Source organism: Callithrix jacchus, chromosome 13, assembly GCF_049354715.1.
Source record: "Callithrix jacchus isolate 240 chromosome 13, calJac240_pri, whole genome shotgun sequence".
Taxonomy (NCBI): Eukaryota; Metazoa; Chordata; class Mammalia; order Primates; family Cebidae; genus Callithrix; species Callithrix jacchus.
The window spans coordinates 107,929,832-108,074,010 of record NC_133514.1 but is presented as its reverse complement, the minus strand read 5'-3'; the positions used below and the strand labels follow the sequence as shown (position 1 = coordinate 108,074,010).

The following is a 144,179-nucleotide window of genomic DNA, read 5'->3' as shown; positions in this document are numbered from 1 at the left end:
TGGTAACTTGAGAAACTTCCTGTGGTCTCTAATGGATGGTGGAGCTTTGACCCTCTAGCCTCGTAAGACTGCTGGAAGCTCTTGTCACTTGGCCTCTCCACTGTTTGGAGAATTACAAAATTCCATGACAATTATCATGTTCAGTTCTTTGTACTTCTCTTTTATCTGGGTCTAGACCCTGTAGTCTGTACTGCTCTAGTAATTCTCCAGTGTCTTCAAGCAAATAAATTTAATATTTTGTCTAGATTTATAGTTGATTTTGTAAAATGTTTAGAACTCAAAAAGTATTTTGCTCTTTACCATAAGTAAAATATTATGATTATTCAGACTGAGTCTCTCCTCCTTGTAAAAGGGTATAAGTGATTTGATTTTTAAGACAGGAAGTTGTCTCAGGTTAGGTGGGACCACATATACCTTTGTTTGATAAATTAAAATTGGTAGACTAGTAAGAATGTTGCTGACTAGCAAAATAGGTAGATAGTACCTATTTGGTGACCCTGTTTGCTGTTTCTCTTTTCTTCTGCTTTACTCTGTTTCTTCTAAAAGGAAACGTAAACATTTCAGCCTGCATTTCTTAGACTTCAATGTCTCTATCATTTTTGGAGGGTAACAAGAGAAATGGAAAAAAGACAGGGAGCTGGAGGAAAGGAGAGTGAGAATGAGAGCATTTCTTGCTTTCTCTCTTGTTGGCAAGGAGCAACTTCATCAGGGCCAGATCTCTTTCCTGTCTTTTTCTGTTGTGCTCCAGGACAGGTGACTCCTCTCTCACTCCTAGCAGCCCAGGATGCCAGAGTTCCCTATGCCTGCTTATTTCTGGCTTGCCTTCCTATGCACTGACTATTGGCTCACTTTCTCCATATACCTGACCAGTACATTGTATTGAAATCCCTTTGTCCTAACTAGAAAAAATAATAAGGTCAGAAAATGGAAACATTTGAAGTGATTCTGTTGTGCAAAAAAGGAGCATCCAACTGTTTTGAATTTTGACATGGCTTTACTATGAAAGTGTTACTGCAAGAAGGCAAACACGTTTGTTGAAAAATGACTTTATATTTTCTTGCACTTTCAAAAACATGCTTGCTGTTCCTAAGAAAACAAAGCGACATGCCATGAAGAAGGACAACCTGATTTTGCAAAGATTTAAAAGGATTCAACAAGGGACAATAAATAAGATCGCTGAATTAAAATCTATGATGGATGTTGCAACTATTAGATTAAACTTTGAAGGAATTTAGATTAATGAGCCAGTATATAAATGAAAGTTTCATTTAGGAAAACAACTTAAAATGACTCCCAGATTGGATTAACAAATAAACAGTAAGTGACTTCATGTAGATGACACATTTTAAAAAAATTGACCCATCAAGTGTAAGTGTAAAATGAAGGCTAAAATTATATTAGATGAGCATAAATGAAAGAAAACAGTGACGGCAATGTTGATACTGAAGCACAATTGAATAAAATATTAAACAGGGAATTGGTTCATATAGATACTATAAACACTTGGCAAATGTTGTAGCATTGAAAACCATAAAATTAATATGATTTTATTAGGAAAATAAGAGAGAACATAAAGAATGAGAACAAGACAAAGAGAGAAAAAGAAAGTGAGAAAGAGAATGGAGAGAGCAAATGGTCAAAAAGTGATCACATGGAATTTGGTTTGCTCCAAAACTTTGAACTAGCTTCCTATATTTTGAAGATTCATTACATTGTGAAATGTACTTTTTAAAGTTAAATATGGAAAAAATTATCCAAGGCTAAAATGAAGTTGGTTGAAACATATATACAAGACTAATTCAGAAGTAAGCTGCATAAAGGAATTGCCTTTTTTTTTTTTTGAGATGGGATCTCACTGTCACCCAGGCTTGAGTGTAGTGATGTGATCTAGGCTCACTGCAACTGCTGCCTCTCAGATTCATGTGATCCTCCTGCCTCAGCCTCCCGAATAGCTGAGGTTACAGACCAGTGCCATCATGCCCAACTAATTTTTGTATTTTTAGTAGAGACAACATTTGCCATGTTGGCCAGGTTGGTCTCAAACTCCGGGCCTCAAGTGATCCACCCATCTCATCCTCCCAAAGTGCTTGGATTACAGGAGTGAGCCACCATGCCTGGCCAAGAAACAAACTCTTTATGGATGATTCACTTTGTCGATTTAATGGAAGAAATTGCATGGCTTCAAGGTCAGAATCTACTTTTTCATGACAGTTCTGTATGTGGTTCAGGATGTTAATTCTGAAAGCTCAGCCTAGAATCTTTCCCCTAGACATTCAATGATTTTATGGGTAATGTAGTATCCACTCTTACTAGAGTGACTTCTATAATCTTACCCAATAATGCTGGCAAATGCAGTATTTTTGAAAAGAAGGATTTTCAAACAATATTTTAGCAACACAGAAGCATGAGAATTTGGCTTTCAAGCTTATGTATCTTTTTAATGTGGTAACAAGCTGTTCAGTATTAAAGAATCGATCATGATCATTTTGGCAGATATTGATAGCTCTATTAATGCAGTTATTGAATCATCTCTGGTGGTCACCTGAAATAAACTTTATATTTAGAACAAGACTTTTACAGTTCAGTGGATGCCAATATTTTCCATCATAAAAGGCAGAAAGGATATGATTTTTCAGGTGGAAATGCTTTTTTTTCTAACTCTGTCTGAGAATTTCAAAATAAAAATAGCAAGTAGAAATACAACTCAAGGCTTTGTCAAAGAACCAGAGAGCAACTATGACCACTAAAAAATAATTTTTTTATGTATTGAAGCCAAAGGGTTCATGTATCAGAGGTATTATAAAAAGATAAATCCTTCAGATATTTGAATTATGACTTACAAATTTTCAATGTTCTAGGAACATATATAAAATTAGGACAACAACTTGGTGACTGTAATCTTCAAAACTGGAATAGGGTGTTGAGGAGGATTAGAGTTTTTCAAGAATCATAAACCTCCTTATTCTACTGAGTGTTGCTTGCAGTATAATCCAATAAGCCAGGTTCAAGACTCTGTAATGATTTCATCTGAGGTAGGTTACTTTTGTTCTTTGTTGGTTTCTGTTTTTGGAAGGAAATGCTAAACTTGGTTGTGTCTAGCTCCAATTACTTTACTTTGACCCTAGGCTTCTTACTAATCTCCAGTTCATTGTAACCAGATAATTAAACCCAGGAAGAGAAGATGTAAACATAAAATCCATTTATAATTTAACATCGGTGCAATTATGGGGAATATGTGTGACACAGATTGGAAGACGTTATGCACTGGAATCCATGTGATACAGGTTTTGACATTTTTATACAAAGAAAATATGTTTAGATTGGTAGAGTTTTATCACTATGAAAAATTTATCAAAAGTTTTTAATTCTTTAGGATACATAGAATGACTAAAATAAATTCTGCTTCTTTATCTGAATGACTTACTTGATTTTAGGTAATCTAAAATCTAAATTCCATGTTAATCTATAATAGGTAAAGTTGAAATACTAGGCTGAGTGTGGTGGCTTTTGCCTGTAATCTCAGCACTTTGAGAGGCCAAGGTGGGCAGATCACTTGAGATCAGGAGTTCAAGACTACCCTGGCCAACATGGTGGAAACTTGCATCTACAAACATACAAAAATTAATTCGTCATGATGGCAAGTGCTTTGTAATCCTAGCTTCTTAGGAGGCTGAGGCAAGAGAATCACTTGAACCAAGGGGGTGGAAGTTGCAGTGAGCCGAGATAGTGCCATTGACTCCAGCCTGGATGACAGAGTGAGACTCCATCTAAAATACAAACAAACAAAGGAAACAGCAGACTACTGAAATAATCTAGGACAGGAGCCCAGAACCTTTTTCTGGAAAGGTAAATAGTAAATATTATGGGTTTTTCAGGCCATATCACATATTTGATGCACATTCTTCATATTTTTCCTATTAAAAATCCTTTTGAAATATAAAATCCATTTTTACTTGGAGTTCAAACAAAAACAGGCCATAGGTGGTGTCATAGTTTTCCAACCTGTTGTCTATAACAATAATTAAAACAGTGGAATGAGAATGCTGTAGTGTGTAATTAATCATGAGTTTACTTACTCACCAAATAAGTATGTCTCTTTAGCAAGAACGAGATAATTCATCAATGCTTTGATAAAAATGTTGGTTAGTGATCATTAACATCCTTAAAATGTTTAAGTCCCTGTAGTCTCTGTAATAGGTATCCTAGCCAGCCTCAAAAATAATTCTTATCTCCTGAGATACACTACACCCTAGAATCCTCTCACCAACTAAATAAAGCAGATCCTTCTAACCAATCAGATATTGTAGAAATGATGATGTATGACCTCTGATGATGGGTTATAAAAGACATTGTAACTTTTTCATTGAGATTCTGAAACATTAGCTCTGGTGGAGGCCAGCTGCCATGCCATAAAGAGTTTCAGGCAGCTGATGAAGATATTGACCTTGTGTTGAGCTATGGCCTCCTACCTGTAACTGGCATTAACTTGACAAGGATGCGAGTAAGCCACCGTGGAAGTACATCCTTTAGTGCCCATCTAGTCTTTAGATGACTACAACCTGAGATGAAAATATGAGCATAATATCACAAGAGTCTCCAGGCTACAGCTACTCAGCTAAGCTGCTTCTGAATTTCCAGCTCACAAAAGCTGTATGAGATAATACGTTTGTTGTTTTGTACTTCAAAGAATACCAACAGAAGAATGAACAGACAATTCACAGATGGAAAAAAAATTGGTGATTTGTATTACTTGTAAGGGTCTTACATCCAGTATGTATAACTAATTCTTAAAATTTAATAATAAAAAGACAACCCAATTTTAAAATGGACAAAAGGTATGAAGAAACATTTATTGAAACAAAATATACAAAGATACAAGAGCATGTTAAAAATGCTCTGTGCTATTTGTCATTAATGAAATTAAAATCCAACCCCAATGAGAGCGAACTTCCTACAAACAAGAATGGCTAAAATAAAGACAGAGACAATAGCAAGTGTTGGTGAGGATATGAAGACATTGGAACATTCATACACTGCTGGTCACATGCTAAAATGTCATAGGCCTTTGGAAAAACAGTTGAGCTATTTCTAAATATTTTAAATATATAGTTATCAGTATGCAATTCCATTCGTGTATACACTTGAAAAAATTGAAAATACGTTTACACAAAACTTGCTATATACTATATATGTTTACAGACACATTATTTATTGCTAGTAACAAAGTAGAAACAATTCACATGCCCATTAACTAATTAATGGATGAGCAAAGTATGATATATCCATACAATGGAATATTATTTAACCATAAACATAAGATCTACTAAAGTATGGGACTTTGAAGACATTATAGTAAATGAAAGGCCACATATTTCATGATTCTACATATGAGTCATGTTCAGAACAGGCACAATGACAGAGAGAGAAAGCAAAGTAGTAGCTGACAGGGGCTGGGGAGAGGAGAAATGGGTAATAGCGCTAATGAGCACAGTTTTTATTTATGGGGGTAATAAAAATGCTACAAAGTTAAATAGTAGTAGTACAATGCTGGAAAAGTACCAAAAAATCACTGAACTGAACATTTTAAGAAAGTGAATTTTATGGTATGTAATTTATATATCAATAAAGCTGTTTTTAAATGACTATGAAAATACTGTCACAATCTCTTGCCCAGTTTCTATATCTGAATCAGCTTTATGTTGGAATCTGTATATATAAGGAGAGATCAGATCTTCAAGAGGAAACACTCTTACAATATTTTGCCAAGTGTTTACAAACAATAATTCTCAGTTCTTCAAAAAACATGGCTATTTATGTGAGAACTATGCAGTCAAGAAAGTATAAAGCCCAATTATTTTGAGGATTGTTGGACACATTGTTCAAGTTTACATTAACCTCCAGTGTTCTAAACCTCATCTTGGTTTCCTATTAGAGTGGGGACATACAGAGTTCAGGAAGCAAATGAAATTCTGGCTGCGATGTAGCTCACAGTTAGTCCACCGGACCCATGGAATCATAGCTATTTATTTTTCCAGTTCCTGCAATTATAGTTGAAATGGGATACTGGGTAGTTGATAGAGTCCCCAAATTAATTAGTTTCTTTACCTGTGGAGTAAGAGCTACCGAAATAGAGATGGGCATGTGGAAGTCTGTGAAGTAAGATCTAAGACAGAGTTGAGCTTGAGGTAATACAGAGTCATCTTTCAGGATGCATTTCGCTTTTGTTGAGTCACATTGGCAAATTAAAATGATACATAATGAGAACGACTGTCCCTTTATCTTTTTGTTTTAGGTGTAGTACTGATCTGCAATATACTTTATTTGTTTTCCTGCTGAAAAGAGGGGAAGCATATCTGTTTAGAGACACTCTAGGTAAATGATGAACACAGATTTGGTTCATTATAGGTAGACATTGATATGGCAAATGCATCCTTTTTATCCCTGTCACAATGGAGAATCAAAAATCATTAGCTTCAATAGAAATAAACATAGAAATGTATTTTTGATATTTTTTCAAAAGTTTGTTTATTCTGCTACCCTTTGTTATAGTCCACAGGGACCTAGGCAATCCATTCTGTGGAATATCACTTTGATCCACTGTATTGATGACACTGTGTTAATCAGATTGGTTGAGCAAGGTGGCGGCAGGTGCATAAGGAAACTTCATGAGATAAAGGTTCTCCAGACATTGAAAGATAAACCCTTTGAGAATTCAGGAAATTGTCACAAAATACAGTTGAGATACTCTTTCAAAACAGGAAAATACAATTGCAAGACTGGTGCAAGTTGCAAATTCAGTTGCAATCACTTGCACTTTCCACCAGTAAGACAGAAGTACAATGCCTGGTAGGCCTTTTTGGATTATGGATACGGTATCCTCCCTTAGGAGTCCTAAAACCTACATAATGACAGCTTACCTACATATGCTGCTTCCACATTTTATGAAGCAGAAGTAGTAGTAATTTCATCATTATTGTATAATTTTACTGAAATTGATACATTTTTGGAGTACAAATATGCCTTTGTTACTTGCAAAATATGCCTCAGGAAGTATTATTATCTGAGGATTGATAAACTTATTTAAGCAGTCAACACACTATCACACATAATATTGCACTGGATCAAGGTTTATCAGTTTTGTTTTGTTTTTAGAGCAAAAGAGATGTAACATTAAGCAGGTTACAAGGGGATCCACTAATGTTGTCACATGGTCACCATCCAGCAGCTGCCAGCTTAGTAATGAAACATGTTCTAACACACAGGTGAAGTGTTCTCTTGGAAATCAGTCTGCAATATTTGGTACAACATTCGTTCTAAACCAGTGACCATTACTGAATTCTGTGTCCATAATAAGTAATAAATAGATGTGTCTTGGGGCCCACTTACTTAAGAAATTTTGCTTTTTATTCTTACAACTTTGGGCCTGAAGATTTAAAGATTCTGGTCCCAGAGGGAAAATGCTTTTACCAGGGGACATAGAACAATCCTCAATAACTACACCTACCACCTACTCACTTCAGCATCCCTGTGCTAAGAGATGGTTGGACAAATAAGTCAACATCTGGCAATGGTACATGATCCTAATTATTAGAAGGAGGGGGAGGTCTATTGTTATGCAATGAACAGGGAAGAATATTTTGTACCCTGGTGATATAATTGGTTATTTCTTTGTTACATCGCATTTATTTTATTTTAAATGGACCTGACCACTAGCTCCAGCTTGATAAGGGCATGTTGACTTGACTGGTGGATCAGATGCCTTAAAGCTGAGGGCCTAAGTTTAAGCCAACTTGATTGCAAGGGACATTAGCCAAGGGTGGGTAGAATGTAGAATGAGCACCAGAAGATGGGGATAATGCATATTAGCTTCATCTGGAGAAAAAGATACAATATCCCATTAACCTTTCCCTTTGAAGCTTCACCAGGAAAAGTGGTCACCAGAATCACAGAGGGTCCTGTTCCTGAACTGGGATACTTTAGACTATGGCGGGTGTTGTGTGTGCCACTCAGAAACTTCACTTTTAGGACTGACACATTCATTCTTCTATTTTCTGTTCATGTTGGTGGCTGAGAGGTTTTAGATAACTTTCTATTTAAGTATTTCTTCCTCTGAAAAGTGCTGTCATTCTTAATATCATACCTCTTTCTTTCTACAACCACAACCAATGACTGGTGATGTTGAATAATGATGGCCTACTTCCTTTGCTTTGATACATGACAATATGAAGAATTATCTCAATTCCAGAGCTCTCCACAATGTTTGCTGAGGTCCTTTGGCAATTTCTCCTTTTGAACCCTTTGCCACTTAGAAATTTCTTCTGCCAGATACTGTAAATCATTGCTCTCAAGTCAAAGTTCAACAGATTTCTAAGCCAGGGCAAAATGCTACCAGTCTCTTTACAAAAGCATAGCAAGAGTGATCTTTGCTCCAGTCCCAACAAGTTCCTCATCTCCATCTGAGACCACCTCAGCCTGGACTTCATTGTCCATTTCACTGACAGCGTTTTGGTCAACGCTATTCGACAAGTCTCTAGGAAGTTTCAAACTTTCCAACATTTTTCTACCTTCTGAGATCTCCAAATTTTTCAACATCTGCCTGTCACTCAGTTCCAAAGTTGTTTCCACATTTTTAGGTATCCTTACAGCAGTGCCCCACTCCAGATACCAATTTACTATATTAGTCTGTTCACATGCTACTGTGAAGAAATAACCAAGACTGGTTAATTTATAATGAAAACAGGTTGAAATGATTCACAGTTCTGCAAGGCTGGGGAGGCCTTAGGAAACTCACAATCAGAATGGAATGTACCTCTTCACAGGGCAGCAGGAGCGATCATGAGTGCCAGCAGGGAAAATATCAAATGTTTATAAAACCATCAGATCTCATGAGAATTCACTATGAGAGAAAAGCATGGGAGAACCACCCTATGATCCAAATACTTCCCACTGGGTCTCTTCTATGACACATGGCAATTATGGGAACTATAATTCAAGATCAGATTTAGGCGAGTACACAGCCAAACAATATTAGACATCATTAGGTAGAAGAGTTTCACCAATGTCTTTAAGACTAATTTTCTAGAACTTCATCTTGTGGCTACTTACCTCTATGCTGACTCAGGTGTGTGAAGTCTCACCAAGTATATGTGGGAAATAGATTATTCATACCCAGATTATATTTCCTTCTGGGAATGCAATGTTGAGGATCTGCTTCACTCAAACAGCATGAACCAAGACAAGCACAGGTATTTCACATAATGAAGATAAAATAGGTGTTTCAATTTTCATCACTTGGTAACATATGCCCATTCACCTCACCATTTCAACTTTCCCACAAAGTCAGTTTCATAAATGTCATTTTATTACTTAAGGCAGCAATGTTAACATTTCCAAAAAAATACATTCAGTTCCTCTTTGCAAAAAGAAAGGTACCTGAACACAGCTATACATACTACTTTGAACAGGAAAAGCAAAAACATGAGTTAAATCTTTCATATTTCTGAGTAGAGTTTAGAACTCAGAAAACATTAAAAATGCAATAGGTTAAAAGTGCATGAGTAAAGACATTTTCAAAATGAGCAATGCAAATAGCTTGCCAACATTTCACAAATGCTCCCCTCTATAAGCAAAAAAATAAAAAAGCTCATTACATCATCATAAATAATCAATGTTCAAATAGGCAAGGATGAAAAAAGAAACTAAGCAAAATAAGGATTTTGCTCAAAGCACCTGACAGGGTCATCCTAAAGACACTCTAAAATAAAAGGAAACGAGTGTGATATAGGCACAGTGTTTGCATATATACCTTTTTAGTATATCTGAAGAATCATTAAAACTGTAAGATGCATTGAACCAGTAATTCTATAGCTAAGATCTATTTTAGATTAAATACTGTATAATTATTTTCATATAAATTCTCATCTTGAGTAATTTACCTAAAAGAACTTCTGTGTCAAATGATCATAAATATTAATTGTAAAATAAAAATATTCAATCTGTATCCAATAAATTATAATTTATCATGTAGAATAATACAATTTTAAACATTTTAAATAATCTTTAATAATATATGAATATAATATAAAAATATGTATATATTTTGTATAATGGATTTATTGTGCCTATAATTTAAAGGAAAAGATCAACATATACAGTAGCAAAAGGAAGAGTTAAGAAAAAAACTTTTTGCCACAAAGATCTGCAGCAATTTTTGAATGATGAGTTATATAATTTTACTCTTTCTATACATTTCTACATTTCCAAGTTATCTTTATTAGACAAGTGTTATTTTATAATGTGTATTTATGCATATTTATGTGTATTCATGTCTGTATATGTGTTTGCATGTACGTATATTTTATGTCCTACTTTATTTTTTATAGGCTAACTCTTGATTGTTTATAAGAATAAAGAAATAGAAAATACAAAATTTCTTTTTTGTTTAAAAATAAATGCAGTCACAGGAATGCATTTGTATTTGAAAATGTGAAGTTTTTGTTCAGCACCGATTCCCGTAGGCTAAGTATACCTGTCCATGTTGTACCTCGTTATGTTTCCTTTGGAATGTAGTTTTCATTGCATTTAAGAAAATCAACATGAGCTAGGTCTGGATATCTAAGCATGTGTAATACTTTTCAGCCAGAGCCATGCATGGGCTTGTTTTGTTTTGTGTATAGCAGAGAAATAATGAAAACAGTGGAAACAACTGGGAAGATACATAGCAGGTCCAGAGCAGTAACCATTAAGAATTGGTGATTACTATTTATTATAAGTGATCCTCTCTTGAGAACCTGCCCTAGAGCATCTGATAATCACAAATGGCTAAAAACTTGAGATTAATGTCAGATGTAGAGAGAAGTATTGTAATTCTTTTTTCTAATACCATGCTCAGACCTTATTCCAGCACTAATCCTTAGGGGTTAATATCATATGTTGACCCTAGAAATCAAGTTACGGTCATTTGGATGTATTGCTTGGAGGTTTCTAAATTAGTAACAGGTCCTGTATGACAATTTTTTTCCGTGAAAGTGATTTTAAACACAAGCTGCCATGGCTACAGGCAACTTTTAATTATCCACCAAGGGGGAAAAAAGACAGTATTACAGCAAAATGTTAATCCTTCCCTAACTTCATAAAAAGGATACAGGAATTAAATTGCACAAGGGCCAAAAAAAAAAGAAAATGGCGAAAAACTATTGGTTAACTTTGAGTGAAGAGTTTTAGTTTACAATTTATCTATGTGATGCTTCTTTTTTAGATGTCCCGAAATGGTACGCAATTATTTTTATGAATATATATTTTAATTTTTAATTTTTATGGATACATAATAGTTGTACATATTTATGAGGTACATGTGTCATTTTGATACAAGCATAAGATGTGTAATGGTCAAACTTGTGTAACTGGTACATTTATCACCTCATTAATTATTTACTTGTGTGGGAAACATTCCAAATCTACTCTTTAGTGTTTTGAAATGTAGAATAAATTATTGTTAACTGTAGTCTCATTGTGCTACTAAACACTAGAACTTATTCTTTCTGTCTAACTCAATTGTTCTACTCATTAACCAACCCCTTTTATCTCCCACTCCCCACTACCTTTCACTGACTCTGGGTATCTATTTCCAATAAAATACAAAATTTTATTCCTTACCCCCAATACAATGTACTATATGTAAGTGTTTTTGTCCATCCAAACATGGGCAAGGTAGGTTGAGGTTACAGGAATTAGTGCCAAACACAAATTTCCCATGTTCAAATATGAATTTATTCCTGTGACTGCATTTACTTTTAAATGAAAGTTTTGTATTTTCCATTTCTTTATTTCTATAATCAAGTTAGCAGCTTATAAAAATAAAATAAAAAACACATATGTACATACAGACATATACAGACATGAACACACATCAATATATATGAATATATTTTATAAAATAATACTAGTCTAATGAAGATAACATGGAAATGTAGAAATGTATAGACACAGTAATATGTACTAGATAGTAATACATACTAGAAATATGTATAATGTTCTTTTGATGCAATGCTTAACTCTGAAAATGTAGAGTAGACCAAAAGATAAATTTAAAGAATAAAGAGATATTAACAGAAAGACAAAATACTCAGGGGGAAATAGCCTTTTGAGAGGAAACTTTCTGGAGATCTCATGTATTACAGGTTTTTTGATTGTTTGTTTGTTTTGCCTAGAATATGCGGTGGAGATTTAGGATGTGGAGGGAAGTTGGAGCAGCTGTTCAGGCAGCTAAGATCAAAGGCTTATTCACTGATGAAGATGTTGCTTTTTGAAAAACATCTCTGAAAAATTATAATAAAAATTCAGGGAGTGGAACTCCATAATATGACTCATGTTTTAGATGAAACATTTGTATGAAGTTGTGAAGAATGAATTGAAGCATCCCAGGACAGAGACAAGATGACAATTAGGAACATTTCCAATAGTCTCAGGGAAAATTTGAGTATCAAAATAAAGAAAGTAGAAGGGAGAATATGGAAGAGACAGAGATAAAATGAAGTGAAATTAAGAGTAAGTGATATTTTACTAAGTATATAATGATAATGAAAACATTTCTGCTTTAGGTAGTAATAGGTTTGATTATAGTACAACTTTACATGTTAATAAAGGAAAGCAATCAATTTGGTGGGGAGAGGTAGTCACTTTAATTATGTACATGTTGAATTTGAGGTGATTGTAAGACATAAAGATGGAAGTGACCATGGGTACATTAAATATAAAGCTTAGAGTTTAGGGAAGAATTAGAGTTTAAGAGAGGGGTTAGAGAAATATAAATACTAGCTTCTAGTCAATATCTTCATTTATTCTAGTTTTTGTAACAACGTCAGAAAACATGACCTAGCAAAATATATTAGAAAACAAATAATGTAATAGAACACATGGCAGTATTTTAAATAAAGTAAATTTTAGCCATGGGATAGCTATAGAGTTTTGGATTTAAATTAAAAAAATTTGGTTATCTCAAACTGTCAAATTCTCACTGTTTGCTGTTTATCTACTGTAAAAGACAGCTGGGTGCTCAGTGACTTTCAATTTTCATTCCAACCTGAGACCTACACAGAATACAATCTTTGCTCAACTTTGGGAGTTGTTAGTTATATCAAAAAATTGACTTGACAGTTGCTGAGTCCTAGATGTTTGACATTAGACAGTGCCTCATTCACTTGAAAATTGCTCTCAGAAATGATTACACTCTGCAATCATTCAGATTCTTTCTAGATCTAACTTTTGAACTGTTCATATCTTTTCTGAAAACTTATATAAAATGGGATATAAGTCTTTTGTTGCTACTAATTAAAACATTCAGAGTGATACTATCAAAGTCATTTGATTTTCGGAAAACAAAATGGGAAATAAAATATGCTAATCTATATTACCAGTTAATTATAACTTTGAACAAACTGGCCTTCTGGTATAGATTAACCAAATTGCAAGGTGGAAATAAGTAGTCTCAGGCATATGTATTCTGATAGCCATACATGTGCTTAATGGATTTTCTAGATAATTCCATTCACATAACCTCTGTAAAAGAAACTGGATTCCATACTTTCAAGTGGCAGAGCAGCCAGTGAATATGGGTAAATGCTGGGAAGGTGAAGACAATGTGTTTTCTCTATATAGTAAATAAAATGTAAGTAATATGTGGTATCTAGGTATCATCCTTGAGATACCAAAAAGCCTAGTTAGGCTTTTTTGAAACACCAAAGGGATCAAGGCCAGTCCACATACATATGTATGACTATTATATATTCCAAAAATTTAAGAATTCTAAGGCTATTAGAATGCACCTTTCTTTTCCGAGCATTTAGCAAGTGTATAGGTAACAAACACAAACTTACAGGATATAGAAGTTCAAAAAGGGCAAAGGAAGTCATTTCACCACACTAGCAATAAGCATAACACCTGCAAAAGACTATTCTAACATTCTAGAATAATGTTAACAGCTAGATGGCTTCTGAATGACTTAGAAAAGAAATTCATGCTCACTACAAGTTCAAGCGAAGTTATTAGCAGACCTTATCATCAGCAGATAACCAATTAGCATATATGGAACATTCAAACTTAGGCAAAGTATTCGTTATCTTTCCTCATAATGTAGATTTAGGCAACACCAGGAAATACCAAGCACATAGTATAATAAGTAAGTGGATTAGTGATTGAATATATTTCTTAATGCACTAACAATATTTGAGGTGAGCTAATAAATTCATGTGAACTATGAACTGTCTTTTTTTAGAAATATATAACAAAATCATTTCTATGCAATTTTTAGAAATATGTGTTTCTATGTTTTAAGAATATTTTCCCCAATATGTGTTCATAGACCGATTTATCAACTAAATGAATGATTGGGATAAAAAATGGAAAACATGAATGAAATTTTTGGAACTATCATTAGTTGATACTAGCAGTAAGTATTTTATGTGACAAGATTAATATGTACGTGTAGAATGTATGTAATAACAGCACATTACGTGGGTTTGTGTGTGCCAGAACATTGATTCAAAACACAATATGAATAAAATGGTGATTAACGTTAGTTCACAATATTGGGTTTTAAGATCTAACCATAAAACAAGAAAGAAATGCATTTTGGATAGGAGAAATATGTTAGATTTAAGGGTACATGAAGACATGCTATCAACTGAGAATATTTGAGAAAATGTTTATCCAAAACTAAAATAAAAGTAAGATTACTGTAAGTTAAATTTGAAATGGCTATCAAAAGCCTTTATATACACGTAGGCTGTAATTACAATTAGATTATCTACAATAATAAGAAGAGAAAATATTACTCTTTTTCTGTTACCTAGACCGTGCTTAGGATGTGCATTTATTTCTTGAAATTTCACAAGTGATATTAGCCTTATACATTGCTTCACTGTATAAGTAAATAATAACTGTAATACTGGGGAGTCAAAAATTTATTTAGGTTAAAAAAATAGACATGTATCCTATAAAACAAAAGTTTTGGGCAAGTATGACAAGGACTTTCAAAATTTGGAAGGAATGTTATTTAAAGAGGATATATATGTTTTCTCTGTAATTCTCATTGACGGAAGTGGCATTAGGAATGCTACCAGAAGTTTGATTAATTAATTAATTAACTAAAGATTTGGAGATTAAAAAAGATTAAAATATACTATTGCTTTTCACTAGCCGCTCTTAATAAATGCATAAAATATATAGTCAAAAACAATTATAATACAATATAACTAAGAGGACTTTAAAAATCTGTCCAAAAGCTCCAAAAAATAATGACCAAAAAATATGGAGCACCATCTGTGTCCGTGACATTCAGGGGAAGCTTTAAGGTGGAATGCTTGGATAAGCGTTCATTTTCTAATTTCAAATACATTAAAAAATAGCCAAGTGGCAGACTTTTAAATGATTGTATTTGTCAATTACATGCAATAGTTCTCAATTTTGTAATACGCTTAAAAGCTCTCAAAATACACGTAATATGGAGCCTTGTTATTTCCATACAAACACAACCATTTGCTAAATTCAAGTAACTTGCATGCAAAAGATAATGTCTTAAATAATTTCAAAGTTTATTTATTATTTGACCAAATATATGGACCTCTTTAACCTTTCAAATGACATCTAGTCAAGCCTTGAGGTTTAAAACCTATTGTTATTTTCCCTTGTTATCATAGATAATTTTTCTGGCCAGATGCATCATATTAATATTTTTGGTTTCTGTACAGACTAACTGCTGAAATCAGTGCAGTATTTTCCCACTTGAAATTATTCAAGAGAGAATACTCAGGTGACAAAATATATTTGGTCACTTACATAATGAACTTTTATAGAAAAGACCCCTCAAAAGAGAAAATATTTGATGCTGCAAAGTCAAATACTTATTGCTTATGGAGAATAAAACAGGAAATTACAAAATTAAGAAAAAGTATTGATTTATAAACAGACCATTGCAGTGACTGTCAAAAGCATTTTATCCAGTGACATGTTCCATTAACTGGATACAACTATAAGAATGAAAGTCTATTTTGTTTATGTTTATCTAAGGAAAAAAACAGAACCTTACCAATAACTGTGGCTTGTAACATTTTTTAAAGATGATTTCCATTTTTGGATCTGCTTTTTTGTTATTTGATTTTTAAAAGCTAAAGGATTGATATTACCATTGTTCTAAAATTATACAATTATATTTCTGAACTGCTGACATAAGTGGGCACTAAAATAAAAACACAAAACTTGTCATTATAGTTATTTTAATTTCTGTGGATACTGTTTACCTTTCCTTGATCTTGAGGTGCTGTATTTTCTATTTACATACCCTTGTATAGCTATTAAGTTATTTCTCATTGTCATTGAATTGTGGGTTTCTTAAGGAAAAATATATATGAACCTCTGTGATAGATATTGAAAATATACAGACAAATAAGATAAAATGACAACTCTAAGAGCTTGGAATAACACAGGGGAGATAGGATTTATCTAAATAAATTATTAAAAGCTATAATAATGGGCTTGAAATATGGAGAAGGCAATGAATTAGTGCAAAGGGGTCAGATATTAAGCCTATCTGAGTCCATAGAAAGGGATAACTTTCTCAAGTAGGTAATATTTAAAATGGGTTTCACTTGATACCTACCCAAATTTCAGAATTAATATAGTGACTCTTATTACAAATGGTAAACACAGATTTGATGATCAAAAATAATCTAGTTTATTTTCGAGGTTCTAGTTCATTATTTGATACTTGTGAATTGTATAAGTCCTCCTATTTACCTGTCTTTAAGTTCTTCCAGTTTCCCTGTGTCATCAACAAAATTAAAAACTTTTTAAGCTGTGCATATTTGAGAAATGAATGCATGAGTGAAATAATAACTAGAAAACACAAAGATCACATGTCTAAGTTTTAGACTGACATTGTTTAAATAATTTTCTTATCATAATAGAAAAATGATGTTTTGAGACAAATGTACAATAAACATGTGAAAGGACATACTTTGTTTCTAAGGTAAAATAAAAATCCTATATTAGTTTTCCCTGCTATTGAAGACATTGGTTGACCATATCAAATTAACTGAGAGGACTTTCCCATAGTATGTTGAGTGGAACAGAGGATGGGCAGGGCAAATGATGATGCTATACCCAGATACTACTCCATGTCTGAATTCTGCTTATTGGAAACAGCTATGGCTTTTGTCTCATCACAGGAACATGCTCCATCCTCTTCCAGACATGTTGAGATCATAATCCTCCCAAAAGGAAAGATGAGATACTGGCATGCAAATAAAGTCCCCTAGTTTTCTTTCCCTTGCATGAAATAAGTCTGAGAGATGTTCAATACGGTCTCTCCAAGTCCATCAGTAAAACTGAGCTGCCATCATTGACCACAGTGGTAATTTGTTTGACAATGCAGCTTTCTGAGCTGTCTTCCTTTCCATGTGCTAGTTCCTTCCCTTCCCTACTGGTGTAGGATCAACTCTTAAATAGAATGCATGCCTCTGAATCCTTCTTCAGAGTCTTCTTAGGGAAACTCAACCAAGATGGAATGGAATCATTCATTCATATTTTTAAAGGGAAAAGAAAAAAATTACTTGGTTTCTTAAAGAGTCTGTAAAATGTTAGGTTAAAAATATTTTTTAACATTTCCTTACTGTATTACCTGATGAGGCTGGTGGTAGATATGTTATATGACATGAGCCAGTTTATAATGAATAATAATGTTTTACAAACTTATTTGACCACAGATTCATTTTTAATTTTTGGTAAACAAATTTTTAGGACCATTCAATGGTACAATCTTTAAAACAAGTTGCTTTTAAATAAGAGTGAAGTTTTTGTCTCTCCTTAATGTTGTTAGTGTCTCCTTTCAAACTTCAAGACCATGCACACACAAATGTACCTTTACTGCCTTTCCCTGAGTCTGTCTCTACTATTAAAGTCACCAGTCCAACCTAAATAAAATTGAGAAACATTTCTGTCACTCAGTCTCCACTTTCTATGATTGTTTCTGGGTGTGTTTTTAGGTTGACCCCTTCATGTTGGCCTTAGTTCTGATGTGCTCCTGAACACACTGGCTCTTCATAATCATGGAATCATTTAAAATTTTCTAGGATGTCTAAAACTGCTTTTATTCATATTATCCCAAAGGAGAAATAAAGTTGGAGATATTTTATTCTGGAATAAAACAGGAGATTTGCCTCCCAAATTCACACTTCACCTCTATCCCCTCATGTATGCATTTATCTTCTATCAGAGTTTAAGTTATTCTTGAGGATGAGTAATGACCGATATATTTTTATTTCTCAGGTTGTTACTACAAAAAGAATAATACGAGAAAGCATTGCAAAAGTAAAATGTCCTTTCATTCTTCTCCTTCTCCTTTTTCTTCTTCTTCAATAATAAAGGATATTACAGTGGCAAATAATTCAATGTTCCAGAACCTGTGAACAATATTGAGATTTGACCTCTTTGTATGCTACGAAGGCAGGCAGCCAGAACAAACTCAAGGGATAGTTTGAATAATAGCAAAAAATGGATAATCTAATAGTTACATTTCCATTAACTATTTCCTTGCTATGTTCAATATCAACTACCTCTGAGATATCCTAATAGTCCTTTAAATAATGGACTTTAAAAAGGTTTTATAAGCTTATTTGGAAATACACCATTTGAGAATTTAGCTTTACTTTCACAAATAAAATATAATAATTATATTTAATGTAAAAATAATTATAATTATAAACATAATTATAATTATAAAAATAATTATAATTAATGTAAAAATAATTAATTTGCAAAAGGTTTTATTTTTTAGTGCATTATCTCCAACAATATGTGCCCCAAAATTTCTTAATAAATTTTGGGTTCTTCTGAATTACTTCTTATTTTCCTCCAAAATAAGTACATATACTAACCTTCTTTCTTTAGGTAAGCAGAACTACCTGACTCCTAAATATCATTTTATTTAATAATTATTTAATAATAAAATATTAATTGAATAAATATGTTTTATATTTCACATTTGTGTCTAGAATATGTTAATAGTATAAGCAGTTAAATGGAATATAGGTTAACGTTTCAAGAATAAAGGAAAAAGTATTAAAAACATTAAATCTCATGAAAAAAATACAGAATATGTTAGAAAGCTAATATTGCAACTCAAAGGTCATAGATCTGCAACTCGTATTATATAGATGACATAAAATGGTCTGGAGTTGAGATTTTTGAGAAAAATCACAAACAGTTATTTTGGAGACTCTTAGGCCCTCAAGTTTGACAGATAGTGTGCCTCTCTTCAGTCCCACATATACAAAAAATTGCTTCCAGGAGATAAATTTCATACAATAAAGGAAGAGATACTGTTGAAGAAACCTGTATAGTGATCCCCATTCCATCTACTGAAGAAGGAGGAAAAGAAGCAACTATGGCCACAGGTCAGGATAAAGCAGATGTAATGAAATCAGTGGAGAGGTTCCCTTAGGTTACCTACAGGACGTAAAATTCACAACCAGTTAGCCTGTACTCGAGGTATAAAGTGCTACGGGAAGTGGTCTGTGACAAGAAAAGAAGAGAAGAGAGGTTTGAAAAGTTACTTCTTTCCAGAATTTGTTGAGATAAGAAACACATATGCATTTCACAGGAGTAAGGTCAGGCCATATTAAAGGAAGAGCCAGTTCATATGTCTTAGGCAGTGTCCAAAAACACTGCATGGAGAGCTGAGGTATTTATCACAGAGATAGATAATGGTACAGGGCCAAAAGTTGCCTAAATCTAGTGGGATGTGTTATAGATATCTACCAGAAAAGAGTTGGATTTGCCTCTTGGAAAGGACAGAGGAGAGATTCCCAGCAAGGTAATGAACTGCAAACCATCCATTAACATGCCCAAAATAGACAGCTTCCACTTTAAATGTCTGTTAATTGATGCAAACTTCTCACAGCAGTTCTTGTGAAGAAAAGACCTTCCTCTTCTTCTTTGAACTTGTTCCAAGCCCTGGAAACTTTTGACTGAGCTATAAGTAGAAAAGTAGAGGCCCAGAGTCAGAAGAAGAGAATGTACTGACCACATCTCATTTTTGTCAAAGCTGGCATTTCTGAAATTACATACAACTTGAAGGATGGTTAACACCTTAAATTGAAAATGGTTTTAAAATTTCTAATATAATTGGGCATTAAAATTACTAAACTAAAACGGTGTTTTGTGACATTAAATTGTAATATGTTTAATTACAAAAGATTGACCAATAGCCTCATGGAACCTACCTAAATATTTAAGAACCGGTGAAGAACCAACTCCACTGAATATATTTAGGAGATGAGGGAGACGTGCATAGAGTTGCTTTCCACTCTCTCATGCCCTTATTTTTCTGTGACTGTTTTGCTTAGCACTGAGAATGTACTGTTTGTTGTATCTGTTACTGCTTCTGCTCTATAGTAGCTCACAGACTCATTTAAATTAACATATTTAAAGGTGCTTAGATTATTGTGTGTAATAAATGTAAGTAATACTTGCTGCAGTTATAGTAAGTGGAAGGTCTACACAAGATACATACTAAATGGTATCTAATAGGATGGAGGATAGATTTTAAAGGAACTTCCTACTATTATGGTTGTCTTAGACAAGATTGTTCAGGATTAATAAGACCTTTGGATGCACATGAATGAGCAGGTAATCCAAATGTCATGTGCAAAGATATTAAACACAGAAGAGGAGGGCATTTTTAGACATGTAATAATATTTTGCCTTGTTTGCATACTGCCCTTTCATAATAGATTAAATAATATTCCATAATAGATGCCTTACTTAAAGTAATTATTTATAACCAGAATAATATTTTAATGGGAAGAGGAATATGCTTAACCATTAGCCCTGAATTTTTCCACCACCTAACTTTCCACTTTGAGCAATTTATTAAATATCACTAGGCTTTCCTTTTCTTATCTTCAAAGTAGAACAGTCTTCCAGAGTGTTTTTCAACTCTAATTTATTCACAATCATTTCATTTTATTGTTTGGTGGTAAAATAGGTTTTTAGGAATAATTGAAATTATTACTATGGTATTAGTGAGATATAACTTATAAAAATAGAAAGGGATATCTGATGTTTAAGAGAAAAACATTTCATTTAAACCTTTATTATCATCATAATTTATCTAATAATCAGTTTCAAGAGTAATCAAAATGATCCATGGAAATAAATAGATAATTGCCTTGTTTCTGCCAGTGACTGTTAACAAAATCCACAATATTTCAGACCTTGAGATTGCAGTAAAATGCTATAAACAAATTGATCATAAAGCTAAACTAGCTTATATTAGAACTCATCCAAAATCCTTTTTTTTTTTTTCGATAAGAAAAATCAGGGACCTTCCTCGAATTACAACAAGAATAAAAAGTTAATCAGGACACTTCTTTTCTTTAAGAAAATTACCCTGCCTGATTAGAGACAATAAGATAATCTCAAATGCAGCAATATTCTGCTTTGTAGAAATTGCCAAATAAATTAAAATCAGTGGTACCAGTGAAATATGGTTTATTTAGAGCTAACTTAATAAGAATTAATACAGTATCGATCACCAAAGTAAGAATAAATTCAGTCCTGCTGTTTAGGATGAGGCAACTTTCTTCAAGTATTTGTCATTTATTTAAGCATTTATTCACTTGACAAAACTTTTTGAGCAACACTGTATGACCAGCTTTATGTTGGATCTTGGGAATGTAGCTATGATCAAAGCTAAAAGGATCCTTGCCCTTACATAAGGAGCTTGTATTAGATCATGGAAAAACTAAACAAGTAATTATTTTAAGTTCCAGTGTACACGTGCCAGATGTACAGTTTAGTTACATAGGTAAACCTGTGCCATGGTGGTTTGCTGCACCAATCAACCCATCACCTAGGTATTAAGCCCCACATGCATTAGCTGCTTTTCCTCATGCTCTCCCCTACTCCTGTACTCCCCAGACAGGCCCCAGTGTGTGTTGTTCCCATCCCTTTGTCTATGTTTCATATTGTTTAGCTCTCAGTTATAAGTGAGAAAATGCAGTGTTTGGTCTTCTGTTCCTGTGTTAGTTTACTTTGCTGAGGATGATGGCTTCCAGCTCCATCCATGTCCCTGCAAAGGACATGATCTCATTCCTTTTTATGTCTGCATAGTATTCTATAGTGTATATGTATCACACTTTCTTTATCCAGTCTATCATTGTTGGGCATTTGGGTTGATTCCATGTCTTAAAACATGGAATTATTTAAGTAAAAAGTTATGATACATGCCATTAAAAGAATAAACAACGTAGTATACCTCAGGGCACTTGATTTGCAGAAGGATGTCTTAAAAAGGGCTTTAGGGACATGTCCTTGAGGAACTATAATCTGGACTGAGAAGGAAAGGTAAGGAAGAGCCAATCCTGAGAAGATGTGAGTTAAACCAAAGTAACGAAAAATAAACACAAACTAGAAATAGATCAAAATATAGATTAGGTCATAGGGTAGTCTATTATCATCAAAGTCAGTAAGTTAATATTCTGTCAACTTGCAATTGGCAATAGTAAATTATTAAAAATAGAAAATAATCATCTCTTAATATCTCATTCTATTGAACAACCCTAGCCAAAGCAAATTCTGTCAAAATCTGGATGGTGTTAGCTTTTGTTTGTTGTTTTCCACAATCATTGTTAAAACCAATGTACTATATCACATCATTGAAATAAATAATATCAATAAATTATTCACTTCAAGGAAACCAAAGGCATGTGGAAGAAAGATAGCAAAATCTTTAGATGAGTTTTGTCACTAACAGGTAAAGCTACTGAACACATTTTCCTTTCTCAGCCCAGCATTCAGCTCTCCTATGCTGTTGAATTTGCCAGTTGTGTTGTAATTGTTCCTAAACAACCTTCAGTGGTGTCATCTATGTTGTGAATGACTCAATATAGCAGAGAAACATTTACAGTGGATCCAGAGAAATCCTGACTTGAATAAAAGACTGTATTATTACCAGCTATAATGAATCCAGGGTGTAATTATATACAAGAGTGGCAAACATATTTTTGCAGTGTTCTGACAGTAATAACCCGAGGTACTGTACATATGCTTGTAATTCTTGTCCCAGTCAAGCTGGAATTCATAGTTGATCATTTGGTATTTAGATTAGAGGCCAATTATGAAAATATAAGCTGGGTATGGAAAAAGTCACACGCACAATACATAACACAGATGGTCAAAGAGATATCCAGCTCAGTTATCTACTAAGTTTTGCTTCTGTCATTTAAAAAAAATATATGAAACATCATTTTTAAATGGTTTAAATATATGTACAGGCACAAGATTTGATCAAAATTAAGTAGTAAATTAAGATATGTGTTTTGTTGTTGTTGTTTTCCAAGACTCTTTTTGTGGAATATATCAACACAGCACACAAACTTTACCACTTTACAGTTTTCTGTTTTTCAACTTATTTCAGGGAACAAATAACTTTTAAAACTTGTTTGAAATAAATTGCATGTTTTCCATTATTTTGTTATTTATTTGATTTTTAGTCAAGATAATATTTTTGAAAAAAAATATTCTATTTTGGGCCTCATAATAAAGTTGTGACAATTTTGATAAAAAAGGACTATGAATTTTAACAGTCAAATTAAAGTAATATTTTGACTGTTACTATCTTCCTTATCCCTTTAAAATAGTCCTATGATACAGATTTGGATAATATGCATGTTAAGAAAATATTTTCAAATTCAGTATAACTATGATTTGATATTCAGAGATTATAAACAATTGATATAAATAAAAATAAATACAAATACAAAAATACAAATAAAATATAAATAAAAATAAAAATACAATAAAAAATAACTGGACTCTGTGAGTGTACTCTCTTGGGAAACATTTATTCCTATAGGTATACCTTGGAAAGGAATTTTTCAGAACTGTCATATCATATATCTTTCTCAGAAGAAAAATAACAAAGGAAATGTCATTCCACACAGAAAAAGCACTATAGGATATGCAAATATAATGAAGAATGCAGTCATGTTTCTATTCTCCCAAGGGTTTGTTATCCTTTGAGAATAACTGTCATTTCAAATTCTTGCCAATGTAGACATAAATATAACTCAATTTATTATCAATATATGGTCCAACAAGATAGATTGAAACTCTTGTTGTGAAGGAAAACAACATTTTATAAAACACTTGCTTATAATTACTGTCATCATCATTGACCTTTTATGGGAAGATATTTTGACTTTTGAGTTATCATATTATGCATTATATTCCTATATAATCTTTTATCCCCAGAGTACAAGTAAATGCATGTGTTGAAACTTGGATCTAATGAGATCATGAAATTTCATTTTACCACCAGTCTTTTATTTATGTTTCACATTTGGTAGGGCACTTTTCAGAGAAAGCAATAAACATTATTTGTTAATTATCAGGTTGCCAGAATTTCTTCATTTTTAGAAATATAAAACTTGTAGACATCTCAATAAAAAATCAATTAATAAAACTATTCTAAATTGGCCAGATGACTCATTACAACTGAGAATAAAAAGCAAAGCAAAAAGTTGATGTTTATTTTGTTACATTCTGATCACAGACATTTGAAACCTTTGTCTTTATGTATAGCATTGCAAAATAAGTGAAAAGATAACTACATATTTTTATTAAGCTATCTACACACCCTTATCCACCGAGGAGAATTTCCTAGTGTTTTACAAATGCGAAGATTCACACTTAGCCCAGGATAGGAAAGTGAGTGATTGTGATTAACTGTCATTGTTAAAGCTTTCAGTGTTCAATTACCATGAAATGTATGTATGGAATCCCATTGAATAACGCTAAGACACTGTTAGATCTGTAAAATGTTACCCATTCAAATGGGGTATTTTTACAATGTAGTAATGAGCACATGGAAGACATAATCACTTGTTGAAGGAATGTTGGGTCACATGATCTACTGCCATCGTAGTACATTTATGTTTCGACTCAAATTGTTTTATTACTTGGCATTTTTTCCCTTTTTTAAAAAAATAATTTTCCAGTATTTTATGTAGGAAGCTTATATCTTAAGCTATTGTAAGCTCACAATTACTACTATGACATTTTGAAATACTTTATCAAAATTTGTAGGAAGGTCAAAAAGACAAGTATAAGGTATGTCAGGTGGAAAACATTCTCCTGAAGCCAGAAAAATAAATAGTGCTTGCTATCTGAAGACTAGCGAGGCATACCAAAAAAGTCTGTCTAGTTCACAATTTCTCTAAAGTTAGAACCTATTTTTGAGTATCTCATCCTTGAGTGTGTGAGTCATTCAATAGGGTTTCTTCAGTTAACTAAAATTACACATAATTATATTCTAATTTAAACATTCATTCACAGTTAAAATTAAGTATTCTATGTATACAGTATGAATAAGAAGACATTAAAGAGTAAATTTAGAAATAACTTTATGACCTGTATTTATTCACCCAATCAACAATTATTTCTGAAGCCCCCATTGTGTTCTGGGCCAGTGTTTGACTTTGGGGACAGAAAGAGGTTAGAATATTGCACAGGTCAGGCCTTTACCTCCTGCTCGTGATTGCATCTCAGCTCTTCACGGATTCATCTATATCCCGTGATATTTCTATATAGTTCTTCAAAGACTCTTATAGGCATACATTATGGGCTGAAGATTTGTGTCCTCCCAAAATGTATATATCCAAATCTTAACCTCTCATCTGATAGTATTGGGAGGTGTGGCCCTTTGGAGGGAATTAGATCATGAGGGTGGAGCCTTCATGAACTGGAATTAGTGCCCTTATATGAGGAGACCGAGAGTTTTTTCTCTCTACTCTCTCTCTCTCTCTCTCTCTCTCTCTCACTTTCTCTCTCTCTCACACACACACTTTCTCTCTCTCTCTCTCTTTCTCTCTCTGTCCCCCTCGTCTCTCTGCCATACGAGGACACAGTAAAAAGATGGCCATCTGCAAGCCAGAAAGCGTCCTCACCAGACATTGAATCTGCTGACACCTTGAGCTTGGGTTTCCCAGCCTCCAGAGATGTGAGAAACAACTGTTTGTTGTTTAAGCCACCTACTAGGGTAATTTGTTATAAACCGTAACTGTTTAAAACCAAAATAGCAATCAGACTGAGAGGATGTTCTTCTGGATAAAGAACATGTAATAGAAGAATTTGAGCTCTGACCTTGAGCAGAAAAGATATTTTCAAGATATCTGCTCCTAAAATAGGAAGAACCAGTTATTACGAATGAGTGATCTCTATAGCTGACTATTATGTGATAAACTTACTAGTGTATATTTGCTGACTCTGTCACTTGTGAATTCTCACGTTGTTTTTTCCTGAAAGATCCAATGAGTGTCTTGTGTGCATAAGAAACCTTGTCCACTGACCATGAGCCATTTGATAGTGGCTACCTCTCCCTCATGCCAAATGATGATTACTAATAATTATCTTTTCAGAAGCCTCAAACTGTCCACTTTAGCTATCATTCCAGGTGGTCCATGCCCCACTAAGGACCTCCATTGTCACACTATCATGTTTGTATTTTCCTGGGTTCAAAATCCTGTATTCTATCCAAAAGTCACAAAGAAGTTATCTCATCTTTCCTTAGTATTTCAGTAAACAGCTGAAACACATATGTTTGCCTTCGAAAGCTTACAAGAATTTTAGTCAAAGTCAATTCCATTTTTACTTATTTCAGCCTATCTCCACAGGACTCAACCAGGTGTGCCTGTGAGAGGGCTGGCTCCAAGACAAATTTGAAAACCTAAAACTGTTTCTGTACGTATAGTATAATTTCTCTCCTAAAAATACTGTTTGGTCTGATACAGAGTGTGTTATTTAAAATGTGAAATGCCTCCTAAATAATTAGTTAAAAATGGTGAATGATGTCGAAATAATGTGAGAGGCACCCTGTTGGTTCAAAACTGATTTTTTCTAGAATATTCTTTTGAAACAAGCAAGTGAACGTTTTTCTCACATTAAACAATAAGCATTAGAAATCAATGAAGACCTTAACGAGAAGCCTGAACAATTCAAGATGCTTACAGAAATTCTCTTCTAAAGTCCAAGTAGTAATTAGTTTAGTATCTTCCAGAAATTCTGCATTACATTATCTTATCTAGGAAAAACTATGAAGATAAATAAGCTGTAAAAAAAAACCACACATTTTCTCTCTTTTACACATATTGAGAAATTAAACAAGTAAGAAAGAATGGAGGTCTATATGTAAGTCTATTTATTAACAAATGTTAAATAGAAGTATGCAACCTAATGTGAACTCTTGTAGAATGTGAGGTCTTAATTCCAGACCTAGGCAGACTTATGGAACCAGTCATGGGCAAAACAGACTGGATTTGCCTTCCCCTGTGTGTTTGTGTGTGTGTGTGTATGTGTGTGTGTGTGTGTGTGTGTGTATGTGCGTGCATGAGTGTAGAGGGTTTTAGAGATGAATGTGGGAAATATTAGTTTGTTGATTAGCAGAGCAGAAGTCTAGTTAGGTTATTTCCTTGAGAGAAGGGACAGAACTAAACCATGCACCCCAAGTTATTCTTCCCACATTTTCAAGAAATGCAGTATAGGCTTTATCAATGAAGTCATATTTTGTAAAACTCACAGAAACAATGATTTTTGATTACACTTACCCTTGAGCTGGGTAAGGTTCCGTAGGTATAGATTTGGTTTTGGATTAATCAATGGGAAATTGAGTTGAGGATCATTTACTTTGAGTTTATTGGAATTTAAGGATGTGGTTCAACTTCATGTATAGTTAGGTTAGTGGTGGGCATTCAGAAAGAGGAGCATAACTGTGCTGAATATTCTGGCATTTTGACATACTGCAAAAATCAGAGATCATATCACATCCCATGGCATCTGAAGCTGGACCAATGAGGAGAGGTGGAGGAGAAATAGAGTTTGAAATGTAGAGCCGGCAGTTAGCTTGGAGAAAGTGATGTTAAATCTTACACTATTGAACCAGGTGCTGTGACTCATGTCTGTAATCCCAGCACCTTGGGAAGCAGAGGCAGGTGGATAACTTGAAGTCAGGAGTTCAAGACCAGCCTGGCCAAAATGAATAGAGACCATCTCTACTAAAAATACAAAAATTAGCTGGGTGTGGTAGTGTGCACCTGTAATCCCAGCTACTCAGGAGGTTGAGGCAAGAGAATCACTTGAAGCTGGGAGGTAGAGATTGCAGTGAGTTGAGAGCTGAGATTATGCTACTGCACTCCAGCTTGGGTAATGAAGCAAGATTCTGTCTCAAGGAAAAACAAAATCTTACACTGCTTTTATGAAAGAAACATGTCAGAGGTTTTCTCCCATTTGACAATTATTTTAAAACTGTATCGGCCAGGCGCGGTAGCTCAAGCCTGTAATCCCAGCACTTCGGGAGGCCTAGGCGAGTGGATCACGAGGTCAAGAGATTGAGACCATCCTGGTCAGCATGGTGAAACCCTGTCTCTACTAAAAATACAAAAAATTAGCTGGGCATGGTGGCACGTGCCTGTAATCTCAGCTACTCGGGAGGCTGAGGCAGGAGAATTGCCTGAACCCAGGAGGCAGAGGTTGCGGTGAGCCGAGATCGCGCCATTGCACTCCAGCCTGGGTAACAAGAGCGAAACTCCGTCTCAAAAGAAAAAAAAAAAAAGTGTATATGACATATACTATAAGTGGTAAAATTGAAACACATAATCTTCAGCTGTCAAAATAAATAAATTATATCTGTTTATCTGTTTCATAAATAAACACACTAGAAGAATGACAAATTTATTTTTCTATTATTTCTATAAAAAATGATATCACACACTGTTGGTTATGAAAGGGGATGATCAAAGATTATGGAGCAGAGAAAACGAAATGGGGTTTTTGTAGAGGTACAGAGCCATCATTTGATAACAAATATTATGCTTTTTCGAATTTTTTATATTTAAGGTAACTGCCAGTCTTTTAAGGTGCAAAGTTTGCTGTGATCTCTTTTTTCAAGGTGAATACATTCTCTTCTGTACAGCCTTTTGTATTTGTACACTTGAATTTACTAAGAGGACCCACAGATTTGAACAGGCTTCAGGTTTTGAGAAACCTGACCCAAGGCCTGCAAATAAGTGACTTCACCTGCTCTTCCTCCTCCCCGTACCCCACAGAGCAGGGAAAAGTGCTCAAGAAGCACTCTGACAAGCCAGGAGTCAGGAAGAACCTCTTCGTCTGAGGAAGCATCAGAATTGAGAGAAGGCATTCTCTTCTTGGAATCTGTTGGATGTTCTTAACCTATCCCACTCATTTTATACATGTAGCCAGAATAAAAAAATAAAAAACAGAGGTGTGAGTTCCCCCAGGAATGGAAATCAGGGTAATTCTGCCGGCACCTCCGTAAGCCTTTAGGCATCTTCTTATCCCTCTGGTAGCCAGCTCAGTCACTGATGGGCTCTGAAAGACTCTATAACAATGCATACATCAAGTCCCCTTTCAGTCCACATTAAGGCTGGAAATGAAGGAGGCTGTAGGATGTTTTCCACCCAAATTATGTACAGCTGCATTCCATGACATAGGGTACTGCTTCAAACTGCCAATGTCAAAATGTCAATGTTCCCTGGCCTTATTAAAATCTCCTAATTGTGGTTTAAGCTCTAATTTTTACTTCCGGTCTACTGTCCAACTTTCCTTGTCCATTCTCTAAATATCGGTGCTTGAAAAGGACATACTTTTCTCCATTTGAGCTCTGACCACATTAAAAAAAAAATACAGTTAAGACTATAAAACCCAAACAAGTAATAATGATAATGGCAATGATGATAACAGTGTCTTATATTCATATGGAAACGTTTTCTGGGTCAAGCACTCCTCCGAGCCCATTATATGCATTAAGTGATTTAATTTTCTCAGCACTCTGATATTAGGTACTGTTATTATTTGGTTCACATGGATGAGAATGCTTACAGACCTGTGTTTAAGCACCTTACTCAAAGCCACGCAAGAAAAAGTGTTAGAGCCAAGATTGAAAACAGGCCAATGATCACCAGAATCTTTTCAACAAATGGACGTTATTATACACCAGGCCTACGGCAAGGGAAGGCATTGTGGCTATCATTTGGAGGGAAGTGGAGAAATAATGGTTTGGAGAGGCTTGTAGCAGTCGGGACAATATTTCAAAGTGGTGGCCTTGCTGATGTTTCGTATATGTAGCTGACTATTCTGAACCCCCAACACGTATGATGCTAGATAATAAACACAATGAACAAACAAATAAAATGACACTTAGGTTTGGGAAGACTAGAAATGTTATGGCTGTTTAAAATTCAGAAATTGTTTTTGTAGAAACTTAAATGTTCTTTTATGTTTCTACATATCTCTGCTATGGTCACAAGTTTTCAGATGTGTGTGCTAATTTATTTTTGAAAAGAACATCTACACCCTCCAGCAGATATCAATGTTTAGCTTTAGATGGTAAAAACATCAACACAATACTATTCCCAACTGCTAAGCTCATTCAAGAAACATTTTCTTAGTCTTAGTACAGTTTGTAATGTCTCCTTTTTGTAAAATTGCTTTTTTTCGCAATGTATTACTTCATTTGGACTATGCAGAAAAAAAATCATAAAAATCAAAATGTTTAATAGTATTTTGTTTCAACTTGTGAACACAAATATATATATATATGAGCTTGTTTTTTTTTTAATTTTAAGGTCTGCTCAGGTTAGGAAAATAACATAGAAAATCTAACTTAATTTAGTATACTGATTACACATGTACATTGATAAAGCTTTCTTTAGTGCATAAGATGTGAGAAACACTCTTCTAAGCACAATGAAAAGCAACTAAACACAAAAGATAATATGAAAAAACGGAAGAAAAAATGTCATGTTATGCCTACATTATAAAATCATTCATTCTCTTCCCTATTGCAAGGTTATTCTTTGGCCAATTGCTCTGTTTTATTATTTTAATAATTGTCAATAGCTGAATATCATGAATCAAATTTATGTGTTTACTTGGATATTTCTTTGTTTTCCGTTTCTCCATATAATGAAAAACAACACAGCGTCGTAGCCCTATTTATTTATGGCTACCTCCTCAACAGGTAGAACAGTGCTGAGGTGACTAATAATATTTGTGAATGACATACACTTGGGAGATGAGTTTCAGTGAAGAGAAAAGGAATCAGGGGGGAAAACCAGGTCAGGAGAGGAGAGAAGTCTCGAAAAGAGAGAAGAATTGGACTTCCAGATTTCTGTATGCTAATACATAGAGGAAGACAAAACTGATGCAGGTATTGTCTACACCTAAAGACAATCCCGAAGTCTTATATAAGTTGTAGTCTATCTTTCATTTCCACATTTAGAACCTGGCTCTCTTTAAATTGTGAGTCTCTCAAAAAATAATCTAGACTCAGCACATTTTAAACAAGTTGAAGTTTATTAGTTAGCTTTTACTATTACAATTTGTTTTATACCTGAAAATGCTTAAATGAAATGCTATCAGAAAAAATTCAAGTGCTCTGCTCTGGGGATAAGCACTTCAGCTTCAGAAATATTCCATCACAGTCTTCTAGAATTGTAATATTTTGATGTGGCTTTGAATCTAGGAGATATATTCACATATTTTCTGTTCTGAAATTTCCTGGCCATTTCCTGACTATACAACCTCTATAAAAACACATGGAAATTAATGTTCTCATGACCTGAGTGTGAACTCCTGGAATACTTTATATATCCTAAAGGGTATATTTAAATATCAGCAAAAGATGTACTGACTTAGAACCATCGTAATGAGCTTTTAAGTTTCCAAGTTAACTACTGTGGTTAATATTGCACAACTTACTTGTAAAGTTCAAAGTGTTTGCATATCCTTTTAATGATTAGATTTGCATCTGCCTCAGCCTTAGCTCACCTCAGCAAGTTGATTTCGATGTCATGTGTGTCTACTGCACTGGGACTTGTACCCTGGATGGGATGTTGCCCACTCAAGTTCACAAAGAGATCTGCTTAGCAATTGCTAACCCTTGGAAAAAAGAAAAGGAGAACAAGGAAAGTCCATTTTTAAAGGTCTGAATGTTCAATTTCAAAAAATAGCAATAAATTTATGAATTTTGAAATTATTTAGCTTTTTAAAAAACTGATAAAAGGTAGATATAGCTAATTGTCACCTTTCATCGGTTTAGTGTAAAAACTACATGCTCCTTAAAAGTCAGTTGTGTTTAACGCCATGTGTAAAAAATCATAATGATTGCAGAATTTTCTTTGGTATATCTCATTCAGACAATACCTACAGAGTAAATCCTCACATAGAAACAATTAAATGTTTTGAAGAGCAAAGGCAATAGGGCAGAAATGCCTAATATCCTAAAGATATGTATCACACATTCACTGAGCAGTTTGCCTCCAAAGGTAAAGAAGCCTTGTAATATCTGGCCCTGTATCCACGAAAACTAGTCATGTGCACTCATCACTTGCATCTCTGGTGCTTCGTTCTTAGCAACTGAAAAGTATACAGAGGATGATTGTACCACCCAGGAAAGCCCAAGATTACCCTTCAATGGAGTGAAAACGTGTCTAGGATCATTCTCAACATGTCTGTTGAGAATCAGACTTCCACATGGCAATTCCAACTGTGAGGTAAGATCAATACAATATTTGTCTGTATTTGTTTATTACTTTTTAAAAACATGTTTTATTTTTCTGTATACACCAATGATTTCTTCCATAACCAAGATATATTTTAGAATCCATCTAGATGCATCTGCTAACAATACTCTCCTGTTCTTTACACGTAATGGAACCGAGTCATACATCTGTGACATGCCAAGTCACCCTTGTTGAATGATTCAGATGATTACAATACAAAACTATTTTGATCAACTCCAATGCTTTATTGTTTATATATTATATAGCATAGGACATGGCTTGTAATGTTAAAATATGTTAGAACAAATTCGTCCAAGAATAGTTGCAAGAAATAGAAGCTGGTTCCCAAAATATAACTATACTTTCATCATGCCTTGCCTTGAGACTTACAGGAATGATTGAAATAAATGATGATTTTCAATCAAATATACATTTTGACATAGGTGGTCTTATTGTTTATCTTAATATTTCACTGTGACAGATATATATTATGTTCTCAAGAAATGATCGTTGTTAAATTTTGGATGGATTTCAAAATCATATTTTTAAAGGAAATGATTTTTTTTCTTTTCTTCTGACAGCTTTGTCCATTGATGAAACAATAGTTTTCAACTCATCCTCTTGCCTGTGGCTTGAATGAGTTGAAAAAGTAAATGTGCATCTGATTATGTCAGTCCTCTGATTTACTTCCAAAAACAGGTCATCATTGCCTTCAGGATAAGTCTCAACTCCATGACAGGCTTACAAGTCCTCTCCATCTTGATTATTCTCATTTCCCTGGCTTCATTTCTCCCTATGCTAAATATTATATATTATGTTCCACATATAGAAAATAGTTTTATTTTTCAAAATAATTATATTTTTATGTATTTAAACTAAAAGCTAGTGTTAGACAATAATATAAAATGTATACTATCATAATAATAACAATTATGTCACTACATTTGTCGGATATTTGAATATTAGTCAATTCTTTTATTGTGAAGAATTTGTAGATGTCATATTAATTAATAAATACTTGCTTATTAGTATTTTTTATATGACTTATCAGTTTATTCTGAAGAAAATCAGTCTCAAATTTTGCCACATAATCATCTTACACCTGTGTAAGATGACTTTAATACAGGAATTGGGTATCATATCCCAGGTGTAAGTAAGATGATACCCAATTCCTATGTGATAGTCATATATACATGTTTATTCATTTATTTATTTATTGTTAAGACAGAGTCTTGCTCTGTTTCCCATGCTGGAGTGCCATGGTGCAATCTCTGCTCACTGCAACTTCCACCTCCCAGGTTCAAGCAATTCTCCTGTCTTGGCCTCCTGAGTAGTTGGGATTACAGGCTAATTTTTGTGTTTTTACTGGAGACAGGGTTTCACCATTGTCCAGGCTGGTCTTGAACTTGTGACCTCAGATAATCTGCCCACCTTGGCCTCCAAAAGTGATGGGATTACAGGCATGAGCAATTTAATGTGCAGCCCCAGCTATCATTATTTTAATCGGCATTTCTATAGCAATCACCTTTTATGCCTTTACCCTCTTTTGTTTGTTTGTGGCCAGGCAAATTAACCTCCACCAAATTAAATTAATCCCCACCAAAAAAGCTTAGCTGTATATTTTTATCTTATTAAATCAAATACATACATTAAATAATTAATTCAAGAAAAATGTGAAAATGCCTGCATATTGCACTATTGTGTAATTAATAGAATTTCTGATTGGTAAACAGTCACTACACATAAACACAGAATTTGTGCTGATATAAATCAAATGCCATTTAATGAACCAGTTACTCAAAGGTAAGCGTGTTTATAAATGAATAAAAATATTAAAGAGTTATTTTGAATGCATGACTTAGAATGCTTGCAATAGCAAGTAACCGAGCACCCAACTCAGAAAAACTGGCTTTATTGGCTCTTGAAACTGAAATATTTAGAGGTATATCAGGCTTCAGGTACAGTTTTATCAGGGTGTATTAATCTGTTCTCGTTCTGCTAATTAAGATACCTGAGACTGGGTAATTTATAAACCAAAGAGGTTTAATTGACTCACAGTCCCACATGGCTGAGGAAGCCTCACAATGACAGAAATCAAGGAGGTGCAAAGCCACTTCTTACGTGGCAGCAGGCCGGAGTGCATGAGCAGGAGAACTCCCCTTTCCATCATATCTCATGAGACTTATTTACTATCACAAGAACAGCACGGGAAAGACCCGCCCCCATGATTCAATTACCTCCCACCGGCCCCCCCCACCCCCGCCACATTACGTGCAGATTACGGCAGTTACAATTCAAGATGACATTGGGTGGAGACATAACGAAACCGTTTCACAGGTTTTCTCTGTGTGTCTCTAATTTTATTGCTATTTATTTCTGCTTCTCATTGGGCTAGTTGCCTTGTGTTCCCTAGATTGTATAATAAAACCATCCCTTTTCTATTATGTTATTACACTTTATGTTTTTAAGACTTGAGAAACTTCATGAAATTTATCTTTTATACTTATCACATGAAGGTGAATGTTCCAAGATACTCGTTACAGGAACAAATCTCTCATGGAAAGATGAATGGCATTACTATCTTGGCCTTGCGTTGAAAGAGAAATTAGAAGACTTTCAAGAAGTTTACTTAGAGGAAGTTTCAATGTGCCCTATTTGCATATCAGTGTGTGCGATTCTTATTACTAAAGCCATTTCAAGTTATCAAGAGGGACTTTGCATTAATGCAAACAGGAAAACAATAATTTAGGAAAAATATGATGAGAAAAACTCTAGATTTTAGTTAGAGTCAAAGGATATTTTATTGCAACATGATTTTTACTAACATTATTATGAAGGTGGATCCAAAATCTCTATAGCTTCGAGGACAATAAAATTAATACAGTAGGAGATGAGAAAAAAAGTATGTGAAACAATTTGATTGAAAAGGCATTTTGCTTAAAGTATCAATAAAATGTAAACAAATAATTATTAAGGTACATGACATTCAATTAGATCGCTTAGATTTTGTTTTTATAAGCAGAATTATGTGACGAACTAAAAATGTTTTAATTATATATTCCTCAGGGTTTGTGGAAAGCTATGTTGATCTGGGCCTGTTTTAATTGTAATTCCTTTATTTTGCCTCTCATTACTCCTGAAATATGCAGCATATTCAGGTTTCAATGACTGAGGTCAGACCTGAGAGTCAGGTTTGATGGTACTGATAATTTTGGGAGGTTCAAATTTTGGGTAAATTCCCATGGAATTGGTTTTACCTTTAATAAATTGTTATTTTATGACATATTTTGTTTTATAATTAAGTTCTTAAGCTTACATTAATGCAGTTATGAAGAAGATCAAAGTATATCAAACACACTCTGTCTTTATCAGTAAAGGTTCACAGTCCTATATATAATATTAGGGTTTCTGGCGTAAAATCATAGCTACCAAAAGAAATAAAGGGCTTAGCATACACATTAGAATGGAAATCTTTGAGGCATTATTTAAAATTAGGGCCTAGTAACCACAATTTTTTCAGGCAACTTTGTCCCCTAAAGGGATAGGTTAAATACAAAGATCATATTGGTAGTAAATTATCTTTCTCTAGATCTCCTACTTGCTGAAATTGAGGTACATCTAGTCCCATTTAAATATCACCTGAATATTTTTAGAAATTCCTAAGGTATATCTCCTATGGTCATTCCTTCACTGGGATTCACTGTTTCTTCTGTTTTTATTGTTTCTTTTTGTCTTAGTTTAACTATTCAGAGGGCACTGATTCTAGGGTCATCCCTGTGGGCTCCCTGGTAGAGAGATCCTCCCCTTCCTTGAAAATCTGAAAACCATGTTTATAATCGGACACTTTCAACACAAATTTCTGGTGTAATATCTTAGTTCTAGATAGGCAAATTATATTGTTTGCAGAATAACCTGGTCACAGACACAAGACAACAAAATGAATATTACAGCATTAAAGACTTCATTCATTCATTCAAATTACTATTTGGTTCTACAACAATCACTTCTGAGAAATTTTATAGATGACAGTTTTAAATAAATGCTGATAAAGCAAACTGCCAGGCTGATCAATGAAGATGCTTTTATTCTTGCAAAGAACTTTCAACATTCTGAACAATTATCCATGATTGAATCAATGCGGGAAAACTTACCTTCTTACACTACAATATTGAAAGATAGTTCATGGTTACATACTTTTAAAAACTATCTTGGGAAGAGTAGAAAACACATTTGAAGGAAGACAAGGGAACAGGCATTTCCCTAAAAAGATCTAGGTTTTAATTTCCTAAGCAGGTTGTTACAAATTGCTTTTCTCTTGGCTTTAGATTCTTATTTTCTTGGATTTCTCCTGTACTACCAGTACTGTTGTCCTCCTCCTTATCTGTAGTACATTTCAGCCAGAAGGCAGGAGAGCAGCTGTCTCCACTGGAGAAACCAATTATTTGCCAAATGGATGGGCTGCTGCCTGAATTCACTGGCTGTTTCTTCCAGCATCTCGGGGTACCATGTAGTCAGTGCAGTAACCAAAGCCTTCAGCTCTGATGCACAGTCATGGATTTACTCTGCAGCTGATGAAGTTTAGAAAGACCAAAAATTATATAAACTACATCAATGCAAAAATCTGGATCTGACCTTGTAATTGGAAATTCAGATCTTATTTCAGTGGAGTATAACATCTTTGTAATCAATTACTACTTAAACTTGATTTTTTTTTGGCTGTTGATTTGATACTTCAAAGACGGAACTGTGAAAGAAAAGTTGGAATAATACTCACAAATACAACTAAATAATTCAGTCTTAAACATACAATATTGAGTGAATTATCTCAACACAGAAAATAAAAATGTTCCTTAATGGATTGCTCTGTAAACTTAATATAATTATGAATAGTCTTTCATTATCTTTAACACAAAGTATACATTTAACAAATGTTCCGTGAATAAATAAATTGGTGGGTAATTAACTAAATTTGTCTTGCCAGTAGATGATCTATATGGACTCTGGACTATCTTTTGGTTTTTATATCTTATGTTCCACCAGTCAATGTATCAAATTATATAAACCATATTTGATAGAAAACATCTATTTCTTTTACTAAAGTCCTATTTATAGGTATATATTTAATACTTCAATAATTATTAACAGTTTATGTCTCACTAAACAACAACCTTTGGTTAAAAAACACAACATAAGATATTCTGTTATTAAATAATTTCCTTCCCTTCTGGCACAGATTTTTAATATAAATTTAGGTTTAGAACAAACCTTCTATAAAATTGACATTGTTTTAAAAAATGTATTTTTTAAATATTTCCAGAGGTTGATAGCAGCCATCATCAGTGGTTGGGTTTTTTTTTAAATAAAAATTGTCACATTATATATGCAGAAAGTTTCATTTACTTAAGTTTAAAATAAAGGAAATACATATTCCATATTTTTAATATTTCTAAGAAAATTAAGTACTTATTTTTTATTATATTTATGTAAGACTCAGAGGCAAATGACTTGGGCAGATATATACACAACAAAGTGTGCATTTTTAGGGAACTAAAATAAAAAATTTGATTAGATGAGAAAAAAATGCACATAGTCTCAGATGTAACATAATTGCATAGAAAGGAAATTTTTTCGGCATTGTTATAAAATAGACAGAGAGTCGCTCTGAAATTGACACTTGGAGGAATCGGAAAACCATGACAATAGTTCTGTAAGGGGATGGTAATTTGGCTATATAATTAAATTGGAATGTGTTCAGTAAGCAGATGTGTGCAAATAAAGAAGAATCTGAGCTTCGGGCTTGCACTTCTTGATCTTTCTTTTGTTTGCTTTTTTATGAGGACACCCCATGGCTTTTTGTTGTTGCTGCGTTGTTGTTGTTGTTGTTTTTCTCCAAACTAAATTAGCTTCCAGCCTAATACACTTCTTAGGGTTTACTCAAAAGCCTGCCAGCCTGCAGAATTCCATGTTGTCAACAGATGGCGTAAGATGTGATTCACCGTGCTCAATGACTTCAAACAATTTGCTACTGCTGTACCAAAGTTGGTTTGCAATTATTTCCATGCTACACTTGAGTGGAAACTAACTTCATGAGGTTTCAAATGTCATTGAAATATGTGACATTATTTGGGAATAAAACAGGAACAAAGAGTTTTTTTTTTTAATTTTATTTTCCTTTAAAATAATGGCTTAAAGAGAGGAGACATGAGTACCTATTTCTTCCACCAGCCACAGTGGACTATCTACCAGTCTTTTCACTATTTATATCCCACGATGTGGGGCTCAAGTGACCAACGAAATATGGATAGCATTTTGTAAACACAATTCTCAGCAAATTTGTGGTGTCTATTATTTTGCTTGTATAAATCGATACAGTTTGGCGTAGTGCCAAAATAACATATGGAATTTGATTTCAATATACATTTGGACATAAACATAAATGATAAAAACTTTAAAATACAGTAACAGAGAAGAAAGATAATAAATTTGAAGAATTTAAAGCTACAAGTTCCTTTAGACACCTGTAAGTATAAACTGCCATTAATTGATGAGTACATTGGAAACAGGAAGTACAACTTATGTCGTTCCGTGTTACACACTACTATATTGCAATATACTATTAGCATAATAATGTTGAACATTTATGAATAACTTACCAAATTCATATTCACTGTCCTCCCTAGTGACAACATTATTAGCTTGACTTTTTAATACAGTAGCACCGCATGAGGCTTTAGAAACATTAAGCCTAGAAAGAGAAATGTAAAATTCAATAAGCTAATCAAATAGTTATTTTCCTGAACACCGGATGTGAAAACCTTGGCCTATCTGTCCCTTTTTTATCTAGGCTGATTTTCATTCTTCTCATAACAACTCACATTCAACGTCTGTTATATTTGCCTTTGAAGCAAATTTATTACATAAATAATCAAAAAATAAGAACTAGCTATTTATATATTAAATAATATATACTTTTCTGTTTTTCAGGAAATAAACCACTATTTTGTAAGAAGATATTAATATGTTAGAAAAGAACAATTGATCAGGAAGTTGTCAGATTAATTTAAAGGATGTACCGCTGCATATTCTAAAATCAATTTACACATAGCATATTGAAAATAAACGCTAAGGCCAGGTGCGGTGGCCCACACTTGTAATCCCAGCACTTTTCAGACCGAGGTGGGCGGATCACGAGGTCAAGAAATCGAGATTATCCGTCCAATATGGTGAAACCCCGTCTCTACTAAAAATACAATAACCAGCCGGGTGTGGTGGAGTGCACTTGTAACCCCAGCTACTCTGGAGGCTAAGGCAGGAGAATAGCTTGAACCCTGGACGCAGAGGTTGCAGTGAGCCGAGATCGTGCCACTACACTCCACACTCCAGCCTGGGGACAGAGCAAGACTCCGTCTCAAAAAATGATAATAATAAAAATAAAAAAGAAAATAAAAGTAACTCTAAGATGTGAAATATAGCTTTCTAAATTTAAACTGCTTATTTATACTGTTATGAATGAATTGTGGAAAAAGAAAGAGATCGCATAATGAATACCAGGAAGGGATAAATGGACACTGAAATCGTTGTGGACAGTAATGACTAGACGCATTCCATGATATTAGAAATGCACCATTTAAGCCAAAATGTGTGACGAATCTCTCTCTTCTAAGCATGGAATGAAAAAAGAGTCCAGCAATTTCTAGTTTGTTGGTTAGGAGTTGGGAACATTTGTGTGATTAGGAGCATTTATTTTAAAAATGAAAAAAATATGTGAACCCCTGCAATAGCTTTTTGTTAAACAGTGAAAAATAAAAGTTAATAATGAAATAAAGTTAAAGTATAAGGATCTTGAAATGACTTGCATCCTGATTATTAGTGGTTTCTCTGCAGGAATTAGGTATGAGTTTTAAGAAGCAAAGCTACTCTACTCTCAAATTACAGAAGCAAAACCAACTTGAAAGCTCATGAGGAAACAGCTCTCATTCTCATATTCATGTAGGAAAACCTACAAAGCAAAATCATCTTTGTTCAAGTGTCTTATACAGGCAGTAAATTAACTAGACAAAAATTATACTAACAAATAGATGCAAAAAGTATATATATATAATAACCCAGTTATGAATAGTTTCATTATTTCTTAAATTTGTAGATTTAGAAATAAAAATATTTACAATAAAATGTGATTAAAAGTTATTCCATAAGGCCAAGCACTGCTTAAAATCTACTAGGTAATCCACAGATCTTTATTGAGTTAAGTTTCTAATGAAGTGCTCTAAGACTACATGAGATGCTATGAACACATCAAAGGATAGAACAAATACCCACCTCTTTCTCTAATCTATTAGGTTGCAATTGTATATTATGAAAATTGTAAAGTAATTACTCAAATTGAGGATAGGGATTATATACTATATTTTTTTCAAAATGAAACTGAATTCATATACATAGAGAACAATGGGATAGCTCAGACTTTAGTGTTTTATTTTGATTTAAAGTTGAAATACTTTAAATTAGTGTTGTTTGGTTTAGTTTTAATGATTTCCTGTTTGTTCCAGGTTCTCCTGAAGTGGCATAGTCAATATTTTTCCTGTGTTTTTTTTAAAAATTATTATTATTATTTTAATTTTTATTTTAAGGACACACAACTGCAATAGGCAGAAACTGATGTCTCTACTATTGGGGAGTGAAGTGACCAAGTATAAATTCTGCATTTTCTATGTTGCTTCTACAAATTGTTCATAAAAATATTATAATAAATGTTAATGAAATTTCCTATCATTATAAAAATTTCATGTAAATTACTCATAATTAAGAAGGGGAAATACTTTTTATGTCATATTTTATTGTTTTTATTTAATAAAGATTACGGGAGGCTGGGAATGGTGGCTTACACCTATAATCACTTTGGTAGGTCGAGGTGAGCAGATCACCTGAGGTTTCGAGTTCAAAATCAGCCTGGCCAACATGGCAAAACTCTGTCTCTACTAAAAATTCAAAAATTAGCCAGGCATGGTGGCAGTGCCTGTAATCCCAGCTACTCAAGAGTCTGAGGCAGGAGAATTGCTTGAACATTGGAGGCGTAGGTTGCAGTGAGCTGAGATTGCACCACTTCACTCCAGCCTGGGTGACGGAGTGAGACTCCATCTCAAAAAAAAAAAAATTACTGGAATAAAGGCCAAAAATATATTTAATAATTTAATAAGGGGTATTGCTTCCAATTACCTTGCTGAAAGCAAAATCTTTCCTAATTTTTATGTCATTCATCTTCTTGTTCTCCATTTAAATATAAAAGCATGTTGTGTACAAAAAATATGTTTGGCTGTCCAAAATCAATTTCTTCTTTCTTCTGGTAACGGAACAGATATATCCTATATTTTTCTCCACAAGGCCAATTTCAGATGGTCTCAATGGACTGACCCTTCCCACAGTTACTTTATCCAGTCGTTGCCATCAGATCATCCGTTATTAAACCAACCTGACTGGTTCAGTAAGCGGCTCATCATTCAAGTTCATGTAATTCAAGAATTACTTGAATTATAAGGTAAGACTATTATCAAGACTTTATTTCGAGATTGTTTGATTCAAGTAGTAAATTATGTGACTCAGTCTTCAGAATAACATTGTGCCACGTGTGGATAGAGGTCATCTGATTATAAAGCTTAATAGAGGTTACGAAAGCCAAGAAATGGAGAAAAGAAAAGGCTCTACCATTGAAGGAACAATCTGTTTCACCTTTGCCCAAACTACGTCTTGGATTTGCCAAATAAATAATTTCCCTTTTATATATATGATTGCTGTTATTGTTTTAAGTTTGTTTAAGCTACATTTGGTTGGAATCCAGGTAAAGTCAAAAGAAGTTACATTATTAAAATAATCTGAAATTACAAAATAATAATAATAATAAAATAAGATAAACAACATGTGACTAAATTCTCACATCCAGAGATATATAGGTTCAAGTGCTAGAACTCAGATTGTGAAGAGATAGAATCATCATCCTATAAAATATCTTATTACCAGAATCGAATCCATAAAAACTTGCCAGTTGAAAAACTTAGTAATATCTAAAATGCAAGCTAACTGGGAGATGGGGACCCTTTAGGAACTTAGATGATCCCCAGACTTTGTCTCAACTAAAATTGTAGTAATGGGTGATTTGGGGCAAATTATTAATTATTATAAACCTCTGTTTATTTGTTTATACAATGACAGTAATAACAGCATCTTAGGACTGTTTTCAAGATTGGATGAGCTAATAAATGCAAAAACAAAAATGTTGGCACAATTCCTAGAAGCCTTCAAATAAAAATAAAACTACTATTTTTTCCCTAAGGAGTAAATGTTCTAGTCAAGTGAAGAAGAGAGCACAGAATGATTTCAGTTCCAACAGAGACATTGGAGAACTCTTCATAAACAAGACAGGAGCCTCATAGGGACTGGCTCTGCACAGCAGGGCTGAGGAGAGGCAGTCTAAATGGAACCCAGATCACAGCCTTCAAGGGTAATCAGACAGAAACCTGGGGGCAATGAGGCAAAATCTGGGTACACCTGCTGGTGAACAATGATTTTTAATATATCATCTGCTTGGCTGAGGAAGACCCAGGGCCATCTATTGGGCTAGAGGAGTCAAGGATGTGACTGCAGAAGTGAATTCTTAGCTGTGGGGACGAGGAGAGACTAGAAACATTGATCAAAATGATTCTATAGGGATTAGAAGAGACTAGATTCATTGATGAAAAATATGCCTCACCCCACATGCACAGACAACTATTGCTTAGTGTATTGTATGAAGGAGAGACTACCAATTATCCCTTCCCATATTTTCCTGCCTCCACTTTCAGGTTAACATTTATCTCCCAGAAACAATGAGTCTCAAGATAAACATCTCTGACTAGTCATTGACTCCTATGCCTGGAAACAAAAAGAGAAAATGAGGTTGGGGCTCATGGTATCTTCTAGAAAGAATGAAAATTACAGCAGGGAAACTCTCCTTACCAATCACCTGGACTCAGACCATTTAGCATCCCTGCTCCTAGTTCTCCTTTCCATGACAGTGGGGCTTTACTTAGGCTAATTCATCTACCTTCACAGCTGCCATGCCAGAAACTAGAAATGCTATTTCATTGGCTTTCTCTTGTTTTAGATTTGTTTGAAGTGGTTTTTAATCATTATTAATTTAACCAAATTATATTGGTTATAAAATTGTAATTTGAGCCAAATTAGGAGTGAAAAAAGTTGTTTGTTTTTTGGATTTTGTTTATTTGTTTTGCTTTTTTTTAATTGACCAGTGCAAGGCTGGCTCTAATTAATATACTAAAAATAGTATATGTTAAACCCAAATTTAAAATTATTTCTATTTTTTCCCTTTATAAATATGATAAATAAATTCACAATTACATGAAGTCCCTAAACACAAGCTATATTTTGCCCACTGTCCAAGGTTGAGGTCTTTATTGAAGGCAATACAGGATGTTACAAGCATAAGCTGTCCCTCAGGGAACACAAACCAACTAGGGTTCAAATATTCATAATAAGCACAAGAATAAGACTCTCCGAGGACTTATTCTTTACATTTTATATTTGAATGAAAATCGTTCTTATGTGGAGGAAGTTCCAATTGTTTTACTAGAAAATGCCTTTAGATAAAATGATTTAAGCCTCAATTCCAAATCTCACGTAAAGACACTTAATTCTATTTTCTCTATATAGATGATCTCTATATCCAAGAAGAAATGTCCTTATAATATATAACCTCAATATTAAAATTGCCTGTAATAACAAGAAAACATTATTGATTTCTAAAATTGACAGGAAACATAGGAACATATTGAAATAATCTCAAAATAGAAACATCAGAGAGAATTGAAAAGCCATCCCAATTTTTCCTGAATCTGGGTTGACCTGCTTTTATCTCACCATCAGTGGCCAAGGTGAAATGGCCAGATGTCTCAGCTTGAGGGGCCAATCCTTGCTTCTTAATAGGCTGGCTCTGGGTCCACTCCATTTTGTCAGACTGCAGTACATTCTGATGTTATTTCTCATCAGTTCCCTCTCTTAGTGTCTCTGCCTGCTTCCCAGATCCTGACCCTCTGTCCCTCTAAGCTGCACATTTATATAGGTTCATCAAATTTCCATCAACTCTAGGGCAGCCCAATCTGGCACCTGAAGAATATGTTCAAATGATGAGCCCTGAAGGTTGAAAACCTTTTGTTTAGTGCCAGAGCTCTTATTAAGCCAACCACCTGATTCCAAAACATATCTACCCGGGGCACAGAAAGCTGATTATAAGGAATCCTCATGAGGTTTTTTGGTATGACACTGAATTTTCCAGTTTTGTTTTTGCCTTCGTTAATCGATCCTACTATATGCGCCTACAATTGTTTGTCTTCCAATTACAGATTTTGCTTTGTTACCAAATGAAAATATTTTTATGGACAAAGAACAGAGATGGACAGAAATGAGAGAGGAGAGGATGTGGTTTTGAAGTCTCTTAAATGTAACAGAGTTTTCAAAAAGAAGTGTTATCTTGAATATAAAATAGGGGTGATATTTCAGGTTTAACAAAATGTGTTCAGGTTTGAAATAATTTTATTTTGACATTATATTTTATTGGAGAATGTCCATAAATAGGAAAAAAAATACTCTGGATGATATAACATGTATGTCAAATAGACACTCTGTAATAGATTGCAGTCTTTGCTAAAAGAAAATTAAAGTGCCAACATTTTGGAACATAAAAATAATGCTACTATTAATATCTAATTTTACATAATACAAATTATGAATACTGCATTTGCTTAGAGGAAAGACAACAGAGAGAACTCAAGAAGCCTGAAAACTTCATGACAGTACTTAAAAGGTTCCTGAGATATTAATAAATTTGAAAAGGTAAAAGAGAGAGGGAAGAGTATCCAAAATGCTGTTGGCCTTGAGAGACCCTAAATGGAAAACACAATTGAACACAAATATCTGACCTCCGAATTTTGAGATAATAAGTAGATGCTGTTTCCAGCTGCTTGGTTTGTGATAATGTGTTACAGAGCAATAGAAAATGAATACACAAATCACAGTGTCATCCTGAGCATTATAGACATGTGCTATATTACCTAGAAATTATAATTTCTTCATTTTTGTTAACAGACACCTATCATTTTAGGAAACTTTTTTAGAAGAATCTTTAGTGTCACACTTGAAAATCAGTAAGATGCTCTTTGTTTCCTAATCTAAGAGTTGGTTTGTGACACACATACAAGTCCCATCTCATTTTCTACCTGGAATTTGTCTCTAAGCAAGGGGTAAAAACATTTTAACTGACTCATCTCAAAGTTGGCCTTCTTACAATCCGTCACATTAGTTATAAATTCTCTTTGACTTTCAACTTCTTTATATAATTTCAATGATTTGTTTTCTATTAAATCATGTTTTCTGCTGCTTGCACCAGATAAGCCATATTATTATAGTGAGCTTCTTGTGTGAAATGAATACTTTAAAATTTTTAACACATAAAACGTGGTACCATTGCAGTCATCACTCTGTCTCTGTAATGTAGATTTTGAGGTCATTAAATTAGGTCAGTAGTGTTGGAAATAAAACTACACTTTAGACTGTGAAAAATACTGAAAAATTGAAAAATATGAAAATTGTATCTCAATTGTATATTTTGGGCAGGTGATAGTAGCCACATTTAGAAACTCTGCCTTCTAAATCAGTTAGAGTTTGTGCCTTCCTTGTAGCCTTTGCCACAGTCTCCAGCTACCCACCTAACTCATGGCAAGTGCTTTCATTTCAGAGGAAGGAACTGAGACTGAGTCAACTGGAACACTCTTCTTTTGATCTAGGCAAATATTAGCATGGTTTAAGATAAAATTTTAATTCAACTATACAAAATGTTGGAGAAGATCCTTTTCTTCCTGGGATCCTTCTTAGTCGTGGAAATTTTTTGTCCAGCCAAATTTCTGCCATTCGCAATTCATATTAATACATTTCAGTTCTGTTATATGAAATCAAGTAGATTATGAGTTTCTAATCTTTGATGTTTGTTTGCCAGATGGGAGTATTTGGGGTCATATCTCTTTAATCATTGAGGATTTGAAAAACACTAGAAATGTTCCTGTCTCTCAAAGAACAAGCCTAGAGGCCCTAATTAAGTCGTTAGTACAAATTAACATTAGAAACCTGTGCAGATTTTCTTGTCTAGGGAATCTACAAACCCAAAGCCTATATAATTTCTTTTCCTTATAGTTCTTAAAAGAAGAGGTAATATTACTCTTCTAACTTCTGGCAGCATTATCTCTCATGCTTACTGGTTATATATTATAAACATTTTCACTTGAGCCATAAGCTAATTTAATTTTATAATCACCAAGTTTATTATATCACCAGGTTTCTGCATACCGTCTCCTGAACATATCAAATGTAAGTGAAAAACTCTTTGCTATCTTATTTCTCTAAAATCTTTGATGAAACCATGGGAATTCCACTTTTCCAATATTTAAGAAGAACGGAGTCATGAAGAAGATGTGATTTTTTGCTGAGTTTAGCTGTTTTCTTTTTGCAGGTCATTCAGTCAGAGCTGAATGGTAATCTAAGGGATTTTTATGGTCAAATGCCTTTCTTAAATGAAAATTAAAATGATAGACATTTTTAAAAGGATGTATCCTTTTCTGTACCCAAGGATAATAAATTTCTCGCATTCTGGTATGATGGGAAGTCTGTTGAATTTATAATCAGAAAAATCCTGTGTTTAAATTCCTGCTTGCTCATTTAACTGTGTGATCTGTAGTATGTTCTTCAATTTTCTGAATCTGAGTTTCCCAACACACAAATATGACTACTAATAATTTATGCATTTTTAAAATGAAAATTACTAAGTTGAATTTGCTTCAAACTTTGTAGACAGAACTCATTCCCTCAGCTGTTGCCTCAATGGGGGAATGTCTCAGATCCGCATCTCTCCGGTGTTATCCATGCTGTTGAAGAGAAGAGCACTTGCCTCGCAATGCTGAAGGTATGAAAGTATCGTGTAATAATTTCACAAAAATGTTAATTGAGTTACTCTAGAAAGATCCACTATTAAAGTGTTAACAAGTGAATCTAGAACCTCAAAGTTCAAGGGTCTACTTGGTTTCTTAGAAGCCGAATGTTCTAAACTTAGTTATTAATCTTTCTGGAATTTATCTTCTTTTAAGAAGACAAACTGAATGTAAATGTCTTTGAAATCAAAAGCCAAATACAAATTTAAGACATCAATTTCAGGTGTTGACATTATTATGTTATTATTATCATTACTACCTTGCAGTCAATCTATCACATACAACTTATTGTAGGTTTTAATAATCTTGGTCATTAGCAAAGTGTTGTCCAATCTTCTTGTCTTTCAAAGATTCACTGCTATTTCCATTAGGGAATTGTGGGTGAAATGTAGTTGCCCAAAGAGGGGTTATAACATCAGGCCTAGCTCCCTTTCATCTGGGTGGATCTGTGTACATCGATCCTACCCATGGAATGCGAGCGGAAGTGAGTAATTGGTTTCAGCCAAGAAAATTAAAGACTTTCTTAATGAATAATATAGTCAGTTAAAAATATATATTATCTGCATTGAACAAAAATGGTCCCAGATAACAATAATTTATGTGGGACCTTTTCATGTGGCAAGGTCAGAAGAAAACCGTCCTATACGTTAGGCCACAGAGGGACTTCTCCCAAAAGAGGGCCATGAAATCTTCACTAATGAAGAATGGATAAGAGTTATACAGAGAAGACGCAAATAGGGCTCTAAATAGTGTCAACTGATGACAGAAAATATCTGAAAAAAAAAAGTACCACCTCTAAGACATAAAGGAGATGGCTGAGACTGATTAAGAAAGAGCCAACAAGCTTGGAACAGAAAGTGAGACAATGTACTTTTAACATATAACTGAATTGCTTAATTATTGTTATTTTGTAACTTTTAGTTTTAAAAGGTAAATGCAAATGCATTACTATAACTATTCATTTATTTAGTCAGCAAAAAAATTAAAGAAATAAAGACAAGAAATTCAGTAGAAATAAATGCTTGTATAAATATACATATATACACATGTATATGTGTGTGCTAATCTTGAAATTTAGTATGAAGAGTCTGATTGTAAGGCACTGCTGTACCAAAGAGCTTGTAGTAAATAAATGTAAAATTTTTTGTGATAGAGTATCACAGAGGCAATAATTGCCACAGTTCATAATTTTCTCTAAGTAATTATAAAAATGAATTCATCTTTTAATTATAAACAAAAACATTTAGAGAAAATAATTGGAAATTTTTCATAGAAATCTTTGAAATAATTTTGAAACAATAGTGAATTCTAATTTTCAAGTTAACAGTCATTTTATTTCAAGTTACTATTTCAAGTCACCATTTTAAAATGCCACAGAAATGGACACATCCCATTTCCCAGCTTAGTAACATAGAGAAATGTTTAAACAAAACCTGCTCATTGGTCTGCTGAACCAATGTTGAGATTGTTGTAAACACATTTTATATACAATGAGTGAAGTATCTATTCTTTCTAATGGTAGAATAAACCTAATGGGGATTGCTTTTTTAGTTGGGAGTATCCAAGCCTCTCCACTCACTTTTGAATATGCTAAAGTGCTTTGTCGTGTTTATTCACACATGATTATTTGTTCTCTTGTTCAGCCAGAGAAGTTCACATTCAATATAGATCTTATTATTCAAAGTAATTATTAAAAGTAGAGTTTCATTCTTATAGAGATAAAGCAATCAAAGCTTAGGAGATCCAAAGTCACACAACTCTTTAAGGGTCAAGGCAGGGATAACAGCCACAACAAGAATAATAACAGTTTGGGTTAAACAGTTAATGCTGGACACTGTAAGACTGCTTAAGTGGGTTGACTCATTTCATCTTTCTAACAACCCTATGACCTGTTTCCTGTCATCCCATTTAGCAAAAATAATCTGACGCATACAGACATGTAGTAACTTGTCCAAGGTCAAACTGCATTTTGACCATCTGGTCTGGTGCTAGAGGCTATGAATGACTTCTCCCACACTTTCACTCATGAAACAGAGGCTTCTCCTTTTGTAAAACAATGAACATGGGTAGAAGAGAACTGGGTTTCATTGGAAAGGAAATCAAATTATCCAATATCATTATCCTCTGCAACAAAAAGTAGAAGCATAGGCACCAAAGTGCTGGCCTGTATTTAAATTCCAAAAGGCAGATCTTATTTTTAATACACTGAGCTAATTGCATGTGGTGATTCAAGGTCAGCATAAAACTCCAGATAGAGTTGAAAGTATCAAATAAGTTTATGTTGGGCAGAGAGAAAGCAGAATGATCTCAAGGTAGCATTTCTTGATCTTAGCTTTAATTGCTAACCCAGAGCCATCACACTCTATTAGATTAAGCTGACAATCTCCAGTAAAGGGTGGAAAAGGATTGGGATGCTGAAGAGAGAAGAAAAAGACTAGGTTAGTATAAAAAAAAAAAATTCCTCAACTTTTCAGAAGCCGGCCAGCATTATAGCTAACATTCCGCAATAGTAGCATCAGAAATCTCACTCACAGTATTCTGTATTATTTCTAGAGCTTTAAAAAAGTGAAAATAACTAATTTTAATTGTGTCAGTGAGGCCAATCTGTATTAGATATCAAAAATAGGAGACATTTCTGTTGAAGTCTGGAACAAAAAAGGGATGTTCTCTATTTTCACCAGGTTTTTGTAACTTTTTATGAAAAGATTTTATTTAATATAAAGAGACATAATAAATGTAGTAGATGAGGAAACTAACTCAAATAATTTGTGACTATGTTTATGTAACAAACTATGTTAACAAATATGAAAGTTCATTACAATGCCAAGTTCAACATGATTATAAACACACAGATTTTTATATACCAGCTGAAAACCAAAACAAAATTTTTGAGAAGTGTATACCTGTATGTCTTTGCATATCTCTGTGTTATATCTCATTTTATCCTAAGCTTATGACTCCTATATGCAAATCTCTACTTGATATGTGTTCTAGTATATCTCATGGTCCAAAATCAAAGCTGCATTGTTAAATTTTTTCATTGGTCTCATTAATTTGGGTGAAAACTTTTTCACTGATTTATCTGTAAGTCTAGGTTTTAAAAACTGTCAATACCTTTAGCACCTCCTTAATACTTCAAGCAAATTCCTATGAGGATTTGATGATGCTTTTTCCTGCATTTCTGTCTCTCTATTTACGTGCAAGACACATAGTAAATATTTCTCTTGGTCTGCTCTAAGCTTCTACCTTATCTCCCTGTCTGCCTTTCTCTTGTATCATTATCATATCGCAACTGGAGTGATCTTTTCAAATTATAAATCGTAAAATGTACTTTGCTGTCTACAACTTTGTAATTGTTTCTCTTGGACTTAATAAGGTATAAATTCCTCCTCATGGCCCATGATGGCTTCTATAATCTTGTCCATAACCTTTGATGGCATCTTGCCTGTGATATTCTCATCCCCCACACTCTGCTTTCCCCACTGAAGACACATTAATTTTATTTCAGTTTTGAAAATATAACCAAAATTTTCTCCAATATAATGGTCACAGATTCAATATCTTCTGTCTGAAACGTTTTTCTCCCTACCCTTCCGTTAAGCCTTTTCAAAGTCATTTTTCCATTAGGTTGAGATTTAATGTCACTTCCTTGGAGTAACATTAAAATATCTAATGTAAATTATATAGTCCATGTGACTACAACAGGTTCTTTCTAGTCATCACTGTGTATGTGTATTAAAGTTCTACACACGTACCCCAGAACTTAAAGTATAATTTAAAAAATGCAAATGTTTCTAAATATGCCATGATAGTTTATTACTTCTTTGAATATTAGATACAGTAATTTATTTCAATCACAGGAAACTCTAGAGGAATGTAATGTAAAATAAAATGATAAAAATATTATAATTAACTATTGTCAAAACTACCATAAGCAAATCTAGTAGTACATGCTTAACTATTGGGAAATACTTATAATAAATCAGTATACTGAAACAGTAAATTCTAAAATAATGTGTTAGTAATCTCATTATATAAAAAGCCTTTACAAATAACTAAGAAACAGATCAATATGTCAAAGTAAAAATGGGAAAACAGAAAAACTTACCCCCATATAACAAAGAGTAGGAATTATAATGGCCATTACAATTTGTGAAATATTGTATATTCCTTTGCAAATTAAATAGCAATGTGAATTTATTTAATGCCTAACATTTTCATTAAAATAAAATACTGACTGTTGATGTTTGCAGAGATTCAGGGAAAAAATACTTTCATAGATTTCTAGCATATGATGTAACTAAGCAATACCAGAGAGGAGTGAGATAACATCTCAAGGTGTAAACAGATATTAATATTGTTATGGAGGGATTCTGCTTAGAAAAGTCTACCATTCAAAATAGATACATGTGAATAAACTACACATGTTAATTCCTATTATCCTTAAAATGCAGTTTTTATAGCCTTAATACCCCCTGCCCACACAGTATTACTTTTTAAATTTTTTTCTGGTCTTCAAAAAAAATTTATAGATTTCAAATCTACTTTGATAAAATGTAATCATTTGAAATCTTTCAGAATAATTTTGTGGGCACATTTCTATTGTAATTTTCTATTATAAAAACATTTTCATCACATAAATGGAAGCTATTAAAAATATTTTTGTCATGTCTGAAAACCTGTGCAAAGAAACTAATCTTCATTATCAGAATAACAGAAAGATTTAAATAATATAAACTGGAAAGGGTTATTATCAAATTTAATTTTTTTAATGGGCAAGAGTATGGAAGCTGTTTTAAAGAAGGCAAGAGGGGACTTGTGGGGGACTGAAAAATAGCCATAGCTTTGCCGTAACCTCAACTAGAAATGAAGATAGCTTGAATTGGAGTAATGAGTATGACAAAGAGAATGGAGAGAAGTACTTTATTTGACTGATACTCAGCAGGCATAAATCAACAATTTTAAGTGTTGACTCTTACATATATGGCTGAGGGGTGAAAATTCCCTTTACCTAGATAAACAAATTTTTTACAAAGGAAAGAAATGGAGAAATATCAGTTGTGAAGGTTGGCCTAAGTTGAATGGGAAGTGGGATAAGACACTGAATTATGCTTGAACCCGTTGGTTTTGAAGTGCCTTTGAGGAACATCAAGAAGTGAGTTCTGGACAACAGATATAAGTTTGAAGGTCATTGGGATAAAAATCATGCTTGATCCATATATAGCATACACAAAATCACTAAGGGGATAGTATGAAATAAAAAGAAAGATAGTCCAAGATGGCTCTGGAAACTATAACACTTAAAGGTTGTATAGAACTCTAAAAAATGTTTCTGTGTGTCTACCTAAAACATTTTCATCTTGTGAATGGATATTATTATAGTAACCATACTAAAATCAATAATTTTAAGCTCACCATCATATTTTTATAAGCACTAATATATATCATGCTTGAGTTCTCAGAATACAACCATTGAAAGCCTGATTAACCACAAAGCACAATCTGAACAGAGAGTATTATATAGAAACAAAAGTGATAGGTGTTTGTGAACACAATCCAGAAGCATGAAATGGGAGTTTTAGGGTGTCTATGTTGGGTGAGTTGTAAAAGCAAGGTTTGAATCATACCTAAAGGCTAAACCACAAAATGGATAAAGAGAAAGCATAGAATTTATTCAATATATAAAAGTGTGTAGACAGCAGAGACCTATGAAAAAATGTACAAAGCAAACATGAATATATGTATTTTTTCACAAACAAAGGGAAACATTGAGAGGACATTCAATCCTAACAGAAATTGCTATGAAGGCATATAAAGAATGTTAACCTGATTTCAATGTTTTAGTTAAAATGTGTGATCTCCAATTTACAACCCATGAGACTTGGAAATAATGCACTCCTGCTTTCAGTATCTAATTAGATTTTGTAAGAAAATTGTTAATATTAGAAAGAAAATGTTGTCATATTCCCTCTAAGTCTACCAGAGAGTTTTCTGCATGTGACACAAAGTGACGTATTAAAGTGAAACAAACATCACATTGGATAACCTTGGGAATTTCAAAAAAATTAAATTAGCGGCAGGTGCTCAGAATGGAATATAACAGTTCCACAAACCACATAGAAGTACAAAAATAAATACTGGGACAGGAAGGAATTCTTCCCTAGATAGACTTCTAAGGAAGATCTTTCAAGGAGAAGAATTGCTACTACCCAGTTTGTAGCATTTCAGGAAATCTGATTCTACAGAACTACAGGCTTTATACAGACCTGGATTTCTGGGAAATCCACTATGACTCATTTTGAATACTAACTAAACTATTTATAAGCTGCATGACATTAGGTAAGTTTTTTTTCTCTCACAAATGTGTGTTTCCATTTTCTTTAGAAATAAGTTTCTAAAGAACTTATTTCATAAGATCGTCATGAGGATGTAATGAGACAGAATATGTAAATTCTTATGTACTGAGGACCAAATCTTATGACTGTATTTGTAAATAAAGTTTTATTGGAACACGATCATGCCAATTCACTAATGTCTTCCGTGTGGAAGAGTTGGTTGGTTATGACAGAACAGAATGTCCTACATACAAAATATATAAACAACAAGAACCATGTCTGACACACATATTTTGTCATATTTTGAAGAATATAATTTATGGTTTTGCCTCAGTAAGTACTCACAATATACTTATGCAATAAATTACTTACGTTAGAACACTGAATACATGTATTTTAAAAGACATGTGATCTAAATTACATACTCTTTAAAATATATTTGTCTGAAGATACTGTTAGGCTCTAAAATTAGATTTATTGCAGGAGTATACCACTTTATACTTGAGTATTATATGGGAAATTCTGCCTCTGTTATTATACTATTGAAATAATACCACAGCACTTGGCTGACCACGGTGAATATAATTCTCTTAGAAATACACTTGGCTGTACTACTTGGGGTAAGAGAAGCACATTTCCATGTGTAAATGGAATCCAGATATATTCATGTTCATTTGCATTGTCATGTTATTGTTTGTTATGTGATGTGGATTGGAAGTAAATAGAGGAACAATACATATTAAAGTGACTAAATAGTCCATAAATAGTTCTCTGATAAATGTAGAAATTGCCTATTCTAGTCTTCAAGCATGAAACATACATGTGTTTTACCTGAGACCCTTCCTCAGGAAAGGACCTTGAGGCCTCTCAAAAGAGTATCAAAGAACTGAAACTCACTGGATCACCACATCCTGACGATGAGATGCCAGACACCTCATTCATCACAACTGCTTCACTGCCCATCCTAGTTCCTGTTTCCTTACACATCGTTACACTTCTCCTCTGCTATATAAACCCCTAGTTTTAGTCAGGGAGATGGATTGGAAACTGATCTCCCATCTCTTCAGCTGCAGTACCTTCTTCTTGGCAATACTCATTGTCTTAATGATTGGCTTTCTGTGTGGTGAGTAGCAGGATCTAGACTGCACCCCTGGTGTTTTGTTAACATATATAGGCATGAGTTATGGAACGAAGTCACATTTATCTGCATTTCATATATGACAACAGCAACTACAAATGTCTCTTGGGTAAAATAAAGCATTAGCAATGTATGTTGTTCTGCAGTGAGAATGGAGGGAGCACTGAGATGTGCTTTAAAGCAGGAGACTGCAAACATTTTCTGTAAATTGCTAAACAGTAAATATTTACATTCTGGGGCATATGGTCGTAACTAGTCAGCTGTGGTATAGACAACACACAAATGAATGGAAATGGCTGTGCTCCAATATAACGTTCTTTACATAAACAGGGAGCAGGCTGGATTTGGCCCTCAGGACACAGCATACTAACCAGTGGTGGTTTAGAGCATGAAGACTGGCTTGATGAGACCAAGACTGAAACCACAGGAAAGTCAATGAAGGAGGGAGTTGCAGGGTCAGATCCCATTCTGGGATTAAGTTAGAAACTGGGTTGTATATTAGCCACACCACAAGCTGACTAAGAGAGGAATAGTCTAAATAATGTATAAACCTGCCAAATGGGATGCCAATTACAATGATATACACTAGTAATGAAATCAAGTATAAGACTATGTTATATAATTATATATCACATACAGTAATGAGCTATTACAGTTGAATTTTATATTCAGGTAATTAAGGCTAATTCCTAATGAGAAAACTGAAGAAATTATTGCTCTGACACCTCTGATGGAGACTATTTATCCTCCCTGTAAATTATACTAGCAGACGTATTATTTTATAAGATACCACTTTCTAGCAATTCATAACTCTATTGGTGATTCATCAATTGAGCTAAAACTTCTCTCCATTTGATTACTATCTAATCAATATATAACTGATTCTATATAACAGTCCTTCAGTTGTTTAAAGGTCATTGTCATGCATATTTTCTCTGACTTAATATCCTTGGGCAAACTAGCAACCTTCTCTTTGGGATAAATAGAATGGAATGGAGTAAATACATACCTATGATTTCAAGGCATCTACAACATTTGTATGCATAACACGGCCCTGCCAGAGTATAAACTGTGGGCAGGAGTATTTGTCTATTTTGTATAATAATGAATATAAAACTATGAATGATATAAATCAATAAATTCTCTCTATATATATATTACTAATTTTCCTTCCTTCTGCAAAGTACTTTGGCCTGTTTTTCAGCCAAATTAGATACTTTCTATGAAAAAGGGAATGCATAGACAAGCATGATGTTTGGCAGACGAAGCAGTCTGCATTTAGAGGTGTGTGTGAGAGTATAGAAGAAAAAGATAAAAGGTGACCAACAGAGATGTCAGATGGATATATATTTTCATTAAAAAAATAGCTGCTCGTGTGATGACTTGTTACTTAGAATGCAATTTTAATAATTAACTACATTATAGGAAACAGTGTGGAGATGCCTCAAACAACTAAAAGTAGAAGTACCATTTGATCCAGTAATCCCCCTACTGGGCATCTACACAAAAGAAAAAGAAGCCATTATATGAAAAAGACACTTGCACACCCATGTTTATAACAGCAAAATTGGCAATTGCAAAAATGTATAACCAGCCTAAATGTACATCAACTAACGAATGAAAAAAGAAAATGTTGTATATATACACCATAGAGCACTATTTGGCCATAAAAAGGAATCAAATAATGGCATTTGCAGCAACCTGGACAGAGTTGGAGAGCATTATTCTAAGTGAAGAAACTCAGGAATGGGAAAACAAATACTGCCTGTTCTCACTAATAAGTGGGTGCTATGCTACGAGAACACAAAGGTATGAGAAAATACATTGGATTTGGGGGACTCATGGGGTAAGGTGGCAGTGGAGTGAGTTAAAAAGACTATAACATTGGGTACCATGTGCACTGCTCAGGTGATGGGTGCATCAGAATCTCAGAAATCATCACTAAAGAACTTATCAATGTAACCAAAAACTATGTGTTTCCCCAAAACTATTGAAATAAAAAAGAATTAACTAATAATAGTAAATGTAATAAGGGTAAGGTAATAGAACTCTCAACTAATTAGCATGTTCCAAAAGAACTCATGTATACATGTTAGAACATCACAGATCAAGATGAGTATTGGCTAAAACTATTTGATGAGAGAAAGAAATGTTTTTGATTGTGAGTTATCTTAAGCATGGTTCATGTTAGCTGTAAATGACACAAACTTTTAAAAATAGTTAAAAATAATCATATTCACACAAGTTTTCACCTCAGCTTTGTTTAGCTCTCTGGGTTGTCCAGTGTATTTCCTCATATGGTGGCAACAGACACCCTTCCCACAGTCCCAACCCTCACTGGCATCTCATTTACTTTTCAAATCTTGATGCTATTTGACTTCCCCCTTAAGGCCTTATTGGATTCACTTGATCAGAATTAATTGTTCCTTCCTCAGCACTGTCATGGCAAAACTCATATTTTGCAAATAGGTTTTCTTTTGGTTTACTTAGTTATGTATGTCCTTATGTGTCCCATAAGATCTTAAGTTGTCAGTAGCAGTGACTATTTCCAATGTATCCTTCAATAATTACTAGGCCTGGTTCAGAACCTTGGCAGAGTAGGTGTCCAAACCATATTAACAAAGTGGAATTGCATCTCAGAGATATAGTTTTAGCATTGCAGCATTCTGTCTGATTAGGTGGCACTTTGGCCGTGAAAAATGTTGCATAAGATGTGTTTCTCAAAATTGAGGCTAATTAAAATTAATTTTCTTCTGAGAGTCATTGTAGAATTTTACAAGAGCCTGTGTGATAATTAGAGGCACCCAGGGGTGTCACCAAACCTGTAGTGGGAGTCACTGTTCTATCAAACATGACCCACTGAAGTAGCTCCCGTGTGGCTATTAATATCACTGAATGCAAAATATGTCAAGGTTTATTAAGTGAAAATCTCATAAAGGTTCACAAACAAAGTACTGCCTATGCAATATGGATATCATGTGGTTCAGCTCCCTTAAGAAGAAGATAATTAATAAACAAACTAAAGCTCTCCTGTTTATTCTCTGGAGTGTCCTCCAAGGATGTTAATAAGAAGTACAGGACACTTAATTCTGGCATTTAAAAGAAATATAACATGAAGAGTTTTTGAGGAATAGAGTCAATGAATCTTTTATATTTGTAATGAAGCACAAAAGACAGATCTGTGTTCACACATAAATTACACAGGCATCAATATTTTAATTTTAGCTCTGCTACAATATAATATTTTTCTATTATTCTTAATTTTCAATGCAGTCTGAGGGTTACACTCAGGCCAATTGGGACATGAAAAAGGGAATACTCCAAGGGCGAAAGCCCTCTGCCTGAATCAAGGAGCCCTTGGCGTTAGGCACTTGCATCAAGAGGTCTTGAATTATCTGGGCTGTAGCTGTTATGGTGTGGGAAATGGAGAAAGGTGAAGGGTAACACTTCATTAAAGCTAAAAGGTGAAAAGCTATGGATTTAATTGAATTAGATGACAGCACACAAAGACAGAGTCAGAAAGCTTTCCCATAGAATCAGTGCTCTCTGGAGGAAGGCAGTTTAATTCTTACTGTCATCAGGCTGAGGGCTTGTGTAGCCTGAGTTAATTTGATTTCTCTCAGGAGGGAAATGTATTTGGATAGAGATGGACATATGGTTTAGTGAAAGGAACCTGGTAGCTGTCTGAGATGCCTATGTACCTAGGAAAGAGGCTGCCTTGGCACCAGCTCACAAGAACATACTTTCTACAAAAAGCCTGAAATAGTCTTGAGAATGTACTTACCTAATAAGGAACTATTACTTTATTATTTTTGTCTAAGCAGTTTGATCTACCTGTCTTGTCATAATACGGTCTATGAACTGGAAGCAGCAGTAGTTGCCACATCAGGGAGGTTGAACAAGGAAGATTTTACTGCCCACTTAGTTTAAGGATTGCTTTTAGTAGTCGGAGATAGTACACATGTAAGAACATAGGGAAAATTATCCTTCGTTTATACCATAGGACTTATCAAAAAACTCTTTTAGTATCTGGAGGTTAGTTTTGGATAAAAATGTAACCAAGAGTAGAGTTGCAAAAACAACTCTAAGAAATGAGAATTATTTAAGCCAAGTCAAGGATTTAATAGCATTTTAAGAGCTATTAAATTATTCATTATTACCCTATCTCTAAAAGCAAAAGCAAAACACAAAACAAAGCAAATCTTCTCATGATAAATGGAGTTCTATTATTTGGTCAAACATTTTCCAATTTGATAGCAGATTTCCAAAGTTCAAGTATAAACAACACAGTATTTTAAACTATCTCAGTGGTATTCAAGTCCCAGCATGTTAAGAATTTCTAATGTATTTTAAACGAATGAATTTGTTCTAAATGAAAAAAAAAATGGATGCATCAAGCAAGCATAAAAGGTGCTAGTTAATTTCCACTATGTTTGCAGAGAAGTAGGGACTTTGAAATAAACTTATTTATTCAAGTCAGAGATTTGTCACATCCCCTTTGACTGGATAGAAGCACAAATAGAAGAAAGATGAGAAGTTAATAATTTCATAAAATTATGGAACTGTATGGATTTATGTGTTGTATTCATTATATTACTAAATTCGTTGATAAGTGAAATCGAAAAAAAAAGAGCTAAAACTTGTTACATCACAAAGATAGGAAGAATTTTTCAATTAATAGCAACAATAATAATAAAGCTAATAATAATGATAATGAAATGTCAGTTCTCATTCCTTGATAATTATAAAATATATTTGCTATATGAAATGTTGTACCTATATATGTACATTAAATGTACATATAAGCAGACATTTAAGAAAAATGAGAATATTAAAAATATTAAATTATTTTATTCCATGTAATAATGATTAAAATTATATCTATAACATTACCTGAAACTATGTACAATTTTAACTCATGACTTCCAAGCCTATTGAAAATATCCATTTAGTAGATATTCAGAAGTTTAGATAAAAATGTCTTTACAGTTTTAATGTGTGCAAATATAGAGATATACTTTGCAATATAATCCTCAGTGCATCTCTGGCTACTCATAGAATATTTTCACAGTCATTTTCTGCTTAATGCAAGATATTAAAATAATCCAAATAATTTTACAGTCTTGTTTTCATAAGTGATATGGTTTGATGTTGTGTCTCCTCCAAATCTCATGTTGAAATGTGATTCCCAATGCCGCAGGCAGGTCCTGGTGGGAGGTGGTTGTATCATGGGAGTGGATCCCCAAAAATGGTTTAGCTCCATCCCCTTAAGTTCATAATAGGCTCTTATGTTCCTGCTTATATTTCTATGATATGAGTTGCAACGCCTCATCTTTCATGTCTGATTGCACACAATTTAATCTTTTCCCTTTTTTTAGTCTAGCTGGTGGTTTGTCAAATTTATCTTTTTTTAAAATCAGCTCAGTTATTGATTTTTTAAATTCTTTTTCTACCTTCTATTTAATTTAGCTGCCCTGTGATATTTATTATTTTCTTCCTTTTGCTAATTTTCTGTTTAGTTTGTTATTTTTCCTGTTTCTTAAGGCATAAAGTTAGCATATATATTTGAGATCTTTATTCTTTTTAATGTAGGAATTTGTCACTATAAATTCCCTCTTGGTGCTCCTTTGCTGCCCTCAGTAAGTTTTGGTATGTTTTGTTTTTGGTCAACTGACCTTCCACAGGTGTGACACAATAGGAAGAAGAGGATCTATTTAACAAATATTGTTGGGAAAACTGTATGTCTCTATATCAACATGTAAATGCATGAAGCTGGACTTTTATCTCACACCATACAACAAAATGAACTCAAAATGGAGTAAAAACTCAAACCTTAAACTTAAGACATGAAACTTAAGTTTCAAAATTATTTTGAAACATAATCTTTGAAATAATTTTATAAATATGACTCTAAAAGTTGTTGGAAAAAGCAGCAAAGGAGAAAGGACTCACAGAGGGCCTACAAAAATTGGTTATGAGTAAAACATAAACAAGGAACAACAAGCTGCAGAAGGCCGCAGGAGGCCTCTGGGGAGGAAGGCGTCTCCATGCCTCATGTTCCCATGTAGGGTGACCTAGGCTCTGTTACCATAAACACTGTGCTCAAGGACGTAAAATCCCTTCGTAGCACTATGAAGTAGCCAGACTTGTAGGCTCCTTGTAAGGACCATGTTCCATCAGCTGCACATAGATAATAAGCTAGAGATAACCACATGATCTTGTTTTGTGAAACTCCCAAGTTGCCACTGTTATCAGTCCCTAGGAAGACACATCAGTTCTGGCCACTGATTCATTTCCGCTTACTGATTCACTCCACCATTACTCCAAGATCAAAGCGATTGTAATCAATAAATAGAGTAGATGATCAGAGCTCGGGGCCTTCCCTCCTCTGGAGTGATAAGTGATGCCCCCCTGGTCCTACTGTCTCTCTTAATTTGTCTTTTTCTCATTCATTTGTCACCAGCGAACTCGGGGTACCCACTGGTGATGTAGGGCTGGCTCCTTATAAAAGTAGAGGCAACAAAAGCAAAAAAAGAAGGATATGAGAACCTATCAAACTAAAAAGCTCCTCAAGGCAAAAGAATTAATCAACAGAATAAAAGTCACCTCTAGAATGGGAGAAAGTATTTGTAAGCCACCCAGATGATAAGAGGTTAATTTCTATAATGTATTAGAAAATTATGTAACACAATAGCAAAAACCAAACAAAACAAATCTAAACTAATAACCAGATAAAATTAATGGGTTAACAACACAGATACACATGTCTCTAAAAAAGACCAACAAATTTGAATCTCATCAATGTTACTAATCAGAGAAATGCAAATCAAAACCACAATGAGATAACCCCTCACACTGGTCAGAATGGTTACTATCAAAAAAAGAAAAAGAAAACAGATTTAAAGTCCTGGAAGGAATGTGAAAAAATTGGAACCATTGTCCATTGTTTGTGGAAATGCAACATGGTGCAGCAAGCATAACAAACCGTATGAACGTTTCTCAAAAATTAGGAGCAGAACTACTATATGATTCAGCAATCCCACTTCTGGGTATTTATATAAAACAGGATATCAGATATATTAGCATTCCCATATTCATTGCAGCAATATTCATAATATCCAAGATGTGGAAGCAATTTAAATATTCAAGGAAGGATGAACTAATGGATGGATAAAATGCAGTATATACATATAAGGAAATATTTTTACTCAGCCTGTAAGAAGAAGAAAATTCTGGGGTATGTGACAACATGGATGAACCTTAAGGAGATTGTGCTAAGTGAAATAGACTAGTAACAGAAAGTCAAATACTGCATTATTTTTCTTGTACAAGATATATAACATAATCAAAGTTATAGAATTAATAGGGTGGTATTGCCAGGAGCTGAAGAGAGAATAAAATGAGAAGTTAATAGTCAATGGGCATAAGGCTTCAGTTAAGCAAGATGAATAAAATCTACAGATCTGCTATATAGCCTTGAACTTACAGTTAACAATACTGTATTTTACACTTAAAATTTATTAACACAGATCTCATGTTACATGTTCTTACTGCAAATAATCTATACTTTAGAGAAGATAAAACATAGCTATTAATAGTTGAATACTGCAATACAATAAAATAAAGCTACATCCCTTGTTAAGAATATTTTATAATTATATGAGGCGATGATATTTTTTCTAATTTTAATGAGAAAAATTTAAAACTAACCAGAAACAAAAATGTGTCATTCTTTTTTGCACTCATATAATATATTTTCATAAATATTGTGAAATTCAGAGAATTTTAATGATGTATTTAAATGGAAACATTGCAAAAGTGTGTCTACTTCATCAAATATATCAATATTTATGTTATGTGTTTTATCTCTTCATGACAAAGAAAGAATGAACATTTACCTTTCTTATTTTTAAATTTGCTTTATAATAAACTAGTTGAAAATAAGTTATGTGTATTCATATCTTCCAAATTGAAATCTAATATTTTGTATTAATTATAAGAGATAGATGATCAACTCTCTATGGTGCTGCTTTGAAGAATTCTCAAATGTTTTTTATATTAAGCTCTGATTACCTTTTCTCTAAAGAAACTCAGCGTAAAAATTATATTAAAACTAGGAATTTTTTTGCTCACTTTGAATAGTTACAGAGGTAAAGTGTTAACATTTTCCTTAGGAAGTAAAATATATGCCATAAAAATGACAAATGTTGTACCCTCCACCTCTATTATGCTGGTCTTTTTTCCCTTCTACAATGCTGCTAACTAAAGCACTAATTCAAATGGTTCTTTTCAGAATTATTAGAATATGATACATGTAATATGAGATATAAAAATGCAAACCTTTAACTGTTCCTCATTTTTATAAAAATAGTTGGTAACTATTTTCTGTAGAAAGTATACTTAAAATAATTACATTAAGTCATTAAAACAAGAATTTCATACTTTAAATTAGAAGCCGGTATATATTAAGTATGTATATATGTATCAATGAGCTTATTTTATAACCCTAAGTTAATTACAGCATCTTTCTGGCTCATTGTATTTAAATAAGACATTCCAAATAAAATTGTTTCTACTTATATATTATTTGAAGACAGAAAAAATAACTACTTATAATGATGATTAAATAAAGTTTCAGAGAATTGACATTTTTGTAGATACTAGCCTAGTAGTTAGACATTTCTTCATTCTTCATTTATTCCCACTCTTATTTAGTCATTCGTTTATATATTTAAAAAATATATATTAATTGTTTAATCACTAGAATGCTTTAGAACCTATGATGCAGACTATAGCAGTATAAAAGGCAATATATTCTCTAACTTCAGAAAAATTTAGTCAGGAAAGAGTGATAGACATTAAATTAATAACTATGCAGGTAACTCTTCTGGACAAAAATAAGGTAATTTGGTACCTCGTTGTAAGAGGTACCTATATTCTTCTTGGGGACAGAGACCAACACATTTCACATACATTAAAAGTTAAATTAAGAGAATATAGGGGAAGATTTTTCCGACAAAGGAATTCACATTTGGGGCAGCGTGAGATGAGACACAACTTTGTACAATGAGACTCCAGAAATCTGGCATGACTTGAGGCCAATGAATGAAAGCAGGTGGTGAAATGTGCTGGCGTGGTTAACAGAAGCCCATGGTGCAGGCCACATTTGGGCCTCTGTGGTTATGCTGAGAGATTGTAAACTATTGAAATATTTTAAAATGGGGTGTGGAAAGCCAATATTTTATTTTAAAGATTGATCAAGATCGATTGGTAAAAAAGATATAGCAATGGTCTATAAATGGTTTGAGTGAGTTAATAATAATTGCTCAATCTCACCTAACACTAAATTTTTATGTGCCAAGCAGTGTGTAAAAGGTATTTTTAGGTATTTTTTTCATGCACAAACATTAAAAAAAACCCTACTCATCACTCTTCTACGTATGGTAATACTGAAGCTCAGAGACACTAACATCTGTAGATGTCTATTAGGTCCACTCGGTCCAGATCTGAGTTCAAGGTTCAAGTCCAGGATATCCTTGTTGATTCTCTGTCTCGTTGATCTGTCTAATATTGAGCGTGGAGTGTTAAAGTCTCCCACTATTATTGTGTGGAAGTCTAAGTCTCTTTGTAGGTCATTAAGAACTTGCTTTATGTATCTGGGTGCTTGGAACACTTTTACATTGTTGGTGGGAGTATAAATTAAACCATTGTGGAAGACAAAATTCCATTTGTCCCAGCAATCTTATTGCTGGATATATACCCCAAGGATTATAAATCATTCTATTATAAAGACACATGTACATGTATGTTCATTGCAGCACTGTTTATAATAACAAAGACCTGAAACCAACCCAAATGCCCATCAATGATAGACTGGTACATATAAGCCATGGAATACTATGCAGCCATAAAAAACGATGAGTTAGTTCATGTCCTTTGTAGGGACAGGGATGAATCTGAAAATCTTCATTCTCAGCAAACTGACACAAGAACAGAAAACCAAACACCACATATTCTCACTCATAGGTGAGTGTTGAACAATCAGAACACATGGACACAGGGAGGAGAACATTACACACTGGGTCTGTTGGGAAGTGGGGGTCTAGGGGAGGGACAGCAAGGGCTGGGGTGGTTGGGGAGGGACAACACTGGGAGAAATGCTTAATGTAGGTGATGGGGGAATGGAGACAGCAAACCACCATGGCATGTGTGTACCTATGCAACAGTCTTGCAAGATCTGTACATGTACCCCAGAACTTAAAGCACGATAAAAAAAAAAAAAAAAATCATTATGCTTTGAAAAACCAAAAAAAAAAAAAAAAGGCAGGAGGTATAGAAGACTAACTCTTTTGCTTTACTTTGAAGCAATACCTGACTAAGCATGTTACACTTCCCACATTAGCATAGTCAGGGGAGAAGAGGAGTTTAAGGGTATGGGAAACAAATGGCACAACAGAGGAAAAAGTTTTCTGAAATCCTGGTGGGGAGGCAGGTTTGAGGTAGTAGTGATGGAAATCCAGGGCATGATGGAAAAAACGATTTATAATATTGATTTTTTTAACATATATATTAATAGGTTAACACTTTTATGCCTGAATTTGCAAGATAAGCTGAATAATATTTGTTGATGCTCCTCTTGATATTTATTAATAGATATCAAAGTTTGTGCAAAGGATTCCTTATCTAATTCTCAGTTATTTGTTTCTGAAATTAATGAAATTTTGAATCTACTTTCTTTGGGTTTGCCACCAAAGAAGTTGAGAGGAGTTGGCAGATTACCAGACAATGAGTTAAAACATAAGGATTAGCATCACTGGGAAGAGCAAACTTCAGGCAACCGAAAGTATTGCTATTTTCAATAAGTAATTGTGTGGAAAGACATTGACTTACCTGAAATAATTTGGTAGCAAAACCAAATTGGCATGTAGTTCTTTCTAATTAATGAAAATATGTATACTTTTTTGTATTTGGTTACAAGGAGTTTCTCCAGACCCCTCTGAGGATACTTCTTGATAGGTGCACCTTTCCACAATTCAGAAGCTTCTACAATCTAAAAGTTAATTCCAAAACACCTCTCGCTGTAGGAGTTTTGGACAAGGAAATACAGACGTATCACATAGTTTTGTCACTCAGAGCAAATGAGTCTTCATTTCATTATTCTAGCCTCTAAAAGTTGAAAAAGAAGTTTGTTTTTTTTCTACCTAAAATCTACTTAAGTATCAAATCCTCTCTCAATCTATTGTCACCTTACTGTGATTAGATATGTGACACAAGCATATATACAGATCTAACATGATTCTCAACAGGAATATCAGGATATTCAATATTTCATTGTGTAGATAATGTAAGAAATCTGAGAAATTTGAAAAATATTTGAACCCTTACCAGTGTATTTGGTAATATTTCCATAGTGAATGCAATAACTGAAAGAAATCGGATTCATAAGAAAGAAATCACATTTACGATGCCTGTTGGAACAGGCTAAAAAAGAAAAGCAAGGTTGGGCATAGTGGTTCATGCCTGAGGTTAAGACTTTGAAACCACCCTGGCCGACATGGTAAAACCCCATCTTCACTAAAAATACAAAACTTAGCCAGGTGTGGTGGCAGGTGCCTGTAATCCCAGCTACTAGGGAGGCAGAAGAATGGCTTGATTCCAGGAGGCAGAGATTGCAGTGAGCCCAGATTGCACCATGGCACTCCAGCCTGGGCCACAAGAGTGAGACTTTGTCTCAAAAAATAAATAAATAAAATAGAGTAAATTTTTAAAGAAACGAATAAAATGTTACCTGAATTCACATGCTTTGCTACTTACAGCTATGGTTCATTCATTTTCATAAACTATGTTAACTATATTGTTACATGTTTCTTATAAACATATTTTAGAAAAGTTTTTGATTTAGAGAAAAGTTGAACAAATGATTATACATGGATTTCTAACACCTTATCCCTCTTCTTTGCAAGTAGTTTCTCTATTATTGACATTTATTATTAGTCTGGCACATTTGTAATAACTGATTTGCCAATATGGATACATTATTATAAACAAAAATTTATAATTTTTTTAGATATTTTGTTGTTAGCTATGTCTCCTTTTTCTGTCACAGTATCACATTCAGAATATCACATTACTTCATTTGTCACATTTCTGTAAGCTCTTCTTGACTGTGATAATTTTAGATACTTGAGAATGTTGACAAGTACTAGTTTAGTATATTGTAGGATGCCATTCTATGGAATATTCTGATGTTTTCCTCATGATTAGACAAAGATTATGGGCTTTTGAATGGTGATCAAAGTAAATTGCCTTTTCAATATATCCTATCAATGATACATATTTTCAACATGATTTATGATCTTTGATGTTAAGCTTGGTCCATTGGGTAAAGTACTGCTTTCACATTTTCCACTGTAAAGTTACATCTTTTTACTCCTTTTTAATACTTCACCCATTGGAAAAAGTCACTGTATATAATCTACACTTAAGGAGAGGGAGTTATACTCACACTTCTTTAGGAGAGTGTGTCTATGAAATGTATTTGAAATTATTTTGCCTAAGAGATTTGTCTTTTTTCTTCTTTTACTTAAGTATAGCCACATATCTGTATGCATTCATGGATAATTGATTGGGTTATAATCTCATATCATTTTATTTATTATGTTGCTCAAATTATTCTAAGGTTCAGCATCAGACTATCTTTAAATTATCATATGTGCCCCTCTGACATACCTCCATAAATGAAAGGTTTTTTGTTTAGTATTTTTGGTGGTAGCACTTCCTTACTTTCTAGCACTACAGTATGCTGCAGGTCCATCTTGCATACTTTATTCCCAAGCTCTAGAATCAGACGTCACTCCACAGAACCCTGATTCCTTCTACTGAAGAATGGGATGAGAAATCAAGATCTGGGTATTAGATTTTCTCATTGCTGCTGGGATGCCATTTCTTTTAGTTCCTATCAGCTGAGAGAGTAAATAAGTAGATGTGTCTATAATAATCCATATACATACATGCACACACATATCTATAAATATTTCTATATGTAGCCACCTGTATCTATGTTAAGCTAAACATGAGTTCTTTAACTGGTATTTTTAAATGTACATTTTAGAGAAGATAAAACACAGCTATTAATAGTTAAATATTAGGCTCAAGAACAAATACACAGAGAAAGCAAAAGTACAATTGAAACCAAGAATTGTCTAACTTCAAAATCTATGCTCATAATGTCTCCTATCAGTGTCCTGGAATTTTTCAAATAAAAATACATTTCTTTTTCAGTTTCAATATATAGTATATAATGATACCAACCAAGCTGCAGAAATAAGTGCCTGAAGGAGACATAATTATACTTGTTGTTGACTCACAGACAAAACATCTTTTTGACATCTTTTATTAGTCTGGCACATTTTGACAAAAGACATGCAGTGGGAGTACTCTAGGTTAGCCGAGCTGCTTTGCTTTCTGTGGTTAGAGATCAAGATTCTATTCTATGTCTCTGCTTCATTATTCTCTGGGGTTTGCCACTGTCATTAAATGTAATGTTATATTATTCAAGTGGCCTCACCACTCCACCCAAATTCTAGATGGGAAAGGAGAAATAGGAAATCTGTGAATAATGGGTACAATACAAAGAAGTTCCAGAAGTTGCAATTATCACTTTCGCACACAAGGCAGTCTAAATTTAGTCATATGAACTGCGCTCATGTACATAAGGGAGAGGGGAATGCAGTCTGTCGCTGGCAAACCATATCACCAGCTATGGCTTGAAGCCCATTGACTGTAAAAGTAGAAAGGGAGAATGGGCACTGGGGGTAATCAGTTGTCTGTTCCACACTCTGATTAACTTTCAGTTAAAAGATAATTCTCATTACTTATTAAAATTAATCAGATATTGATGTTCAATGACATTAGAGGATCAGCACAGTAAGTACCATATGTTTCTATTTACAAATAGAAACATACATACATAATGTGCACTTAGGCTTAGAAAGCGAAGCTGAAGAAAATGGAGGTAAAAATATGAGACAGGTAAAAAAAGAAATGAAAGTCTCTAGACAGAAAAGAGAAAAACAAAAGTTCACTGAAAAATAAAACAAAAATTGGTGAAACTAAATTGATATATTTGTATTAATATAAAGTATCAATAAAAGTTATTATTTAATGTGAATTAAGTATTGACATTTTCCATCAATAAATAGATACTATAAATGCATGTTGGTTGAATTTCCCACAAAATTACTTTTTGTGGGAAATACATATTCAAATTCTAACAAAGTATGTATTATCATTGATTTATCTCAAACTCTTTATTTTTAAAAATAAACATATTTTGGAAAATCTACAGTGATATAAAGCAATGTTATTAAATGCCTGTTTTTTTAAAAAATAAAGTTTTTGAAATGTTCAGAGTCAACTATAAAATGTATTAAACAGGCAGCAAACAGATTTTGAAGAATTTAAATATTTATTCTTGGGATGTGGCTGTACAATAGCAATTGTTAAATGTCACTGTGAAGAGGCATTGTTAACAATCACTTAAAATACAATGCATTATGCAGTTCTTACTGTTGAGATCACACATACCCATCTACAAAATGCTTAGGAGAGAGAAACTAATTCATCTTGATTTTGTGCAATTGAATACTAGTGATTTGAGCAAATATTTTTAGGAACAGGAAAATATCCATATTCAAAAACACTGTATCTCAATTTAAATGCAAGTAAAGCTGATATGGAAAACTTGGTAAGATGACTTAAAAAGTAGGTTTAGTAATTTTTAAAAAAATGATTATATTAAAGATGCTTATGTGTAATTTTATCAAATATGAATGGAAAAAAGCAATATCTCAAATTGATTTTTATCTTATATCAATATGACCACATAGGTCACTAAATTCCCTCATTAATTAATGTGATGAATATTTATTGAGTACTCTGTGTGTGGTAGGCACTATTCTAGAAGCTGTGGAAATACTGGCAAACCACAAAGATAACGCTCTTTTGTTCTCATTTTAGAGTATCCAAAATTCATTACTATAGTAAATGTTGTATTAGGCCTGTGACTCTTTCAACTAAGACCTGCACATTTAAAAAAATTTCTCTCATCAGGAGTTGGAGACCAGGCTGGCCAACAGAGTGAAACCCCTTCTCTACTTAAACAATACAAAAATTAGCTGGGAGTCGTGGCATGTGCCTGTAGTCCCAGCTACTGAGGAGACGGAGGCAGGAGAATCCCTTGAACCCAGAAGGCAAAGGTTGCAGTGAGCTGAGACCATGCCATTGCTCTCCAGCCTGGGTGACAGAGTGAGACCCCGTCTCAAAAAAAAAAAAAAAAAAAATGCCCTCAAATTTTATCTTTTGTATGTTGCATGCAATTTCCAATTGTAAACATTGAAAATATATCTTGTATTTTGTGACACATGACTTATGCATTTTAATTATAAAGAAGGCAAAACACGTTAGGGTTGTTTAAAATCAACAACAATAAATCCAATGAATTAAAAACTTCATTAGCAGCTAATAGAAAACCAGATGCAACTAATGATACATGTTCCAGAAAAATGTTACAGTTTGAAGTGGGAAAAGATCAGTATTTCTTCAGTTTGATCTATCTACCATAGTCCACATTCCCAGTATTTGTTTTACTGCCACAAATAATCAGCACTTTAGAATTCACAAGGGTATGGCTTATTTATCTTTTTTAAAGAATGATTTAATTATTATTTATTTTCACAGCAAGTGAAATCATCTTGTTAATCGCCTCGATGAACTTTGATTTTTATCATCAAACTCTCATTTTTGTTTATTTGCTTTGCAATTCCTTCTTGCTCTTTTGTTTCCGGCGGAACTAGTTGTAACTCAACAACTTTGAGAAGGGTCATAGCGTCTCTTTGGAGATCTATGAGGAAACTCTTGGCAGTGTAGTAGCTGTCAAGACTCTGGTGGATGACAGAGATGCAACCTACTGTCTCTATTTTAGAAACTTCAAGAGCAGCATTTCTGCAGAGCCGCTGGTCACTGTCAGTCTCTGGTATTAGAAGTGAAGCCCATTAGCTAAACGTGGTTCCCTCTTTCAGCACATTTTATTCTCTATGGAGGCCAGGAATAGTCATAGAGAAAATATTTCAACCAAATGTAACTGAAACATATACATATGAGGTTATTTCTTCACAATCAATGCAGGTATAACTACCTACAAAAACACAATGATATTTTAATTCTGCTTTTAGTGAGGTGAGGCGAATGGAATTAACTATAATCGCTTCAACCTAAGCTCAGTTTGTCCTCTTTCATTCTTTTTTATTCTTTCTCCTCTTCTCCTCTCCTTTCTTTCTTTCTTCTTCACTTTCTTGTTTATTCAATCGTTGTCACTCTGACTCATGATAAAGTTGTCACAAACTGCACGATACTGGAACTGTCAGCTCCATTAACTTTGCTGTTTGCTCATTCACTCACTCATTTTTGGTCAGGTTTCTTTTTAGTGATTTCAGAGAATTCTGTGTCTCTGCATTTGTAATACAGATTTCTTTTTTTTTATAGGTTTTTTTTAAAATTTTTTATTGGATTTTAGGTTTTGGGGTACATGAGCAGAGCATGCAAGACAGTTGTGTGGGTACACACATGGCAGTGTGCTTTGCTTTTCTTCTCCCCTTCACCCACATTTGGCATTTCTCCCCAGGCTATCCCTCCCCACCTCCCCCTCCCACTGGCCCTCCCCTTTTCCCCCCAACAGACCCCAGTGTTTAGTACTCCCCTTTCTGTGTCCATGTGTTCTCATTTTTCATCACCCACCTATGAGTGAGAATATGCGATGTTTCATTTTCTGTTCTTGTGTCAGTTTGCTGAGGATGATGTTTTCCAGATTCATCCATGTCCCTACAAACGACACAAACTCATCATTTCTGATTGCTGCATAATATTCCATGGTGTATATGTGCCACATTTTTCCAATCCAGTCTATTATCAATGGGCATTTGGGTTGATTCCAGGTCTTTGCTATTGTAAACAGTGCTGCAATGAACATTCGTGTACATGTGTCCTTATAGTAGAACGATTTATAGTCTTTTGGATATATACCCAGTAATGGGATTGCTGGGTCAAATGGAATTTCTATTTCTAAGGCCTTGAGGAATCGCCGCACTGTCTTCCACAATGGTTGAACTAATTTACACTCCCACCAGCAGTGTAAAAGTGTTCCTTTTTCTCCACATCCTCTCCAGAATCTGTTGTCTCCAGATTTTTTAATGATCGCCATTCTAACTGGCGTGAGATGGTATCTCAATGTGGTTTTGATTTGCATCTCTCTGATGACCAGTGACGATGAGCATTTTTTCATATGATTGTTGGCCTCATATATGTCTTCTTTCGTAAAGTATCTGTTCATATCCTTTGCCCACTTTTGATCTTATTTACTATGTTTACAGGAAAGCTTTCTTCCCAGATGCCTTCTTACTGGGTTACTATGTTTTCTTTCACTGTCAATGGAAAGAGCAGAGGTGGGTGGGGTGGGCTTATTTAATCATTTTATTCCAGCTCTTCCACAGACATCATATGCCTCCCTCACAGTAAAAGAAGCAGGAAATGGGAAGTTTTCTGAACTAACAAGGACAAAAAAAGAAACAATGACATTCATTTTATTTCTCATTACACAAATCAGAGCCTACTGTCTGTCTAAAAACATTAGAAAGTAAAAGAACATATAGTCAGACAGTAAATGTCCCAGTAAATACAAATGTCTCAGAAAGCTACTGGAAATATGGGCATGTATTTTCAAGTTTGTGTATGTTCAAGCCTGTCTTGTGTCTGTGTGTGTGTACATGTGCAATTTCTGGCATTACATCACAAATATGTAAAAAAAATATATATATATGTTCATCCTATACATACTGATGTGTAGTTTTTATATTAACAGAGTATTTGGATATGTTTACATATCCAAATACTTACATATGTCTCATACATTTTAAGAGCTGCATTAGAGTCCAGCTTTTGGACTGACTGAAAAATGCATTTAGTTATATACTTGCATTTAATCGTGCCTACTTGCTTTATATTTAAGACATTTCTCATTTCGTATTATTGTAAAAAAAACTATTTCAAGAAACATTGCAATATATATTTCTTATGTTTGGGAAGCTATTTCAGTTTGTGTGTCCTAGGAGTAGAGTTTTCAAAATCGTTTAAAATTTTGACCAGTTAAATTTTAAAGATTTTATTACTTACACATCCAGGAACACTGTGTGAAAATATCCATTGAGTTATATATGATGGATTGAGAAATATTCATTTCCTAATATAGAATATAGTTGAGTTGTGCATTCACACTTTGGCCTATAACTAATAGAGTTAATGACTGAGCAAGATTGTTTCTCCTTTTTTGACATTTATTTATCATGTAGATAATTTTCCCCTGTGTTTTGGCCATTCGCATCCCTTTCTTGTTTGCCTTACAGATTTGTAAAAGATTTTTACAGAAAAACAACATTAACTCTTTATGTATTATAAATCTCACAAAATGTTTGAAAAAAAATTTTGTTCTTGAGATTTTGTTTTCTCAACAGAAGTTTTTATTTTTTTAATTTTTATTTTTTATTCTTATTTTTTGAGACACTCTCACTCTGTAGTCAGGCTGGAGTGCAATGGCACAATCTCGGCTCAATACAACTTCTGACTCCCCGGTTGCAGCAATTCTCACACTTCATAGGCAGGCGCCACCACACCCAGCTAATATCTGTAGTTTTAGTAGAGATAAGTGTTCACCATGTTGGCCAGGTCTCTATCTCCTGACCTCGTGATCCACTCACCTCAGCCTCCCAAAGTGTTGAGATTATAGGTGTGAACCACTGCGCACAGCCAGTTTTTAGTTTTCATATGGTCAAGCTTAAGTACTTTCCAACTATATGGAAGAATTTTAACCCAAACTTCGTAAATTTAGCTTCATTCTTTTAATATTTCCTGTTTTGCGTTTTAAATATAAAGAAAATTGATATATTTAGAATGTGAGGATGTGTGAGTGAAGTATGGGGATGGTTAGGTAGGAATCTAGACTAGTTCAGGGAACACTTTTAAATTGCAATTGTTCAGAAAGAAGTAGATTACAGCCATATCTTGGAGGTTGGTAACAGAATAACATCAAAAGTACAGACATGAGACTATTTGAGATGATTTTCACCACTGTTATTTAGCGAATTTTACCTGACTTATTGATGAAGGAAAATAATGGAGCAAAGACTGTCTTCCGAGAACATTACATAGGTGTTTGGAACAATAGAATTGTGTTGTTTGTGTTTTTTCTTTTTTAACCGAGGATTTACATAATAGAGGCAGCATTTTAGCTGTTATTTAACATAAAAAATCTGTCCAGTCAAACTCAAGTAAATCAGATTTATATGACTCACAGAAATAAGATCAAGCTTTATTAGTAATTCCAAGAGTATAAATTCTATTTCAGGAAAAGCAAGTGCAAGTCCAGAGGACTGAGGAGAACTTCCTATGTCCTCCCTTCCAGCATGAAACATTTATTCCCTGACCTAGCGTAGATGGCATCTCAGAATGAGGTAAATGGGTTGTCATCAAATACCAGAGAACATTTTAGTCTAGCAAATATTTCCGTTTTATATATCACCTCATATGTTTTCCAGGGAACCATGTCTCTTAAATTCATAGATTCTGGATTTATAGTAATACCAGGATTTTTTTGACTAGGGACATCTTGTTAAGAACATTGCGTAGATAAGGAACCTAAGAAACATGATTAGTTTATTTTCATGGAGGTTAATTTTATGTTGGCCAGGAAGTCAGACTTGTTCCCTGATTTTTCTCTCCCCCAGAGAGCATCCTCTGGTAAAAGGTGTGAATGGATCACAAGACAGTCACTGCAACTCCTTCTGACCCAAGAGTGATGAATATGACTTAGATATAGAAGAGTTCATAACCACCAAATTGTGTCGGGATAGGAGATCAGACAATTCAGTGTGGGTAGCTATAGAGAGCAAAGGCAAATAAATGTGTTATTTCATTTCAAAGGTGTTTTATGATCTTCTTAAAAACAACAAAACAAACTAAAAACTTCCTAAAGCTACATTTCCATTTAATGAAAAAGCATTGACAATTAAAGACAATCTCCATCTGCTTTATACAGGAGTTGTATATACTTTCCCTAACAAATTATCAAGAAAAATAAGTATGCACATGAAATTATGTTAGTTTATACAAAAGGTGAATAAAACTGTGACATAAAAGAATTATCAAATACATAAAAGTTAGCATTGCCAAGTTTTCACCAATCCTGACCTTTTCATCAATAAATTAATTTGGCTCAGAGATATTTATCTGCCTGCAGCAAGATATACAACTTCCTTCTTTCCAAATGTTGGGTTGAAAGCTGAGTTAAGATATTAACAAGGAATTGGGAAATAGGAAAAAATTGTAACTATCTTTTTTATTTGAAAAAAAAAATCTGTCTCCCAGAAGAAAAGTCCATTCTACCTGTTGCTAACAGCAGTCAAGCAGATGTGTTTAAAACTAAAAAAAAAAAAAAAAAAAAAAAAAAAAAAGAAGAAGAAGAAAAGAAAAAAAAACTATTTTTTTTTAAACTAGAGTTTAATAGCCTTATTTTGGCTTTTGCTATTACTGCTGCAGGTGCTTTGATTTTTTGCTTCTGCATTATAATTACCTCTAAAGGAAATGGGAGGTGGTCAGCACTATTCTGTCTAATTTCCTTTGATTTTCTTTTCAGAACTTATTTTTTTCCTTTAAACCTTTGCTCCGCATATTTTATTTGTGTTACTGCACAAGCTGTGGGACATAATAAGCGGCACTTTAGCACCATTCTGTTCTTTACTCATGGTGGATAAATCACAGCAGAGTCGCTAACAGCTTGTGACTGACAATCTTCCCTGATAGGCAATCTGTGATCCTTTCAGCCTTTTACTAATAAGCTCATTAGGCAAGAATGGCTAGAAATCCTTTCTGGGATGTGGCAATGATCCTCAGCAAATTCAGTGCATGTCTGACCACTCAAACTTTAGAGAATCAATCTTTCCTCAATCAAAACTTTGTCAAGTCCTGGTGAATGTCTGCTGAAAGTTACTGATTTTTTTTTTTTTTTTAATAAAACTTCGTCAGAAAAGTCAAGAACGCTTTCTAGTCTAATAAAAGTCAAGGGGACTTTTTTCCTAAACCATGTTGGTGTTTTTTTTTTTTTTTAAATCTTGGTGAATCGGCATCTGAAAATGTTTATCAAATGTTCAAAGTTGCCATAATTTTTAAATTAAAATTGAAAGATGGTTTACTACTCAGCAATTCAGTGAGCAAAAGAGAAAAGAAGTTGAGTTGAATTGAGATATTCTGATTTTTACCATTGGTTAGATTCATGTGTATCTTGTCATGAATAATGAAAGTTTAGCTGGAAATTATAATAAATGCAATAAGAATTATCTATACTTCATGGATATTAGTTAATGATAAATTAATATTGTCTTACAGGGACTAAAACAATGTAAAATTTACTCATATGATATCTAACACAATTATATTCCAGTTTTTTTACTTAAATCTTGTTCACACATTTATAGGACAAAATAAAAATTTAGTTCCAACTTTATTACTGGACAAATTTTGTTAAAATATGCACCTGACATGAGTTATATGCTATGATTCTTCATTAATATAAGATTATAAATATGGAACTGAGAGAAATGATCAGGAAACAATTAAAGGTTTCGTTTTTGGGTCATTCATCAAGTTACTCAAATTGATAGAAATTTGAAAAAATACAAATCAAATAAGTAGTGTATTTACAGTGAAGAAATTTTAATCTTAGGCAGGAATTAAAGAAAAACCTAACAATTAATTAAGTAGAACTGAAATTATATGAGCCATGTATGTCTATTCATTTTCTGATTTAATTTCATTGAAATAGTTTTTTAATACTGATGGATACATTACCCAAAAATCTATATATAGTATTTGAAATTAATTGATATTGATAACTAACATATTACAAAATTAATAGAAAGAGACAGAGAGAGAGAGAGAAAGGGGGGAGAGAGAGAGAGAGAGAGAGAGAGAGAGAGAGAGAGAGAGAGAGAGAGGATCTCCAGAGAAGACAAATGTGGAAAGAAGATGTAATATGCCATTACATGGGCAAGTATTTAAAAATAACCAATCAAACAAATCAAAACAAACAATAAATTAAATGTTCATTAGAAGCAAAAATTATAAATGTAAATATACTGCTATATTGTGGGGCAAGTAGTGAGCATTGTTTAATATTTTAAATATCTGAGAAACTCTAGAGATGGTAACTCTTATATTTCTACTGTTTACAAAAGCTATCAGGTGAAGCCTATATTTGAAATTCTAATTATTTTCTTATCAGTCACACAGGCAGACGTGAGTCAACAAATAGTACTCATCAATAGGAAGGAATAATTTCTAACTGCAGAAGTACATCGTCAAGGTGGCCTGACTTTACCAGATAGACTCTACAGTGCCTGACTGCTCCATTTAATATCCAAGTTGGCCTATATCATCAAGCTTGGACATGATATTTAAACATCCCCCTAATTGCTTGGTTTCAGCAAGAATCTGTCTGAAAATAAATGGAAACACAATATTAATTTATAATCTTACCAAACCTCAGTAAATTATTGTGTTACAAATCACTAAAGAGATCGCTCATTTCTCTTCATTTCTGTTTTCCTCTGAGGATCACACAGAGGAGTTAATTACTAAGTCACTATTATTTACAGTGATGTCAAGAAATTTTATGGCATAATAAATATAGTCTAGAATTCCATTTAGAAAAACATTTTACTTCCATACACATAAATGCTTTTTAAAATTATTCCATTATAATTCTAATTAACTAAATACCTCCTAAAATTTAGGTAATTGGATATATGAAGTCTAAACTTGGAGTTAGAAAGCCCTTGGAGTTTTCATAAAACCAGTCTTATAAAAATTGATTAAAGCTGACAAATTAGTACCAGAAGAAATAAACTTAATTTACTCAAAAAACTAGGAATAAAGATTTTTTTTTAAGCCTATCACTAGATATGAATTGAACACATTGTGGCCCATAGAAATCAGTTGCTACTACTTTTAGAGTCAAAGTCTTTACATTTATTCTGGTAGTAGCCTCAAACTTAGAAAAACTAGACAAAATACATAACAGAGATAATTTGATAGGCATCTTGCCAGGTATGAATTAAATTCACACAATGAAAGAGATAACTGGATCTCTCTCCTTTTCTTTCTCTTTCTGCCTCTCTTCCCCTTCTCCCTCTGTCTCTCTTTTTCTTCATGAGTTAATTTGTATGAATTTAACTTGTACATGACAAGTTGCCTATCAGTTTATCTCTACTGTGTACTTTATTTTTTCTATGTTTGAGGCTACGACTAGAAGAAAAGTAAAAACTTTGACTCTAAAAGGAATAGCATATTATTTTTATGGGTCACAAAGTATTCAATTTATATCCAGTTATATGTTTAAACTGATTCTATACAGCAATGTAATAAAAATACAATTTTGTTGATTTTTCTTTCGTCTTCATTCCTAGTTTTTTAAGCAAATTAAGTTTTTTCTTCTGGGTGCAATTTGTCAGATTTAATCAATTTTCATAAGATAGATTTTATGCAAACTCCAAGGGCTTTATAATTTTGGAGGATAAGGTTAAAAAGGGTATTTTCAAATGTACCCCCTCGTTACTTTAAATATATATTAATGAAATAAAAGTAATTTTAAAATTTGTTTCATTTTTAACCAATAATCCCAACTTACAATGTGGTTATATCCCAATAGATGCATAAGTCAAAAATACTATGTCAAAAATGCATTTGATATTTCCATAAACTCATCATAAAGTAGAAAACATCATGTCAAACCATGTTTTACGTTAAAAATTTTTCAAAGCATTTTAACCAGGAATAGATTCTATCTCAATAATGCACTTTTTTACTCATCCAACAGAAGCCACTCCTCATTTTTTAAAGTTTGATCATATGATTGCAGCAATTCAGTCAAATCTACAGGCTCCAGTTTCAATTCTATCTCTTTTGCTATTTCTGCAACGTATGCAGTTATTTCTTCCACTAAGCCACAAACTTCCCAAAACCTTACAAAAATGTACTTTTTAAATTGTAAGACATGAAAATAGAAATAACTCTTTTTAGGCTGCTGAATGAATATTGCGTTAGCAGGCATGAAAACATTAAGCTCCTTGTACACTTCCTGCAGACCTCTTGGGTGACCAAGTACACTGCCAATGAGAAGTAATATTTTGGAATAATTTTTTTGAGGGTAGGTCTCAACAGCAAACTTAAAATATTTAGCAAATCATGCTGTAAAAGACGTGCTGTCATTGGTCTTTGTTGTTCTATTTGTATAGCACAGGTAGAGCACATTTTTCATGATTCTCAAAGGCTCTAGGATTTTCACAGTGGAAAATGAGCATTGGCTTCAACTGAAAGTTGCCAGCTGCATTAACCCCTAACAAGAGAGTCGCCCCATCCTTTGAAACTTTAAATCCAGACATTGACTTCTCCTCTCTAGCTGTGAAAGTTGGAGATGGAGTGTTCATTGAATGGAAGGCTGTTTTCTCTATATTGAAAATCTATTGTTTAGTGTAGCTACATTTTGTAAATTGTCTTAGGTACATTTTGATAACTTCTGAAGCTTCTACATCAGTACATGATGCTTGCTTCACCTTTTACTTTTATGTTATGTCAATGGCTTCTTTTCTTCAACTTCTTGAACCAACCACTGCGAGCCTTCGGTGTTTCTTCTGCAGCTGCCTCACCTCTCTCAAGCTTCACAGAATTGAAGACAGTTAGGGCCTTACTCTGGATTAGGCTTTGGTTTAAGGGACCATTTTAACCGGTTTGATCTCCCATCCAAACCATGAAAACTTTCTTCATGTCAGCAGTAAGGCTATTCACTTTCTTACCATTTGTGTATTGACTGAAGTAAAACTTTCAATTTTCTTCAAGAATGTTTTCTTTCCATTGAAAACCTGGTTGTTTGGTGTAATAAGCAGAGCTTTCAGCCTATGTTGGCTTTCAACATGCCTTCCTTAATAGGCTTAATCATTTTTAGTTTTTATTTAAAGTGAGAGATGTGTGACTCTTTCTTTCCTTTGAACATTGAACACTAGGTGAAATAAACAAATAATTGAACACATAGAGGCTATTGTGGAATTATAAATTATGCTGTTTTCAATAGTATTTTGTCTCATGTAAAAGGGAGGTTTCAGGAGAGGGAGAGAGATGGAGGAGTGACCAGAGGATGGAGCAATTAGAAGACAAAGAACCTTTAGAGATTAAGTTTGATTTTTTTATATGGTCACGGATTGTGATGCCCCAAAACAACTCTAACAGTAAGTATAATAATAATGAAAAAGTTTGAAATATTGCAAGAATTACCAAAATGTGATAGAGACATGATGTGAGCTCGTGCTGTTGGAAAAATGATGGTGATAGACTTACTTGTTCACTACAGGATTGCCACAACCATTCATTTTATAAAAGAGGCAATATCTACAAAGCACAATGAAGCAAAGCCTTTAGAAACAAGGTGTGACTGGACATCGCCAGCAGAACTGATCTCAAGGAATGTGACAAGAGTTCTTAGAGAAGAAAAAAAAAATGACACTATATAAATATATGAGAGAATGACAGCCAGAAATGAAAGAGCCAGAATGAAAGCCAGAAATAATGAGAAATCATTTGTAAGGTCAATGTATAAGACATTTTATTAGCATTCAAATATATTTAAAAAGTAATTGGTTGCTAAAATAAAGATGAAAACGATGTAACATAGGATATATAACATATACAAGAATAAAGCATATGGTAACAATCATATGAGTGAAAAAATGGAGGTATACCATTCTGAAGCTTCTTTATCTTACATGATTTGTGAAATGGTATAATATAAATTGATAGTAGACTGTAATGAGTCCAGTATGTACACTGTAAACCCTAAATCAAACCCTGAAAGAAAAGAAAAATAAAGTTACACGTAGTTAGTTTAAAAGATTAAAAAGAATGATTAAAACTGGCTTAAGCCAAAGAAAGATGAACCAACAAGAGTTGCACACTGAATTGTACAGTTAAATAGATGAATTATATGGTATGTGAATTGCATCCCGCTAGATAAAGTTGTTACAGGAAAAGAAAAATGAAAAGCATTAATAGGACATATGACCACCCTTCCTTTGTGAAAGTGGCTTCTGTGCAAGTAGCTTTGACTGAACAGAAACATCCAACATTGAGTTATTGATCTTTCATGGACATTTTCAACCTTATTCACACACCTGGCTCCTGGGTATCACTGGATGCACCATAGGATTATGAAAGATCAAAAATATAATGGAAATCAAAGAATTTGTTGTAGGTTAAATTGTGTCTGCCAAAAATTTATATGCTGAATATTCGGAGGTGAGTACTTCAACATATAAATCTGACTGTATGTGAAGATGGGTCTTTAACATGGAATTAAGATAAAAGTACATCCATTAGATTGGTTCCTAAATCAACATGACCCATGTATTTATAAGAAGAGGAGATTAGGACACAGATTCACACAGAGGAAAGAGCATATGAAAACGCTGGGAGGACGAAACCGCTATCTGCAAGCCAAGGAGAGATGTCAGGAACAGATCCTTCCCTCCCAACCCTTAGGAGGCAAAACTTTGTCATCAGATTCATCTTAGACTTCAAGCCTGCAAAACTAAGACAACAAATTTCATGTGTTTAAGCCACCTATCCTGTCATGCTTTGTTCGTGTAGCCTTAGCAAACTAACGCTGAGGCCCTGAAGTTAAAAGAAAGAGCAGTGTTTGAAAGGCACCAGAGTTGCTTGTTGTCTTTGCAGTGGCTTCTGTGTTGTATAGAAATGAAGAGTGTCTGTTATTATTGGTACAAAGTGCAATGGAAGTAATAAATCTAGAATAAAAACAAAAACAAACAAAGCAATAACACAACCAGGACAAATAGAAAACAAGCATAAAATGATTAAAAACATCTATATCAAGGATTACATCAAATATATATGTTCTAAATGTATTACTAAAGTATTATTAATCATAATGGCAAAACCGCAATTACTATTGCGCCAACATAATAAAATGCAAAGCTGGCTGGGCACAGTGGCTCACACCTGTAATCCCAGCACATTGGCAGGTTGAGGCAGGTGGATCAGTTGAGACCAGGAGTTTGAGACCAGCCTGGCCAATATGGTGAAACCCTCTCTCTATTAAAAATACAAAAATTAGCTGGGTGTGGTGGCGGGCATCTGTAATCCCAGCTGCTTGGGAGACTGAAGCAGGAGAACTACTTGAACCCGAGAGATGATATTTCAGTGCGCTGATATTGCCCCACTTCATTCTAGCCTGGGCAACAAGAGCAAAACTCTGTCTCAAAAAAAAAAAATTGGTTGGACATGGTGTACTCCAGCCTGGGTGACAGAGCGGGACCATGTTAAAAAAATATAAAGTATGTCACATAGGAGAAGTCCAAGGCTTAAGTATATGCTATGAGACATGCTTTAAACATTAAGCACATAAGATAGAAGAAAACAATTAAAAACAATATGAGATGCTAAAACTAATTCAAAAACCTAGAGAGGCTATAGTTGCCCAGTTAACAGAGATATCAGAGCAAATAATATTAGTATTAACAGAGATATCAGAGCAAGTAATATTAGAATTAAAGAAAGTCATTTCACAATGGTAAAGTGTCAATTCATCAGAGGCATAAGTGTCAGTTCATTAAGATTGACATAAAGTATCAATCTTAAAAGCTTATGCACTAAATGGTAGAGTTTCAAAAATATATTTAAAAATGGATACAGTTAAATGGAGAAATGTACAATTTCACAGTTTATAGTTGAAGATTTCAGTATCTATCACTTAATAATTGGTAGAATAAGAGAACAGAAAGTAATTCAAATTATAGAAGATTTGAATATCATTGCCAAGCAATGTTATCTTATTGACACTACAGAAAAACTACACCCTGCAATAGGAAACTACACATTCTTTTCTTGTACATGCAGACCTAGTGCATACAGACCTTACACAATGATAGACAAATTCAGGGCCATAATGGTCTCAATCTGTTTGAAAGTATTTACTCCAGATGAAGTATGTTCACTGCTGATAAGATAATTAAATTAGAAATCAATAACAAAAGGAACTACTAGGACTCACCAAATATTTGGTAACAGATTATTATACCTCTAAATAACCTGGTTTTCAGAAGAAAAAAATAGAAAGTATTTTGAACTGACATGAATTGAAATTAAAATCTCTGTAAGTTAGATAGAAACAGTAAATTAAACCAAAAATAAATAAAAGAAAGACAATTATAAAGATTAAAGTAAATGAATTAAAGTAAACAGAATCAGATACAAATCAGTGAAACCAAAAGCTGGTTCTTTGAGAAAATCAATAAAATTAATAATCCTAAATTTTTTGTTTTAGGAAAAAAGTAAGTTACAATTTACCTTATGAAAATACATAAATGATATTTCTATAGATGCTACAAATATTAAAAGAATAATAGAGGCATATTATTAACAACTTCATAAGTTACATGAAATAGACAAATTTCTAGAAACATACACTCTACCAAATTTTAATTAAGAATAAAAAGACAACTCAAATAGCCCCACAATTAATGGAATTACATATGTAGTTACAAATCATCCCTCAACACAATGCCTTAATTATGAATTTTACCTCAAACCTACTAGAAAGTAATAACAACAATTATACACAGTCTCTTCAAGAAATATTAACAGGAGTAAATACTTTCAGACTCATTTTATTATACCAGTATTACCAAAATGAGACAAAGACATTACAAGAAAATAAAACCACAAATATTCCTCATGATTCTAGGTGCAAGTCTTCATAGCAGCCAATTAAGAGTCATAGAATAGTTTCCTTTACAAAACGAACTGTTGTAAAGCAGGATCAGGCACACATGAGGAGAAAGGTGTTTGCAAACATTTATCTACAAGACCTGCATCTAAAATATATAAAGAACTGTTTCTGCTCCATAATTAAAGGACGTCCAACCTAAATTTTAAAAGTGCTTTTAAAAATGCTTATCATCATTAGGCATTAGAGAAATGCAAATTAAAATCACAATGGGATACCAGTTCACACTCATTAGAGTGGCAATAATAAAAATCAAAGTAAAAAATGTTGACAAGAATGTAGATAAATGAGAACCTTCATCTATCACTGGTAGAAGTTGAAAATGGTATAGCCCCTTTGGAAATCAGTTTGAAATTTTCTTGAAAAATTGAACCTATATTTGCCGTACAATGCCGCAATTCTGCTACTAGGTATGTCCCTGAGAGAAATGAAAACAGATGATTACACAAAGAGCTGCACGCCGTAGGATCATTATTCATAGAACTAGATAGCCCACGTGAAACAGAAATGACACAAATGCCTGTCAATTGGCAAGTGGATAAACCAAATATGATATATCCATGCAGTGGGATCACATTCAGGAACAACAATGAATGAGTTATTGATGCATGCTAGAATATAAATGGACCTCAAAAACATTATACTAATCAAGGGTAGAAAAACTTTGTCAAAGACCAGCTAGTAAATAACTTGGGCTTGGCAAGCCACGTACAATCTTTATACATATTTTTTTCTCTTCTTCAATCTTTAAAAATGTAAAAATTATTCTTAGCTTATGAGCCATTGGCTGTATTTGGCCCACAGCCTATAGTTTACTGTTTCCTGTGCTAAGTGAAATCAATCAGATTTTAAAAATACACAAAATTCAAAGGAATATCTATAGTGTATGCTAACATCTGAATGTTTGTGTCCTCCCCAAATTTTTACGTTGAAACTGAATCCCCAGTGCGATGGTACAAGAGGTGGACACTTTAGGAGCTAATCATGAAGGGATTACTGCCCTTATAAAAGAGGCCCACGAAAGGCTCTTTACCCTTCCCGCCATGTGAGGAACCATAAGCAATATGTTTCTGATGCATATAAGCCACCTAATTTACAGTATTTTTTTTTGTTACAAGCGTGCGTAGATTAAGCATGCTCCATTTTTTTGTAAGGAAAAGCTGATGTAAGAAATACACAGGTAGATGCTCATTTGTGCAAAAGGACGCAGGGGAAGGATGAATCAGAACCCAATGAGATTAAGTTTCCTATAAGAAGTTTATGGAAATAGGTGAAAGGAACGGAGGAGAGACACTTATTTGAGTATACCTTTTTATAAAATTCCACTCTGCATAAAGTGGCGATAGTTATATGCACACTCGCACACACAAACATACGCAAATAAAATCAACAGTGGAGATGAGAAAAAAGGGCAGAAAACAAACACAAACAGATAAATCTTACTGTATTCAAAATGAATAATGAATAAGGTAACTAGACTGAGAGGAAGAAATAAGCTATATTCTGAAAACAGTGAGTTGACTGTACACCCTCAGGCGAAAGACAAAATAAGCTATAAACAAATATGCAACGTTCTGTAAATCTGAAGTAAGTTCTAAAAACTGTTTTAAAACATAGAATACTTATAAAGCTTTTAAATAGTATTTTAAAATAAATTATGATCATTTATCGCAACAATTAAAAAAGAAATGGCGATGTCAAAACGGGGTAATCAGCAGATTACACTATTTGTACGCCAAACAATTTCTCAGATTGAGGACAGGTAGCTCTTGATTTTCTGTGATGGTGTGAGAAAGGTATAATTATTGATATGTTAAGTAATACAAAGTTCTCATTTAAAATTACAACTTCTTGTCTTTCTTTTTCTACTAAACAGCTCTCTGTCAAGTATTTTGGAGCCAGACAAGGTTGCAGAGTGGTTATAAAATGCAGATTTGTGATAAGTCAAACCTGAAAGTGAAACTTGCTGTTCTACTGATTAGGACTTGAACTCTAGATAATTTACATTAAATTTAAGATCCTCATCTTCCCTTCTATAAATTAATATGAACAATCCTCTAGGAAAGAAGCTGTAAACATTAAGTTACACAGTTAATTTTAAGCACCAAGAATAAATCACAGTACATGACAGGCCTTTGGGAAGTGAAAATTATTTTCATTGTTTCTATTAGTAAGCAGGTGAGCAGATTGCCTTGTTTCCTTTTGTAGCTGGTAATCTATGTTCGTAAAATACAAAAACAGCATATGGCAAAATTTTAAAAATTACATTAAATTAATATTAAGTTTCAGAAGAATAAAGATTCTGTCTTTCTGTCTTTTTATAAGTTCCCTCTTGTATCTCACTCAAAAGAAAACAAAACACAAGCATTTAGAATTAAAATCTCTGGATAATGTGGATACTAAAATGTGGGACGACAAGTGTCTTTTAGTGAAAAATCTGTTCAGCAACTTGCAAAGAAAGCGATGTCATGAGATGAAGTAATAAGTTTTTTTTTAAGCCATCAAATGATAAATTGCCATATGAGCTTTTTAGTTACAGCAGTGGGTTTAATCATGTTGGGAACCAAAGAATCCCAAATGCATAAAATTTTCCTTAACTAAAATGAAATTACACCATCAAGTGTGAATGTTCTGTACACAAAAATGTGCAAACTGCAATATTTATGAGACTCCATTTGCAAATGACACTTACAATGTGATTGTTGGCAAAATGACTAAATATGGAATTAAAACAGAGGCCAAGTAGACGTTTTACTGTAATGGGAACTTGCGAAGGTTTTGAGAAATGTGTGCTCTTTATAGCCTAGGGAAATGAGAGGGAAATACCACTTTGGAATAAGAGTGAGGTTGTGGTCCAGAAGCTATCTGACTCATTTTTTTTCCTTTGAAATTGTGAGTTTATAACTGAGATCTCACTTCTTTCCTTTAAGAAAATAGCTTAAAATTATATAACACAATGCATAAAATAGGTCAAATTGTTTTTATTAATATTTAAATTAAGATTGCCAGAAAAGGTAGATAACCAACTAGTGACAGTATAAATGTCTCTGTTTAACAGATTATTCTCAATAACACGTGATGCAATCACACTGAGATACAGAAAAGGATTCTGAAAAGATATATTCTTAGATGAGGGCTGTTGTCACCATGAAGTAGAATTATCATGATATTTTCTTATTTTTCTTATTTTGATTAACTGTGTTTTCTTACTTTTCTCACTTTTATTGTACGATGAGATATGTAGATTTATCCTTCACTGAAATCTATAACTTTTAGAATATATGACATGACAATGATACTTTTAAGGTGTTTTAACAGTCACTTAAGCAATCTTGTTGGAAAACCTACTACAGTTCAGCATTAAGTATAGATATGTGATATAATCAGTTTCTTTTCTCCTCCTTGAGGCTAATTCTACTTCAAGTTCCCTCAAGGCTTGCAATTTACATCATAAAACTATCAGTTTCCATAACTTTACTCCTACAAAATCCTGTCTGAGTTACAAAATGTACATTCCTAGGATTCTCCAATCCAGTGTCTTAGTGTTCTTTGTAAGCTGGAATCTGGGTCTTTATTTGCCCTGATAAAATAAACTATGCTCTTGTGCATTATACCACTTTTAAGAAGTACCAGAGTCACAAGAAAATGACCTGTTTAATTCTTTTTTCATTGTTTCATAGTCTGCAGAAAGTTAAACTAATGTCTTAACCCAAGAAATAAGTTACACACAAAGTAAAAGATGGAAGAGAAAAGATTCCATGTACTGTCTGTCAGTATGCACTTAACTATCGTCACCAACATAGGAGCTTAAGGAGTTGGTGTTTATTCCTGTGGCTACAGTAATATAAATACCCCAAATCCTTGCAATGACTCTGTGGTGACTCCTGAAATCTCTCTAGAATTACTGGACAGTCTACTCCTGGGACCAAGGATGCTAGAGAAGTGATTTCCTACCTCCCATTTATCTGCAAATTTCGCCACTGTCTAGTAATTTTTCTAAAATTATAAGCTTATTTACTTAAAAAGCTTCTTTTTTACAATTTTAAAAATTACTTTCAAAAATAATTGTTTCTCCTCATTAAGCACACAACTTTGGGAACAAATCACATTGTATGATAGCTATTTTCTCCTTTGCTGTGTATTGTCTGTAACAGATCTTCATGAGTCGTCCAAAAAATGAAAATGTCCGTATTTGTTTTAGACAGCACGCTGCTGTCAACATTCATGTTTCCCTTGCAAAGACTGGCCATGTGACTGAGATTTGTGCAATGAAAAGGCAGAAGGGGTGGGTGCTACTTGCAAGACTGTCCTTCACCTCTTACTTAACTCTTCTGTGCAGTCTTCCCTAGTATATTTGTCACCAGAGGCCAAAGGATGCAGTGAAGGACTGGGAGCCCTAGGGAGGAAGCAGTCTAAGGAGTGGAGGGCCTTCCCTGGTTGCTGCCCACCAACATCCCACTGAGATACATGTGAGAAACTCTGTTGTGTAATATCCACTGAGATTTGAGAGTTGTTTGTTACAGCAGTTAGCCTATTCTACAAGTAAGTCTTTTGCCAGTTTCAGTGTAAAAGCAAACAAGGCTGTTACTGCCTTAACTAATGTGCTTATGACATGCAGTACCATAAACTAGAAGCTCACGTGTCAACTTGCACTTTTAATGATACCACGGCAACAAGCCGCTATAATCAAATTTGAGCTATTACTTCTCTGACTCCATTTACATAATATGAACCACATGGGGTGGAGAGGTTATATCTGGAGCAGGAGAAGATGATTAGATTTTTTGAACAAATTGCACATAGAAAGTATAATCAGGATTTGATTGGCTCACAGAACAAGAAAGTCTTTTCTGCTACATTTTGTCCTTAGATAGCTGAAGGAACCAGAAGTTCACTCTGTGTTTCTTTCAGTCCCTTGTGCCAGTGTACTCTTTTTATTTCCTAATATGCTCATAAGACTTCATAATATATTATTATTTTTCACTTAAAATGCATGCCTGTTTTAGAAAATACATTACTTATGGTAATTTCCACTGTACGCTAAAGAGCAATAGAAGAAATAAACTATTTTAAATGAATATATAATCTGGAATGTATCTCATTTTTAAAGCTACCTGGTATTTGCTGAGTTCCTATCTAGATAGTGAATGTAGCCTAAAGGCACTTTGTCCTTTACACAAGGTGTACTCATCCATGTTCACATATGCATACGCACGAATAATCAGCAAATAGCAATCCTGGTTCTCATGTTGCTGACTTAATATTGAGGAGGTGTTTCTCTGGAAACCTTTGTGCCACTTCCTCTTATTCTAATGAAAACCGCTACCATCAGCAAGAGCAAAAAATCCAGAGGCAGCCCCTTGGGGCAGAGTATAACTTGTGAAATGTGCCCATATTTCTCACAAATGCTCAGTGTATCACCTTCTGTAAAAAGGAAGAATTGAATCTTCAGTTTGCTCTTTATAGCTTTGCTTTATAACATTTAACAATTTATCATTCCCAACTATAGTCAATAAGGATGCATTTTTATTAACCTCTTCCAGATTCCCTTTGTTGTTTTCAGGATTTTCAATCTTATGTACCATGAGCTCTGGAGCAGTGACCATTTTGGAAATAGAATCATCCTGTGGAGGTGCCAGTGGGCCAAAGCTGGCTCTGTATTGAGGATGGGGTATCAGAAACTTTTCTGCCAGTTTTCAATCCCAAAGGTTTTTTAGTTCTGCTTACACTCAGAAGTCGAAAACTACAGGAGAAGATCACTGCCAATCTAAAAGTGGGAAAAACCGTTTTGGATCCAACGAAGGAGAGCTAAATTCATAAGGTGAACAATTTCTAGTGTGGATAAGCCACTCCAAAGAAAGACATGTTGTGTAAAATTGTTTCACTTTTGTCAGAGTGCTGGTGGGAGAGTTGGCAACTATAAAACCAACTTAGAAAAAAATTAAATGAAATTTTAATTAATTCTTAAAGGCCAAGCACAGGTGAGCATAAAATATTATGATCCCTGGGAGCTTCTGACTAGAGTAGAGGCTGCACTCTTCTCAGTACCGCTCAGCACTGCTTTCCATGGACTTCTACGAGGGAGTCATCAGAAAGATGGGGGTAAGGTCAAAGTCGGATATCCAAGAGACGAAAATGACTAACAATGTAACTTGATCAACGGGATAATTGTTTTGAGGAACTGAACCTGATTAAGATTTTTAAAGCACTCCATACAGCCACTGTAGAATACATATTGTTTTCAAGTGCACATGAAGCTTTCACCATGATTAATGAAATTTGGGGGCAAAAAACAAATCTCGATACATTTTAAATGGTCAAAATATTACAAAGGCTGTTGTTATTTGAGCAAAAACATGAAACTATAAATTAATTATAGAATAATATTTTGAAGCTCCCCAAATATTAAGAAAGGCATTTCTTAATCCATGATTCACAAAAAATGTGCAAAAATGAGAAAATCGTTTGTACCAAACAAAAATGAGATCATAATATATTTAAGTAAGTTAACTATAGCTCAAGTGATGTTCGGTGTTGACAGCTTTAACACTTTATTAGAAGGGAAATACATTCTCAATCAATAATGTAAACTTAAACATCAAGAAGTTAATACAATTAAATCTAAAGTAATCATAAGTGTGATAGAATATTAAAGCTAACCCTGATGATATGTACCATTATATAACACACTTCCTCTTGTGTGTAAACTGGACATGTAACATGTTTCTAACTCTATAGCAAAGATGATGGACTACAACTGCTGTGGATATATTACCTTATATGGCAACAGTGAAATATTTCGCAGATATGATTAAGATTCAGGACACAGCTGGGCTCTACTGGTTGTCTTGAAATATAGAAACAGTGACAAAATAATAAACATATGTTGTTTTCTGTTACTACTTTTATTAGAAAGCATTATAACAGCAGAGAAAATACAAGAAACCAAGTACTTAAAGAAAAAACAATGATAATTCTATAAAAGCCATCTGGAAAATTGAGGATGAAACACCTCCTATCTTTGCAGAGTTACCCTAATTACATAACATGACAAAGATCTTACAAAAAGAAAACATACACAATTTACCCATGAAACTAAATATAAATATTGTTAAAATATGTTTTTAGAGTGAATCCGTGTGTGTGTGTGTGTGTGTGTGTGTGTGCATGCTGTGTTTGTGACTTCATGAGCAACAATAGTTTATCAGGGAAATACAAGGTAGGTTTGATATATAAAAGTAATCAATGTAATATATCATATCAATTAACCAATAAATAAAAACTATATTATCTTCTCAACAGATGGAGAAAAAGCACTTGAAAAAATTCAACATACTTCCATAACAACTTTCAGCAACTAAAAATAGAGGTCCCTGGTACTGGGACCTTTCAGAGGCTTAGAGGGAGGGAGAGCATCAAGGTAAATATCTAATGCATGTGGGGCTTAATACATAGGTAATGGGTTGAAGGGTGCAGCAAACCACCGTGGCACGGGTTTACCTGTGTAACAAACCTATATGTCCTGCACATGTATCCTGGAACTTAAAATAAAATAAGAGTAAATTTTTTAAAAAGAATAGAGGGGATATTATCTCAACATAATAAAGACCATATAAACAGGACACAATTAACATTACACTCAGCAGTGAAAAAGTGAAAACATTTTTACTATGTTCAGGATAGAGGCAAGGATGTCAACTCTTACTGCTTTTACTCCACATCGTGTGGAAGTTCTAGTCATAGTAAGTAGGCAAATAAAAGACATCCAAATCAGGCAACAAGCAGTAAAATTGTTCCTGCTTAGAAATGACCTGATATTTTATATAGAAAACCCTAAGGGCTATACCTACACCTACACACATGCACACACACACAGGCACATACACACTTGTTAGAACCAGTAAAAGTGGCAGAATATACAATCAATGTACAAAATCAATTGTATTTCTGTACATTATTAACAAACTATCTGAAGAGAAAATAAAAAGAAATCTTATTTACAGTATCATCAAAAACAGTAAAATACTTAGGAATAAATTTAACTAAAGATGTGAAAGACTTGTACACTGAAAGCTACAAAACATTTATGAAATAAGTTAAGGAAGACATTAACAAAGGCAAAGAAATTTTGCATTGAAAATCAGAAGACTTAATTTTGTTAAAATTTCCATGCCACCCAAAGCCATCTACATAGTCAATACAATGCCTTTCAAAATCTTTTTGTTTTTTTTTTACAAAAAATGGAAAATAAATTCTAAAGTGTGTATAGAACCACAAGGGACCCTGAATATCTAAAATAATATTCAAAATAAAGAACAAAGCTGGAGGCGTCATATTCTCTGATCTTAAAATACATTAAAAGCTACATAATTAAACAGTATAGTACTGAGTAAAGGTAGACTGATAGCCCAGTGGAACAGAACAGGAAGCCTAGAAGAAAATCTTCACATACTAAGTCAAGGTATCTTTGTCAGGCAAGACAAAAATACACAGTAGACAAAGGATACTATTTTTAACAAATGGTATCTGGAAAATCAGATATCTATATGCAAAAGAAAGAAACTGAGTCACATACTACACAGAAAAATCAACTCAAAATGGATTATATAAGACATGCAACTCATTTTATGAAACCAACATCATCTTGATACCAAAACCAGTCAGAGACTAAACAAATAAAGAAAACTTCAGGCCAATACCCATGATGAACACAAATACAAAAATCTTCAATAAAATACTGGCAATCCAATTGCAACAGCACATCAAAAAGCTTATCCATCATGACCCAGTAGGCTTCATCCTGGGGATGCAAGGCGGATTCATCTATACGCAAGTCTGTAAATCTAATCCATCACATAATTAAAACCTAAGAACAAAACCACGTGATTATTTTAATAGATGCAGAGAAGGCTTTTGACAAAGTTCGACAGCACTGTATGCTAAAAACTCTCAATTAGTTAGATATCAATGGAAGGTATCATAGAAATAATAAAAAGCTATTTACTTGAAAACCCACAGCCAATGTCATACAGAATGGGCAAAAAATGGAAGCATTTTCTTTGAAATCGAGCACTGGAAAAGGATGCCCTCTCTCACCACTCCTATGCAATATAGTATTGGAAGTTCTAGCTGGAACAATCAAACATGAAAAATAAATAAAGGGTATTCAACTAGGAAATGAGGAAGTCAAATTGTCTCTATTTGCAGAAGACATGATTGTATACCTAAAAGACCCCATCATCTCAGCTCAAAATCTCCTTAAACTGATAAGCAACTTCAGCAAAGTCTCAGGATACAAAATCACAAGCATTGCTATACACCAGACAAATGAGCCAAATCAAGAGTGAATTTCCATTCACAATTGCTAAAAAGAGAATAAAATACCTAGGAATACAACTAACAAATGATATAAAGGACCTCTTCAAGGAAAACTACAAACCAATGCTCAAGGAAATAAGAGAGTACACAAACAGATGGAAAAACATTCCATGCTCATGATTAGGAAGAATCAATATCATGAAAATGGCCATACAGCCCAAAGCAATTTATAGATTCAATGCCATCCCCATCAAGCTACCAATGACCTTCTTCACAGAACTGGAAAAAACCACCTTAAACTTCATATGCAACCAAAAGAGAGCCCGCATAGCCAAGATAATCCTAAGTAAAAAGAACAAAAATGGAGGCATCACTCTACCTGACTTCAACAATACTACAAGACTACAGTAATCAAAACAGCATGGTACTGGTACCAAAACAGAGACATAGACCAATGGAACAGAATAGAGGCCTGAGAATCAACACCACACATTTACAACCATCTGATCTTTGACAAACCTGACAAAAACAAGCAATTGGAAAGGATCCTGACCCCCTGTTTAATAAATGGTGTTGGGAAAATTGGCTAGCAATGTGCAGAAAACAGAAACTGGACCCCTCTCTGACACCTTACACTAAAATTAACTCCAGATGGATTAAAGATTTAAACATAAGACCTAACATCATAAAAACCCTAGAAGAAAACCTAGGCAAAACCATTCAGGAACATAGGCATAGGCAGGGTTTTCATGACTAAAACACAAGAAGCAATGGCAACAAAAGTCAAAATAGACAAATGGGATCTAACTAAACTCAATAGCTTCTGTACAGCAAAAGAAACAATCATTATACTGAACCAGCAACCAACAGAATGAAAAAAAATTTTTGCAATCTACCCATCTGACAAAGGTTAATATCCAGAATCTACAAAGAAATAAAACAGATTTACAAGCAAAAACAAACAATCCCATCCAATAGTAGGCGACAGATATGAATAAACACTTTTCAAAATAAGAAATATATGAAGCCAAAAAACATGGAAAAATGCTCATCATCACTAGTCATTAAAGAAATGCAAATCAAAAGCACATTGAGTTACCATCTCATGCCAGTTAGAATGGCAATCATTAAAAAATCTGGAGACAACAGATGCTGGAGAGGATGTGGAGAAATAGGAGCACTTTTACACTGTTGGTGGGAGTGTAAATTAGTTCAACCATTGTGGAAAACAGTGCGGCGAATTCTTCAAGGATCTAGAAATAGAAAATCCATTTGACCCAGCAATCTCATTACTGGGTATATATCCAAAAGACTAAAACTTTTTCTATTATGAGGACACATGCAAACCTATGTTCATTGCCACAATGTTTACAATAGCAAAGACCTGGAACCAACCCAAGTGCCCATCAATGATAGAATGGACAAGGAATATGTGGCACATATACACCATAGAATACTATGCAGCCATAAAAATGAATGAGTTCATGTCCTTTGTAGGGACATGGATGAATCTGGAAATCATCATTCTCGGCAAACTGACACAAGAACAGAAAAACTGAATGTTCTCACTCATAGGCGGGTGTTGAACAATGAGAACACGTGGACACAGGGAGGGAAGCATCACACACTGGGGTCTGTTGGGGGGTCTAGGGGATGGACAGAATGGGGGAGGGTGGCGAGATGTAATGTAGAGAGAAATGCCGGTTATAGGTGTTACGGAGATGGAGGCAGTAAACCACCTTGCCATGTATGTACCTATGCAACAATCCTGCATGATCTGCACATGTACCCCAAAACCTAAAGTACAACAACAACAATAATAATAATAATGAAGACCTGCAACTGTAAAACTTTTAGAAGAAAACAGGGAAACATCATGACATTTGTCAGGGCAATGTCATGAAAATTATACCAAAAGTATAGGTAACAAAAACAAAAACAGAAAAATGATACTTGTCTCCTTAAAGTATATCGAAAGACTTCTACACAGTGAAGGATATAATCAACAGAGTGAAGTAGCTTACAGAATAGAAAAAAAGTTATTTTCAAAACATATGCTAATAAGATGTTAATTTCCAAATTATATCAGGAACACCTACAACTGAAGAGCAAAGAAGCCCTAATAACTCAACTTAAAAGTGGGTCAAACCTAAGGACTTGAATAGATATTCCTCCAAAGAAGAATATAAATAAATAGCCAACAGGTATATTGAAAAATGCTCAATGACACTAATAATCAGGGAAATGCAAATTAAACCACAATGACATATTATCACCTCGTACCTGCCAAAATGGCTATTATCAAAAACAAAACAAAGGTAACAAGTGTTGGCAAGGATGTGGAGAAATTTTAATCCTTACCTTTTGTTGGCGGGAATGCAATAGCTGCAGCTACTATGCGAAACATTATGGCGTTTTCTCAAAATAAAAACAGAACTACCGTATTATCTAGCAATCCCAAATCTGAATACTTATCTAAAAATAATTTAAATCCAAACTTTAAATATGTAGTAGCATTCTTGTATTCATCACTGCAGCTTTCACAATAGCTAAGATGTGAAAATGATCAAAATTTTCATAGATAGATAAATGGATAAAGAAAATGTGATACACACATATATGCACACACTTGCATACAAGGCAATATTGTTCAGACTTAAAATAGAAGAAAGTTCTAGAATAAGTAATGACATGGATGAACCTGGAAGACATTATGCTAAATAAATTAGGCCAGTCAGAAAGCTTAAATCATCCATTATTCCACTTATATTAGACTTTAAAAATGTTCAAACTCATAGAGAAAAACAATAAGATGGTGGTTTCTAAGGGCTAGGGGAGGGAAAAGGAGGATTGGCCTCCCTTTTTTCATTGGGTATAAAATTTCAGTTATGCAAGATGTAAAAATCTAAACATCTTCTATATGATACTGTACCTGTAGATAAAAATAGTGCAAAGTTTTCTTAAGAGTATAGTTCTCTGTTAATTTTTTCTTACTACAATAAAGTTAAATAACAGTAAAGAAACACAAGTTACATACAATTCTATAGCCAAAGGAATAGTTAAGTGTTTGCTGTGGAAAGCAAATAAACATAACCAAAGAAAACCCCAAAACATACAGGAAGCACTAGTGAGTGTTTTAGTCCCATGGTAGATTGGAAAGGATATAGAAATAAAGGAAGATATATTTCTATTTTAACAACATAGGATACTTCAAACTTTATATTTGGTACCCCTGTTGTGGCCTTCCTAAGCCCAGCTTCTTACTCTTAATTGATATTGAGATATGTTCACTCTCAAAGTTTACTTAGTCCCCTAGAGAAGTTTGGTGTCTGTAATTGAAATAGTGTATCTTGGTCTGGGCATGGTATCTCAGGCCTGTAATCCCAGCACTTTGGGAGGCCAAGCAAGGTGGATCACTTGAGGTCAGGAGTGCATGACCAGCCTGGCCAACATGGTGAAAACCTGTATCTACTAAAAATACAGAAATTAGCCAGGCATGATGATGCGTGCCTATAATTCCAGCTACTCGGGAGGCTGAGACTGGAGAATCGCATGAACCCAAAAAGGGAGAGGATGCAGGAAGCAGAGATCGCATCATTGCCAGGTGACAAGCATGAAACTCTGCCTCAATAAATAAATAAACAAACAAATAAATAAATAAATACATAAAATATCTTGGGGGTCTCTTAGAGAGGGAGTACTATTGAAAAACCATTAATGTTTTGGGTCCTGACCTGGCCAAATAATGTCTTCCATTTATTCACACTGATAGCATGCCATGTCTTTGTGGAACCTCACAGAAAAACTAGCTAACTTTGCTTTAGGGAATATCTGAGTAGGGACAAATATATCAGGGAGGGCTTCCAATGAAATGATTAACTAGGTCCATTTTAGTATAATTTAAGCAAGCAAGAGAATGAATTGAATGGCATTTCTGCCGTAAAGAGCATAGCGAAAAGCTCTTGAAATGAACTTCTGCGGTATTTGAATGTTGGTGGAATACTGAAAGGGTCCGAGCGGAACCTGTGTGGTAATGGTAGATGAGGATGAAAATTTTGAAGCAGATTGCAGAGGGCCCAGATTTGCAGGAAAGGCCTGAATATTGAATCTTTCCCCGAAGACAACAGAAGACCATTTAAGATGTTTTGGGTTGGTATGTGATTTTCCCACTTCAACTTTGCAAAGTGAAATCATTTCACAATACTAGTACTGAATTGTGGTCTTAGATGTGAAATAACCATAGCAGTGTTCAAATTCATTTGCAACTGCTGTTCTCACAGGCCACAAGGTACATTTCTAACCTGACAATTCATGTTCATCTCCAGGCTTGCCAATAGTAAAAGTGCACCACATTTAACACACGCTGAAAAGATATAGGTAAGTTAAGTGATGACATGATTCCAAGTAGTGTCAATAAAAGTATTGTATAAATCTGTGGGGAAGTGTGCAGTTTAGTAATCTTTTGCATATTCACATATTTATGAGAAAGATTTCCTGAACTCCATCATTTTGCAAAACTGAGTCTATATCCCCTGCACAGCTCCCATTTTCCTCCTCCCTCTATCCCCTGGTAATAACAAGTCTACTTGTGTTTCTATGAATTTGAGTACTTTAGACCATTCATATAAGTGGAATCACATACTGTTTATCTTTTTGTCACTGGCTTATTTCTCTGAATAATTTTTAATACTCTGCTAATTTGTGCTTCTGATTTATTTTTTAATTTTTTTAAAATTTTTTTATTGCATTTTAGGTTTGGGGGTACATGTGCAGAACATGCAAGACAGTTGTATAGGTACACACATGGCAGTGTGTTTTGCTTTCTTTCTCCCCTTCACCCACATTTGGCATTTCTCCCCAGGCTATCCCTCCCCACCTCCCCCTCCACTGGCCCTCCCGTCCTCCCCCCAATAGACTCCAGTGTTTAGTACTCCCCTCCCTGTGTCCATGTGTTCTCATTTTTCATCACCCGCCTATGAGTGAGAATATGCAGTATTTCATTTTCTGTTCTTGTGTCAGTTTGCTGAGAATGACGTTCTCCAGATTCTCCCTACAAACGACACAAACTCATCATTTCTGATTGCTGTATAATATTCCATGGTGTATATGTGCCACATTTTCCCAATCCAGTCTATCATCAATGGGCATTTGGGTTGGTTCCAGGTCTTTGCTATTGTAAACAGTGCTGCAATGAACATTAGTGTGCATGTGTCCTTATAGTAGAACGATTTATAGTCCTTTGGATATAAACCCAGTAATGGGATTGCTGGGTCAAATGGAATTTCTATTTCCAAGGCCTGAGGAATCGCCACACTGTCTTCCACAATGGTTGAACTAATTTACACTCCCACCAACAGTGTAAAAGTGTTCCTTTTTCTTCACATCCTCTTCAGTATCTGTTTTCTCCAGATTTTTTAATGATTGCCATTCTAACTGGCGTGAGATGGTATCTCAATGTGGTTTTGATTTGCATCTCTCTAATGACCAGTGATGATGAGCATTTTTTCATATGATTGTTGGCCTCAAATATGTCTTCTTTTGTAAAGTGTCTGTTCATATCTTTTGCCCATTTTTGAATGGGCTTCTTTGTTTTTTTCCTGTAAATCTGTTTGAGTTCTTTGTAAATTCTGGATATCAGCCCTTTGTCAGATGGGTAAACTGCAAAAATTTTTTCCCATTCTGTTGGTTGCCGATTCACTCTAGTGACTGTTTCTTTTGCTGTGCAGAAGCTGTGGAGTTTGGTAAGGTCCCATTTGTCTATTTTGGCTTTTGTTGCCAATGCTTTTGGTGTTTTGTTCATAAAGTCCTTGCCTACTCCTATGTCTTGGATGGTTTTGCCTAGATTTCCTTCTAGGGTTTTTATGGTGCCTGGTCTTATGTTTAAATCTTTAATCCATCTGGAGTTAATTTTAGTGTAAGGTGTCAGGAAGGGGTCCAGTTTCTGCTTTCTGCACATGGCTAGCCAGTTTTCCCAACACCATTTATTAAACAGGGAATCCTTTCCCCATTGCTACTGATTTTAATAACGTCAGAAAGCGTGTTCCACTTAATTTTAGACATTCCAACAAAAGAGATTGGTTTGACCCCAGATTTAAAAAGATTTAACCTCAATATTGATAATGATGTTTTTTCAGATTAGTTTAAATATTTATAACTTTTGGAGTACCAAATTTTAAAATAAAGATAATATGAAATATTTCAATATTTTTCTTGTAGATTTAATAGCTTAACAATTAATTCAATAAATATTTAATGAGTTCCTGCTATATTAATGGCACTGCTCTATGCTCCAGGGATATAGCAGTGAACTGGAGAAATAAATATCTGCTTTTATTGAGTTTACCTTATAAAAGAGTGAGATCATAAGACAATAGACAGTTGATAGGTTAAAAAAAATTCAGGCAATAGCAAGTGGTATGAAGTACTATGAAGATACATTGGTTAAATCTGAGATATACCTTAAATGCAGGAGCTACCCCAGAAAAAAGAAAGGGAGGAGCTTCACTTTTCCTGGGAGGGTGAACCACTGACAGACAAACATGAATTTATTTGAGAACACCAGTAAGGAACAATTCGTATTAACATTAAAAGTCACAAGATCTATAAGTGTAGAAAACAGGCTTTATTTATTATAAAGTGTTACAGCCTGAAAGATACACTTACATGAAAGATGGTCAGTCTGACAGGCTGGGAAGCACAGCCTCCAGCAGAGACCAGAGACAGGCACCTTGAAGGAGATGTTGGTGATACATATTCATATTCGTATTTGTCAATATACATATTTATATTCATCAATATACATATTGAAGCGGTTGCTGAAAGAGCTGTGAATATTCATGAAGATGGACCGGACACATGTGTATTGAACAAACTTGCATGTAATATGGCCCATGTTCACTTTGGGGTGGAGCCTTAACATCTAAGTGTATTAAAACTAGGCCCTTTAAAACACCTTTGACCATTCTCTTAATAGGTTACAGCCAGCAAGGTAGCCATTCTTCTCCCAGAATGGCCATTCTTATCCCACCTTGAAGCCATTCTTCTCCCCGAATGGCCATCTTGCTTGCTGTAACCCACTGTGAGATGTAAGGTCTATTTTCTAAACTTATAGATCTTGTGACATTAAAATGTAGTATGTGTAAATGAAGGCAGTCAAGTCACAACCTCTGTAAACCAACCAGAAACAGCCCATGGTTTGCGGTTTTCTAATCAGGAGAAAGTTACTGAAATTAGTCTTGTCCCATCAAAGCTGTCATAATGGAATATGGAATTGGTGCTGGGGATCAGTTACTCAGTGTCTGGTGAAGCTGTAATTGCCTCACTGTGGCTTATCTCAAGGCCTGTGCTTGTTTAAAGAAAAAAAAAATCTTGTGGCAATCAGAACACAGTGTATTCTTTAAATGTTAGGGGCGCATGACTAGAGCCTTGCCTGGAATGGCCTTAGGTCTTGTTTATAATTTGGGATCTTATTGCCACAAAGGGTCCATTCTGTTAGTTGTACAATCTCCATTTTAAACATTAATGCTGGTCAGTTGTTGCCTCCAAACCACAAAAGGATGGGGTATAATGAGGCATGTCTGTCCTTCCATTCTGTCATGGCTGGAAACTCAGATTTTAAGGTTTATCTTGGATCCCCTTGGCCAAGAAGGGTGTCTGTTCATTCAAGAGGAAGCTTAGGACTTTATTTTTATTTCAAAACATAATTGAAATATATCTTTCTATGTAGACTAAGTGTTCTTTATTCTCATGGTAAATAATTTATACCCTTGTACTGTTATCACAGAAATGTCTCCCAAATGAGCATCAATGATAGACTGTATGAAAAAATGTGGCACATATACACCATGGAATACCATGCAGCCATAAAAATGAGTTTATGTCATTTGCAGGGACATGGACAAAGCTGGAAGCCATCATTCTCAGGAAATTAACACAGGAACAGAAAAGCAAACATTGAATGTTCTCACTCATAAGTGGGAGTTGATAAATGAGAACACATTGACACAGGGAGGGGACTATCACACATCGGGGCCTCACTAGGGGGTAGGGCAAAGGGAGGGAGAGAACTAGGTGAAATATCTAATGAATTCAGGGCTTGAAACTTAGATGATGGCTTGATAGGTGCAGCAAACTACCATGGCATGTGTATACTTATGTAACAAACCTGTGCATTGTGCACAGGTATCCCAGAACTTAACGTAAAATTTTTAAAAAATGTCTCTGTATTGTTTTATGCAAGTAAAGTTCAAACGCATTTCATCACTTCATCCCATCTGACCTTAGACTTATCAACATTTTAGCTTTACTGAGATGCAGCACAATTGAAAAATTACAATAGGTTATATTGATGAAAGTAATGTGTACAGACAAGATTACATTATTACTATTTCCAGTTGTAGTGGTAATAGCAGTAGCATTTATTCATTATTATTTATAGATTGAGGTCCAATTAAAAACACACTTCTGTCTAGAAACACAGGCTTTCAAAACTGAAAAGAATCCCTGATTTAATCTAATCACACGTCTTACAAATAAAACCAGATCAGGAAGATAAGTGAATGATTAAATTAAGACAGATAAAATCTTACAAGCAATATTGTGTTCAGGAGATCAGGCATGAAGTCAGGTACAGAATCCCTGTGAATGATGGAGTGGCTGTCTATCTAGTTCTTTTATCTGAACAAGAAAATCATGGTAAAAATGGAAATGTAGTCTCCTGTTCTTCTTACCTAACATGTATATCACTGGGGAATAGAATCTGATTCTCCGTAGCCAAGTGTTTCCTGGGAATAGGCGGCATATTTGCTATGCAATTCAGCCTAGATACCAACCTCTGGAGAATGCGGCAAGCAGATGAACTTGGATGCTGCACTAATTAAATCCTTGGGGGATCCCAATTACTAGGAGGAGCCACTGCTCACTTCTTTTGGATATTTGCATTTGTAGTCAGGATCAAAAATGTTTGTAGATGTAAATACCTATACAACAAACATTATTTGTCTTGAGGTCTCATAATTTCCCAGAGAGTATCCCAAGAATGAAGCTGGGAAAAGTCCGTAGAGTTATTATATACAACCGAAATCCTGTGTCCCAGCGTATCTTGAATGTGATTCTGTGGCAATGAGGCTAAATATCAGTTTTATGGACATGGAGTTACTTGATGATGTTAACCAGAAGATAAAGGAAGAAACAAGGACAGTATAATTGAAAGGAGACAACTCCATTCCAGGCACTTTTATTAACTAGCTATGCCAATTTTGGCAAGATACTTAACCTCTTTGAACCTCAGCTGTTATTTTCTTTTAATTATTACTTGTAAAATGGAAATAATTATAAATTTTACTGCCACCACATATTGTGTTTCCAAATATAAGACAAGTTTCTTTTACTTTTTGGAATCAAACTAGAATAATGTAAAGCTCTATGTAAATTGTTAGGCTTGTTTGTCCTCAGATTTATTCCTTGACCTTACTCTGCTCTACCCTCTCAGGCAGTAATGCACACCAGTTGAATCATTAGTGTCACACTTCTGTGTCTGCTAGCTCCTGGATGGGTTAGGGCAACAGGTGGCACAGTTAGGAAAAGGGAGAAGGGAAGAATTTAGACTTTATTTTCTGTCCTTTTCTGCTTTGTGCAGTGTTACTGGTAACAGCTGGTGTCTGTTTCTCTAACGTCTGCTATACAGGATCACTGATTTTCAGGTCTGTTAGTTGACTTCGGCCAATTGGCATCAGAAAAACCATTCCCTCCCTTTCTTATCCCAGCATTTGGGTAGAAGTGGCTAAACTTTGATTATGAAAGGCTATATTCAATGATTGACAGATAGATAGATAAGCTGTTGGGATCATTACAGATTTTTGCTGTACAGATTTTTCTGTTGTAACATTTCAATACAAAAAATAAAAAAGGACGTTTCTTTGTTTGCTTGTTTTTGTTATGTGCATATCTGCTAATATCTGGTATGTTAGAACATGCATTTTAATGCACTTATCAAATTGGGCTCAGAAGCAAAGTCAGTGGCCTGAGCACATCAAGAGGTCAAAAACGATGGTGTGAATTAAGCCAGGATCCCCAAAGAACAGCACCCGTAGTGAGTAAATTAGGAATAATAAAACAAGAAATAATAAGAATATGTCTCTCTTATCTCTGAATCTTGAGAATATGAAGAAAAAAGAAAAAAACTCTACTCTTAAATTCTAAACACTCAAATCTTAGATTCGCATTACATTTGTGGCCCAAACAAATGCCAAGATGAAAAAAAAACAAATCAACCTTAAAGAAGTGCTCTCCCATAAAAAACAAAAATCAAAACCCATTGGTTCACAGTAAACAGAAATCAGTAAGCACAAGTAAAGAAGCCTCCACGAATAGGTGGCTTACATAACTCCGGTGGCTTTAACCATGCCAACTCGATTGAGACAAAATAGGGTCCCATGATTTCCTTCTCTATACTTTCCACTACTCTTGGACACAAAATTGGTTTCCATGACATTTGGAAGTAGAGCAGTAGCTTCCTCCTCTTAAGAGGTTAATGTAAATAGTCTCACTCATGTTTTGAAGGATGTTTGGACTCACTTTGCTTCATGGGAAGCATCTATTTGAAAGGTCCTGCCTCCTACCACTCCCCCCTACCCTGCTCTACCCCACCAAATTATGGCGAGGTGTCAATGTGTCTCTATGGAAGAGTGCCAGTTCCTCCTGGAACAGGTTGTCTGTGACATCAAGGTTAGAAACTAGGAGACAGGGAGAGCCTGTGAGTATTTCAGTTTTCCCCATGCTCCCTCATTTCCTGTTCATATATTTTTCCCCTACTGCTGGTTCCACAACATAGGGCTCAGTATCAGATGCAGAAGAAACAGCTGATCTATGTGCACTTCACCAGCTTCCACAATTTTAAAAGGTCAAATTGCTATAATCAAACTCTTTTTGTATGTAAGTTCATAATTCTGCTCCTCAGAGTAAAATTTCACTGGTGAAATAATAAACTGTATAGTTACACCTAAAAAACTTAAGATTGAATTATCAAAGGTCATAATATAATTGTGAATTTAATAAGTGAAAAGCAATAAAAGAAGGCATTGAAATTATGAAAACAATTGACAAATTGGACCAACTGATCCATGGATAAGCTAAATAAGATTTCTAGGAATAATAGCTGGAAAATCTAAAATTATCACAGGTGAAGAGAATATATAAACAAAAAATGCAATACAGTAATTAGAATAAAAGAGATAAATATTAACATGGGAATTAACAGAAAGGAAATTAAAGTGATAATTTTAATTTCAATCACATAAAAATTATTTCACAATATAGGAAAATAGAGCATACACTCAAAGGCCAGACACAGACTACAGAAAAAGGAAAAATAGTTATGTTATCATAATCATAGAAGTAATATTGAAAATTACAACAAAAAGGAAACCTAGGTTTAGATGTCTTTGTATATAACTTATTGAGTTATTGAGTTTCTTACTGAGTTTCTTGTGTCTCCGGGAAGATTTCATTCTTCAAATATAGGAAAACCTTGACTCCGACTTTTTCAACACTATACAGACACGAATATCTTTTGAGCTCTTTGATTTTTACAAGTTATTCTTGGCTAGTACTCTCCTAGTCCTACATTCAACTTTAGTTGTGAATGCTGTACTTCATTTCTTCCACTCAATGAGACTGGCAATCTTTGTATACAAAAAATGTGCACACCTATAAAGTACACAGAAAGATATATACATGTCTGTATATATGCATATTTATACATGTATAGATGTAACAAAATATTGATGAAACAATCTTTAATTATGCCAATAAAATAAATGGGATTAACTAATGTGTTAAGAGGAAAAAACATGCTTTAAAAAGCATAATCTAACATAATGTAATATTTAAGAATACAAGAGGCATGCTTGGGTTTAGGGTAAAAGTTCGGAAACTTTTCTTTAGAAAAATAAACAAAGACATAGTAGGCAAATACAAATAAAAGGACAGACCAGAACTCAGATCAAAAAGTATGAAAAGGAACAACAATGACAAAAACCCATCACAACGTTAAAGATGATAAATTCCAAAAAAGGTACAAGTTACAAATATCTAGGCACAGAATAGCAGAGCAACAAGTTTCATGGATAGAAAATAAATTCATTAAAGAAAAAATAAATAAAAACATTACAGTTGGATATTTTAATTTTTCAGTCTTCATTTAAAATAAACACAGTCAGGCGTGGTGACTCACGCTTATATTCCCAACAATTTGGGAGGCCATGGTGGGCAGATCACCTGAGGTCAGAAGTTCAAGACCACCCTGGCCAACATGGTGAAGCCCCATATCAACTAAAAATACATATAAAAAATAGCCTGGCATGAAGCCAGGTGCCTGTAATCCCAGCTGCTTGGGAGGCTGAGGTGGGAGAATCACTCGAACCTGGGTGGCAGAAGTTGCAGTGAGTCGAGATCGCACCATTGCACTCCAGCCTGGGTAACAAAGTGAGACTCTATCTCTAAAATAAAATAAAATAAAATAAAATAAAAACCACATTATATATTTAAAGCACATAAATAATAACATGAGCCTAATTGATTTACATAATATTCTGAACATGCTTTTTAAGTATTAAAGAAACATTTGTAAAGTTACTATAAATTATATTACAAAGTAAACTTCAATACTTTTCAGGAAAATATAATACAAATAATATTTTCTAACCAAAGTAAAAAATAAATTAGAAATTATTAAAGACCACCAAAAAGTCTTTCTACCTAGAAATTGAAATACTTGTCCTAGAAACTCTTGAAACAGAAAAATTTGAAAATTGAAGTTAAAAAAATAGTAATGCATGCATGTAATAACAAAATCTAATAGTTAAAATGGAAATATTTTTATTATAAAGTTTATACCATTAAATATATTCATTAGACATCCAACTTGAAAATATGTGAAAAGAAAAATTAAGGAAATCAAAAGGAAGTACACAGAAGAAGTTAAGCAAAATAAAACCAGAAACGAATAAACAAAAAATGAATTATTTTTTGTTTATAAAACAAAAAAATAAATTATTTTTATTGCAAATTATATGTTCCAAAATATCTACCAAAAAAAATGAATAAAGGAGATTCAACTCTCAAAAAAGGAAACATATGCATACATACATATAATTGGGGGACATCTTGGAGACTGGTTACCTTATTGGCATGGGAAAAATAACAGAATCATTCTAAAAGTTAGAAAATCGCCTTGAAGACATAGAAGCAATTTTATATTCTAGGATCGGAAGGCTTAACACGATCCAGCTTCCTATTCTTCTTAAGTAATATTTTAATTTAACACAATCCCAGCTAAAGCAATATTAAATTTTCTACTTGAGCTGGTCAAGTTGATCTTAACATTTATTTTACAGAGCAAACAAAATTGTCTCAGGAAACTTTAGGAGGAGAAAAAAGGGGAACTAGCCTAATTAGTTATTAAAACATAGTATAAATCTCTTAAAACTAAAACTGCTTCATATTGTTGGCTTATAGATAAAGGGTATGAACAATGAAATTGAATAGGAGAGTCGGAAATATATCCAGTGAGATAGGTTCATTGATTATAGTAAGACAGTTTCTAAAATTAATTAGGAAAAGAGGAACTTGTTAATAAGTCGTGTTAGGACTTACTGAAAATCGCTATAATGAGGAATGTAATATTAAGCTCTCCTTCATGCTACAAACCGAAATGAATTACTTAAGGATAAATTTCTACAGGAAAACTCAGGTGAATTTCTCTTAAGTGTAATGTTGTGGAAACCTTAAATATATTTCAAATCCAAAAGGAACAGGGAAAAAATAGACCAATTTGAATACGTGCACACAAAAAAAGTAAAATTAATAACAGCCTAGATGTTTGGGGTACAAATTATCCCCCTCCCCAGGTAGCAAGCTTAGTACCAAATAGGTAGTTTTTCCACACTTGCCCTACTCTTTCCCTCTCGTAGTCCCCAGTGCCCATTGTTGCCATTTTTCTCTGTCCATGAGTACTAAAGTTCAGCTCCCACTTGTAAGTGAGAACCTGTGGGTTTTGGTTTTCTGTTCTTTTGCTAATTTGTTTAGGATAGACGCCTCCAGCTCCATCCGTGTTGCTGCAAAGGACAGCATATAAGGTGTATATGTACCACATTTTCTTTAGCCAATCCTAAGTTTATGGGCATCTAGGTTGATTCAATGTTTTTTATATTGTGAATTTTGCTGAGATGAACTTACAAGTGCATGTGTCTTTTTGACAGAAAAATTTATTTTCTTTTGGATATATACCCAGTAGATTCCTGGATGGAATGGTAGTTCTGTTTTAAGCTCTTTGAGAAGCCTCCAAACTGCTTTCCAAAGTGGCTGAAATAATTTACATTTCCACCAACAGTGAAATGGCTCTTAAATGTGTGAAAATATTTTCAATTTTCCAACTAGTCATAAAACTAAAAATAAAAGCTACATCTTGATTCAGTTTCTTTCTTCCAGGGTAAAAATCAAGTTTGACAATAAACACTATTAACAAAACTCTGATGAAACAGGACTCTCACAAAATAGTGTTAGGAACAACAAATAATACAACCCCATTGAAAACTACAGAACATTGATGAAAGGAATTGCTGAAGACACAAAAGGAAAGATTTCCATTGTTCATGGATTAGAATAATCAATATTGTTTAAATGTCCATATAACCCAGAGATATCTATGGAGTCAATGCAATCTGTTTCAAAATTCCAATGATATTTTTCACAGATATGACTACAATGTCCAAAGCAGTCTTGACCACAAATAACAAAATCAGAGGCACTAGCTTACCTGATTTCAATATCTACTACAAAGCTATAATATTCAAAAAAACATGGCACTGGCATTTTTAAAAAGGCACATAGACAATGGAATGAAATAGAAAAACCCAAAATAAATCTATGCATTTATATTCAATTAATATTTGATATAGGTGCCAATAACATACAATGAAGAAAGAACGGTCTATAAAATAATGGTGCTGGGAAACTGGATGTTCTCATGCAGAGGAATAAAATTAGATTTCTACATTATGTAGAAAAATCAACTAAACAAGATTAAAAACAAATACATTACTTGAAATAGTAATTCTACTGTAAGGAAATACAGAAAAAAAATCACCTTGACATTATTCTGAGGAAAAATTTTTTGAATAGGAACCCAAAGCACAGGCAACAAAAATTAAAATAGGTAAATGAAATTCATCAAACCAAAAAGCTTCTGCCTAGCAAAGGAATAATCAGAGTGAAGAAACAAGAATGGGAGAATATATTTGCACACCATACATCTGATAAGGAGTTAATATCCAAAATATATAAGGAACTCAACCAACTCCATAGTAAGAAAACAAACTAATTTAAAAATGAACAGAGAATCTGAATAGGCATTTCTTAAAAGAACACAGAAAAATGGCAACAGATATAGAAAAAAAGTATGCTTAATATCAAACATCAGGAAAATGCAAAAGAAAACCAAAATGAGATGTTACTTCACATCTGTGAGATGAATATCACTGATAAAAAAGATAAGTGTTGGTGAGGATGTGAAGAAGACCAAACCCTGGCACATTTGGTGGGAATGTAATTAGTGCAGCCATTATGAAAAATAGTATGGAGTTTCCCCCTACCATATAATCTAGCAATATCACTACTGGGTATATATTCATAACGAAAGGAAGACATCCAAAAGCCGAATGTCACTTGCAGCTTAATTTCAAATTATGCAGCGGGCATCATAAAATGATCTTGGGTTCATTATCAAACTCATGTCTATTATTTCTCTGCAGCTTAATATGCTGAGTTGTTTCAGGAAAGAATTAAGCTCCAATGTTCTAGATACCATTAATTATGTGCAGTAAATGAAATTTTGCTCCTATGTAGAATCTTGGAAACTCCCTTACTCCAGACCTTACTGGCAAATAAATTCTTTTGCCAAAAACTTGATGTTTTTAGAAATAAATCCTTGATCCACTGGTTGAGATGGAATTAATTCATGTAGATTTGATTTTTATGTCCTTAAGTAACTCAGAAAATGAACCGCAGAGGACAGCGCCACTCATCTTTTTCTCAAACCATAGCCACTAGAGTGTAAGCAATTAATCATTAATGATATATTTGGGAAATTAATAAGCTGTGAAAACATATAGAAATCTATCTCAGAAGGAGAGATCCAAGATGGCTGATTACTAGCAGCTCAGGGTTGTAGCTCCCAGTGAAAGCCCAGAGAACCAGAGGATGCCACACTTTCAGATGAATCTTTGTTGCTCACAGGTCAGGAGATTCCCAGCAGAGGAGCCCCAGGGGTCGCCAGCATGACTCTTGTGACCAGCGTGGCAGTTTTGCCGGCACCCCGGCATGGTGGTTCTTGGTGCAGAGTAAACCGGACTGGCTCCCCTTTTGGTCAACATTTGGAGCTCCAGGAAGGCAGAGTCGGACATTCGGCTTATTGAAAAAGGGACTCAAGAAGGAGGCCAGACCGGAGATTCCTGACCAGAAAAGCACTACGAATCTTAATGCCACTATTTTAGCCAGTGCAGTGGGTTGCTCAGTTTCTGGCGCTGGGAATCAACAGGCTGTATGTCCACTCAAAGACCTAATTTGAAAGTTAGTAATTACAAAGATGACAGGTGGATAAATTTACAATGATGGGAAGAAACCAGCAGAAAAAAGGCTGAGAATACCCAGTCAGAATGCCTCTCCCTCTACAGGGGGTCACAGTTCCTCATCAACCAGGGAACAAGGCCTGATTGAGAACAAGTGTGTTCCAATAACAGAATTAGGCTTCAGAAAGTGGATAATAAGAAACTTCTGTGAGTTAAAAGAACATGTTCTAGCCCAATGTAAAGAAACTAAAAACCTTGAAAAAAGGGTTGACAAAATCCTAACGAGAATAGACAATCCAGAGAGGAATATAAGTGAATTAATGAAACTGAAAAATACAATACAAGAACTCCATGAAGTATGCACAAGTTTTAACAGTCGAATTGATCAGGCAGAAGAAAGGATGTCAGAGGTTGAAGACCAACTTAATGAAATGAAATGAGAAGACAAGATTAGAGAAGAAAGAGTAAAAAGGAATGAGCAAAGTCTCCGAGAAATATGGGAAAAGACCTAATTTACATTTGATAGGTGTACCTGAATGTCATGAAGAGAATGAATCCAAGGTGGAAAATATTCTTCAAGGATATTACTCAGGAAAACTTTCCTAACCTAATAAGGCAGGACAATACTCAACTCCAGGTAATACAGAGAACACCATAAAGATATTTCTCAAGTAGAGCAACCCCAAGACAAAAAATTGCTAGATTCACCAGGGTTGAAATAAAGGAGAAAATTCTAAGGGCAGCAGGAGAGAAAGGTCAGGTTATCCATGAAGGGAAGCCTATCAGACTCACAGCAGATCTCTCAGCTGAAACCCTACAAACTAGAAGAGAGTGGGGGTCAATATTCAATATCCTCAAAGAAAAGAATTTTCAACCTAGAATCTCATATCCAGCTGAACTAAGCTTCATAAATGAAGGAAAAATAAAATCTTTCACAAACAAGCAAGCTCTCAGAGATTTCATCACCACTAGTCCTGTGAACTTCCTTACAAGAGCTTCTGAAAGAAGCACTATACACAGAAAGGAACAATCAGTATCATTTGTCCCAAAAACTTACCAAAAGGTAAAGAGTATCTCCATAATAAAGAATCTATATCAACTAATGGGCAAAAATAGCCAGCTACCATTAAATGACAATATTAAACTCACAAATATCACTGTTAATCCTAAATTTAAATGGATTAAATGTCCCAGTCAAAGACACAGACAGGCAAATTGAATAAAAAGTCAAAACCCATCAGTATGCTGTATCCAGATCCATCTCATGAGCAAGGACACACAAAGACTCAAAACAAAGTGTTGGTGGAAGACTTACCCATCAAATGGAGAGGAGAAAAACCAAAAACAGGATTTGTAACTTTCGTTTCTGACAAAATAGACTTTAATAGTAACAAAGACTAAAAGAAACAAAGAAGGACATTACATAATGGTAAAAGGATCAATGCAACAACAGGAGTCAATGATCATAATATATATGCACTCAATATAGGAACACCCAGATACATAAGAGAGGTTCTTAATGACTTATAAAGAGACTTGGACTCCCACACAATAATAGTGGGAAACTTTGACAGCACATTGTTAATATTTGACAGATCGACGAGATAGAAAATTAACAGGGACATCTATGATTTGAACTCATACCTGGAACAAGTAAACTCAGTGAATATTTATAGAATTCTTCACCCCAGGTCCACGGAACATACATTTTTCTCAGTATCACATTACACCTATTTTGAAAGTGACCACATAATTGGAAGTAAATCTCTCTTCAGCATTTGCATAGCATTTCACAGACTTGAATGAAATATTGGTTGGCTGTTTGTTTTTTTCTTTCCTTATTCCTTCCTGTGTCTGCTGTTAAGCACAGCTACCAGCATAAAAGAGGTTTTTAACACCTACTTTTAGATTGTGTTTCGGCATGGGCAATAGAGCAAGACTTCTGTTCTCTCTCCCCTTTTCTCTTTCTCTTTCTTTCTTTCAAAAAAAAAAAAAGAAATCTATCTCAAAGGATAATAATTTCAAAAGTGATGTAAGTACAACAAAAATAATATATTTAATTAATACACTATTCTTTCCATAAAATGTACATATGCCTATTAATAATCAGGAATTAGAATCTAATTTGACAATTTGAAATTAGTAAGTCTTATGTTTTCTTTGAAAACATCCAGTATTGTTTCAGAGATAGTAATGTAAGGAAATAATTATAATATCATATATGAGAGCACTGTAAGATTTTGTGGGATTTTACAAGATATGGTAAATAATATTTCCTTTAGCAACATTAAATTAAAACTCATGAAATTGCAAATATTTGATGGTTTTTTGACTTATGGAGTATACAATTGTAGGTAGCTTAATCCAATATTGTTAATTCTCATAGTGTTGAAATTGAGCCTGATCTTGAAATATGATAGATGGTTAGGATTAAGTTCTGTACCCACCGACTTGAATGCTACCAGAACATTTTATTTTTTGTTAAATTATTTTTGAAAGTAAGTGATCAGGGCTGTTCTGAGGCTCTGTACTACAAATACCTGATTACCTTGGTCCTTTCTGAATTCATAGTCTAATGTTGGGTCCTAGTGTGACACTTAGTCTCCCCATCTCAGAAACCAGGATGGAGACAATCATGAAATAAAGGGACAGAAACTACAGTCCACTCCCACTTAAGGAGAGGTTCAGAAGGATCCCACAGGACAACTTCATATATTCTGCTGGCTAGGATTGAACCAGAAGACTACACTTACCTTCACGGGATGTGGGGAAATGTAGTATTTTGTAGGGAGCCATGTGCCAGCGACTAATTTTAGTACTATGGGGAAAAAGGCATATGAGCATTGAGAATCACTCAGTTTCTATAACACTAAGCAATAGTTTGCTAGTTGTATGCAAAATGGGGAGGGTTTTACAGAAAAAGGAATAACATTTGCCATGGTACAAAACCATAAGAGTATATGAAACATTCAGGCAGTTATATTTTATCTCAGAAGGGCTGAAAATTATATCAGGGCAAATGGAAGAAGGTACATTTGAAACAACAGGGCTAGCTTAAACAGTAGGAGGCCTTATATAACAGGTAAAGAATATTGGAATTTATGTCATCTGCAATAAGTAGCTATTGAACGATTTTTGAGCTGGTGACTGAATCAACAGTGTTAAATTTTGGGGAAAAAAAAAGAGAAACCTGATTTTTTTCTTGTGTAATAATGTTCTAATTTTGCAAGCCCATTGTATTTAGCAGATGTGTACAAATAAAAAGTAATAAAAATGTGAAAAATGCAATAATTCTAGTATGCTTAGTTTTTTTAGCCGAACTTTTAAGTGGCATTATTTTACCTTTAAACAAGCTTAACGCAGAGAGAGTTAAATAAAGTGGAATCTCCATGGGAATAGAGTTGTGGTCAAATTTATATTTTAACAATGATAAATACCAAATTGTTGATAGAAAAAGATATTGCTTATTTTATACAATTAAGTTTACAAAAAATCCTAGAACTGTAAATATATCAAATAACTGCTTTTTAAAAATGAAATTATGGCCTTTTAAAATTGTCCTTACTCTTTAAACACATAATGATTTTGGCAGATATGATCCATATCATATTGTGCAAAGTAGTTAATTTTTGGTAGTCAAAATTTTGAGTATTATGCATTTTAAATGCTTTGTAGTTTAAGAATTAAATATACATGCAACTTTGTAATTTTTAAGTTCTCCTTTCTTACTAGCTGAGGCAAAAAAGAAGAAAGTATTTAAAGGAAAATGAACAAAAATCTGAAGCTATGTTGCTGATAGCTGCTTGGACATTTGGCTTTGTTGTTGTATCTAAAAGTCAATAGAGTGGTCCATAAAACTGATTGCAGAGCACATTTCAGAACTAATAAAACAAATTGACTATTGATGATGTGCATAGGGCAGATCCAATTACATTTCACAAAGCTTTATATTGCTCTATTTCTCCTTGAATGTTTTCTATTTATTTATTTTAATTTCAAGTTTGAGTAACAAGCCCACAGATGCAATGTGATTAGACAAAGAATATCTTGGACTTCAGAATCTGAAGTTGAACTGAAATTTTGGGTCTACTCTTTGTGGCTCTCAGTCTCTAGACTTGTCTTTTAAACTTTGTGGGTTTCAATCTCATAGAATTAAACTTATAGCCATTTTAAGATTAAATAAAATGATACAGGTGCAAATATATTGTAAAGTATGTAATTTATTTAAAATAAGTCATTTTTATTAACTTAAATAATGAATAAAATGTGTAAAATATTGAGGAACAATAAAAAGCACAGATTATCGTGCGCACGTATACAAACATGCACACACACACACACAAACACACACATTTGGAAACTGCTTCCATTGTTAGACTTTTTTGTCTGACTCATTTTGCTTTTTCGTAATGATACTTTGAAAGTAAAGGATAGATTTTCTTATCATACTTTTCACAGAATTCCAGTATAGCTCCCTGTGATCATGAAGACAATATTTTATCCTTCATTGTACCCATGCTACCTGCTGTAAGGATGACAAATGCTACAAGGATGACGATGCTGCTGCTTGGAAGTGAGAAATGTAATTAGCAGATACATACAAATATTTTAATGCCAACCCCCTTCTGAATACCTATACTTGCCAGACACCATAATAATGATGCTTGTCTGCCACTTGAACATTGATCAAATGTTTCATTGGGGCTTGAAAAAATATGCTTCAGTTATCAGAGGCCTGGCACAACCCCACAATTGGAATCAGGAATACTGTGAAATATTCAACATCTGCTGCTTCACCAAGCAACATTTTGCTTTAATTCCATAGGCTTATTTGCATCCTCTTAATGTTCTTTTGCTAGGGATTAATCATTCATGAAAATAATAAATACTCATTTAAAAGCTTGAAAAAAAAAGAAGGCTTGTTTTGATGGGCATTGCTCCTAAAAGAGGAGGAAAATAAAATCATGTTTCAAGAAACTTCAATGCTAGGTGTTTTAAAATTGGTATGGCCTCATTTTTTTTTCTCCAGTAAAATTAGGCATGCTGCTTATCATATATACAATGGGAAGTGAAGAAGGGAAAATGTAAGTAGCTATCTAATAGTTATCAGCTTGTACTTTTAAAATTGATATATATTTTTTCAATTTTTTCATTTGTAGAATTTTGTGTGTACGTAGTAGGCAATGTATTTGCGGGGTACATGAAATGTTTTCATATGGGTATGCAGTGTGAAATAGTCATCTCATGAAAAATGAGTCATCCATTTCCTCAAGCATTTAACCTTTGTGTAATAAACATCCAATTATATTATTTTAGTTATTTAAAAATATACAATTAAATTATTTCAATTATAGTCATCCCATTGTGCTATCAAATACTATGTGTTATTTATTCTTTAAACTGTATTTTGTAACCACTACCCATCCCAGTCTCCCCCAAATGGTAACCGTCCTGCTATTCTCAATCTCCATGTGTTTAATTATTTTGATTATTACATCTCACAAATAAAATGAGAACATGCAATGTTTGTCTTTCTTTACCTGGCTTATTACACTTTATGCAATGACCTTCAGTTCCATCCATGTTGTTGCAAATGACAGGATCTCATTCTTTTTTATGGCCAAATAGTATTCCATCGTGTATAAGTACCACATTTTCTTTATTCATTAATCTGTGAATGAATATGGCAACTATGAATGAAACAGGCACTTAAGTTGCTTCCAGATCTGGACTTTTGTGAACAGTGCTGCAACTATCATGGGAGTGCAGGTATCTCTTCGATACACTGATTTCCCTTCTTTTGGGAATATACCCAGCAGTGGGATTGCTGGATCATATGGCAGCTCTACTTCTAGTTTTTTGAGGAACCTCCACACTTCTTCTCCATAGTGGTTGTGCTAGTGTACATCCTTACCAACAGTGTAAGAGGGTTCCCTTTCCTCCACATCCCGTCCAGCATTCCTTATTGCCTATCTGTTGGATAAAAGCCATTTTAACTGTGGTGAGACAATATCTCATTGAAGTTATGATTTGAATTTCTCTTCAATGATGTTTAGCATCTTTTCACATGCCTGTCATTCATGGGTATGATAAATGTCTATTATATCTTCTTTTGAGAAATGTCTATTCAAATCTTTTGCCCATTTTTAAATCAGATGATTAGATTTCTTTTCAGTAAACTTGATTGAGCTCCTTATAAATACTGGTTGTTAATCCCTTATCAGAGAGATAGTTTGCAAACATTTTCTCCCATTCTGTGGATTGAGCAGGTGTTTCAAACTCAGGTCCATGTGAAGAAATGGATTTCTTTTTTGCATAAATTTAATTTTTAGAAAATATTTCCTTATGTTGAACTAAAATGGACTTTCCTACAATTCAATTCTGTAGTTCTAAACTTTTATTTGGAAAGTCATCAAAAACTTCAGTATCTCTCATCAACAAATTCAATCACTTCTACTTAGTCATTTCAATATGTGGGGAAAGCTATCATGTATACTAAAAGACACTAAGTGTCTTCTGCCCAAATTCTCATAAACAAGCACTTACATCTCTAATTTTATCACTGACTTCTTTCCCAGTCTTTCATTCTGACTCTTTAAAGTAAGTCAACTTCCCTGGCTACTCCATAACCTTCTGAACTTTGTGACATAATTGAATTTATGACTGTCATCTTAATAATAACATCTTCATTTACATATGTCGTCTCTTATTTCATTTACAAATAACATTTGTTTTTATGATTATTTTGAAATACTTTTCTTATTTAATTCTTACAAAACATTTCTGAAAGTAGCATTGTTGTCTTTAATTTACAAATAAGAAAACAAACCCTCAGACTAGGTGGGCGATTTTCTCAAAAAACAATAATTTGCAGCATTTTCGTGTTCTTAATCCATGTAATGGCAGCGGAGACCCAGCTGGAGGCGGTGGCCATGGTGTCAGCTGCAGTGGGGGAGGCCTGGCGGGGGCTGGAGCCGGCGGGAGGGAGCTGGGAACAGGCGGAAGCCCAACCCCTTCCAGGTTGGCGGGCGGAAGCCCCACCACCGCGTGGCAGCTGGGAACAGGCGGAAGCCCAACCCCTTCCAGGTTGGCGGGCGGAAGCCCCACCACCGCGGTGGCAGCTGGGAACAGGCGGAAGCCCAACCCCTTCCAGGTTGGCGGGCGGAAGCCCCACCACTGCGGTGGCAGCTGCAGCCACCCATTTGTGACTGAGGACCAGGGCCTTCCTGCAGTCTTGGGGGCCCAGGAAGCCCCCCACTTCTTGCAGGTTCGCAAGTGCCTGCTCCCACTGCTCGGCCTGTCTCCGCTCTGGCACCCACTCTAATTTCAGAGCAAAGTTGTGGCTAAGCCCGGCACTTTCACGACCTGGCTGGGTGTGCGCATTCAGGGCAGCACTGACACGCCAGCCCCCTACAGCCTCAGGCCGCTTCAGACTTTTGGCACCAATGAGCATCAGAGGGATGCCAAGGGTGCTACTACACGTTATTTGGCACAGGCTTGCAGGCACCCTTCAGCACAAACAGCTTGAGTGCCACGGGCACCCGGACAGCAGGTTAATGGCGGCTGGAGGCAGAGAGGCTCCTGGTCGGAAAGACGCAAGTCCCCGGTGAAGCCCCACCTTCAAGCCAGGGAGGCCTGTAGCCCTGGTGCTGGGCTCTCCATTCCGCAGACAGCGTGAGAACTTGTATTTTTCTGGTGCCCATGGCGACCCACGGATCAATCAGCACACACTTCCTCCCCTCTGAATCCCATAAAAACAGCCCAGACTCAGCCAGACGCGGATAGAAGACTGGACTACCTGACTGTGGAGAGGAGCTACCCATTGTGGGTCTCCTCTGAGCTGCTCTGTCACTGAGTAAAGCACCTCTTCACCTTGTTTGGCGGCTTTCACTTGTCCACATACGTCATACTTCATGGAGCCAGGACAAGAATTTGAGACCTCCTGAATGGTGGGACTGAAACAGGCGTAACACAAACGGGGCTGAAACACGCCCCTTGCTTGCCACGTTGCAAGCCAAAAGGACAAAACACAGAAGGAGAGAAGCATTATTGTGCTTTGGGGAGCCCAGTCCTAGGAGTTCCTGCCTTTGAACCAGGGCTGTGACACCCTCTTGGGGGCTCTGCAGTTCCTGGCGTCTAAGATTTCAGTCTCCACCGTGTTTCCTGGTGCCAGTCATGGAAGCTGTTTGTGGTAAATCTGGTCCAGCCAAAGCCTCGAAGGTAGCTGGTGGTGCCCATGCTGGCACCTGGAGCTGCCCTCTGTGCCACAACCAGAGTGTGCTCAGTGGCAGAACCCCACATTCACTTTCTCACACACCACTTGTTGCTGTGCACCTGGCTTGCCCTTGGCAGGCATGTGATCTAGGCCCGTAGCTCGAGCCTGCCTGGACCAGTGAGTGGAACGAGTGCAATCGATCCCCCAGCAAACCTCAGGCAAAGGCATCACAGACCACAGAGGTTTCGGGGCAGAAGAGCAACACCCCAAGGATCCTGTGATACATGTCAAGTAATAAGCACTGTCTCTAAATCTTCAACTCTGTAGATTCAGCACTATTAATGCCCTCATGATATTGTTTGACAGAGTGAGTCATAGTGTTTAAGAAACTTCTCCAATGTCACAGACTTAGTAATCGGTAAAGTGACAGTCACCTAAATAAAGGTTGTAGAATTCTCACAAAGCATCTCACAAGTGCTCCTCTGTATCTATGTCAAGCACTGTATTAGATGCTATAGGTATATATTAGATGCTATAGGTATATATTAGATGCTATAGGCATAAAAAAAACAAACAAAAACATGGCTTCTGTAATCAAGGTACTTAAAGAGGTATAAATGTACAAATTCAATAAAATTTTGCATGGGCCATAATAAACTAATGCAGGCCTTAAGGATGTGAGACTTAGGTGCTTATAGAAGATGAGATAAAGCTTTACAAAAATTTGAGTCCCTGGCTTTGAAGGATGGGTTAGTATTATCCTCACAGGCAACCAATTTAGAAGCCAGTGTGGCATTTTCTACACAAAACAGAGGAAATGTGAAACATGATATGATGGTGAAATTACAATTACTTCTATGTATCATATTACCTAAACCAAAGCAGAGGAAGCAAGGGATCCATACTACACTCAGGAAGAAGGCAAGATGTAGGAACACATCACAAAGTGTCTTCTCTGCTAGAGCTGGGGCTTAGAGATTAGCTAGGAATAATTTGAAAAATTTGAGCAACAACAACGACAACAACTATAAAACCGAAATTATTCATTCAGTTTCATGTATTTGAATATTGTGCCCAATTTATTGAGTATGGAATCAGTAAAGACAAAAAGCAGATAAAACCCTGTACTCATGGAGATTATTTCTGGTCAGTGTCTTACTAAGATAGTTTTGAAAATAATGTGGGGAAGAAAATGTAAGGCAGAAGACTAGAGGCAGAGATGTTAATTTGAAGCTATCAAAATTGTTCAAATAATAAATACAGGTGTGAATTTAAGTACTGCTGGTGGGTTTGAAGAAAAGTGATGTAAAGTAAGACCTTGCAGGATTGGTGACAGAAGGATGCTGGGCTGTGAGAGAGTGAAATACCTTTAAGTTAGTTCTGAGTATAAATTTGGGCTTATCTGGACTCCTTTTATATTTTTAATTTGATTTACAAAATATATTGAACTGGGTGAGTAGAGACACAAAATGTCTTGACAAGTTATTAGAAATATTTATCCATATAGATATTGATACATTAATTTACAACATATGATATTTGTTTCAACAGCTACAAAAAGCCATAATTCAGGGAAAGAGTAGCCCCTCCTACTGAGTTAAACTAAGATTTGAATTCTGATTCAGCATTTATTTATTTTGCAAACCTGGGAATTCTGTTAAAGTTGTGAGAGCCTTAGTTAACATTTTTGTAATTGGAGTAATGATAAGAAATGTACAGACTCAACGACTTAAGGGGACATCTAAGGATCCTCATGAGGGTTCTGAAATTAGCAAATGTGACCAGGATCAATGAGTAGCAAAAGGGGAGGTGAAAGGGTCTACAAAATGCATTGTCTTTTTAAAAATTTGGAGGTGCTTTTATTTTGTTACCAAAACATCAGGGATTTGGTCTAGATCCTGCTGCTTGCTGCACAGAAAGCCAGTCACTGAGATGACGAGTATTCCCAGGGAAGAAGGCTTTAATCAGATGCTGCAGCTGAGGAGCTGGGAGATCAGTCTTAATTCCATCTCTCATGCTGACTAAAATTAGTTTATATAGAAGGGAAGAAATGTAACTGTGGGAAAAAAGGAACTACATAGGCATAAGGAATAGGAGTTGGTCAAAAAGAAGGAGGTGTGGTTGGTAAGTAAAACAGAAATTAGAAAGGAGTCAGGAAGCAATTATGATGAATGAAAGGTCTGGTATCTCATCGTCTGGATGTAGTAATCCGGTGAGTTTCAGTTCTTTGCCATTTTTTTTGAGAGACCAGCGGGTTCTTTACTGAGAAAGGAATAGAGATAAAACAAATGTAAATTTTAAGCTTTAAGACCAGAAGTTCGATTTTTCTGTGTATCCAAACAAACAAATGAAAGTATCGGTGCTACTATTGAGTAATTTTCAATTTGAGTCTCCTCGTTTACTTGTCAAGATGTTCTTTCTGCTCCTTGTCTCAGAGGGGAAAAAAAGAGTCTTGTCTTCTCCTCTCATATTGGCCGTTTTCTTTGTGGTCTTTAATCTCTTAATTTCTTGCCTACTCTGAAATATTGCTTTCTTTTTCATTCTCAGTGTCTCATTTTCCTCAGAAATATGTTTCTTCAGACTACAAAAATTAATGTGAGTTCCGCATTCCAATTTTTTAAAGATTCTTTACCTAATTATTTATTCCAACTTTGGTGACTTTATCTCCTACCCTTCATTACTGTATATGTCTAAAATATAAAGCACACCTCTCATTTTTTTGTGCCACTCAGTGTCTTGTTCTCATTTTTTCTCCGTACATACTTTCTCTTTTTCTATCTTTTTCCATTACAAGACAGGGTCCTTCCCCTATTAGGTTCTAAATTTTTTATTGTAGAAGACTAATATTTTAAAATTATTTTAAAATATATTCCTGATATGACTTTAAACAATTTAACAAGGACATAATTTAAAGTATCATCCCTTCAAAAAAATATCCTCTTGGCTAACCATTATTTATATATTTGTTGCAGTAGTTTACCTACAATTTATTAATATCATTATTCTTAACTGTCTATATATTATCTATGTATGTGCCTGTATCTATTTAGATGTAGGCATATATACATATCTAGCTATGAATACATATTAATGAAAAAGAATTGTACTATATATTTTGGTCTACAATCTACATTTACTCTCAATTATTTATTTATTCATTTTACTCTTTATTTATCATGGACACCTTCCTAGGTACACAGACAACATTTATTCTGTTTTCTTTCATGAATAATCCAAAAGCAAACTCCAAAGATTATGTTATTATGACCATACATATTTCAGTGGGCATCACTAAACACGAATAGCATTCTACAAAATCATTGTCATTATTGCATCAAAAAAATAAATTCTCATACATAGAGATCACCTAATATCCAGCCCACAATCAAACTTGCTGAAATGTCTCAAACATTGTAACATGACAGTGAGGATTCCAACAAGATCCACATTTTGAATTTAGTTATTGTATCTCTTTGTATCTTAACCCCATATTAACTTATATAAAGCTCATTTTCTGTCTCTCTGTCTTTCTATCCAACTAACATTTTTTTAAAAAGTCAATTATCTGTAGAATATTCTACATTCAAGCTTAGTCTTCGAAGCTCACATAGCTGCTGGCAGAACTCAGTTTGTTACATTGCAAGGCTGACGACTCCGTTTCTTCACTGGTTGTTGTCTGGAGGTTGTCCTTGTATTCTAGAGGGAACTTTCAGTACCTTGTCACCTGAGATTCTCCAATATGGCCACTTATGTCTGCAATACCAGCAAAGTCACACTGCAATGTTAGGAGAACCATGTATACGTCATCACATACATCCTGACACCTTTGCTGTATTCTGTTGATCAAAAGGAAGTCACAAGTCCTGTCTGCACTAAGAGGCAACATCACACAAGGACATGGACATGAGTGGGTATCATGGATCTACTGTGAGAATGTCTTTCACAGTTAAATTTTATATCAGGGAGGGCACAATGAGACAACTCTGAATATGTAATTTACTTTTATACTTCCATAGACTTGCTTTCTTCTTATATATTATTATTTTTTAAGACAGAGTCTCACTCTGTCACCCAAGCTGGAGTGCAGTGGCATGATCATGGCTCACTGCAGCCTTGACCTCCTGGGCTCCAGTGATTCTCCCACCTCAGCCTTTCTAGTAGGTGGGAATACAGGTGCATGCCACTATGCTCGGCTAATTTTTTGTATTTTTTGTTTGTTTGTTTGTTTGAAGAGACCGGGGTTCGCCATGTGGTCCAGGCTGGTCTCAAACTCTTGGGCCAAGGTGATCCCCATGCCTTGGCCTCCCGAAGTGCTGGGATTAGAGGTGTGTGCAGCTGTGTTGGGCCCATACACTTACTTTTATTAGTTTCATTCTTGTGTAAATTCAACTATTGCTTTCTTCATATTATTTAACATTTTTCCAACACAAAATCTCTCCTAAAATTCAGGCTAGCTTTTAACATTGCCTGCTATTCACCAGGATTTGGTTGTTTTACCACGGCCTTAATTGTAACATGCCAAATTGCTTTTGACTCTTCTTCTATATCTGCTTCTGCTTCTCTTAAAATTTCCACTCCGTTGATTCTGACATCATGCTTTATGATCTAGAGTAATTGTTCTTTCTTCCTTACCGTATACTGACACTTAGATGTTAGGTTCTGACACTTAGATATTAGGTTCTGCCTATTCTTCTACCGTAATCTCTCTTTTCCCCTCTTTATACCTTCAAATTCTTTGCTGGGTCACACCCTCATTCTGTCTAAAACCAAATGGAAATATTTGCACTAGGTCTTGCCTCTCCTTTCTTATCACCTTCTTTAAATTCATTTTACACAGCAGTCTGGCTTAATATTCCTAAAGTGCTGATAAAGTTGTATTATGCCATTCAACACTAGATAATAGATTCCTATTGCCTGCAGGGTATTGTTCATATCTTTAGTCTCACAAAATAGGCCTTTTACAATCTATTCCCATCCTGCCTTTTCAGTTTTATCTCTTGCTATTTCTTTCACACACTCGGAATAAAGTTACATAATGGATTACTCCTTAGTCTGCAAAGGTATCACATGTTCTCCCCTGTTCAGGCCTTTGCTTCTGTAACATTATATTCAGATACCCTCAGCCAGAAGGAACATTTCTGGTTTCTGAAATTTGATTTTATTTGTACTGCTTTTATATAGAACTACTTGCCTTTGATTATATATTTTTTTATTCTCTTTCTTGAGAAGAAGTGATGTTCATATAGTATGTTTAGCATCACCCATAACTCCTGTTCAATGCCTAGCACATCATATCCTCTGTATATTTGCTTATTGAATTAATAATATGTTAATTAAATTAATGAGTTTCTCATAATAAGACCAGGAACACACTTATTACAAATGTATTAAATATTTGTTACATTCAAAAACTACTAAACAACTAAACAACTCTAAATAATACATTGTATTTATTAAGTGCCTTTATTCATGTATATTCACATATTCTCAATGTACTCATAAACCATAGTCCAAGCTTTAATCACAGCAGCATCTTCAGAGTTTCTTCTTTGGTTTTCATTGAAATGGCTTTCAGAATACAAGAAAAATGACTCTTCTCAGATCCTAAGGAACAGTGGAGGTCAAGTTGACACACAAATGTAAACTGAGATTAGGAGCTATTTTGTGAGACAGTATTTTGGTTACCTGCCATTCTAACATCTGTTTCAGAATATCAGTTTTTAATAATAAAATGAAACATTAAAATTTACTTTGCCCAAGTGTTGGCAGTTCAAACTGTGTCATGAGGAAGGACAAACAAAAACAAAGAAAACAAACAGAAATGTTCCCTTACTGCCCCAGAGCTCTGAGATGGAACGCCAAGCAGGTACACCTCTAATAATGTAGCATGCAGTGAAATATCCACGTACAGAAACTTTATGTCATTTACTGCCTTATAAAACTGTAAGTACCCTCTTAAAGTCAGTATATTCTGACACTTTGCTACCCACAGATATCATGCTGAAATCCACAGGAGTTAGGCATTAAAAATTGAAAGCAGAAAGCACTTCCCTGAAACTGGATAATTGGAAGCTAGTGAAATATCTCAAATATGGGTGTAATAACAAGTCGACTGCTGGCGAAACATGAGTAATATGGGTGCTGTGTTTAAATTTTTAACTGACCCTTTGGCATACTGAATCACAGAATGTAACCCTCAAAGAAATAAGAGCTTTGTTTTGCCAATTTTGTGTAGGTGCCACACTACCAACAACCTACTCTACTAACATGATCTAAGAAAAAGTTTTAAAAAGCCTATGTGTGTACTCTATAGAAACTGGTCTTTTTAGTGCGCTTATACAGACACATCAAGTGTAATTTTTTTCTTTTTTGAACTTATTAATGAGAGACATTTAGGTCTTTTATGAATGTCCATATTGCTTTTGACAAGGATTTAGTTTGTTTCTTGTTAATATTATTCCTATTAATGAACAGTTTTCTGTAGCATTTGTAAATGGATTAAAATAAAATAACCAACACAGGAACAGAAAACCAAATGTGGCGTGTTCTCACTTATAAGTGGGAGCTAAATGATGAGAACACAAGGACACAGAGAGGGGAACGACATACTGAAGTCTTTCAGAGGGAGGAGGGAGAGGATCAGGAAAAATAACTAACGGGTGCTAGGCTGAATACCCAAGTGATGGAATAATCTGTACAACAAACTGTGCAGGACACCTGCTTACCAATGTAGCAAACCTGCACTCGTAACCCTGAACTTAAGAAATAAGTGTCATTTTGAAAACTTTCTATAAGTGACAGTCAAACAGTATGACTATGGTTTGCTTACATCATTGGAACTTATTACACTTCTACAAATTAGCCTGCCCCATTAAGGGTCTAATGATAGAACTCACTTTCCAAACAAAGGGCATCTATAGACAACTGTGTTTCAGAATCAGAGACGGCTCTACTATGCTATCTACATAACTCTCTTGTTTTCCAGCTCATGCTTAAGTGTTCTCTATTAGAGCATTATTCCCTCAGTTGTTGGTGTGTATATGTCAAGAGCCTTAGGAGAACTGTGCTTAGCCAGTAGGGAAGGATGCTTAGTATAGAACACAAGGATACTAGATGAGCTTAATGACAGAATAAAGAGGATGCACATGTATTTATTTCCCTACATAGTTTTACTAAGGCATATGCTGAACAACATAAAGTGAATCAAAAGTGACCTCTATTAGTTAAGTCTCCAAAAGTCTGCATAGTGATTTGATTTGAGCAAGCATGCATACAGAAAAATAAATCATTATAGGTATGTGTGAACTACTGAACCTCAAGACCATGCTGCTGCATCATACATTGTTAATTGCATTATGGGGCAATGAGGAAGAAACTACAACAATCAAAGCAAATATACTAGTAAGCCTTTGATTTGTGTTTAAATACGTTTTTATAAATTTGGGATTTCCTTTTGAATGTTTTTTAAAAAAACAAAAGCTTTACATCCAGAAAGTTTTTATTATGCCTTTATCCAGAATTTTATTCCTAGATTCCTTCCAGTAAGAAGATTATTTATTCATTTAAGAAAATTGTGAATTCTGAATTGTAGTTTCGAAATCTAAGTAGATAATAAATTAGCATGTGCAGCTACATAAATAAAAATAAAATAGCCTGTGTAGACTTAAGAAACACTGAAATGGAATAGACGCTGGGGAAAATGGAATATGATGACACTTTCAATAGATAGTTACAATTTTTAAATGTTTATCTTTGGTTTACAATTTTTCAAGGCTTCCAAAAACAGATGGCATTACATATTTTCAATAAATAATGACAATTTCTTACCCGTAGATCAGATTTATGTTGCTCAGTATTTTGAGAAATTAGGAATATTTGTGAAAGACCTAGAAACTCTAAAACTCTGAAATTTTGTTTCATGTGTATGAACCAAGGATTAACTAAAAGATCTGTGAACATTTATGATCATCTGTCTGGAGAACAAAATCCCCTCCAGCCTCCACTCTGCTCCAGCTACCATCATGCTGTCTTTTCCTTTATAGTGGTGCTTTCCTGGAAAAAAAAAATGCCTTAATTTACTCAACTCACCTTCACCCTACAACTCACTCCCCTTGGAGCTCCATCCCCAAAGCCCTAGTGTAGCTATTCTAATGTGGGTTCCCAGTTGCTTCTTTTGGCAAAACTCAGGGGCCACTGGTTTGTCTTCTTCATAGCAGCTGACCCCTCAGCGGCAATCTGCATCATTAGTTCCCTCTTTCTGCCTCTTTGAAACAATGCCCTGTTTCATTCCGTGATGCTTTATCTGGGAGGGTTTTCTCCTCTTCATCGCCTCTACTTTTCAGTCTCTTTTGATGAATTATTGTTTTTTTATTTGACCACCTATGGTTTTAAATATGATTTTTATGACATCTGTTTCTCAGATACCTACCTAAGCATGACTTCCCTAAACAACTGCCCCGTTGACAACACCTCTTCACTGTCTATTAGGCTTTTAAGATCCCCAATGCACACGTCAGAATGCTTTAGTTTAACCTGAACTCCATGAAAATTTGAATTCTTGTATTCTTGCTCACTTTACTACAAAGCTTTAATTTTTCTATTCTTGCTCACTTTCCTCCAAACCTTTGCTCACCAGCCAGAGTGAACATTTCAAAAGGTAATTCAGATATTTTTCAACCTACTCGATACCCACTTGAATCAGTCACTTGCTTCCCATCACATCAAAATCAGCTCGAAGCTCATTGGCCTACTCTACACAAAACTTTGTGATTTAGTGCCTGTATCTTCACATCTGTCTTCTGGAGACCCCTTGTATCTTCCCAGTATGCCCTATCCAGTCCCTCTTCTTTTTTTCTTGATCGTACCAAGATTATTCAAACCCCAGTGCCCATACACTAACTACGTCTTCTGCATAACACATACATTCTCCAGATCTTTTGAAAGTGGCTTCTTTATTATATCATTGAAATCATACCAAAAATAGCAGCTCTTCAAAAAAGGACTCTTCTCATCACCGATTTTGTTAGATACTTATCCTAATTATTTTAATCACATTTTCAGACATTTTAAACCATTATTTGAAATTATCTTTCTGTTTATTTTATCTTTAAAAAATTCCTGTCTCTCCTTACTGTGATATATGCATCATGAAAGCAAAGGTCTTTTTCAGTTTAGTTTGCCAGGTAAACGAGTTTTCTTAGCAGTATTTTTTAATAGCAGGCACTCAAATAAATATTTTCTGAATGAATAAATGGATGAAGTCTGTTGAAGCAGAAAATTCTGCTTTTAACCTGGTTATATTTTAATTAAGAGAAGTTATGAGAATACTGAAACCAAATTGCACTTCTTGAGACATTTATGTTCCTTTTATCTTCATTAAACTCTAAAATTTAGCATAAGCAGAAGAGCAGCATAGTCCACATTGGCCAGGAGATAGTTTCTGTTCTGGATTTTCTATATTATTTCTCCTGTATCACATTACACAAAATACAAGTTATTGTACTAGTGGACTTGTTTCATATATCCTCATTCATTCTGCCATTATCTAATGGCAATTCAAAAAGCTAGTTTACAATTAATGCTTTTGTATTTGTCCTCTCAGAAATGTGCTCAGCCCATACACATTAGCTGTGATATTTGTCATTTCCTAGCTGAAATTTTTATGTGTATACATTTTTTTGGAACTACTGCATTGGTCTACTCTAAGCAGCAGTGATAAAAATGTATCACTTTACAGTTGATGTGCAGAAAGTACTTCTTATAAATAACAAGAGTTTGTTTCGAATGGATATAAACAATTCTTATTCTCTCCCAAAGAAGAAAATAGACTACATAGGATAATGGGAAATCGACTCTTTCTCGTTTGACGTTTGATTTTTGTAAAGCTTTGACATCAGTGCATTTTATACAGTTGCTGGAAAAGAAAGTGCTATTCATAAGCTTGCTGTTATCCTCAATTTCCTCTACATTGTCAAAGACTCTTTCATCGCTGTATTCCATAGCTTATATTTACATGCATTGCAATTTCTGCAATTGATTTCTTTCCTTCTTATCTCACTAACCTGGCAATGCACCCACAAAACTTTATTTACTGATATTCCTAACTTGAAACTTACCTTGTTCTTCAACAAATATGACTTAGCTTCCAATAGGTTCCTCAAAATCTACCCTCCAAACCTCCAGAGTAATCTGTGACCTTCTTCCTTAAGGTCAATAGCATCAGCAGCATTCTGTTAACTTGGACAGCTTGGGGGCGGGGGGGGTTGACACACAGAGTTCTAGATCTATCTCTAGAGCTCCCGAATCATAAACTAGACTTTAACAAGCTCCTCCAATGATCTATTTGTGCACTGAAGTTTGAGAAGTCCTGCTCTGTGACATCCTCCCTGAACAACTCTGCCAATGTCTCCTGCTGAATTAAAATATTAGATAAGCTAGCTCATTCTTCTTTCTAAACATCTTTCTTGAGATTTCCTTAGCCAACTTCTCTGGCAACATTGAACTGTTTGTAATTACCCACCCATTAAAAGCATGTTTTCACATTGTTGCTTATAGAAAATTTACAGCTATATAATGTTTAGGAGCATAGGTGTTGGCGTAAAAAGAACTGAGTTAAAATTTCAGCAAAACATATTCAGAGCTAAGCTTTCTTAAACAGTTACTTGACTCCTCTGAATAGGTATTTCTTCATCTTAAAATAAAAGTTATTTTAGTACTTTGTAACATTATGAGGGTTAAATAAGGAAGTATAAAGAAGGCATTCAGTTGCAATAACTGGCACATATAAGCACACCACAAATATAGGCAACCTTACAACGGCCCCCAGGAGACCTCTTCTCTTTATTCCTGGTGACCAAAACCTCCTTGAGTGAAATACTCTCTAATTAAATCTCTCCTGGATCCAACCTAGGTATAATTCTCCCACACACCTGTCATACTTTCATACCTAAACTACTATCTTGTTATTATCAATTTATGAAATTCCTTTAAGACTTTCATGTCAACAAGGGGAGTAATTAATCTAGAGGGGATAAACTGCATTCTAAAGCAGGTACCTAAAAAACAACTTCATCAAAGCATAGAATGAAGTATTAATTATTATAGAAACTGCTAATTGCAGTGGATATCCATTCTTACATTCATCTTCATTAGCAGAATCATTCTATTGTTTGGGACAGCAATGCTCTGCCTGACATAATATATTCCCTAGCCTTGGGCTCATCCTAATGACAGTGTTCTGACCACTGAATTTGCTTTTCACAGAAGCAGATCACCTGCATTTTCCTCATGCCCTTCCTCCTGCCTTTAATGCAGACCAAAGACTGCCCTGTGTCAATACTATATGACAGGCATGAAGATGTGAGTCCCCCGTCAAAGATTATTAAGCAGAAAGAAAGATCTGAGACACTGTTGACATTGTAGAGCCACTTGACCACTTCTGAACTGCCAACTTGTGGACTTCCTGGAAGATGAGGAAAAAAAATTTCATTAAATTAATATAGTTGGGATCATGTTACATGCAAGGAAATACATGATAACAAAGGGGGATTACTTAATGGGTTCCTCAGGGTATAGTTCAGTCACTTAAGCTACTTCATAGCAAATAATAACGTTATACTAAGAATAACATCTACTTTTAACATACATAGATTATATGATTTGTATACCTACATAGATGCAATGCCTTAAATATTTTAAAGTTGATAGAAAGTGTTAGCTAATTTTTTCTGTACTTGTACATAATGGAATGAAAATTTGAATATACATCAAGTACTTAATGAGGCACAAGGAAAAAGTCTTATTCCCTAAGAATGTTTTGTTTGCTAGAATAAGCTAAAAAATAGCATTTCAACCATATTTACCCTTATTTTTTTTACGTAAATCTTTCTTTTTGTTTATTTTATGTTTTTACAATTAGAAAGACATTTAGCAGAAACTAAACATTAACTAGATCTAGGGAATCCATAAAACCTTAAAATTCTGTGTGACATTTTGTGTGCACGTTTATTCTTCTGGGGAGAGTTTCTACAGTGTTCCTTTGTTTTGCATAGTCATGTAAGAATAGCTCTACTATCGTTACATTCCACTATTCTAAAAAAAGAGGTTATTACTTTAGTATTACTTCTATTTTTCAATATCACTTTTACTTCTCAGACATAAAATGGCTATATAAACTATATCGGGGAACAAAACATAATTTATACAGTTTTAGAACTTATTCTTTAAACTCCGTCTCTAGAATATTAATATCAAAGTAAGAAAGAGGCAGAAAACTGGCAAACAGATTCTGATGCAAACTCTTAATTTATACACATATAACATCAAAAACTTATTTTGCTGAATCTGCTCTCATTCAGCTAAATTTAGACAGCAGTAATGAAAGCTGCAATTTTCCTTTGAAAATTACAAATCTGCAGCAATAATTGTATCTGCACCTACTCTCTGCCTATTTTTGCCATGTTCAAAAATACTCGTATGGCTAGAAAGCAGGTGTTTGCTGTGGCATGTGCCTCATGACTGCCTTCCTGTGCAAAACAAGAATTGAGCAGCATATGAAACCTACACCAAGGTGCAAATGGAGAAGAGTATCTCCAAATGCCCAGACTCTGAATTCTTAGCCCTGCCAGGATGAACTCTAACGGTGATTTTGATAGACTGGAAAGGCTACAGTTTCTCTTGTTCCTTTGCAGAGCATAACATTTACAATAAATATATTTTGTTTATTTTAACATTTTTAAATTTTTTCATTTTGTTATGAAATAGTTTTGTTTCTGTGGTGTCCTGGGAAAAAGTAAATGGCATATCATCCAACAATGCCACAAAGGCGTGCAAAAGTTATAGCAACATCTTGTGTAAGACTGCAAGCTCTGGGAAGGCAAGGCTTGTAACTCATTGAGGTTGTCTATACATTTAGTCTGTTGCACTAAACCCATCAATACTGTGCTGATAAAAATATTGTGACACTAAATATTGAATCAATGGAATATGATAAATCTGAAGATGATGAACTCTAGGATCCTCTGCTCCAGAGAAAAATAACATGGCAGAAAAGCTGTTGGTTCCTGGGCACGATCTATAACAGGACAACACACGCACGCACAGATAACCTTCAACTGACTGTGGAGGGAAAAAAAGCAAACTGGATTCCTTAAAATAAAGATTTTTGTCATTGAAATAATGACAAGTTTGATATTGCATGTATTTAACTGTGAAATATTAGTGAATACTGAAATATAAGATAAATATGAGCCTGTGTGAATCAGATAATATGCTCTTGGAGTAAGTAACAGAGAATCAGATTCAAGCCAGCTTTAAAAATAAAAACATTAATTTAAATAATTGGATATATAGCCTTAATGAGGCCTTTAGGCTTTGTTTATTAGGTGGCTTAATGAAGCTATCAAAGATCTAGATTGCTTGTGTCATTTTGTTTTGCATCCACATTGGTGCTTGCATCTTAACCTATTCCCCATGATTCTTGTTGGATGGTAAACAGAAGCAGCCAGGAAGACAAGCACTCTCGTTTACCGACACAAGGAGAGAAAAAGAGGCCCTCTTACACGAATAAGGAAAATCTTTTCCAAAATATTCAGAAACTTTCCAGTTGACCAATCTGGGTCATAGGTCTTGTCTTAAGAAAATCTAAATAAGGGAAATTCGCCTTTTGTTTGTTTTTTGTTCTGGCTTTGAGTTTTTCCTCAGTGACATCCACTACTGGAATGAATTACAGAGACAGGGTCATTTCCTTGAAGTATATGAGCTGCTGCCGAGGTGAGGAGGCAGGGTACATCAGTGGATACATGAATACAAGCATGATTTTGGGGGAAAGAGTATTTAAAATAATTGAGAAAATAAAGAAAATGTAGAGTAAAAGGATCATTTCTTCCAATGAAGTATTTAATTAAAGAAAAAAAACAATCTGGGTATGAAGGAGAAAAATCTCACAAGTAGCAGATGACCAAGCCAAAGCAAAACTCTGAAGTTTTATAATTGTCTGGGCTAAAAGAGATTCTTAAAAATGACTAAAATGTTTTAAAAATCAATAAGAACTTGTTTCTAAATGTAAAGCCCAAGGGGGGGAAAAAGCTGTTGCTGAATGACCTATGAAGCTGCAGTTATCCTACCCACATAGAGGAGATAATTAGTTCACCAAGACAATCCTACCACAGTATCTCAAGGCAATGTAAATTCTAGCCATAATCAGAATGCTAGAAAGGATCCTAGTCTATCATGATCCTGCTAAAAACCTGGGATTTGAGACATAACATTGGCCAAGCAGAGCTGATTCTGCCTCATCTGGCATATGGTGCCCTTAGTTTGCAGAGGCTCTTTTAGTCATTCCATTTCCGTTTATGCCAATCCAGTTCAATATTGGGTAAATTCATTTTTTCCACTCTTTTGTTTTCATGTTTTCATTTAATCACAGCTCTCACTCTCTCACATATATTTTGTAGTTTCAAAATGAAAAAATGTGATTTTTGGAGCTCTATCTTAAGGAAACAGGATTTTTAAACATCAGGTCTTTAACATTCATGTGTTCCACAAAACACGCCCCAGTCTTCCCTCTCCCAGAGCATGCACTTGTTTATAACCTAGCTATATTTAAGCAACACTTTCTTGCGTTCTCACCCACTATCAAATAGATAGGTATTGTAAATTTTATAGTAGCACTCCTAAACCTGACATTGCAATATGTGAGGCACCCTCATAGTTCTCTACTTTATATATTATTTTTATGGTGAGAATTAAAGCTTTTATGAGGCTGTAATTTTTGACATTACCATTGCTTCCTGGGAACTCAATGTTATCCTATTCTACAAAGAGCGAAGCAGGAGAAAGAACACATTTCCAAGGTCAAGTGAATGTTCCAAATCTGAAAGTTAGAGACTCTAAGCAAAAACATCAATGTATTTGATTGAAAGTGTGTATAATACAATGAAGAAAAAAGAAAACGTGCATGCCTAAGTTTTGATAATACAAATTAATTTTATTTATAATTTTTTTGAATATTAAAATACTAATGCTTAAAATTTCATAACACATTTGAATACTGTAAACAAAACCAAAATGTTTAAAAATCGTATCAATTGTATAAAGCCTATATGAGTAAATTACTTAAGAGAACTATTAAAACCTTAAAATAATATATCAATAAAAAGTTGCATTAGTGTATACAAGAAATATGTTGTGTGTCTTGAGTATGCATTTTGAGAAATTTAAAGGGCATACATCAGATGGCTCTCCAATAGGAACTTGAAATCAAATAATACAAAACATGTCGAACTACAACATGGAGAAAATCTTTGACAATCTAGAATCTATTTGGATTATAAAAATAGTGATAAAAAGTATAGTAATAAAATATTGAAAATGACTCTCATTGTGTAATATTGGTCCTAACCCAATTCACCAGGAAATTGCTTAAGATTCACTTCATGAAGCCTTGCAGTAAAAGCAGAGTAAAATAGTTTGAATCCAGCTTTTCCATTTCTTGGCAAAGTGTTAAAAAGAAAAACTACTTAATTTATCTGAAGTTATATATATTTTTTTACAGTAGTTATGGTTAAAATGCATTATAACAGATACTGAATTAGATCATTTATTGGCATACTTTTTGTTTGTTTGTTTCAGAAGGAGTCTTGTTCTGTTGCATAGGCTGGAGTGCAGTGGTGCCATCTTGGCTCACTGCAACCCCTGCCCCCAGGTTCAAGAAATTCTCCTGCCTCGGCTGCCCAAGTAGCTGGGATTACAGACATGCACCACTATGCCCAGCTAATTTTTATATTTTTAGTAGAGAGGTTTAACCATGTTGGCTAGGCTGGTCTCAAACTTCTGACCTCAGGTGATCCACCTGCCACAGACTCCCAAAGTGCTGGAATTACAGATGTGACCCACTGTGCCTAGCTTCTGGCACCATTTTTTGAGATAAAATTCACAAAACCTGAAAGTCAGCATCTTAATCATTTTTAAATTCTACAATTCAATTTGGACATTTGTTTTTTTTCCTACTGTTTAGTTATCACGAATAATGCTAATATGAACATTCATGGGCACATTTTTGTGTAAACATATGTGAATTAGATAATATTTTAAAATGTGTAAAGCCTAACAATACCTAATAAAACCTAATAATACTAATGAAATCACCCAAGGATGCATTTGTCAGAATGCAGCCCTGACATTAAGTGCCACATAACTAACTGTATTTAACATATTCGTCACCTCATATATTTCTCATTTCTTTGTGGTGGGAAGCATTGTATTATTTATCCTTGCATTCCTACCATCTTTACATCTAAGAATGAATGAGAGTATTTTTTAAGAATATGTTGCTAGGTCAAAATGGATTCTTGTCATATATTTAAGGTTATGACCTAAATATCTTAGGACACCAAAGTTCCAATACGTATATAATAACATTCCCATTTTAATAATCTTGGAATATATTCATCCTGCGGTAATCAGATAATAGCACTGTCAACATATCTTCTTCACAATTACTATCAGTAACTTTTAAACACTTTCAACCATTCCTTCCTCAAAACTGAGGAAACATAATTTTTTAATGTATCTACAATTATTCATGTTGTAAATTGGGATATCTTTACAGAAAATTCTTTGGAAAACTATTCTACTCTACCTAAAAACATATTTTATTTTGTTTGCTTCATTTTATCTAAATGATATAATAATTTACCAAAGAGATAAACAATGTTATGATTTCATTTTTATAACATGTTATTGTTGACATATATGTCATCTATATTTCTATTCTTTTTCTATGTAATTAATGAAAATAATCATAAGATTTACAGAAATACAAGCAAAATCACAATACAATGGTAAAGTTGAAACATCGCACTTGTTTTTACTACCAACTTGCAGAAAATATAATAGTCTTTAAATAATTTTCAATGGTAACTACTAATTAATTGAGTGTAGTTTTAGAATGTGCTTCACTTGAGATCTTCAAAAAACCCATACATTTTCAGTTGTTCAAATGTTTATGTATCTGTATTAGAAAACAGGCGAAATGGATAAAATTAAATAAATATTAAAGAGTTCTTCTATTTATTCCTGGTGCCAGGATGAAGTTTTCCACTTTATTGAAGTAAAATAAAGATGAATTTTGCTGCTCATGGAGGCTAGAGTTTCATTAATTATGGCCACAGTTTGTGAGGTCCATGTGTGGATAATCTACACTTGTCAGTATGACATCAATTCAACATAAGGTATATTGTAAATGTACTGCTTATTGTTTTAATTATTAAAAACCCTTCACATATCGATTTAATTATTTATCATGGTAAGCTTTTATCTGCATTCTTTGCTAGCTTTTTGTTTTGCATAGTACTACGGAGCTAATATTGGGTACATATTTTACAGAGCATCATACACTTTTAATGTTAAAACATTGTAAAAAGAAAAATTCCCTTACTTTTTTATCTTTATTTACTTCTTGGATAATTTTGCATTGACTATTATATAAGCATAAGCAGAATTTATCCAAAATATTTTAATTCATCTGATCCTAAAGGCTGTAACAATACATTTGAGGCAAATAATGTGACAGATAATGTAGTTTAATGGAAACAACACAAGAATATAAAACAAGGCTGTTTGTGACAAATAGGACAGCTCTCACTTTCAGAGAAAAACAAAAATAGAGACTTTGTCCTTGAACACTGACATTACAGCATTTTACTTTATAACCATTTAGTTCATGTTTAATGAAAATATGGCATATTTTCCTCTCAGGTTAGTGGAAAATAATAGCTTTAGACATTATCTTTGACCCTCAAACTATAGAGGGGATATGAATAATGATGAGCTAAGGGGTAGAGAGCATTTTAAAATAGCCCACCATGTATCAAATAGGGGCATTTGATTATTAGTGCTAAGAATATCTTCTCATAACTTTGAAACATCTAACATAAGTCATTTAAAAAATGGACTATTTTCTACTCTCAGAGACTTTTTAAACTTAATCTAAAATCTTAGAGCTAAAAGGTACATTTGCAACACGTTAGTCTAAGTCTAGATTTTGCAAAAGAGAAACACAGGCCTAAAAAGGTGAAGGGATTTCTCCCAGCTGCATTAATACAAAGCACAATCTTGTATCTTAGTAGCCTGTCTCATTGTGTCACCCACATTTCCACTTCACCGAGTTCCCTGGACATCTCTCTCTCTTGAAAAATCCAACTGGATAGGATACTTAGCCAGAGATCAGCTCATTTGTCTACACAGTGGCATAAATAGGAAAACGTCTTACAACTAAAGAGCTGTAGCCCTCAAGTCATTTTGACAAAGGTCACCTAATCAATAAGGAGTCAGATTCTCAGCAGGTTGAATGAGAGCTACCCCACTAAATTACATCTGTGGATCTATCACCCACAGCAAATGTTTAGCCTTGAAAGCATCCTGAGCTTTAGGTGAATAAACCAATCCTCCAAGATAATCTTAGGTTAAACTAAAAACAGCACTTTGAAATTTCTAGTGACATTACTTCTGGACCTCAGCATTTTCTATTAATGAAACTTATGATAGCAAGTTATCTAATATTTTCAAGCAATATGGATATAAATTATTATCAACTATTTTAAAGGCAAAATGATTTTCCGAGACTCAATGAAATTATGAGTACACACACAATTTTAGGTTTTTAATAAAGTGCAAAAAGATCACCTGAAATACATATATTAAAAATTAAGTGTTAGTTTTGACACTGTTATGAATATAACTGAATGATCATGTCGATAATTTTTATGTTCAATCAGTTAATCTTGGTTCTTTAGTTAGCAACATTAATTTGGATACCAAATGGTAATTTTATAAAATTTAGCTACACTTATCTGCACACATGTGCGTGCACACACACACACACACACACACAAATGTTTTTATTGTATAAGAAAAGCTCATCTGCGTTATTCCAATTCTACTGGCACCTTTGTGGAATCAGTCAAGTAGTTATTTCTTATATTTGGCATATGAAGTGCCCAACACATGAAAAGTAAATCGCTCTCCTACAAATTTCATGAGGGAATTTTTAAACCATATTCTTTCCTTTACATTCTCTTGATCGAAAGTTCCTTTTATGACTAAAATTCTAAGAAAATGTTGTCTAATGACTTATTTTTAGTAAACATTCCAAGTTGAAACTTAATTCCATTATGATGTATATGCACTTTGGTTTATAATAACACCTTGAAATAGATTAAGTGCCATATTATAATTCTATCAAAAATAAATGTGAGACAGTAAGAATCAAAAACTTATTTACAAAAATACAGCCTGAAAAAAATAAAGAAAATAAAAACAAATTTGTTTATATTGCCATACTCGACTTAATTTTTTAATGCTCTACTTTATTTTAAATTATTGTATACACATATACATATATGTGTATATATATATATTACACTTTATCTTCTGAGGTACATGTGCAGATCATGCAGGATTGTTACATACATACATGGCAATGTGGTTTGCTCCCTCCATCCCCCGTCACCTATATCTGGCATTTCTCCCCATGTTATCCCTCCCCAACCTCCCTAACCCCAGCTATCCCTCTCTTAGTCCCCCTGACAGACCCCAGTCTGTCATGCTCCCTTCCTGTGTCCATGTGTTCTCATTGTTCAACACTCATCTATAAGTTAGAACATGTGGTGTTTGATTTTCTGTTCTTGTGTCAGTTCGCTGACAATAAAGGTTTCCAGATTCATCCATGTCCCTACAAAGGACACAAACTCATCTTTTTTATGGCTGCATAGTATTCCATGGTGTATATGTGCCACATTTTCCTTGTCCAGTCTATCATCAATGGGCATTTGGGTGGGTTCCAGGTTTTGCTCTTGTGAACAGTGCCAAAATGAACATAACTGTCCATGTGTCTTGATAATACAAAGATTTATAATACTTTAGGTATATACCCAATAATGGGATTGCTGGGTCAAATGGAATTTCTATTTCTAGGTCCTTGAGGAATCACCACACTGTCTTCCACAATGATTGAACTAATTTACACTCCCACCAACAGTGTAAAAGTGTTCCTATTTCTCCACATCCTCTCCAGCATCTGTTGTCTCCAGATTTTTTAATGATCACCATTCTAACTGGCATGAGATGGCATCTCAATGTGGTTTTGATTTGCATCTCTCTAATGACCAGGGATGATGAACATTTTTCATGTTTGTTGTCCTCATAGATGTCTTCTTTTGAAAAGTGTCTATTCATATCCTTTGACCACTTTTGAATGGGTTTGTTTGTTTTTTCTTGTATATCTGTTTTTTTTTTTTTTTTAGGATTTATCGACATTTATTCAAACTTTTTATTGTGTGAGTTACAGTAAAACATAAAGGTTTACATCATCTCTTTAAGAACATCCCACTTACAATCATTAGAAAGGATTCTCTTTAGTGTGAGTCAATTTAGTGAAATCTCCCTTCTGTGTCTTCAGCATGCTTTGAAAAACACCTGCTTTTCCTCCCTATGCGCAGGCATGAACTCAGGTCGGAGGACTCTGGCCTCCTGAAGCCAGCTGTTAACATACCCCTCCTGCGCCTGGATTCCTTCATGTCTGCCTAGAGTGCTTGTTTACTGCGAGGTGGTGGGCGGAGCTCCAGGAAGGCTAAGAGCTGTGAGGTCCCCTAGCCGGCGGAATAAGCTGTGACAAGTTCTTTGCACTTGCTTGCTATGCTTGCTAATAAACGTTTGTTTATTTTTTTTTTAAATTTTTTATTGCATTTTAGGTTTTGGGGTACATGAGCAGAGCATGCAAGACAGTTGCGTAGGTACACACATGGCAGTGTGTTTTGCTTCCTTTCTCCCCTTCACCCACATTTGGCATTTCTCCCCAGGTTATCCCTCCCCACCTCCCCCTCCCACTGGCCCTCCCCTTTTCCCCCCAATAGACCCCAGTGTTTAGTACTCCCCTCCCTGTGTCCATGTGTTCTCATTTTTCATCATTTGTAGATTCTGAATATTAGCCCTTTGTCAGATGGGTAGATTGCAAAAACTTTTCCCCATTCTATTGGTTGCTAGTTTACTCTAATGATTGTTTCTTTTGCTGTACAGAAGCTCTTTAGTTTAATTAGATCCCATTTGTCTATTTTGGCTTTTGTTGCCAATGCTTTTGGTGTTTTAGTCATGAAGTTCTTGCCTATGCCTATGTGCTGAATGATTATGCCTAGGTTTTTCTTCTAGGGTTTTTTTTTTTGGTGTTAGGTCTTGTGTTTAAATCTTTAATCCATCTGGAATTAATTTTAGTGTAAGGTATCAGGAAGGGGTCCAGTTTCTGCTTTCTGCATATCGCTAGCCAGTTTTCCCAACACCATTTATTAAACAAGGGATCCTTTCCCCATTGCTTGTTTTTGTCAGGTTTGTCAAAGATCAGATGGTTGTAGATGTGTGGAGTTGCCTCCAAAGGCTCTGTTCTGTTCCATTGGTCTGAATCTCTGTTTTGGTACCAGTACTCTGCTGTTTTGATTACTGTAGCCTTGTAGCATAGTTTGAAGGCAGGTAGTGTGATGCCTCCAGCTTTATTTCTTTTAAGTTTCCTCCAATCATTTATAGGATGAAGAAAGCTAAATGTAAATACAAATTGAATAACAAAGCTTTTATTTTAGTAGTAGACAATATAACATAATTTTTAAAACTGTGCCGAAAGTTGTTTTCACAAATAAGTTCTAACAGCAATTAATATCTGTCCTTCACTTTGAACCTTTTATTAACACAAAGTCACTGAGAGTTTACTCTTGTTGTTTACTCTCCCTTTTATTACACTGAGTAAACTTTAAAAATTATTTAAACATGAAAATCTTACATGCTTCTGAAGTCAAGTTTCTATTTGTATGTGGGCTGAATTTTGCATGTATTTTCATAGTACTTTACAACCTATTCACTTGTACAGTATAATATTGACAATAAAAATATACAAGCAAAAAATGTAAAGTGGTTTATTATTTTTAAATCTGTTAGTTTTCTCTGTTCATGCTTTCCCAGGTTAGGAAAGTGAGAATATAGTTAGCTTTTTAATATAAAAATAACTTTATTTAAAATGAATTGTTATTGACAGAATTTCTAAGAAAATGAAAAGTTCTAAATAATCTTACTGATAATGGCTGATAACTAAAATACTATTAGATTATAAAGTTTATAGTAAAAGTGGGTTTTCCGAATCATTAACTCTTAAAAATGCAGATGGCAAGTCATTGTGTCTTTTATGAAATTGATAATCCACAAAACAAATTCACATTGCTATATATATTTCTAGGCAATAAAAGACAACTTTATAACACTAATAAAATTAGCAGTAATGACAATGACATCTGTATTGTAATAAGTGAAACTCACAGAAGTTAAGAAGAATAAATGGCTTCCATGTTATGTATAAAGTTTAGAGAACAACTTAATTCATTTTTCCAAAAGAGGCAAGCTGGTCTATAAAATAAATCTATACTGTTCCTCTTACTGAATGACTTTAAAGAAAAAGATGTATACTGGACAAGCATTCAGAGTCACTATGTGGTTTTCATTTGGTTAGAGAGAGAAGGAATAGAAATAAATATACACGTTGCCAATCCTCAAAAAATGTCTTATTATTTAGCTCTGATTGGTTTATGTGTGGGTTTGTGTGTATTGATACACATGCAAACATAAATAAGATAGAACTATATTTTCATTTTCTCATGCTTACTACATTTGATTTCATTCCAGTAAATAACCAAATTCTTTTCCAAACCCACCAAACATTTTGTTTAAAACTTCTGAAGCTATGCAAAACTATTTCTTTCAAAATGTTCTTGATACATAACTTTCACAAATTGGTAGTTGTTTTTTGTTGTGTTTTTATTGTAGTTTTAAAAATAATAATCTAAGTTATCTAAGATAAGAGCTAAAAGGTTTAAAAAATATCATTCTTTGCTTTGTAATTTTCTTTTAAGGTTGACTAAATGACCCATAATTGGTCAGTTAAAAGTATATATGCAGTTGCTACATTGTTTTCACAAATAATCATATAAAAATGATGCATACACTAAAGGTTTAATAATATTTATAGATAAAACCCTTTTTTGTGTCTTCCAATGACATGTGGCTATATGAAATTCTAATGGGCAAGCATAAAACATTTCACACATTTTGAAGAAATTTTAATCACCTGAGAAAATACTTTCTGTATCACACCATGGAAAGAATAAAAAGCGATTATTATAAAAAAATTTTATGTATCTAAATATCTTGTCATATGAAAACCAATGTAACTGAAAGTGGCTCTCACCTTTGACATCATGTCCGTTTCTCGTTTGATTGATGTTCTCCCTAGTTGAACTCTTGACTGCTTTGCTATAATGGAATGTTAGGAGACCACTGAAACAGTGAGAAAACTACCACCAGTACTGGTCAGTGTGTGACTCTTGGAGCCATGGGGTCAGTATGTGACCCCAGAGCAAACCTAAAATGAAGTCTTACAGAAGAAGAAAAAGGGAAATACAGAATGCTCTTTAAACTTTTTATACTTTATAGACAATGGCCTTCAGGATATCAGAGAAACATTCTAGAATTAGCATTCTTTGACATAACATAAATCAACACAAAGTAATAGTAACCTCTGTTATCGCACAGTTTACTAAAATATAAAACACCTCAACACCACACTGATTAGCAGACAAATACCTTCTGTTTCCACAGATGCTAAGTACTTATTGATTTAGCTTTACCTGCTAGTGGTCATTAAGGCCTGAAAAAAAAAATGACCACAACACCATAAATCATTCTCATTCTGAAGCATTGATTAAACACCTGTATGTACATGAAGGTATTTGGTGAAATCAGACAAGGTGAAGAATGTAAAAATCTGAACATTCGGAGGATGTCAAGATAAAAGAGATAATGTGATGCAGTTATAGATTACAGCCTAATGTGTGGCTGTACAGCCTCTATGTAGAGTCATTCATGTCTAATGGGAGAAGTGCAAGCACACCCAGTATCTCAAATGTGCTATTGCATGGCATAAAATATATCCAGACGTATTGTCAAATATGATGTTACATCGAAACTGATATTTCTTCAATAGTCTGTGTATCTACATAGAAAATAGTACAAGTATATTTGATTTGTGTTTTGGGTCTTTTTTTCTGCTTGGGGGTATTTTTATTCTTAAAAATAAGCTAGAAAACTTAAAATTTGAATGTGATGTGTGTGTTGGTTTTGTTTCAATTTTGTTTCGTCTTTTAATCCTTAAGAAAACGAGTTTCTCTAGAATGCTTTGGCTTCACCTAATCATAGGCAGTGATGGGGGTCTTATGAAAATAACAATAATTGATCAGTAAGAATGAAAACGGAAATTCATCCCAGTTTTGAGAATGTTAACATAACTTTCAAAACCATGAAAATTCGAAAAATGTCCCACCTTTACTGTCACCTGAAAGGTATTTTTCCCTAAAAACTTGGACACTAATGAGGAGCTATCTGATCTCAAAGAAACTGTAGCTTCATCTTGTTCTTCAAAAAGCCAGAGAGTGAGTGCTCACAAGGGCAAGTGCTTTTTCTTTCCATTCTGCACCCTCGTTGGCAAGCACGAGTCCACACACCTTTAGCTGATTGAAGCATTACAAAGCTAACTACTTGCTCCAAGAATCAGACTCTGACTTCAGGCTACAGCTCAGAACAGAAGGGATCTTTGCTGAACAGAAAGAAAGTTAAACAGATGCAATCCTCAGTGACAAGCAGGAGAGACAACACGGATGCGGGGGGAGAAAACATCTAAGGGCAAGCCGACATTCAAGCAACTGCGCAGACACTGAATACATAAACTAAATGAAGCATTCACAGGTTATATAATTTCAATTTGAGTTTGTGTATGAGAGGAACTTTTTGTTCTGAGACAAGAAAATATGCAGACTAAATTGAAAATAAAAATCAACCCTTTGCAAACCATTGTGCTTGCTCTATTCAGAAAGGATTAAGAATTTGACCTTCAATACTCAACAGTTGTATCATTGAAAATAATAGTAAGGTTAAAGGTTTTACGTATTTCAAAAATGAATGCCCTGAACGATCATTAAAGCAAATTAGCAGCCCAGGCTGCAGTGCAGTGATGTGATCATAGCTCACTGAAGCCTTGAACTCCTGGGCTTAGGCAACTCTCTCATCTTCAGACCTTCTGAATGTATTTTTGGTTCAAAAAATGTCTTCAATACTTCTTTAGCTTATATATTAATAAACTAACATACCTATTAAATGCCCATGATATGTCAGGTACTGATGTAGGTACATGGTACAAAAAGATGATAAGGACCCTGTATCTATAGTAAAGCAGGGTAATAGAGAAGTATTCAAAATAAGGGAACATCAGCAAACAATAATTGAGGTGATGAGCAAGTTTTACTTATATTTTTTACTTTACCACAAGGTTTTAATAATTGCTATAAATGTGTACTCTGCCATAAGCAAAACAAGAGTAATTTTTAAACTCTTCTATTGAAAGTTTCATATATTTTAAACACAAAAAGAAATGGCCTGGCATTCTAACATTCTAGGAATTCCCAAACAACTTCTCTAATAGCAGAGATTCATGATGTGCAGGTGGCCAGAGTGTTCCCAAAATAGAAACACTTTTAATCTTGGCAAATCTGTCCTTGAGATGCTTATGTTGGACTGGTGACTATCCGTAGGTAGGGCTAGAAAAGAGAGTGGAACATCTTACCTGCACAGAAAGCAATTGAGAGAAGGATCTTTGTTCCATAAATATTTGTGAAAAATAAAAATTTGTTTAGAAGAATTTAGGCCAAGAGACAAAATGGTCTTCTCATGGAGGAGAGATAAGGTAGATTTTAAGCAAACATCTAAAGTTAAAGGTAAGAGAATTTTGTTCATAATTATATCACACACCTAAGTGTATAAGTAAACTTTCCTATACTTTATAGGGAAGTTTATAAA

At 34.3% G+C, this 144,179-nt stretch overlaps 1 long non-coding RNA gene across 1 annotated transcript; it reads right to left on the bottom strand.

Annotated features, from left to right (window-relative positions):
• Nucleotides 1-39,286: 39,286 nt before the first annotated feature.
• On the bottom strand, nt 39,287-117,022 carry LOC128929500 (uncharacterized). Its single transcript, XR_008476109.2, has 3 exons — nt 116,856-117,022; nt 115,567-115,697; nt 39,287-39,378 (listed from the first exon to the last, which is right to left on the bottom strand). It is a non-coding gene; the product is annotated as an uncharacterized LOC128929500 (long non-coding RNA).
• Between the last annotated feature and the right edge of the window lie 27,157 nt (nt 117,023-144,179).